Source organism: Coregonus lavaretus (genome assembly GCF_964263955.1).
Source record: "Coregonus lavaretus genome assembly, chromosome: 1".
NCBI lineage: Eukaryota > Metazoa > Chordata > Actinopteri > Salmoniformes > Salmonidae > Coregonus > Coregonus lavaretus.
Genome location: NC_139988.1, coordinates 82,341,598 through 82,449,435, shown reverse-complemented (window position 1 = coordinate 82,449,435; position 107,838 = coordinate 82,341,598). Strand labels below are relative to the sequence as shown.

At 44.3% G+C, this 107,838-nt stretch overlaps 5 protein-coding genes across 10 annotated transcripts; 3 read left to right on the top strand and 2 right to left on the bottom strand.

The window, feature by feature from the left end:
- The first annotated feature begins 9,735 nt into the window (after window positions 1–9,735).
- LOC311130008 (Golgi to ER traffic protein 4 homolog) lies at window positions 9,736–14,399 on the top strand. The gene is made up of 9 exons (XM_084162601.1): window positions 9,736–9,931; window positions 10,810–10,888; window positions 11,042–11,123; window positions 11,226–11,375; window positions 11,470–11,608; window positions 11,749–11,889; window positions 11,995–12,070; window positions 12,190–12,262; window positions 12,407–14,399. Exons 1-9 carry the CDS (start codon window positions 9,789–9,791, stop codon window positions 12,493–12,495), a joined length of 972 nt encoding a protein of 323 aa, XP_084018727.1. The 5' UTR covers window positions 9,736–9,788; the 3' UTR covers window positions 12,496–14,399.
- A 2,247-nt stretch (window positions 14,400–16,646) lies between these two features.
- LOC311129865 (VPS35 endosomal protein-sorting factor-like) lies at window positions 16,647–30,664 on the bottom strand. 2 transcript variants are annotated; one of them, XM_084162383.1, is made up of 29 exons: window positions 30,405–30,664; window positions 29,936–30,035; window positions 29,514–29,690; window positions 29,180–29,299; window positions 29,055–29,079; window positions 28,847–28,926; window positions 28,620–28,748; window positions 28,433–28,517; window positions 28,220–28,276; window positions 28,015–28,114; window positions 27,848–27,895; window positions 27,430–27,523; window positions 27,011–27,211; window positions 26,822–26,868; window positions 26,528–26,639; window positions 25,866–25,982; window positions 25,713–25,766; window positions 24,532–24,675; window positions 24,354–24,439; window positions 24,128–24,208; window positions 23,996–24,059; window positions 23,602–23,700; window positions 23,258–23,335; window positions 23,037–23,151; window positions 21,097–21,236; window positions 20,825–20,990; window positions 19,440–19,558; window positions 19,173–19,319; window positions 16,647–19,047 (listed from the first exon to the last, which is right to left on the bottom strand). In XM_084162383.1, exons 1-29 carry the CDS (start codon window positions 30,419–30,421, stop codon window positions 18,949–18,951), a joined length of 2,901 nt encoding a protein of 966 aa, XP_084018509.1. In that variant the 5' UTR covers window positions 30,422–30,664; the 3' UTR covers window positions 16,647–18,948. The 2 variants fall into 2 exon arrangements, with proteins under 2 accessions (XP_084018509.1, XP_084018510.1); XM_084162384.1 differs by lacking the exon at window positions 30,405–30,664 and having other exon boundaries at window positions 29,514–29,737; window positions 29,936–30,018.
- A 7-nt stretch (window positions 30,665–30,671) lies between these two features.
- LOC311129991 (palmitoyltransferase ZDHHC16B-like) lies at window positions 30,672–40,365 on the top strand. The gene is made up of 10 exons (XM_084162567.1): window positions 30,672–30,846; window positions 34,008–34,261; window positions 35,182–35,376; window positions 35,507–35,595; window positions 35,718–35,746; window positions 35,960–36,093; window positions 37,736–37,821; window positions 37,995–38,118; window positions 38,213–38,283; window positions 38,360–40,365. The coding sequence occupies exons 2-10, from the start codon at window positions 34,016–34,018 to the stop codon at window positions 38,466–38,468; spliced, it is 1,083 nt and encodes a 360-aa protein (XP_084018693.1). The 5' UTR covers window positions 30,672–30,846; window positions 34,008–34,015; the 3' UTR covers window positions 38,469–40,365.
- A 37-nt stretch (window positions 40,366–40,402) lies between these two features.
- On the bottom strand, window positions 40,403–64,248 carry LOC311129851 (MMS19 nucleotide excision repair protein homolog). Of its 3 annotated transcripts, XM_084162351.1 has the most exons (31): window positions 64,149–64,248; window positions 63,609–63,657; window positions 63,394–63,494; window positions 63,209–63,294; window positions 62,989–63,063; window positions 62,793–62,862; window positions 61,780–61,908; window positions 54,302–54,363; window positions 53,957–54,043; window positions 53,664–53,738; window positions 53,487–53,564; window positions 53,205–53,343; window positions 51,897–52,051; window positions 51,516–51,585; window positions 50,403–50,528; window positions 50,085–50,166; window positions 49,707–49,804; window positions 49,420–49,581; window positions 48,769–48,924; window positions 48,417–48,510; window positions 48,085–48,187; window positions 47,829–47,906; window positions 47,489–47,615; window positions 47,291–47,397; window positions 46,983–47,039; window positions 46,644–46,830; window positions 46,432–46,514; window positions 43,431–43,595; window positions 41,566–41,625; window positions 41,329–41,429; window positions 40,403–41,103 (listed from the first exon to the last, which is right to left on the bottom strand). In XM_084162351.1, exons 1-31 carry the CDS (start codon window positions 64,237–64,239, stop codon window positions 41,073–41,075), a joined length of 3,084 nt encoding a protein of 1,027 aa, XP_084018477.1. In that variant the 5' UTR covers window positions 64,240–64,248; the 3' UTR covers window positions 40,403–41,072. The 3 variants fall into 3 exon arrangements, with proteins under 3 accessions (XP_084018477.1, XP_084018475.1, XP_084018476.1); XM_084162349.1 differs by having other exon boundaries at window positions 63,209–63,494; window positions 64,149–64,244; XM_084162350.1 differs by having other exon boundaries at window positions 47,829–47,903; window positions 63,209–63,494; window positions 64,149–64,244.
- A 2,010-nt stretch (window positions 64,249–66,258) lies between these two features.
- LOC311130014 (ubiquitin domain-containing protein 1) lies at window positions 66,259–77,173 on the top strand. 3 transcript variants are annotated; one of them, XM_084162612.1, is made up of 4 exons: window positions 66,259–66,343; window positions 66,878–67,019; window positions 73,503–73,730; window positions 73,992–77,173. In XM_084162612.1, the coding sequence occupies exons 2-4, from the start codon at window positions 66,932–66,934 to the stop codon at window positions 74,372–74,374; spliced, it is 699 nt and encodes a 232-aa protein (XP_084018738.1). In that variant the 5' UTR covers window positions 66,259–66,343; window positions 66,878–66,931; the 3' UTR covers window positions 74,375–77,173. The 3 variants fall into 3 exon arrangements, with proteins under 3 accessions (XP_084018738.1, XP_084018737.1, XP_084018739.1); XM_084162611.1 differs by having other exon boundaries at window positions 66,271–67,019; XM_084162613.1 differs by lacking the exons at window positions 66,259–66,343; window positions 66,878–67,019 and adding an exon at window positions 67,067–67,326.
- The last annotated feature ends 30,665 nt before the right edge of the window (window positions 77,174–107,838 follow it).

The following is a 107,838-nucleotide window of genomic DNA, read 5'->3' as shown; positions in this document are numbered from 1 at the left end:
AAGAGCAGGATCAACAACCTCTGCATAATCAAGACCGTTGCTTTTTGAGGAGGTGTTAACCGTCGAAGCTGTAAACGCATGTTCAGTTTGCCATTATGTTAAATGCCTGCTGAAAAGTACCAGTGGCCTAACCTTGGCTCCAAGTCAGAGCAGGTTTGCTGGAGCCATGGCCTAGTGCAACCTGGACTCCGGGGTAGACATAACATGGTAAATGAAAATCCGGGGCACTCAAATTAGTATGATATGTTATGCTTGGAATGGTATTAATTTGTGATGTCCGTCATCCATTTCGTATGAGATGTTACGAATTACAATTTGTATAATATGTTACGTATTGCAATTCGTAGAATGTTACAAATTTGTGATGCGTATGATATGTTTCGAATTGCAATTTGTTTCTAACGTTAACTAGGTGGCTAATGCTAATGTTAGCCAGGTGGCTAATTTTAGCAGGTTTAGGAGTTAGGTTAAAGGGTTAAGGTTGGGGAAGGGCTAGCTAACATGCTAAGTAGTTGCAAAGTAGCTAAAAAGTAGTAAGTAGTTGCTAAAATGCTGAAGTTGTCTGTTATGAGATTTGAACACACAACCATTGGGTTGCTAGATGTTCACGTCATACACCTACCCACCCTACATTCATATAAGTAACTTTCTGTCTTATGTAACCATACCAAAGGTAACGTGATACTAATTTGAGTTTCCTGGATTTTGGTTTACTATGTTACGTCTAGTTTATGAGACCAGCCTGCCCAGTGAGATTTGGCCTGCATACATGAAAACAAAAGTCTGAGCCTTTTGGGTAAAACATTGGGGCAGAGAGGAAGAGGCGAAGTGAGAGGGATAACTGGGCCCAAAATCTGTGTTCTCCAGCAGGTGGCGTTTTTCCGCTCACCAAGCGAGGAGTTTTTGTCTGGAGGTTAATGAAAGAGTGGAATTTAGTCAACAAAAAAAATGAATTGCTTAGTTGCTACGTGTTGCTTATTTGATCGAATATACGTTTTGTAATGTTTAGGTTGTTATGAGTGTAGTGATGTAAGTAGGACAAGTGTCATCCCAGCAACTTTGAGAAAAAACACTTTATATATTAACCTTCGCACCCCTGGGCCAGACCGCTCAATCATAGGACCTACTGAAGAGCTGAGTAAAGACTTAAAGGTCGAGACCGAGTCTGCGTCTCTCACATGGATAGGCAGACCATACCATAAAAATGGAGCTCAATAGGAGAAAGCCCTGCCTCCAGCTGTTTGCTTAGAAATTCTAGGGACAATAAGGAGGCCTGCGTTGTCACACCCTGATCGGGTTCACCTGTCTTTTTAAAAACATTTTTAGTCATTTAGCAGACGCTCTTATCCAGAGCAACTTACAGTTAGTGCACACATTTTTTCATACCATCTCCCTGTGGGAATCAAACCAACAAACCTGGCGTTGCAAGTGCCATGCTCTACCAACTGAGCTACACGGGGCCCACATGTCTTGTGCTTGTCTCCACCCCCCACCAGGTGTCTCCCATCTCCCCTCATTATCCCCTGTGTATTTATACCAATGTTTTCTGTTTGTCTTGTCAAGCTTACCCGCAGTTTTTCCCCGTACTCCTGGTTTGCTATAGTCCCTGTTTTCCAGTTTTTCCCGGTTTTGACCATTCTGCCTGCCCCGACCCTGCCTGCCGTTTCTGTACCTTTCGGACTCTGCTCTGTATTACTGACCTCTGCCTGCCCTTGACCTGTCGTTTGTCTGCCCCCTGTTTTTGTAAATAAACATTTAGCTATTTCGAACTGTCTGCAACGCTTCCTGGGATTTGCCCATTTTTATCGCCACTTTATCCGGGGTTACAGCACCCTGGCTTCTCCTCTGTCTGCACTCACCTCTCCCAAGGTTCCGTTCACGTGGTCCTCAGCTGCGGACCGGGCATTCCGGGACCGCAAACACTGCTACACCACAGCTCACATATTAGTTCATCCTGACCCGTCCCGTCAGTTCGTGGTGGAGGCCGACGCTTCGGATGTCGGAGTAGGGGCTGTCCTGTCCCAGCGTTCTGCCCTGGACCTCAAGCTGCATCCCTGCGCTGCCTTCTCCCATCGTCTTAATGCCACGGAGAGGAATTATGATGTGGGGAATCGTGAGCTTCTCGCGGTGAAGATGGCGCTGGAGGAGTGGAGGCACTGGTTGGAGGGGCGGAACATCCTTTCATTGTGTGGACGGATCATAAGAACCTGGAATATCTCCGCACCGCCGAGCGTCTCAATTCCAGGCAAGCTAGGTGGGCCCTGCTTTTCACCTGGTTTAACTTCTCCCTCTCCTACCGCCCGGGTTCCAAGAATATCAAGTCGGATGCGCTCTCACACCGCTATAGCCCCGTGGCTACCCCATTGGACCCTGAGACCATCCTCCCCACATCGTGTCTGGCGGTGGCTCTCAGCTGGGGAATTGAGAAGCATGTCCGTGAGGTGCAGCGTTCCCAGCCGAACCCTGGGGGGGGGGGGGGCAGATAACCAGATGTTTGTTACTGACACTGTCCGCCCCTCGGTCCTGGAGTGGGCCCACTCCTCCAGGCTTACCTGCCACCCGGGTTCCTGCCGGACCCTGGCCTTTTGTGCGACAATGGTTTTGGTGACCTACCATGGTCCCTAACGTGTCCGCATTCGTCGCCGCCCACATGATCTGTTCGCAGAATAAGACTCCTCGGCAAGCTCCGGCTGGTCTCCTTCAATCCCTTCCTGTCCCTTACCATCCCTGGTCACACAAATCCCTGGACTTCGTCACTGGTCTCCCCCCGTCTGATGGCAAAACCGTCATCCTTACTGTGGTGGACCGGTTTTCCAAAGCCGCCCATTTCATTCCTCTCCCCAAACTACCCTCTGCCAAAGAGACTGCACAGCTCATGGTGCAGCACGTCTTCCGGATCCATGGACTCCCGGTGGACATGGTGTCCGACCGGGGTCCTCAGTTCTCGTCCCGGTTCTGGAAGGCGTTCTGCACGCTCATTGGGTCGTCGGCCAGCCTGTCCTCCGGGTTCCACCCCCCAGTCTAACGGCCAGTCGGAGCGAGCCAATCAGGACCTGGAGACGACTCTTCGCTGCCTCCGCCAACCCCATCACATGGAGCCAGCAACTCATGTGGGTTGAGTACGCCCGCAACACCCTTCCCTGCTCTGCCACTCTCGCCTTTTGAGTGTTCCCTGGGATATCACCCCCCCCCCCCCCCTTCCCAGAGGAAGAGGTCGGCATACCCTCGGCCCAGATGTTCGTCCTCCGCTGTCGCCGTACCTGGAAGAGAGCCCGGTTGGCTCTTCTCAAGACCACTTCCAGGTATCGACAACAGGCGGACCACCACCGGACCCCGGCTCCCTAGTATCGTCTCGGGCAGAGGGTATGGCTGTCCACTCGGGATCTGCCCCTCCAGGTGGAGTCCCGCAAACTTTCCCCCCGTTTTATCGGCCCTTTCCCCATCTCCAAGATCCTTAGCACCTCTGCTGTTCGTCTTATGTTGCCCCGTACCCTCCGTATACATCCCACTTTTCATGTGTCTAGGATTACTGACCTCTGCCTGCCCTTGACCTGTCGTTTGCCTGCCCCGTTTTTGTAAATAAACGTTTTGATATTTCAAACTGTCTGCATCTGGGTCTTATCCTGAGCCTTGATATGTGTCTTGTGACCATAGCGTACGTGTAGGTATATACGGCAGGACCAAATCGGAGAGATAGGTAGGAGCAAGTCCATGTAATGCATTGTAGGTTAGCAGTAAAACCTTAATCAGCCCTAGCCTTAACAGGAAGCCAGTGTAGAGAGGCTAGCACTGGAGTAATATGATAACATGTTTTGGTTCTAGTCCAGATTCTAGCAGATGTATTTAGCACTAACTGAAGTTTATTTAGTGCTTTATCCGGATTGTCGGAGAGTAGAGCATTGCAGTACTCTAATCTAGAAGTGACAAAAGCATGGATTAGCTTTTCTGCATTTTTGGACAAAAGTTTCTGATTTTTGCAATGTTACGAAGATGGAAAAAAGCTGCCCTTGAAATATTATTGATATGTTCGTCAAAAGAAAGATCAGGGTCCAGAGTAACGCAAAGGTCCTTCACAGTTTTATTTGAGATGATTGTGCAACCATCAAGATTAATTGTCAGATCAAACAGCAGATCTCTTTGTTTCTTGGGACCCAGAACTAGCATCTCTGTTTTGTCCGAGTTTAAAAGTAAAACATTTGCCACCATCCACTTCCTTATGTCTGAAACACAGGCTTCTAGGGTAGGCAATTTTGGGGCTTCACCATGTTTCATCGAAATCTACAGCTGTGTGTTGTCCGCGTAGCAATGAAAGTTGACATTGTGTTTCCGAATGACATCACCAAGAGGTAGAATATATATACACTGCTCAAAAAAATAAAGGGAACACTTAAACAACACAATGTAACTCCAAGTCAATCACACTTCTGTGAAATCAAACTGTCCACTTAGGAAGCAACACTGATTGACAATACATTTCACATGATGTTGTGCAAATGGAATAGACAACAGGTGGAAATTATAGGCAATTAGCAAGACACCCCCAATAAAGGACTGGTTTTGCAGGTGGTGACCACAGACCACTTCTCAGTTCCTATGCTTCCTGGCTGATGTTTTGGTCACTTTTGAATGCTGGCGGTGCTTTCACTCTAGTGGTAGCATGAGACGGAGTCTACAACCCACACAAGTGGCTCAGGTAGTGCAGCTCATCCAGGATGGCACATCAATGCGAGCTGTGGCAAGAAGGTTTGCTGTGTCTGTCAGCGTACTGTCCAGAGCATGGAGGCGCTACCAGGAGACAGGCCAGTACATCAGGAGACGTGGAGGAGGCCGTAGGAGGGCAACAACCCAGCAGCAGGACTGCTACCTCCGCCTTTGTGCAAGGAGGAGCAGGAGGAGCACTGCCAGAGCCCTGCAAAATGACCTCCAGCAGGCCACAAATGTGCATGTGTCTGCTCAAACGGTCAGAAACAGACTCCATGAGGGTAGTATGAGGGCCCGACGTCCACAGGTGGGGGTTGTGCTTACAGCCCAACACCGTGCCGGACGTTTGGCATTTGCCAGAGAACACCAAGATTGGCAAATTCGCCACTGGCGCCCTGTGCTCTTCACAGATGAAAGCAGGTTCACACTGAGCATGTGACAGACGTGACAGAGTCTGGAGACGCCGTGGAGAACGTTCTGCTGCCTGCAACATCCTCCAGCATGACCGGTTTGGCGGTGGGTCAGTCACGGTGTGGGGTGGCATTTCTTTGGGGGGCCGCACAGCCCTCCATGTGCTCGCCAGAGGTAGCCTGACTGCCATTAGGTACCAAGATGAGATCCTCAGACCCCTTGTGAGACCATATGCTGGTGCGGTTGGCCCTGGGTTCCTCCTAATGCAAGACCATGCTAGACCTCATGTGGCTGGAGTGTGTCAGCAGTTCCTGCAAGAGGAAGGCATTGATGCTATGGCCTGGCCCGCCCGTTCCCCAGACCTGAATCCAATTGAGCACATCTGGGACATCATGTCTCGCTCCATCCACCAACGCCACGTTGCACCACAGACTGTCCAGGAGTTGGCGGATGCTTTAGTCCAGGTCTGGGAGGAGATCCCTCAGGAGACCATCCGCCACCTCATCAGGAGCATGCCCAGGCGTTGTAGGGAGGTCATACAGGCACTTGGAGGCCACACACACTACTGAGCCTCATTTTGACTTGTTTTAAGGACATTACATCAAAGTTGGATCAGCCTGTAGTGTGGTTTTCCACTTTAATTTTGAGGGTGACTCCAAATCCAGACCTCCATGGGTTGATACATTTGATTTCCATTGATAATTTTTGTGTGATTTTGTTGTCAGCACATTCAACTATGTAAAGAAAAAAGTATTTAATAAGATTATTTCATTCATTTCGATCTAGGATGTGTTATTTTAGTGTTCCCTTTATTTTTTTGAGCAGTGTATATATATATATATATATATATATATATATATATATATATATATATAGTGAAAACAATAGTGGTCCTAAAACATAACCTTGAGGAACACAAACTTACCATTGATTTGTCAGAGGACAAACCATCCACAGAGACAAACTGATAACTTTCCGACAGATAAAATCTAAACAAGGCAAGAAAGTGTAGACCAATTAGGGTTTCCAATCTCTCCAAAAGAATATGGTGATCGATGATGTCAAAAGCGGCACTAAGGTCTAGGAGCACAGATGCAGAGCCTTGGTCTGACACCATTAAAAGGTCATTTACCATCTTCACGAGTGCAGTCTCAGGACTATGATGGGGTCTAAAACCAGACTGGAGTGTTTTGTATACATTACAATGAGGGGAAAAAGTATTTGATCCCCTGCTGATTTTGTACGTTTGCCCACTGACAAAGACATGATCAGTCTATCATTTTAATGGTAGGTTTATTTGAACAGTGAGAGACAGAATAACAACAAAAAAATCCAGAAAAACGCATGTCAAAAATGTTATAAATTGATTTGCATTTTAATGAGGGAAATAAGTATTTGACCCCTCTGCAAAACATGACTTAGTACTTGGTGGCAAAACCCTAGTACTTGGTGGCAATCACAGAGGTCAGACGTTTCTTGTAGTTGGCCACCAGGTTTGCACACATCTCAGGAGGGATTTTGTCCCACTCCTCTTTGCAGATCTTCTCCAAGTCATTAAGGTTTTGAGGCTGACGTTTGGTAACTCGAACCTTCAGCTCCCTCCACAGATTTTCTATGGGATTAAGGTCTGGAGACTGGCTAGGCCACTCCAGGACCTTAATGTGCTTCTTCTTGAGCCACTCCTTTATTGCCTTGGCTGTGTGTTCTGGGTCATTGTCATGCTGGAATAGCCATCCACGACCCATTTTCAATGCCCTGGCTGAGGGAAGGAGGTTCTCACCCAAGATTTGACGGTACAAGACCCCGTCCATCGTCCCTTTGATGCAGTGAAGTTGTCCTGTCCCCTTAGCAGAAAAACACCCCCAAAGCATTATGTTTCCACCTCCATGTTTGACGGTGGGGATGTTGTTCTTGGGGTCATAGGCAGCATTCCTCCTCCTCCAAACACGGCGAGTTGAGTTGATGCCAAAGAGCTCGATTTTGGTCTCATCTGACCACAACACTTTCACCCAGTTCTCCTCTGAATCATTCAGATGTTCATTGGCAAACTTCAGACGGCCCTGTATATGTGCTTTCTTGAGCAGGGGGACCTTGCGGGCGCTGCAGGATTTCAGTCCTTCACGGCGTAGTGTGTTACCAATTGTTTTCTTGGTGACTATGGTCCCAGCTGCCTTGAGATCATTGACAAGATCCTCCTGTGTAGTTCTGGGCTGATTCCTCACCATTCTCATGATCATTGCAACTCCACGAGGTGAGATCTTGCATGGAGCCCCAGGCCGAGGGAGATTGACAGTTATTTTGTGTTTCTTCCATTTGCGAATAATCGCACCAACTGTTGTCACCTTCTCACCAAGCTGCTTGGCGATGGTCTTGTAGCCCATTCCAGCCTTGTGTAGGTCTACAATCTTGTCCCTGACATCCTTGGAGAGCTCTTTGGTCTTGGCCATGGTGGAGAGTTTGGAATCTGATTGATTGATTGCTTCTGTGGACAGGTGTCTTTTATACAGGTAACAAGCTGAGATTAGGAGCACTCCCTTTAAGAGTGTGCTCCTAATCTCAGCTCGTTACCTGTATAAAAGACACCTGGGAGCCAGAAATCTATCTGATTGAGAGGGGGTCAAATACTTATTTCCCTCATTAAAATGCAAATCAATTTATAACATTTTTGACACGTGTTTTTCAGGATTTTTTTTGTTGTTATTCTGTCTCTCACTGTTCAAATAAACCTACCATTAAAATTATAGACTGATCATTTCTTTGTCAGTGGGCAAATGTACAAAATCAGCAGGGGATCAAATACTTTTTCCCTTACTGTATTTATCTTCTGGAAGGCAGTGAGTTGCTGCGCAACAGCTTTTTCTACAATTTATTAGAGGAAAGGGAGATTCGATATAGGCCGATAGTTTTTGAAACATTTTCCAGTTCAAGGTTTGGCTTTTTCAGGAGAGGCTTTATTACACATCCGAAGGATAGGGAGACGTATATTATGTTCAACATAGGAGGGCCAAGCACAGGAAGTAACTATTTGAGTAGTTAAGTTGGAATAGGGTCCAGTAGGCAGCTGGAAGGTTTAGAGGCCATGACTATTTTTGTGAATGTGTCGAGAGATACAGGATTTAAAAACTTGAGTGTCTCCATTGAGCCTATGTCCTGGCAGTTCTGGGTATTACGCAAGGTTACATTTAGATCCTTGGTTAGGTGGTTAACTGATTTGTGTACACTGAAGTCCTTGGGTAGTTGGAGAGAGTCTGGAAGGGCATCTAGGAATCTTTGGGTTGCCCGAGAATTTATAGCGCAGCTTTTGATAATCCTTGGTTGGGGTCTGAGCAGATTATTTGTTGCGATTTCACTATTGGTGGTCCAATAGTCCAGGATTATGAGGAAAAACATTTAGATCCACAATATTTATTCCACGGGACAAAACTAGATCCAGGGTATGACTGGGGCAATGCGTAGGTCCGGAGACATGTTGGACAAAACCCACTGAGTCGGTGGACTTTTCCATGTGAATATTGAAGTCACCAAACATTTGAATACTATCTGCCATAACTACGAGGTCCAATAGGAATTCAGAGAACTCGGTAAGGATATGGTCACTGATGTAACCAGGAGGAGAGGCTTCATTTAACACAGTAAATTCAACAGGCTTGAGCCATGTTTCAGTCAGGCCAATCACATCAAGGTTATGATCAGTGATTAGTTCATTGACTGTGACTGCCTTGAAAGTGAGGGATCTAACATTAAGTAGTCCTATTTTGATATTATCACAATCTCTTTCAATAATGACAGGAATAGAGGTGGTCTTTATTCCAGTGAGATTGCTAAGGCGAACACAGCCATGTTTAGTTTTGTCCAACCTAGATGGAGGCACAGATACGGTCTCAATGGGGGAAAGCTGAGCTGACTACCCTGACTGTGCTAGTGGCAGTCTCCACTAAACTGGCAGGCTGGCTAACAGCCTGCTGCCTGGCCTGCACCCTATCTCATTGTGGCTCTAGATTTAAAAAACATTTGATCACAAAAAAAGGTAACTGTAATAAAAGGATGAAAATGTGTTTCACCTAAAATAGTGAAATGAAAGTGGCCTAAATTTAGCGGGGAATCTTGAACCTAACGCCCCAGACTGTATGCGCTAGTACCTGACTTGGATGTAAACAACATCAAGACCATAGCCAAAGATACAGTATTTATACATTTCCGTTAGAGATCGCCGCCTCTGTGAAGTGCGCGTGGGCACAAACTCAATCTGTCCTTGCACTCCATCTAAACAAAGCTATTTTTAAAGACTTTGGCAAAGCATCAAGTCTATAAAACGTAATGTACTGTGTTCGTAACATATTCTGGTTTTGGGAACAGAAACATTTATTAAGATCAGATGTTTCATCGATGAGAAAATTAGCAGAATTTCGACACAGTTTCACCCAGTTCCATCCTCTCCCTCAACCTGCGACTGAACTTCCTCTCACTACCATTTTTGGTGGTGAGAAAATGTTCTAAACGGATGCTTCAGCTTTATAGCCCTTGTGCCGTATCTGGGTTTCCCTTTCTGTCTGTGCAAATAGACATACTAACTACGGCAAGAAGAATGGGTCACAGCTAGGTATTTTTAGTGCATCCGCTTTCTGCACTTTCTATGTCAACGTCTTGTTGTTAGGCCGAGCTGCTGGGAACAAACAATGATGTCGGAGCAGGAGGCTCTGAAGTGCTCCAGTGCGAGAAACCGTGGAGGAACGCAGCGGGTTGAAGGGAAACTGCGAGCCAGTGTGGAAAAAGGAGATTACTATGAGGCTCACCAGATGTACAGAACCTTATTTTTTAGGTAAGACATTTTCGTTAGGCCGGCGAGATTATTAGTTGGTTTTTGGGCCTCCCTTTTCCATATCGTTCTGCTTGTTAACCATGCTGCCTGCATTATAGTGTATGATTGGTATATTCAAGGTACTGCCCCACCCACTCGGGTCAGTCCTTCTTTTTGTTTGGACAGTTTTATGCGTCAATCACGCCAAGTCACAAAATGGGACACAGCACGCGAGCTAGCATAGCTAATGTCGCAATATAAGATAGCCAGCCAACCCATCTCGTTTGTCTCACTAACTACCCATAAATGTACGTTTTTGTTTATTAAAGATACAGTTCACTGACCTGACACACTGACAAACAGACTGTAATCTCCAGCCCAGTAACAACCATGTCATATACAAGTAGTAGCTAACGCTAGTTGGCTATCTAGCTAGTTCGAGTGTGTGTAGTTAGCCATCGTTAGCAAACTAGTTTGTTTTAGCTACATTTCCTAACCAGCTAGCTAGCCAACTTTGCTACACATGCACAATCAATTTAGCTATGGGTTTTGGTATTGCCCATGGTTCCTAACCTCCCATCACTATTTCATAGCAGTGGTGTCATCATCAATCATTGGGTGTCATTCATTCATTTGCTGTTGTACTTTAATGGTTTTGACAGTCATGACAGGTAGCCTAACTTTACATGAGAACTGTGTGAGCCTAGTAACTGACAGTTCACTGTGATTTACTGTCGTGTATTGAGAAACGTTGGCCCAGTGACTGAGTATTACTTTTCAGCCCTCATTATTTCATAGGCAGGGGGACCACCACACTACCATTCGTACTGTCACTTGCTTAACCTGGTTTGAATGCAGTTTGTCATTGAAATGACATTTGCCATCTCTGTTTGACACAGGTATATTTCACAGGCAAAGCATGCCGATGCCAGGGAGTTGATGTACAATGGCGCCCAGCTCTTCTTCAGCTACAACCAGGTATAAGAAGGCCTGACGCTGGGGCATTCATTACATTTCTGTAGTTTTTGTAGTATTTATTTTTAAGGAGCCCAATGGCTATAGCAATTTTAATTATTCTCAACTAAACAGTTGTGAGTTCTGTGGCAAATTACAGATTTTTGTCATACACAGCTAAACAGTGCTGCAGACCTGTCAATGTTGGTGCTAGAGTCTTTGGAGAAATCCGAGGCAAAGGTAGAGGACGAAGACTTAGGTGAGCTAACGTGTAATAATTAATTGTAATTAAACAATATAAACACAGTTAGTGTCAGTGTGCCGTAGTCACTGTGTTGAGCTCCTCTGGGTTGTATTGCAGAGCAACTGGCAAAGCTGTTCAGTTTGATGGACCCCAACTCCCCAGAGAGAGTAGCTTTTGTGTCCCGCGCACTGAAGTGGTCCACAGGTGGCTCGGGGAAGCTGGGCGCCCCCAAACTGCATCAGCTCCTAGCAGTCACCTTGTGGAAAGGTATTCGGTAGAAAACTCTGAACATTAAACTGCAAGGATATCATTTTAATGTGTCCCTGAAGAGGTTGAATATGATATAATTCTATCTGTTTAGAGCAAAACTACAGTGAGTCTCGCTACCACTTCTTGCACTCCTCTGATGGAGAGGGCTGTGCCCAGATGCTGGTGGAGTACTCGGCGCAGCGGGGCTTTCGCAGTGAGGTGGACATGTTTGTGACGCAGGCCGTCCTACAGTAAGTCTCTGTCTCTCTCTGTTTCCCTGCACCCAGGTCCGTTTTCAATCTGTCAGCAAAAGCTGCTTGTTCTGTTTAATCGCTTGTTCACCTCTGTCCCTCCTCCCGCTCTCTCTCTCTCTCTCCCCCTCCCTGCTCAGGTTCCTCTGTTTAAAGAACAAAAACAGTGCGTCTGTAGTTTTCAGCACATATACACAGAAACACCCCTCTATAGAGAAGGACCCTCCCTTTGTGCAGCCCTTGCTCAACTTCATCTGGTTTCTCTTGCTGGCAGTGGATGGGTAAGGCCATGTTTATTCAACCACCAAACCCTTCAGGGAATAAAACACACATTGTTTTTCCAGGTTCTCATAGACGTGCCTCACCTTTTGTGTTCTCCTCTGCAGAGGCAAATTAACAGTGTTCACAGTGCTATGTGAGCAGTATCAGCCTTCCCTGAAGAGGGACCCTATGTATAATGAGGTGAGCTTGACCCTTTAATGAGTGTTCCTCACGTAGCATTGTAACTCGGCATGGTGTCTAATGATTTTTTCCCCCTTCTCCTCTACCCCTCCTGTTACATTGACTGCCTGCTGCGTCAGTATCTCGACAGAATAGGACAGCTTTTCTTCGGGGTGCCACCCAAACAGTCCTCATCATATGGTGGATTGCTAGGTAAGTGCTTGTGACGGTCATCTCTTAAATACCAGGCATAGACTAAGAACTATTTTTACAAACCCATCCTGATCACCATTGAAAGCTGCGTTGGTGAAACGGTATGTTTTTGTGTTTCATTGAAGTGTGTTCTGTATCTGTCAGGAAACCTGTTGAACAGCCTGATGGGCTCAGGTGAGGATGAGGAGGGAGAGGAAGCACAGGAGCACGGCAGCCCCATCGAACTGGACTGAGAGCACCCGGGGGTAGAAGAGGCGTACTGGTCTCCTCCTGCCCCCTCCCCCCAGTTCTCCCAGACATCCAACCAGAACCCGAACAAAGAGCAGGCCAAACCATCCCTCTCAGCACTGCCTGGACTGCGCCAAAATGCAAACTCCTTCCGTTTGAGTTAATATTATAATATTTTTAGTTTTATTTTAATATTTTTTGTTTCTTAGTTTTGGACAATTTTCTGTGTAGGTTTTTTTTTTTTTTTTTTTTTTAAGGATAAGAGAGCAACTGCAATCCTTCCTTCCCTGGACTTATTATCTCTCATCCACAGGGACAGAAAAGATTCAACAATGGCTGCGTATTAATTTCAGTCATAATTCAACTCATAAAATAACATGTCGTCCTGGGATACAACAACAAAGAAACCCCCTTTTCATTCTAGGGAGTGCTGCTTTTTCTCCTCATGCACCATGCATCCACCACAGGTGCAGGTAGTAATTTGTATTAAAAAGTTACTATAAACAACTTGTAATCCATGTAAATGTTCAACAATAATCAAGAGTGATAGGGGTGTGGTGAGCTGCATGGTGTAGAGGGAGAGACATACCTGTCAGGCATCGTACACCTGGCAGCAAGTTAAGTCGACAGGAGTGGATGTGTAGATGGCACAGGAGGTTGGTGGCACCTTAATTGGGGAGGACAGGCTCGCAGTAATGGCTGGAGTGGAATGGTATCAAACACATGGTTTCTATGTGTTTGATGCCATTCAATTAGCGCCGCTCCAGCCATTATTATGAGTCATCCTCCGCTCAGCAGCCTCCACTGGTAGATGGGTATGCTCAGATCATATACCTGGGTGTGTGTGTGTTGGTGAATGTATTTGGCATGCTCATGTGAATGCGAATCAGTTCCGTTGAAGTCTTCTAATACATCGGGAGCCTCCACCCCCCCATACATTGTCAGTTTGAGTTGGGTGACTGCTCCATTTTGTCGGTCCAGGTATTTGACTGTCCAGAAAAACTAAGAAGATAAGATTAAACAGTTTAAAATAAAAAATCCCAGCCTACTGTAGAATTCTGTTGTCTATATCCAGAAGCATAATTATTCATCTCACCGGGTTTGGTTTAAATATACTCCAGTATCCAACAGGAAGATTCCTTTACGTGCATGGAGGGAGTATACAGTGGTTGTTTAAGTAATTTCTTTGACATTTTCCTCTGCTAAATTACTATACATGTTTTAGGAATTTCTTGAATTAATGTTTCAGGAAAAAAAAGTGTGAAAGGTCTTACAGGTTCTTATCTATTGTGAAATTATAACTGCTATAGAAATTCTCACGTGAATCTTCCAAGCTACTTTAACAGCCACATCCTTCAAATATTATTATGAAAGTTACAACTTTTATAATAGCCATGATGTCCATAAGTGTTACTACTATAACATATGCCATTTAGCAGACACTTTTATCCAAAGCTGCTTAGTCAATCGTGCATACATTTTACGTATGGGTGGTCCCAGCAGTCGAACCCACTACTCAAGCGTTTCATGCTCTACCAACTGAGCCACAAAGGATCACTACAAATACCTCTTGCAACAGCTTAAGGAAATAAGTTAATGCCATTGATTACATCATTATTCAATGCACTAACTCAACAAGATACGTAGCCTGGATAGCATTAAAGGCCTGAATGTATTATTCCTCCTGCTGTGTGTCGTATGTACGGTAATGCACAGAATATTTAAGGAACGCTACCGGAGTTGTGGGGTATGTGTGATCAAAGGCTTTTTAGACAGACCGGGTCACTGGCAAGCAAGCCAGCATGTTGAACATAACATTTAGTTTTTGATCATTTCATTTTAATGCAAATGGGGGTTGTTTGCTTTTTAAATGATTCACTAATTGAGTAAATAAACACAAATGATGATAGCTTCTCTGTCCTCACTGTCTTTTTAAAGAACGCTGGGCTTGAAAGAGTTGGTAGCTTTCAGAGGAGTCAATACAAATGCCCAATATCACCATTTTGTTTATTTCAATCATGTACAGTTGAAGTCGGAAGTTTACATACACCTTAGCCAAATACATTTAAACTCAGCTTTTCACAATTCCTGACATTTAATCCTAGTAAAAATTCCCTGTTTTAGGTCAGTTAGGATCACCACTTTATTTTAAGAATGTGAAATGTCAGAATAATAGTAGAGAATGATTTATTTCAGCTTTTATTTATTTCATCACATTCCCAGTGGGTCAGAAGTTTACATACACTCAATTAGTATTTGGTAGCATTGCCTTTAAATTGTTTGACTTGGGTCAAATGTTTCGGGTAGCCTTCCACAATAAATGGGGTGAATTTTGGCCCATTCCTCCTGACAGAGCTGGTGTAACTGAGTCAGGTTTGTAGGCCTCCTTGCTCGCACACGCTTTTTCAGTTCTGCCCACACATTTTCTATAGGATTGAGGTCAGGGCTTTGTGATGGCCACTCCAATACCTTGACTTTGGAAGTATGCTTGGGGTCATTGTCCATTTGGAAGACCCATTTGCGACCAAGATTTAACTTCCTGACTTATGTCTTGAGATGTTGCTTCAATATATCCACATACATTTCCTCCCTCATGATGCCATCTATTTTGTGAAGTGCACCAGTCCCTCCTGCAGCAAAGCACCCCCACAGCATGATGCTGCCACCCCCGTGCTTCACGGTTGGGATGGTGTTCTTCGGCTTGCAAGCACCCCCTTTTTCCTCCAAACATAAGTGGTCATTATGGACAAACAGTTCTATTTTTGTTTCATCAGACCAGAGGACATTTCTCCAAAAAGTACGATCTTTGTCCCCATGTGCAGTTGCAAACCGTAGTCTGGCTTTGTGTATGTAAACTTCTGACCCACTGGAATTGTGATACAGTGAATTATAAGCCAAATAATCTGTCTGTAAACAATTGTTGGAAAAATTACTGGTGTCATGCACAAAGTAGATGTCCTAACAGACTTGCCAAAACTATAGTTTGTTAACAAGACATTTGTGGAGTGGTTGAAAAACGAGTTTTAATGACTCCAACCTAAGTGTATGTACACTTCCGACTTCAACTGTATGTTCAGACATTATTACAATAATATACAAAATGTAATTTCAGTACAAATACATACACAAGTATACAATCATTGAAATGCAGTTAAGTTTAACGGCATTGTATGAATCGGTTATCTATAATGTTAGTTTATCTTTCAATAATGGCGTAGCAAGGAGCTCTTCCTATCTAGGATCAGTCTAGACTTGAAGAGGGAGTGTCATATCAATCGGGCAATTAATTGATCAATTTATGTAACGTATTGGCTATAGGCAACATACCTAATCCAAATGAAATACTGAAAAATTAAAATATGCACGTGTACAGTCCTCCAGGAGCCTAGTTGACACCTAGTGGGCACTAAACAAATGCAGTTTTAAGGCGAGACAATCCATACAGGGGACGTACAGTGCCTTCAGAAAGTATTCATACCCCTTAACTTATTCCACATTTTGTTGTCTTACAGCCTGAATTCAAACTGGATTTTTTTTTTTTTTGTCTCACCCATCTACACACAATACCCCATAATGACAAAGTGAAAACATGTTTTTAGAAATGTTTGCTAATTTATTGAAAATGAAATACAGAAAGATCTCATTTACATACACTACCGTTCAAAAGTTTGGGGTCACTTAGAAATGTCCTTGTTTTCGAAAGAAAAGTAATTTTTTTGTCCATTAAAATAACATCAAATTGATCAGAAATACAGTGTAGACATTGATAATGTTGTAAATGGCTATTGTAGCTGAAAACGGCAGATTTTTTATGGAATATCTACAGAGGCCCATTATCAGCAACCATCAGTCCTGTGTTCCAATGGCACGTTGTGTTTGCTAATCCAAGTTTATCATTTTAAAAGGCTAATTGATCATTAGAAAACCGTTTTGCAATTATGTTAGCACAGCTGAAAACTGTTGTGCTGAATAAAGAAGCAATAAAACTGGCCTTCTTGAGACTAGTTGAGTATCTGGAGCAACAGCAATTGTGACAAATACATTAGAGTGTCTAGTTTGAGAAACAAGACGCCTCACAGGTCCTCAACTGGCAGCTTCATTAAATAGTACCCGCAAAACACCAGTCTCAACGTCAACAGTGAAGAGGCGACTCCGGGATGCTGACCTTCTAGGCAGAGTTGCAAAGAAAAAGCCATATCTCAGACTGGCCAATAAAAATAAAAGATTAAGATGGGCAAAAGAACAGACACTGGACAGAGGAAGATTGGAAAAAAGTGTTATGGACAGACGAATCGAAGTTTGAGGTGTTCGGATCACAAAGAACATTTGTGAGATGCAGACCAAATGAAAAGATGCTGGAGGAGTGCTTGATGCCAACTGTCAAGCATGGTTGAGGCAAAGTGATGGTCTGCGGGTGCTTTGGTGGTGGTAAAGTGGGAGATTTGTACATGGTAAAAGGGATCTTGAAGAAGGAAGGCTATCATTCCATTTTGCAACGCCATGCCATACCCTGTGGACGGCGCTTGTTTGGAGGCAATTTCCTCCTACAACAGGACAATGACCCAAAGCACAGCTCCAAACTATGCAAGAACTATTTAGGGAAGAAGCAGTCAGCTGGTATTCTGTCTATAATGGAGTGGCCAGCAGTCACCGGATCTCAACCCTATTGAGCTGTTATGGGAGCAGCTTGACCGTATTTCTACGTAAGAAGTGCCCATCAAGCCAATCCAACTTGTGGGAGGTGCTTCAGGAAGCATGGGGTGAAACCTCTTCAGATTACCTCAACAAATTGACAACTAGAATGCCAAAGGTCTGCAAGGTTGTAATTGCTGCAAATGGAGGATTCTTTGTCGAAAGCAAAGTTTGAAGGACACAATTATTATTTCAATTAAAAATCATTATTTCTAACCTTGTCAATGACTACATTTCCTATTCATTTTGCTATATTTCCTATTCAAACTCATTTCATGCATGTTTTCATGGAAAACAAGGACATTTCTAAGTGACCCCAAACCTTTGAACGGTAGTGTAATTATTCACACCCCTGAGTCAATACTTTGTAGAAGCACCATTGGCAGCGATTACAGCTGTGAGTCTTTGTGTAAGCTTTCCACACCTGGATTGTGCAACATTTGTCCATTATTCTTTTCAAAATTCTTCAAGCTCTGGGAAATTGGTTGTTGATCATTGCTAGACAACCATTTTCAGGTCTTGCCATAGATTTTAAAATAGATTTAGGGTCAAAACTGTAACTAGGACACTCAGGAACATTCACTGTCTTCTTGGTAAGCAACTCCAGTGTAGATTTGGCCTTGTGTTTTAGGTTATTGTCCTCCTGAAAGGTGAATTCATCTCCCAGTGTCTGTTGGAAAGCAGACTGAAAACAGGTTTTCCTCTAGGCTTTTGCCTGTGCTTAGCTCCATTCTGTTTCTTTTTTATCCTGAAAAACTCCCCAGTCTTTCACGATTACAAGCATACCCATAACATGATGCAGCCACCACTATGCCAGAAAATATGGAGAGGGGTACTCAGTAATGTGTTGTATTGGATTTGCCCCAAACATAACACTTTGTATTCAGGAAAAAAAGTTAAATTGCTTTACCACATTTTTTGCAGTATTGCTTCAGTGCCTTGTTGCGAACAGGATGCATGTTTTGGATTTTTTAAAATTCTGTACAGGCTTCCTTTTCACTCTGTCAATTAGGTTAGTATTGTGGAGTAACTACAATGTTGTTGATCCATCCTCCGTTTTCACCTATCACAGACATTAAACTCTGTAACTGTTTTAAAGTCACCATAGGACTCATGGTGAAATCCCTGAGCGGTTTCCTTCCTCTCCGGCAACTGAGGTAGGAAAGATGCCTGTATCTTTGTAGTGACTGGGTGTATTGATACACCATCCAAAAGCGTAATTAATAACTTCACCATGCTCAAACGGATATTGAATGTCTGCTTTTCTATTTTTACCCATCTACCAATAGGTGCCCTTCTTTGCGAGGCATTGGAAAACCTCACTGGTCTTTGTGGTTGAATCTGTGTTTGAAATTCACTGCTCGACTGAGGGACCTTACAGAAAATTGTATGTGTGGGGCACGGAGATGAGTCATTCAAAAATCATGTTAGACACTATTATTGCACATAGAGTGAGTCCATGCAACTTATTATGTAAGTTGTTAAGCAAATCTTTACTCCTGAACTGATCTAGTCTTGCCATAACAAAGGGGTTGAACGCTTATTGACTCAAGACTTTTCAGCTTTTCATTTTTTATTAATTTGTAAACATTTTGAATAACATAATTCCACTTTGACATTATGGGGTAGTGTGTATAGGCCAGTGGCCAATTTTTGGGACATTTAATCATTTTTAAATTCAAAACAAAATGTGAAAAAAGTGAAGGGGTGTGAATACTTTCTGAAGGCACTGTAGATGTATGGGACAGGGGATGTAGTTGATATCCTCAGGTCCTGGACTGCAGAGTGAGGCGTTGAACCATGTCTGAGATGTGAGCCATGCCTGGCTGTTGGGCCTGGTGCTTGATGGACTCTAGTGTCTGCACCTGTCAAGAAAAAACAAAAAGGTGACTAAGAAATAAACCATATTCTGTATTGTGTATACAGATATAGTGATTATCTCTCCATGTTTTATTGTTATTGCACCTAAAACTGCCTGTGTTTTACTCACAGAGGTGCGTGTGTCACAGTAGCTGTGCTTGTGGCTCAGATTCCACAGGTTGACAGACAGCTGGTTGAGTTTGTTGTTGCGTAGCTCCCCATGAGCCAGGATGCAGCCAAACAGAGTGAAGGCCAGACTACCCTGTCTACGAACACTCTATAACATAAAGAGGAAGGGATAAGAGATGACAGTTAAGTAAAAGTTATATGGAAAAATACAAAGAACATAATGTATAAGCAGTGACTTCCTCAGACACAGGGATAGTGTGTGTCCTACCTCATCTCTACCCAAGCTCTTGAGATGGTCCAGCACATGTCCAATCAGAGTTTCACATAACTTGTTGATCTCTGCCACAAACTTGGGATCTCCTCCATAAAGTGTTTCATTAGAGTCCACTGGAAAAGAGAAAGGAAGGGTGTGTGTTAGCTGGCTTTGACTCCAATTATCCTTTCATTTCACTCTTCTAGATTTCTAAAGCCTACTCTGAGAGATCAATAATCATATGGTCCTCTGTAGCTCAGTTGGTAAAGCATGGGCTTGCAACGTCAGGATAGTGGGTTGGATTCGCGGGACCACCCGTACTTAAAATGTATGCACCCATGACTGTAAGTCGCTTTGGATAAAAGGGTCTGCAAAATGTTGTTGGCCTAAATGGCATATATTATTTATTATATGCCAAATAATTCTGGAAAGTAAGGTAGATGAGTGTGTGTGTGTGTGTGAGAGTGTATGTGTGTGTGGTAGAGTATGTGAGCGGAGCATGCCTAATTTGACTGGAGCTAAGTGTGTCATTGTAGCAAAGTATTTATAAACTAAAAATCTGATCTCTTTCGTTAATTTTTGTTCTATTATCTATACAATAGGCCAATACTGATTTAGGTCCAATATGCCTTGCATATTCCCACATTCAAGGAACTTCCTGTTTTGATTGGGTTATTTTGCCTAAAAACCTTTAGTAAAAAAAAAAAACGTACAAAAAACTCTGCATCTCTGCCCAGCCTGTGTTTAGCATCCCCAGTGGCTCTGCAAGTGTGGAGAGGATATTCTCCGCAGCTGGTCTGCTCTCCAGGCACCATCGCATGAGCCTGAAGTCACAGATTGGCCAAACTCGTGTTTCTAAAAATGAACTCAAAGTCACTAATAAGTCATTTTTCGTTTAATTTGTATTTCATTCTAAGTAAATCACAACCTATATGCACAATTTATAGACTAGAATGATTTAATACAACAAAATGATGTTTAAATGATGAGCCCTTTATGTCCCTACCAGACTATTGCATCACACTCGCAAATGCTTCACAATGTATTTTTTTGTAGGCTATAGCCTTGAAATAATAGAAATAATATAGCCTAAATAATTCATTTTCGTTCCTTCTTAGGCTCTCTTTCTGGCTCCTGACCTATTTAGAGTGTTTATATGCTGTTTAATATGACATGTAGCCTATTTGAAATGATGAACGCTTCTTACATTCACCTTTTCATGTTTATTAAAATACTTTTCATTTAAATCCATATGGTTTGGTTTCAATACTTCAAAATCAAATGGTAGGTCCAGGTAGTCACAAACATAGATGGGTGTTGGTTATTTTAATGAATGGAGCGAATTTTAGAGCGTCAGTTTTTCTTCCCTGTGAGCACGGAACGTTTTTTGTGTGTTGTACCTTTGGGGATGGAGTAGAGGTAGGTCTCCTGACTCATGGCAGCCAGTAGTGGCAGGGCGCTGATGTAGACATGGAACTTGGCGTCACTGTTCTCCTCCCAGGTGTAGTCCTGTACCATGTTGAGCAGCCCACGCACCAGGTACAACACCCCTGCCTCTGGGTGGTCCTGGACACGCACATGCACACACACACAAACAGGAAGTCTTTCCTTGATATTTCCTATTTCTTGAGTTATTTCAAGCATTATCGGAGGAGCAGGGATGTTTCCTTACCGGCACAACTAGTAGTGCTGACAGGAAGTTATTGATGAAGTCAAGCAGGAAGCCCTCAGAGGAGCGCAGTTTGCCTTCGATACAGATACTGCGTGGAACCTCTGGCAACACACTGACCGCTGCCTTCAGGAATGCATCCGCTAGGAGAGTCAGAGAACAATTAATGAGAATTCACATCAGAACTGGATGAAACTTCAGGAGTCTGGGTCTGTCTACACTGAGTATACCAAACATTGGGAACACATTCCTAATATTGAGTTGCACCCAATGTTCCCTCTAAGATTCGTGCGTGCGCGGGCGCACAGTAGCCCCGAGACTGCCTGAGAGAAGCACGGGATTGAACTTCACTCAACTTTCTAGAGTTTTCCCTGTTAGTTAACCGTATCAATGTTTCCCTTTACTGTGGCAATTGTGATCGAATCAAAGCAATATTAGCCACTTTCAATGCAACATACCGAAACAAAAGTAACTATGCAAGACTTAGTATGCAAAAGTATCTATGCAAGAGATTTTGTTGTAGGCAGAACGCATCAGAGTAGGATTCTATTGCATTGACACACACACGACTCAGCTCATTCTCTACACAGACCGGTGCGGCATAACCAATCAGAGCTGCAGTAGGCCTATATGCAAATAGACCATTGCCATATATGGATCTGTGCCATTTACTTTGAACTGGACTGCGTTTACAGCATGAGGGGTCGTGAGTAGATGCGCTTGTTCTGAGATCAAAGTGACAGCTGCATGTAGCAACGTGTGCACATTTGTTCACATCCTTTGCTAGTTAGTGATTTATTAGCCCAGTTATAAATCATTTGTAGTCAGCAATAGGGGAGTGATTGCTTCCTACAAGAGCACAAAACATGTACATTTCTAGACATCTTTGAAAAGCTAGTCAGGTAAAGAGCTTTTTTTGGTCTTAAAGGGGCAGTGTTGTATTTTGAGACAGGCTTGAATAAGCGAAGAAGCCAATAGGCAGAGGGTAGCATAATTTTTCTGATTCTTTGTAATAATGGTATGGGAATAATAATTAACTTTATTTTGTAAAGTGGTTTCTTGCATCAAACAACGCAACAACATTTTCAGTCACCTCCTTATCTGAAGGACAAGTGGATGAACAGGTTAATGTCAAGCCCTGCATGTTTTTTTCAAAAGTCTCATGGAATGTAGGCCTAAATTGAACACCACACATTGGCTGCTACTGTAGGCTGAATGATAGAACAGCCATTTCCATGTTAAAATGTTATGTGATGCATTTTCTCCATTGTTTTTGATGGTAGGCCACTCTGGTAGGCCTACATTACGATCAAATAGCCACAGTAGCCTACTTGACCACTGTTAAAACTGTAACTTAAAGCGGGTACAGCCTCAGTGTTCACAGTAAACGTGAGCTGGAAGTTGCACAGATCTTTTACCACGTTCAAGTTTGCGCTCAGCAGACCTGAAATTTGCTCAGTGCCCAACTTTACCCCCTTTTTGCCCTTAGAACAGCCCAAATTCCTTGGGGCATGGACTCTACAAGGTGTCGAAAGCATTCCACAGGGATGCTGGCCCATGTTGACTCCAATGCTTCCCACAGTTGTGTCAAGTTGGCTGGATGTCCTTTGGGTGGTGGACCATTCTTGATACACACGGCATTCTTGATACACACAGGAAACTGTTGAGCGTGAAAAACCCAGCAGGGTTGCAGTTCTTGACACACTCAAACCAGTGCACCTGGCACCTACTACCATACCCTGTTCAAAGGCACTTCAATATTTTATCTTGTCCATTCCACCTCTGAATTGCACACATACAATCCATGTCTCAATTGTCTCAAGGCTTATAAATCCTTCTTTAAAATCGGTCTGCTCCTCTTCATCTACACTGGTTGAAGTGGATTTAACATGGAAAGAGCAGGTTTTCATAATGTACTCTGAACAGAGCAAACTCAGACTCACCCTGGAAAAGACACTGGTTGGCCAGGGCCACCTGCCCAGACAGCAGGTAGAGGTTGAGGCGGCTGAAGATGCTGCTGAGGGAGGGAATGGTGATGAAGCTGTATGCAGCACATGCCTGAGAGAGAGCGAGAACAACTCAATGACAGGATTCAGTGGCGTACTAGCGGCCATATTGAGTAAACAGATGTTGGTGTTATAGATAGTGCTGTAGTGTGACAAACCCTGACAAAAGCAGCAGTCTTGTGGGAGTGGCTGCCCCTCATCACACGGTTCGTCTCCATGGCCAGCAGGTTCACAGTCTGAAAATTGGAAAATAAGTTGAGTGCATATACAGTAGGTATATGTAACCATGGCAAAATTATTAAAACGTTAAGATAGATTCATATCAACTGTCAAAAGAAATCGGTCTGTATTGCAATTACAGAACTAAACACATAAGTTAATAAAGGTACATTATGTCTAGGTGTGGTCTGTGTCGCACGTATATGCACACACACAGATAAGACGATGCAGATAAGGGCTTCTGAGGGTATGGTTGGTCCTTTGGCTGTTCCGCTGTACTCACGTGGATGAGCTGCACCAGCACTGGCTCCAGGTTACAGAACGTGGCCCGGGCCTCCACACAGAAACTCAGCTGCTGCTCAAAGTCACGACCAAACGACACCTGGACAGACAGACAGAGAGAGAGACAGAGAGAGAGACAGAGAGAGAGACAGAGAGAGAGACAGAGAGAGAGACAGAGACAGAGACAGAGAGAGAGAGAGAGAGAGAGAGAGAGAGAGAGAGAGAGAGAGAGAGAGAGAGAGAGAGAGAGAGAGAGAGAGAGAGAGAGAGAGAGAGAGAGAGAGAGAGAGAGAGAGAGAGACAAACATATGCTGAGTCACTGTTTGTCAGCCTTGGAAATGCAGGAGAAGGAGCGCATGGTGACCCAGAGGAGGGCTAGTCAGTCAGACACTCACCATGCGTATGAAGCCATTGATCAGTAAGGCTAGAGATCTCTTCTCATCCTCCAGAGTCAGCGCACTAAAGGACACAGAGAGAGTAGAGTCATTTTATAACACCCACCCACCCACCCACAGTTGGCTACTTACTTGACAGAGTCGTGCATGGTCTTGCAGATGTGCAGTAGTGCATTGAGGATAACAGGGTCTCTAGTGTGCTCCTGTTGGTGTCTGAGGTGACAGACACAGACAGACATTAGGGATAGACACAATGAGAAATGCACAGAAGCATAGAAGAGTTGAAGAGATATTTAGCTTGGGTGTCATTAGCCATGTAGCATGACAACAACAAAGGTGTTGGCTAAATCAGATGTACTTGATGAAGACGTCCATGATGGAGCGACACACCTCCACCCTGACGCTGTCCTTCTGGAACATGTCCACAAAAGGAAGGAAACGCTCCTGAGGGAGAATCCCAGAGAAACTAGTTAGATCGATCCACTGACAAACACAAGTGATTGTGTGAGACTGGAGAATGTCAAACCAAGTCTTACCATGGAGAAGAGGACAGAGAAGTCATGAAAGTAGATGAGGATCTTCCTTATCACGGACTGGAGCTGAGCATAGGCATCCTCAAAGGCCCGATCCGGTGTCATGTGCTTGATGATGTCAGAGAGCACAGTGTTGACCTCACGTTTCTGACAGAAAGAGAGAAGATAAGGATTCTAATAGCATGAATCATTTAGAGACCCTGATCCTTACAACTCTTTCATTGGCAGTCTGTTTTGGAATCGGTGGCCAGTAATAAACAGGTCCTGAACATCTCTCAAACTAAGAGCATTGTATTTGGTACAAATCATTCCCTAAGTTCTAGACCTCAGCTGAATCTGGTAATGAATGGTATGGCTGTTGAACAAGTTGAGGAGACTAAATTACTTGGCGTTACCTTAGATTGTAAACTGTCATGGTCAAAACATATAGATTCAATGGTTGTAAAGATGGGGAGAGGTATGTCCGTAATAAAGAGATGCTCTGCTTTTTTGACACCACACTCCAAAAAGCAAGTCCTGCAGGCTCTAGTTTTGTCTTATCTTGATTATTGTCCAGTCGTGTGGTCGAGTGCTGCAAGGAAAGACCTAGTTAAGCTGCAGCTGGCCCAGAACAGAGCGGCACGTCTTGCCCTTCATTGTAATCACAGGGCTAATATAAATACTATGCATGTCAGTCTCTCTTGGCTAAGTTGAGGAGAGACTGACTACATCACTTCTTCTTTTAATAAGAAACATTGTGTTGAAATCCCAAATTGTTTGCATTGTCAACTTACACACAGCTCTGACACACACACACTTACCCCACCAGACATGCCACCAGGGGTCCCCAAATCCAGAACAAATTCAAGAAAGCATACAGTATTATATAGAGCCATTATTGCATGGAACTCCATTCTATCTCATATTGCGCAAGTGAACATAAAACCTGGTTTAAAAAAACAGATAAAGCAACACTTCACGGCACAACGCCTCTCCCCTATTTGACCTAGATAGTTTATGTGTATGTATTGATATGTAGGCTACGTGTGACTTTTGTAAAGAAATGTAGTTCTGTCCATGAGCTGTTATCTATTAATGTTCTGTATTATGTCATGTTTCATGTTTTGTGTGGACCCCAGGAAGAGTAGCTGCTGCTTTTGCAACAGCTAATGGGGGATCCTAATAAAATACAAAAAAATACCCACAGTGAAGTGACGACAGGTGAACTCCACCCAGATCTCAGCACAGTTGATGTAATCCTGGAATAAGAGAAGGTAACATTTACAACCTGACCATTTGTCCATGTGCACCACCAAGCATGTCTTCATTGTCTAATAGGGTTATTATTTGTTGTGCACCTGTGGACTGCGCACTTTGGTGATGACCTTCCAGGCCTCGTTGAGGATGGGCAGCCTTTCTGCTTCAGGAGGGTCAGCACAGGCCAGACTGCGGCCCAGAGAGCCAAACAACAGGTGCTGAAGGAGGACAGACAAAGATAAGTACAGTAGAATGGATCTATAGCCAGAACATTCTATGTTGAGTTGTGTTGTCAAGAATGTTAGTGTTTACATATCTAAGAGAAGAGTAAACAACACAGATAACAGATCAAAGCTGAAGGGAGGGGCACCGATGTATATGTTTGGAGCACATGGTGAATGTGGATGTGTCTAACCTTGGGGAATCCTGCCTCATCACAGTCCTTGATCATAGTGAATGTGGATGTGTCTAACCTTGGGGAATCCTGCCTCATCACAGTCCTTGATCATAGTGAATGTGGATGTGTCTAACCTTGGGGAATCCTGCCTCATCACAGTCCTTGATCATAGTGAATGTGGATGTGTCTAACCTTGGGGAATCCTGCCTCATCACAGTCCTTGATCATGGTGAATGTGGATGTGTCTAACCTTGGGGAATCCTGCCTCATCACAGTCCTTGATCATAGTGAATGTGGATGTGTCTAACCTTGGGGAATCCTGCCTCATCACAGTCCTTGATCATAGTGAATGTGGATGTGTCTAACCTTGGGGAATCCTGCCTCATCACAGTCCTTGATCATGCCGATGAAGTCAGTGGCTCTCGTCGCGATAAACTCCGCCCTGAACGCCCACATCACAGAGTTCAGCAGCAGGGCACTGTGGGGAAATCAAAAGGTGATGATACTTTAGTTGAGTCCCAATCCTCAGGAATGGCTTCCTGTATGCCAGTAACATGCTCTGTCCTAAACTCTACCACACAGTAACATGCTCTGTCCTAAGCTCTACCACACTGCTTCAGCCCTCCTAAATAAATCACTCTGGTTCAGAGGAGTACTCACTTATTCCCAATCTTTTTGCACCTCTCCATCATCTCAGTTAGCAGGGGCTGCAATGGAATAATGGATGTCAAATACATGCCAGCGGCTGTTATGGGGATATCCCCAATACAGTAACTATATAACTGTTACCAGTCAACTTCACTCAATTATTGGACCACTGTGGATGTGTTATGCTGGGTGGTAGTGTACCTCTGGTGCTCTGTAGGAGACACACTGCAGGATCCAGTGGATGGCGGGGGAGTAGAGGGTCAGGTAGACTGGGATCTCCACCCTCTGCAGGACCAGCTGGTTCTGGACACTGTCGCCATGGATCTGACGGAACGTTCCCAGCAGGTCAAATACGTTTTTGTTCAGGCAGTCCTTCAGGTGAGGAGCCACCTCCATCCCAATCTGCCCAGAGACAGAGAGAGAGATGAAAGTAGGGAGATTAGACAAAGACAAATAGACAATTTATCCAATTCTCATGACTGAGTTTAAATATACTGTAAATGTATGCAGGGGAAACCAATGGTTTCAATCTAATGAGAATGGGCAGCCCAGAGGTCGAACGTTTCTTCAAATGGGAGGAACTAATAAATAAAGTTAGTTATAGGAGGAGCCAGTCTCACCCTACAGAGGTAGGCCCGGGCATACACAGCCACCAGGGGGTCCCCTATCCCCCGGATCATAGCTGTGAGGCGAGGTAGAGTCTCCTGGATCCCACTGAGAACACAGAGAGAGGGAGATAAAACAGTGAATGGATGGCTAGAGGGATGAGAGAGTGGTGCTACAGATGTAGGATCTTAATTTGATCACCCTGTTGCAGGAGAACTTGTAGTGTGTTTGAAGTTTAAAAAGCTTCTGAAGTTTGTAATTTCCACTGTAATTTTCCCTTACGAAAAATGTATCAACCCCTACAAAAATGTCAATTCATTATAATCCACATTTCCTGTTGCTGCAGGATTATTTTCCTGCTGTAGCAAACTGACTCAAATTAAGATCCTACATCTGTAGAGCAAGGTGGGGAAACATGGGAGGGACACTCACCACTTGGTTAAGAAACGGTTACACTTCAGGAGAGCTACTTCTACATATCTGTATGTAGAGTCAAGGATTCAACTCATACCACTATGCAATCAGAGACATAGGTAGAGATATGATAACTGTATGACTGAGTGTGTTACTAGAAGGTTGATGTATATAATAAAGGATACAGTCGTGGGATGAGTTCTCTGATGGAGGCGATTTTGAAGAACCAGTTGAGGCAGGTCTTCTTGGCCGTGTCATTCACATTCACATCAGCTGTGAAGGAGTCTGGAGAAGGATCTGAATAAATAATAACTCAAAAAGAAAGGACCATGGAGAGCACTTGGTTTGACACACAGAAGCGGCGGACAGAGATAGACAGATAGGACATACCTGGTAGGGAGCGAGGGTCAGAGCACATGGACCAGATCCTCTCATAAACCAGCTGTCCTATGAGGGAGAGACATTTTGGTCACCTAAAATAATGTGACCACTTGCTGACAATAACCAAACCCACAACACAATGTGAAAAATGTGACTATGTTACTATAGAATGCCCTGCTATAACAGATTAAGTGAAGTGAGAAGGCAGTCCTCAGTACTCACCAAAGATGTCCAGAATGTCTGTGATGAGCACAAACTTGCTGGGGTAGAACTGAATCACAGCGGTGTCTGACAACAGCTTGGAGCACTACGATTCCCACATACAATGACATAGACACAGGATCTATCAGAACGACATTGTAAATACATTACATTATAATAGATTTGTTATAAGTATTGCAGTTCTGACCTGGATGACGATCTTGAGGGCCTTGACCTTCTGGTCAGAGGCCCAGGCCTCTTTTAGAGATTGGTTGAGCTTCTCGATATAGTTCACATAGTCCTGCTGGGACAGGTTCAGCAGCTCCCTCTGAGAATCCTAACAACACCCAACATTAGAGATGTAAACACTAACATTCTTGACAACACAACTCAACATAGAATGTTCTGGCTATAGATCCATTCTACTATACTTACCTCTTCCAGATCATCCAGCTCCTCTAGGCGAGTTCGTACCTTTTCCGATACAGCAGAGGACCCAGGACTGGGAGCCTTACCTGAGAATGACAGAAGTGCCACAACAATGCACATTTGTTTTGTTTTTTTGTCTAGTCTCAATCGAGCAAGCTTTCAGAATAGGGGTACTGGTACATGTATATCAAAGAAGATTATGGAGTAGACTGACCTTTATCTGAGCCCATGAAGAGATTCTGTCAAAAAACAAGAGAGAGAAGTCTGTCTTAGTCCCATTACCAAGCATGGGAAATGTTTATCTTTAAGAGATCTTATTAAAGCACACACATTACTCACAATGGAGAGCTTCTCTGTGGTAGTGAACCTGGCCAGGATTTCTCCCCGTTTGGATGACCAGGGCTCAAAGTTCACTCCAACCTCATCCTCCATCTCCATCCTCTTCCCTCTACCCAAGTCCTGAACAGAGGGCAGAAAAAGGAGTGAGAGTGTGGAAGAAGGAAATTGTGCATGTTGCCTCATTGCTAACAACATAATTGTAAGGGCCAATGCCTCCACAATGAGTCACACTACAAATATCAGACCCCCATTACCATTATCCCACTAGGAACCTCCCTTCCGTCTGTCCCTCAGTGAGTATGTAATTCTATCCGCACCCCAGTGACTCACTCACCCCAGTGGAGCTGCTATGTGAGAGGGTTAGGGGGGGCTCACTGGCGGAGGCTGAAGCAAACATGGACAGGGGGTCTGTTCCATCCAGCATGGAGCTCAGGGGATCTGGTGCCACAGAGTTGGAGGAGGAGGAAGTGCTGCCTTTACGTGCTCCCCTCAGCGACTTGGAGTCTGTCACCTGTGTGGTATGGATGGATGGGTGGGTGGAGGGGGACAACTTGTTTACTACAGAGACACACACACACACACACACGTGATTAGAAACATGTTCTATGGTAGGATGGTACACTCTTGCATTAATGTTGATGATGCTAAAAGAACAAGCCTACAACAGAACAAGTTTCAATTTCTTTGTCACGTATTCCCACCAACATACACCCAGCACATATGGTGTGCATCCACAACATGCAATGCCCTACTCACAGTGACGGACTTCAGGGGATGGTAGTCGCCAAACTCCACTGGGGCGACCTCCAGGCCACAGCTCTGCAGTTCAGCCTCATACCTGCGACTACGAGAGTGCCTGTCGTAGAAAACATATGTTACAGCTTGATTCACTCAGAGGTCTCTGGAATAGACCTGCATTAATACAAACAGAGTGTAATATTAGCAAAACATGAGGTTCCTGCACGTAAGAGAAGTGTGTTATTTTTCAGATTTTACTTTTTGATGCTGAATGTTACTAGCTACATAGCTAACTTCGAGAAAAAACTAAACAAAGTCAAGACAAAGTTGACAGCTCTTGACTAGTTATGACAGCAAGATCAGGCAAGCCACACGCATTTTCATTTGTTGTTATGCATCTAGCTATGTTATTTTAATGTCATTTTCATACTCTTAAGATTTAAAGAACAGCAAAGACAGATTTCTGATCAGAAAAGATGCATTTTACCACTGCACAGCAGCCATTTTTCATCCAGTCATATGACGTCTCCACTTCCTGGTTGGAGTACCAATTTTGAGACAACGCTTTTCTTCTCCAATAAGAGATTTTTCCTGATTTAATTTATAGTACTCATTAAACATGAAAATCCCAAAAGGATGGATGGTGTAGTGCAGCTTGAACCGATGAACAGATTAGCAGGGAACGGTTTTATTGACATCTTGAAGAGTACGAAAAAACGTCACTTCCCAAGATCCAATGCATGCCCAAGGGGGCACGACGTCTCGATAATTTTTGACACAAGAAAATAAGATAGGCTGCATCCGCGCGCGATTTATAATGTTTTGCTCACTTTGCTAAATCTCGTTGAGTGTAGCTAACATTTCACAGTTATAATGACTTGAATGTCAATGCATTTAACCTAGCTGGTCCTATCATTTCTGAAGATAAGGTGAGTGAAATATTTTGATTATTTGCATATCAATGGTATCAGTACGAGTAATTAGCTATCATAGCTAGCTAGCCATCGTAAAATGGCAATAGTTTGCAATCAACACAGATCTCAGATTGTAATCTAATGTCATGGAGCGGCCTGCCAGCGGAAAACTCTGCAGTCAAGATTGCCAGGCAGGTGGCACACTATCAACATTGTTTGTTTTATGTGGTAGCCAGCGGCAACAAAGATTAACATGACAATGAGTATGCTTTTCTGTGCCTTAAAGCGGCAATCGGCGGTTGAAACAATAACAAAGCAACTCCCCGAGTCCCGCCACCTTTTCGATAAAAGGCTGAGGAATGGGTCTGGAGAAATTTTAACTATCACTCTCAAATTCATAGGCAGAGCTATGGATACAAGGACTGAGCCATCCATGATATCAAAATGATCGTTTTAACGATGTTGTGGCTATATGTGGTTTGTTTACAAACATTGGCGTAAAACAAGTATATATTTTGGGTTCTGATGGGGTATGACAGTTGAACTAAGCTCATGGGACATTTCTAAGTTATATTCTTCAAGAATTGATGGGTACATATCATTCATTTATGTCCAAAAATTGCCCCTTTTAACGTTAGAGAACCCTGTAAAATGAAGACCAACAATAAGCTAGGCCTATGTTATTTGGACAGTCAACACAGAGCTGCATGAATGTGACCATAGAAATGTAATACTTTCGGATGTAAAATGTACTGTTCAGTTGTGACTGGATTAACATTGTATGTTGTGGATTGTTTTCTTAGTATGTGAATGTTTGACAGCTCATTTGCATCAATTTGGATTGTAGAATGAGGCCATTTTCTGGAGTGTAATGACCCCAATAAACAACTCCATCATTCCCTGGTTCCAGTGCTGTCAACACAGGGGTAAATGTTTACCCTGAAGACAACCTTTCACTGGGAGCGAAGAGACACAACAGTGGCACAGAGAGAGAAGGGTATTGAGCAGAAGCAACAAACAGACTGAAGTGTTTATTTGGAGTTGTCTGTGCAGCTTGCCAGTTGCAAGGCCTGTGCTGCACACACATAGGCTAAGCCAGTTTCAGGGACAGACAGGGCAAAGCTTATTACCCAGGCAGAGCAGAGGACATGATTTCCTCGCTGGGCAGATTTGGAGGTTGCCATAGAGACTGCCCTTGCTGCCTTAAAGAGCTTAGTTGTTGTGTTTTACAAACTGAAAATTAAGGGGTTAATCAGAGATTGAGGAAAAACTATTTTTCTGATGGTGCTGTTCCGGTTTAGAGATTGAGTGCATGTTCATACTGGTTTGTTCCAATATGTCACTCTGAACTCTACCTCTCGATTGCAGGTGTAGTTGGTAGGTAGTCAACAACAGCCTGTTGATTTGGCTGGAAATCACCCCTAATATTTTCCAGTTCCACGCAGCCTTTCTATTACATTTACATTTTAGTCATTTAGCAGACGCTCTTATCCAGAGCGACTTACAGGAGCATTTAGGGTTAAGTGCCTTGCTTAAGGGCACATCGACAGATTTTTCACCTAGTCGGCTCGGGGATTAGAACCAGCGACCTTTCGGTTACTGGCACAACGCTCTTACCCACTAAGCTACCTGCCGACTGGCATGCTGTCATATGCTGATATCAATGATCTCAGTAATACTGGGTGACTTCATGGTCACCTGTTGGCATTATTTGATTTCTGTCATTCCATCTGTGCTGGTTGTAAAGAGGGATCACGTACTCTCTGCATATTGACAACAGAGGGGATAGTTGTAGGCCAAACAGCTGGCCACAGTGAAGGTCCCAGCACTAATAATTGATGATTAGGCCATACAAATGTAATTAAAAGTTAAAAAATCTGGAAATTGCACGGTTATAGCTAAAATAATATCCCCAAGCCTCCAGTGAAGAGATAAACAACTTCCCCTCACGTTATGGCTGAACTTAGCCTCTTTTAGCCTCCCAAGAGGCGAAAATCTCTTGATTAGGTCGCTAGGTGTTGAACTAAGGTTGCTATAGTATATTAACAAGATGGTCAAAAAAAAAAAAGATTCTCACTAGCCTCACTTGAAAAAAATAAAATCAGGAAAACATTTAGTAAAATGTGTATGTCCTTAGCGTTCTGGAGAGCCTAACCAATGTTTCCCCCTTATTAGTGTAACTAATACTCACTTTCATGAAATGATGCCCTGATCGGGTGTCAACTTATTCCACTCTTAGGAAATTCATCCTTGGGCTTTTGGTGTCTTATAAGGTTACTTGTTTTGCATACCCAAGGTCTTTCAATAGAAGGCTCGGCCACAGAACTGTAATTCTAATGCATTATTAACAGTATAAGTTTTGTGAGAGTGGACGCACTCATAACCTGATCGCCCTGTCCCGTTCTCTGGACATGCATCCTTTGGCTCCAATGGAAACGGCACTGGTTTTAATTACTTTAATGCTTTGTCTTCGTTCCGTGGAGAGGAAGACGTGCGCTGAGCAGACGTCTCTCTTGATGAGCTTATATTGACAAAGGCTTTTCTAGGTCTTGGAGAGCTGGTTGTTGTGAAGCATTTAAAGGGATACTTCAGGATTTTGACAATGAGGCTCTTTATCTACACCAGAGTCAGATGAACTCATGGATACCATTTCTATGTCTCTGTGTCCAGTATGAAGGAAGATGGAGGTAGTTTTGCGAGCTAATGCAGTTAGCAACTTCCTTCAAACTGCACGCAGAGACATCAAATGGTATCCACGAGTTCATCTGAGTCTGGGGAAATAGATAAAAGGCCTTATTGCCAAAATCCTGTAGTATCCCTTTAATTGAGAGATGAGATGAGGAGGTTCTTTTTTTTTAAGGAGAGTGGAATTTCACCGTCTTTGTATTGTATTCATGTTTTATTCAGACAGATTAGAATTAAAGGAGGAGCTTGATGAGGAGAAGAAAGCATATTAGGAAGGGTGGATGTGGGGATTGAACACTAGTCTCCGAAGTCACAGTATCTGTCGAGCTGGGAGTGTTACACTCGACCGTGGGTTGTATTTCTCAAAGAAAGAGTGATGACGATGACATCATCTGCAATATGGATGACCGTACATTCCAAGTTCTTCTTTCCGGTCGTAGTAGTTTTTCACCTGCTTCTGTGTTGTGTGTCTGTCCGTGTGTGTGTGGAAGACGGGGGCATGCGCAGCTGGAGGTGGCAGTTCTCCAGGATGATGCGCCTGTGCCTGCGCTGCTGCCGGCTGTGCCCTAAGCGAGGGGGGCGCCCCAGCAAGCCCCGGAGGAAGCTAGGAGAGGTGTGGAGTTACTGGAAGCTGCTGCTCAACTCCCTCTACTTCAACAGCCTCACCAACTCTGACACCTACCTGGACTGTGTCTTTGAACCTGTCTACTGGATAGTCGACAATGTGACTCGCTGGTTTGGGGTGGTAAGTCACTTTTCTATGCATTTGACATTTTATATACAGTACCGGTCAAAAGTTTGGACACACCTACTCATTCAAGGGTTTTTCTTTATTTTTACTATTTTCTACATTGTAGAATAATAGCGAATCATTCTCTCAACCAGCTTCACCTGGAATGCTTTTCCAACAGTCTTGAAGGAGTTCCCACATATGCTTTGCACTTGTTGGCTGCTTTTCCTTCACTCTGCCGTCCGACTTATCCCAAACCATCTCAATTGGGTTGAGGTCGGGGGATTGTGGAGGCCAGGTCATCTGATGCAACACTCCATCACTCTCCTTCTTGGTAAAATAGCCCTTACACAGCCTGGAGGTGTGTTGGGTCATTGTCCTGTTGAAAAACAAATGATAGTCCTACTAAGCCCAAACCAGGTGCGATGGCATATCGCTGCAGAATGCTGTGGTAGCCATGCTGGTTAAGTGTGTTATTTCATAGTTTTGATGTCTTCACTATTATTCTACAATGTAAAAATAAAGAAAAACCCTTGAATGAGTAGGTGTCCAAACTTTTGATTGGTAGTGTACATTTTAGTCATTTAGCAGATGCTCTTACCCAGAGTGACTTACAGGAGCAGTTAGGGTTAAGTGCCTTGCTCAAGAGCACGTCAACAGATTTTTTTCACCTAGTTGGTTTGGGGATTTGAACCAGCAACCTGGTTACTGGCCCAACGCTCTTAACTGCTATGCTCGCTGCTACCCTGTCTGTAGATGTACAGTCAAATAGCTTTGTTTTAATGTATTTAATTCAATGTAGGCTAGTTAAGTAAATATCCCATGTTTGGTTACATTAACCTCTTTGCTCTTCCATTTCTTTTCAGTTTTTTTGCCTTTCACGCTCCCTCATGAGTTGTTCCCTTTGTCCATGTCCCCCTCTCCTCTGTTAACAGGTGTTTGTGTGCCTGGTGATTGCCCTCACCAGCTCTGTGCTGGTTGTTGTCTACCTGTGCCTGTTGCCTGTCATCCTCAACACCTACCCACTGCAGTGGATCGTCTGGCACCTCACCTACGGCCACTGGGTCCTAATGATGGTCCTCTTCCACTACTACAAGGCCACCACCACTTCCCCTGGACACCCACCACAGGTGAGGTGGAGGTGCCCGCTCCAATGCCTGCAGAAAAAAGTTTTTTTGATGACACAGGCTATAGGCAGTTTTAGGTATGGTTGTGAAATAACTTTGCCTTCTATTTCCCGTGTTTTGGCTTGTTTCTCAGGTTAAAAGTGATACACCGTCAGTGACCATCTGTAAGAAATGCATCGTCCCCAAACCAGCCAGGACTCACCACTGCGGCATCTGCAACACGTAAGTTAAGGACTCTCCGTCAGGCATCAGATGATGTCATCAAGAAATACAAAACCTCTACTGGATAGCTCTAGTCCATGGCGCAGGTCAATCACACTGAGTGACTTTCTCTTTCGTTTCAGGTGTATTCTGAAGATGGATCACCACTGTCGTATCCTTTCTATCGAGACCCACAAACAAGGTCTTCAACATCTCATCTGTCAGATTCCTTTTTTTAGTGTAATCTTTTTATTTGAATTGAATTGCATGTTAAAACCCAAGGGGTGAAAGTCATACAATTGAATAATCTCTCGCGTTCCTACATGTTTTATCTTTGTTAGATCTGCCTCATTAACTTTGACCTTAACTTGCCTTGTGATGCTAGCTTGGCTCAACAACTGTGTGGGCCACTTCAACCACCGCTACTTCTTCTCCTTCTGCCTCTACATGACCATGGGCTGCATGTACTGCAGCGTCAGCTGCAAAGGCATGTTCATAGAGGCCTACAACGCTGTCGAGGTGAGGGAGGTCAACAGACGGAAAAATGTCAACTTCTTAGAGGTTCTAGAAGGCTTGACATTTTGACTTTCTAAGAGTATTCTGAGTACTGCCATCCATGTAAATCATGCCTTGTTATTGGCATGTGTACCAAACACCCTTGGTGAGTGTGGCCGCGAAAGGCCATACATTCTGAGCATGATGTGAAAAGTTGAGCTGCCGCTAGTTTAGCTAAAGATACAGGCAACAGACAGCAGCCAAGCAAAGATGGCTAACGGAAAGCTAAGGGAGCTTTGAAATGTAGGAATCAAAGACATCGGATGAAACATTAACCGCAATTTAATACACTTGTTTCTCGGCAAGTCCACTGAGAAGGCTGATGGCTGTTTGTCTAATGTAATTTAAAGTATTCAGGATCAAGATCACGTACTGTTTTGACGCCAGTCCACCATGGTAAGATGGGAGTTTATATAGTAACAGATACTATGGCTCTGAGCCAACACCTCACTGTTTTAGATTAAAAATGCTTCCATTGCTTTGTGACAAATTCTCTATTTAGCTACAGAGAAGATGGGAGGTATCATGATATAATAATCACCCATAACCAGTCTAGTCTATAGTTTCCCTCAGTATTATGCATTCTGATTGAGCTAGTCAAGGGCACTAACTTCTCTCCTGCATAGTTGACTGAAGCTGTGGCTGTGTCCCAAATGGCACTTTATTCCCTATATAGTGCACTACTTTTGACCAGAGCATTGTGGGCCATGGTCAAAAGTAGTGCACTACATAGGGAATAAAGTGCCATTTGGGATGCAACCAGTGTGTGTATTGACATTGTTCCATTAGCAGTGTGAATGGGGAGCCAGTGATAGGAGTAGGGGACGGACTGCTTCTCAGTCTGGCCATGTAGTACAAAAGGTTCTTGAAATCACAGCACTCAGAACAGGGTCAGGTTTTCCGAAAGCATCTTAAGGCATCGATGCTTTTGGGAAACCGGGCCCTGGTGTGTTGTCCAAAATGAAAACAGCAGATTAATTTGTAGAGGGTACTCAAAAAACAGATGTTGAAAGTTCTTCTTTTTTGGCCCGATAGTACTACAGATTGACAGGCTGTAAAGGTCCACTGGGCAGCACTGGGTCCCACTGTCAATTACCAATCAACATTTGACAACAGTTTGGCAATCATCTCCCTGTGTAGTATGGGGCTTTCTATGTTTCCCTGCCCAGTGAGACTGCAGCTCTCTCCTCAAGCCAGGCAATGTCCCCTGTGATTGGTAGTTAGTTTGAGGTCCCTTGGCTATGATTGGCTACAGACTTGGCATCTAGAGTTTCGCTGGTTTGCCACTAGTTGCATTTGGAGGACCGTGGATGTGCTCCTTTGTTAACCCAGCTACTGTTTGTGGTTAGGCTTTTTGTGGTTGGTGGTTTAACCCTGTAGAGTACTCATTGGAATCACATTTACTAATTAAACTGCAACTCGAGTGAGACCATTCCGCACGTTTTAAAGTTCGAACAGTGTTTCTAGCTTAAACGGTGTAGGAGGAGTAGCATGCTGAAGAAGAAGGTCGAATATTGAAGCTGGGGCTTTCGCTGCGCAAGCCCCACAATTAAACTGCTTTACATGTAGGGTCTCTTTACATTGTTTGGTTTTGCTTTCTCTTTAGAGCTACTATCAGACTCCACCACCACTGTTTTCCTTCAGGGAAAAGATGGTCCACAAGAGTGTCATTTTCATTTGGGTGCTAACAAGGTGAGACGCATTTGTAACTGCTAAACGTTTTGGGATTTCTAGCAAAAAGTCAAGTTTTGTTGTTGTGGTGAACTACAATGGCTGTTCTGTGTGTATTCTCAAATAGACCTTATCTTGAATTGTGTTCAGTACAATTGACAGATGGTCATGATCACTGTTTGTATTCCCTGCAGTTCGGTGGCAGTTGCTCTGGGAGGTCTGACACTGTGGCATGCTATCCTCATCACCCGAGGAGAAACCAGTGTGGAGAGACACATCAACAAGAAAGAGGTCAGACGTTTAAAGGAGAAGGGAAAGGTAAGGTTTATTGGGGGCTCTATGGATTTACCTAAATATCAACATGGTGTACCAGTTTGGAATTAGCTAGTAAAGCCTGTTTCTCTTTCGTAAGGTGTTCCGAAATCCATACCACTATGGGAAAATAAACAATTGGAAAGTTTTGTTTGGTGTGGAGGAAACAAGGTAAGTCCTCATTTAGGCTGTTGTGAAACCTACATGATCGTTCTTACAGAGTTGGTTTGTCTTCCTCTTCCCACAGTCACTGGTTGACCAGAGTCCTTCTGCCGTCTAGGCATGTTCCCCATGAAGACGGACTGGTATGGGAATTCCCTCGGGCTCTCACCAGAAGAGACCCTATGACCATCTAACCTCCCACACTACTCACTGCTGCTGGCCAGTTTCTCATCTCCACACTATGGGCCATAGTCACTGCTATAGCCCTGGCCCCTGGATGGTGGGGTGGACAGAGGAATTCTTGTAGCCTCTGAGGAGTGGACTATTTGGTGTTGATTGTGGCCCATGAGTCCAGGCACCGCCGAGTGTTTGGGGGACCTTAATCTGACCTCCAGTCACTGTCATGTGAACTGATGGTCCTGTCTTTTCAACTGTTGTCCTGTCTAGTGAACTGATTTTATATGTTTTTGTACTGTTAGGCATGTTGTCCAAAGTTGACATGAATTGTGTGCTTTTTAATTGTACTGAAGTCACAGAAGAAGCAGTTTGGACTTTTTCAGTGCCAAAGAACAGCTTTCCACCAAAGGCTAGGTTCGAACTAGATAACCACACGCCTTGGCCATTGTCCATCTATGGGTGAGTAGTCTGGAGACTTTTTGACAGAATTATATAAACAATTAATATTATCATTCAGGCTCTAGTCTAGATCATGGTGCTCATGTTACTGAGCAGTGCCCCGGTCATATTAGGAATTGTCTAAAGAGTGCTATGTGCCTTGTTAAGTTAAAGATTTAACAGGTGTTCTATTTGTTAATTATCAGGCTCTAATGGTCCCCTGTAGCTCAGTTGGTAGAGCATGGCGCTTGCAACGCCAGGGTTGTGGGTTCGTTTCCCATGAGGGGCCAGTATGAAAATGTATGCACTCACTAACTGTAAGTCACTCTGGATAAGAGCGTCTGCTAAATTACTCAAATGTAAAAATGTAATGCAAAGTACAGTTTAATGTATTTTAAACTATTATCCATTAATTCCTCTCCCATATCAGACATTGATTTCGCCACTAAAAAGCCGGGTGTGAACTACACGATTTTGGCCATATAGCTGTCCCAGACAAGTTTGAGATCCGAGACAAAATTGCCTACTCGGGGCGCGCGGCTCAAAGAGTGAGCGGGTCAAAGAGACGCAATCTGAGGGCTACTGATCTCTTTGAGCAGTGCCAGACGTCCCGATATTTTCAAACATGCGTTTGACTTTATCCGCACAAAATCAGCAATGATCTTGTAGTGTGAGATGTGCAAAAACAAGTTTAGAGAACGGTGATCAGCAATAGCCAATAAGAGATCGTCAGAGAGGAAGCCAGTGAGATGACGTTTCGCATCACACAGAATGTGTAGGTGCTCGAGCAGGAGCGATAAATACCACTAGTATGCGTTTGTACAGGCCTTTAACCAAGGCGTCAAGTCGGTACAGCTCTGAAGTGCACAAGCAATGTTATCGAATTCAAAATGTTAACTAATATTTCAACTCTGTATGGCAAGCGTGAAGTCTGACTGAAAAAGTTTGAGGCTATTTTGAGACACAGCTCGTTGTAGCTACGTTAAATCTAATAACATAATTGTTTTCGCGAGACAGCGTGAAATCGAGACAAACAAGTGAAGAATCTTGTAGGGTGTGACCCCCGTCTGTGCCACACCGTTTAGTGCGTACCGCTACGTTGGTAAGACAACTACAGGAAATACGGTCGTTTAATGTGAGAGGCTCAGCGATTTTGAAAGTCGTGTAGTGTACACCCGGCTTTGCCAACATTAAGATCACTTAACCTGCCTTAACATGGTCATAAGCGCTTTGAAGCGTTAGACTTCCTCCCAGCTGGTGTCGAATATGGTCACCATAGTTATAATTACAAGAATGGTCGGGGGATATTTCTAGTTGCCAGCCTGTAACAGGAGGGAGGCGCTACCTGGTTGCCATAGTGAAAAATGACTGACTACTGTGACATGACCAATAGGAGCTGTGCTCCACTATAACATTGCGTTTGATATTAGCTTGTATTGTTTAATATTTGATAAAGAATTGTTTTTGGAAACTTCATCCAGCTTCTTTGAGATCTTGTTGATTAAGGCACTCATTCATTTACAAAAATGGTTTTATTGACGGCTTAAGTTAGACATTTAAATATTGTCCACATATCTTCGGCATAGGTTTTTGTGAGGTTCAAAGTTAGTTAGCCTAGTGAAATTAATTGTGCAGCCAACCATGTGCCAGCTGCATCAATCCTTCCAATACTGAATACAATGTTGACTCTTCATAATGGCATCTTCACAAGCGATGTTAAACACATTAATATTGTCCTCAATATGGTTAGATAGTCAATTACGTAAAATGTACTTAAATCAGTGGCTCTCGTACAACTGGCAGGGTGAGGTCAAATGATAGACTTGCAACTCGTGACTTCAAGGCATAATATTGTAAATAGAAATGGTTCTCTCTGTGCCAAGCTTGTGTCAGTGCAGCTCCGAGTCCTTCCATGGAGAGGATGGTTGGCTGTCACTTATAGGTCCACGCCACCATGCAGTGTTGGTCAGCTTAACGCCTCTCATATTTGTCAGGGTAGAAGCAGTGCAAAAAAATGGAAGTGTAAAATGTCATGTAGAAGGTGAAGTGCTGTGGGGTGGTGGTGAGATGTCCCAGACTCCAAGGGCAAAACTAGGGTCCCAAGCCTGGACCCAGAGCCTCTTCCTCAGGAGCAGGCGGTCTCTGTCCCCTCCCACACCCAGTCAGGGATGGGGGGGCCAAACTCACCTTCCCCCTGGACTCCCCAGTAGGAACCTTAACATGAGGAGAGATGTATTGTAATGAAAACCAGAGGAAAACTTCCATTGATACATGGAGAGAAATTCAAGGCCTGTTTTCTTAATCATGTTAGGCTTTCGTGTCATATTGGACTTCCTGCCTATGTTAGAAATGGAACAGGATTCACCAATGTTACATCATCAACAGATTGACCCTATCCCTTATAGTTGTGAGAATGTTTGAGAAAATCTGATGCCTCACCATTCATTCCGTGCCACCACTGCCTCGCTCCTCACCATCCTCTTGAGGTCGTCCAAGGGGGCAGCCAGGGCGCGCAGCACCCTCGCACGGAAGGGCATGATCTGCCAGAGGAAGGGTGGATTTGTTTATGACCAGAGTTCATATGAATCGGTTGTTATAGCCAATCGCAAACACTTGTTAAAGTCCCATCTGTGTGGCCAGTCAGGTTGTTCTGTGCAGTGCAGGCCAGAGTCTTACCTCATGTTCTGGAAAGCGGGAGAGGGCATGGATACAGCGCAGAGAGGCTATCCGCACTTTCTGTGAGGAAGAGGAGAGAAAGACCTCAGACAGACAAAAAATTAAAACATTTCTTCATGAATGAAGATAAGTGTTTTGGCACTGTGTATGGGGAACGGGGACGATGGTACTCAAGGTCACCTTGGTCATGTTGCAGCTACAATACTGAGTAGTCCAGATTTCAGTTGCACTCTGGGGCTTATGATATTAATTACATTTCAGGTTAAAGACTGCACTGGTACAGTTGAGCAGCATTTAACTTGCAGATGTATTGTGGGTTATAGTGATAGTGGGTTCGATTCCCGGGACCACCCATATGTAAAATGTATGCACACATGACTGTACGTCGCTTTGGATAAGAGTGTCTACTATATGGCATATTATTATATTATTGAACGCTCGCAGGGACACTGCTGAATCATCAATCTCTGGCACATTAAGAATGAGATACAAGGTCTGTGGGACAAGATGCCCAACTATTGTCACAGATCTCTGCTTGATGCTCACATTTTTTGACTCCTATCTATTTAGCTTTCTCAAATACAAATGTCCTACTGGCATATGTCATGTTTATAATGGTAGTGTGTGTGTTTGTCTGCCTGCTGTTGGTTGGCAGTATGTCATAACATACACTATATATACAAAAGTATGTGGACACCCCTTCAAATTAGTGGATTCGGTTATGTCAGCCACAACCGTTGCTGACAGCTGTATAAAATTGAGCACACAGCCATGCAATCTCTATAGTGAAACATTGGCAGTAGAATGGCCTTACTGAAGAGCTCAGTAACTTTCAACGTGGCACCGTCATAGGATGCCACCTTTCCAACAAGTAAGTTGGTCAAATTTCTTCCCTGCTAGAGCTGCCCCGGTCAACTGTAAGTGCTGTTATTGTGAAGTGGAAACATCTAGGAGCAACAATGGCTCAGCCATGAAGTGGTAGGCCACACAAGCTCACAGAACGGGACCGCAGAGTGCTGAAGCGCGTAAAGATATTCTGTCCTCGGTTGCAACACTCACTACCGAGTTCCAAACTGCCTCTGGAAGCAACATCAGCACAAGAACAGTTAGTCGGGAGCTTCATGAAATGGGTTTCCATGGCCGAGCAGCCGCTCACAAGCCTAAGATCACCATGCACAATGCCAAGCGTCGGCTGGCGTGGTGTAAAGCTTTCCGCCATTGGACTCTGGAACAGTGGAAACGCGTTCTCTGGAGTTATGAATCCCGCTTCACCATCTGGCAGTCTGACGGACAAATCTGGGTTTGGCGGATGCCAGGAGAATGCTACCTGCCCCAATGCATAGTGCCAACTGTAAAGTTTGGTGGATGAGGAATAATGGTCTGGGGCAGTTTGTCATGGTTCGGGCTAGGCCCCTTAGTTTCAGTGAAGGGAAATCATAACACTACAGCATACAATGACATTCTAGACGATTCTGTGCTTCCAACTTTGTGGCAACAGTTTGTGGAAGGCCCTTTCCTAATTCAGCATGACAATGCCCCCGTGCACAAAGCAAGGTCCATACAGAAATGGTTTGTCGAGATCGGTGTGGAAGAACACCTCTGGGATGAATTGGAACTCCGACTGCGAGCCAGGCCTAATCACCCCAACATCAACGCCTGACCTCACTAATGCTCTTGTGGCTGAATGGAAGCAAGTACCTGCAGAAATGTTCCACCATCTAGTGGAAAGCCTTCCCAGAAGAGTGGAGGCTGTTATAGCAGCAAAGGGGGGGTACCAACTCCATATTAATGCCCATGATTTTGGAATGAGATGTTCGGCGAGCAGGTGTCCACATACTTTGTGTCACGTAGTGTATGATACGTACCATAGCAGGGCTAGTGGTGAGGGTGAGGGTACGTCCCACTAGCGCCTCCAGCTGAGTGATGAGGGCTGAGGGGGGGTCCATGAGGACAGGTTGCAGGCAGGACAGGGTGGACAGCTGCACCCCTTGGTCTGGACAGGACAGGGCCTCTAGCAGGAGGGGCAGGAGCTGACCAAACAGTGGAGAATATGAAGGGAGGACATCACCACAAGATATCCTTAAGATACAGTGCCTTCGGAAAGTATTCACACCCCTTGACTTTTTCTACATTTTGTTGTGTTCTAAAGTGGGACTAAAATGGATTTAAGTCATGTTTTTGTCAATTATGTATTTATTTTTTACCCATCTACCAATAGGTGCCCTTCTTTGTGAGGCATTGGAAAACCTCCCTGGTCTTTATTTATTTATTTAATTTAACCTTTAACTAGGCAAGTCAGTTAAGAACAAATTCTTATTTACAATGACGGCCTACCAAAAGGCCTCCTGCGGGGACGGGGGCTGGGATTAAAAATAAAAACATAGGACAAAACACACACCACGACAAGAGAGACACCACTACATAAAGAGAGACCTAAAACAACAATATAGCATGGCAGCAACACATAACACAGCATGGTAGCAATACGACATGGGGCGGCAGGTAGCTTAGTGGTTAAGAGCGTTGTGCCAGTAACCGAAAGGTCACTGGTTCTAATCCCTGAGCCGACTAGGTGAAAAATCTGTCTGTGCCCTTGAGCAAGGCACTTAACCCTAATTGCTCCGGTAAGTCGCTCTGGATAAGAGCGTCTGCTAAATGACTAATTATTATTATTATTATAACAACATGGCAGCAGCAAAAAACAGGGTACAAACATTATTGGGCACAGACAACAGCACTAATGGCAAGAAGGTAGAGACAACAATACATCACGCGAAGCAGCCACAACTGTCAGTAAGAGTGTCCATGATTGAGTCCTTGAATGAAGAGATGGAGATAAAACTGTCCAGTTTGAGTGTTTTTTGCAGCTCGTTCCAGTCGCTAGCTGCAGCGAACTGAAAAGAGGAGCGACCCAGGGATGTGCTTTGGGGACCTTTAACAGAATGGCCTAAGAGGGTTTTATAAATGAGCATAAACCATTGGGTCTTGCGACGGGTATACAGAGATGACCAGTTTACAGAGGAGTATAGAGTGCAGTGATGTGTCCTATAAGGAACATTGGTGGCAAATCTGATGGCCGAATGATAAAGAACATCTAGCCGCTCGAGAGCACTCTTACCTGCCGATCTATAAATTACGTCTCTGTAATCTAGGATGGTCATCTGAATCAGGGTTAGTTTGGCAGCTGGGGTGAAAGAGGAATGATTACGATAGAGGAAACCAAGTCTAGATTTAACCTTAGCCTGCAGCTTTGATATGTGCTGAGAGAAGGACAGTGTACCGTCTAGCCATACTCCCAAGTTCTTGTATGAGGTGACTACCTCAAGCTCTAAACCCTCAGAGGTAGTAATCACACCAGTTGGGAGAGGGGCATTCTTCTTACCAAACCACATGACCTTTGTTTTGGAGGTGTTCAGAACAAGGTTAAGGGCAGAGAAAGCTTGTTGGACACTAAGAAAGCTTTGATGTAGAGCATTTAACACAAAATCCAGGGAAGGGCCAGCTGAGTATAAGACTGTATCATCTGCATATAAATGGATGAGAGAGCTTCCTACTGCCTGAGCTATGTTGTTGATGTAAATTGAGAAGAGCGTGGGGCCTAGGATCGAGCCTTGGGGTACTGCCTTGGTGACAGGCAGTGGCTGAGACAGCAGATGTTCTGACTTTATACACTGCATTCTTTGAGAGAGGTAGTTAAGCAAACCAGGCCAAAGACCCCTCAGAGACACCAATACTCCTTAACCGGCCCACAAGAATGGAATGGTCTACAGTATCAAAGCTTTGGCCAAGTCAATAAAAATAGCAGCGCCACATTGCTTAGAATCAACGGCAATGGTGACATCATTTAGGACCTTTAAGGTTGCAGTGACACATCCATAACCTGAGCGGAAACCAGATTGCATACCAGAGAGAATACTATAGACATCAAGAAAGCCAGTCAGTTGATTATTGACTTTGTGGTTAAATCTGTGTTGGAAATGCACTGCTCGACTGAGGGACCTTACAGATAATTGTATGTGTGGGTTACAGAGATGGGGTAGTCATTAAAAAATCATGTTAACCCATATTGTTGCACACAGAGTCCATGCAACTTATTATGGGAGTTGTTAAGCAAATCTTTATTTCTGAACGTATGGCTTGCCATAACAAAGGGGTTGAATTCTTATTGACGGCAGAGATTTCAGCTTTAATTTTTTAAAATAAATTAGTAAACAATTCTACTAACAAAATTCCACTTTGACATTATGGGGTGTAGATCAGTGACACAAATCTAAATGTAATCCAGTTTAAATTCAGGCTGTAACACAACAAAATGTGGAAAAAGTCAAGGGGTGTGAATACTTTCTGAAGGCACTGTAACAGTACTATAGTGGGATATAATGCTCAACACAGAAGTATAAAATAAGAATTATAAACTGGGTGGTTCGAGCCCTGAATGCTGATTGGCTGAAAGCCGTGGTATATCAGACATTATAAACTGGGTGGTTTGAGCCCTGAATGCTGATTGGCTGAAAGCCATGGTATATCAGACCGTATACCACGGGTATGACAAAACATTAATTTTTACTGTTCTAATTACGTTGGTAACCAGTTTATAATAGCAATAAGGCACCTCGGGGGTTTGCGGTATATGGCCAATATACCACGGCTAAGGGCTGTATCCAGGCACTTTACGTTGCGTCGTGCCTAAGAGAACAGCCCTTAGCCGTGGTATATTGGCCATATTCCACACCCCTTTCAGATATGTGTTTTACATTTCAGATTTAAAGAACATATTAATGGAAGAAATACATATTTCCTAGCTGTTCCTGTTTTTGCTCCCGTCTGGCACTTATCTATACGGTTTCACTGGTCCTCTCTACTTACCGCTGGTAGCTCAGTGAGCTGGACCTGTCTGGGTAGGTGGTTCACTATGTGAGACAGTGCCTTCAGGTAGCCAGACTTCTTCTCTGCAGAGGTAGAGAAGGAAGGGAAAGTTAAGAATTGGTACAATGAACAGGACTCTCACAAACTGGTTAACAAGTTTCACCATGGGGCCTGTATCTGTGGTGCATTGAGAATGTGTCCCTCTTCAGTACCTTGGGCTGCGGAATTGAAGCCCTGGACCAGCTTGGCCGAGTTCTCGGCGAAGAAGCGCTGGCGGTACATGATGCGTACGTCGGCGTGGCAACCGCGGTTGAGGACGTCCGGCGAGTCGCTCATCAAGAGAGAGAATCCATCGGCCGCTAACGAACCCAGCTCTGAGTCACTGAGCAGGGAGAAGAGCTGAAACAGACATAGGATTATTGCTGTGTGTGTTTTGATTGGTTACTGAGGTAGATATGTTTCTAGGGGAGAAGAGAGACAGAACAATTAACAAACCACAGACTGTCTGTGTGCCTGTGTGTCCGAGGACAAAGAGGACTCCTGTCCTTTACCTTGTCAGTCAGGGCTGTGGACAGAGGGTGGTAGCGGAGAAGGAGAGCCTTGGCCACCTAAAGACAAGAAAGCCATTCACAACTTTATGAATGAATGGACAGAACACCACAACAATGTACAATAGGCAAGTCACCATTCACCCTAAAGGGGAGGGGGTCGTAGGAGATCCCTAGTCTAGACACAGGGGGGTTGTAGTGTGGGGAGTTCGGTAGGCTAAGTATGGGCTAAGGGGAATAGGGAAATAATAGAAACTAGTGTGAATGGATAAAATACTGCCATGTGAGTAGCAATGTAAACAGGGTCTAACCCAGAGCAGCAGAGTGAACGCCTGCGTTCGGACCGAGGAGGACGCACATTCTAGCTCAGTGGAGATCCTCTTTAACATTCTGTCTATCAGAGAGTCCAGGGCTTCTCCTGTAGACACACACAAGATTAATATACCATCTCACCAACATTCATTTGACCAATTCTCATTCAGATAAAAGGACAGGACTGGAGGACTCACCTGCAGGCCTCTTGTTGACCAGCCCAGCGTAGCACTTGGCGGCTGAGGTGTAGGAAAGGGGATGGTCACAGGTACAGCTCAACTCCTCTAGTTCCAACAGTAGCCTATCCATCTGTGGAACCTCCACCTGTCCAGGACACACGGTCAGTCAGTCTATGATAACAGGCTTAATTAAGCCATTAAATGTCAGGATATCTTAACAAGAATGCAACATACGAGTATCCAGTTTAACGCAACAAACGGGTATCCATTGTATGAACATTTTAACGGTACAAACACGGTTACAAAGACGTCATTTTGAGGCCTTGTGATGAGTAGCCGAGACGTAGGGCGTTCTTACACTCCGTGGCAGCGAGCACACACAGCCCATGAGCAGACACACCAGCTGGGACTGGCTCCAGGAGTCACCTGCCTGCTTCTGGAGGACAAGGTCAAAGGACAATGTCACTCAACACATTCAGCATCACAGATACAACGCTCTATTTATTCCCAGTATGCATCCTGTCCCTTGAGCGTCCTCAGTAGTAGGTATAAGTGTGTTTTGATAAAGGAGATGGCTCAGTGATAGCTGGATGTCTTTAGCATTGAACTCTGACCTTGAGGAGCTGGATCTGGGAGGGAAAGGCATTCTCTGGCAGGAAGGACACATCACCGTCCAGGAAGAGGGACACCGCCCGTGAGGCTGTTTGGCCAGCCAGTCTGGTGACAGTGCAGTGGTTAGTAGGGTTGAAAAATTCCGGGAAGTTTCCATAAATTCCCTGGTTTTCCAGAAATCCTGGTTGGAAAGTTCCTGGAATTTTACAACTCTAGCGGTTAGCACCAAGCCAACATATTTACATATAACATAATGCATGTGCTGTCATCAATTATGTATGTATGTGTGTCTCTCGTCTGACTGGGTGGCTGGCTCTCAGTGATGCCAACTCACTGGGACTGTAGTCGGGCACAGGTGGTGCTGATGACAGGTACCATGACTGATAGGACAGACTCCTCCATTAAGGGACTCTGATGGTCTGAGGACCCTTCACATACGAAACGGAGCAGAAAAAAACGTCATTCAAAAAGAGTACTTTATCTAGACCTATCCGACATGAGGATGTGGAGGAGTTTTGCCTTTAGTTTGCATAGGTTTACCATAACACACAAACTCATTCTCAGAACAGCTCTCCATTGAACCAGGATTCCTTATCTCAAGGGACTTCCTGGTTCAATAAAGGTTACATTAACATTACAATGTGTTGCACAGGCTTGACGGCATTAGTTGGTTAGAATATTCTCACCCTGCAAAGCTGCCTGCAAGGCCAGTCCGAGCAGGCGCGGAATTATGATGTCATGGAAGACGCGGCCGGTCTCTTCAGTGTCCTGGGCATGCTCTGCTATCCTCTGCAGACTGTGGCACACAGAGATCACCTCCTCCAATGAGAACGAGCCAGTGCCTGTTTGGAGCCAGATTACATCTTCATTGTCATCATCATCAGAGTCTACTTATACAAAAGGGGCAATATGCAGAAATCACTCCGCCATTTCCTGGTTGCTTGAATTCTAATAATTCAAGCAATGTGTAGTGTAGAGAACCATTGTACCATCTAAACTGCTGGGAATATATATTTTCAATAACCACAAAAATCGTAATTTCAGCTGTTTGAATCTAGTGTACAAAAACGAAAGTTAAAGACAAAAACGAAACTTAAGAACGGGAAGCACAGAAATAGTGCACATAGAACAGATCTGCCGCTTCTTAGACTTGCTTTCAATGAGAATAACATATCTATAACTCACATTTCTATGTGAATTTGGTCAGGTCGCCCAACAAGTTACATATTGACGCTTTAACATAGAGCGATAGGGGAGTTTACCTATACAATGAAAGACAGATATTTAGAAGGGTCTACCTATACAGAGACAGAAGAGTCTGTGGTAGTGACACATACCAGTGTGTGAGGTGGTGAGGACCTGTAGCAGGACAGGTGTGCTCTCCTGAACCACACTGGGCCGGGACGACACCGCAGCCAGCGCCGTCAAACACCGCTGACGCACGGCCTGCTGGGAATGTTCCTGGGACGGCATGGCGCTATCACCTTGTGCCATGGATTCTGGGAACAGGCGAGGAAAGGGTTCAGTAACCCTCCTCTGGTTAGAATGATGTCATTGAAGAAACGTAATGATAGAGAAGACCTTTGTTTACATTATTTAGTTTTGACCTTTGACCCTAACCCACCTGAGAAGATCTCTCCCTTCAGCCGTGGAACCATCTTAGAGATGAAGGCTGCAGGGTGCAGACGAGCCAGAGCCCCTGCACACTCAACCACAGCCAGGCTGGACAGACAGAGAGAAGGACCAAACCCTTGTGTTAATTGATTGATTAGGTACCACAGGTTGTGTTTACACAGGCAGCCCAATTCTGATGTGTTTTCTTTCCCACTAACTGGTCTTTTGACCAATCACATCAGATCTTTTCACATCAGATCCTTTTCAGAGCTTATCTGATTGGTCAAAATACCAACTGGTGAAAAAAAGATCATAAGTGGGCTGCCTGTGTAAATGTGGCCACAAACTTCTGATTGCCCTCCCAGAACAACTGAAAACAGGTACTAACCTGACTTTAGCATCTTCCTCCTCCAGGATGAGCCTGGTGAGGTGGTCAACGGCCAGCTCCACATCTGACCCTAACAGCAGGACTAGGAGAGAGGTGGTAGAGGTCAACCTACACGTCTCAGCATAGTAAGGGGAGATGTAGCACAAACTGAATGGCCAATGAAATGTATTCTCTACCCCACAATAACAGGATAGCACAAGCTGAACAGCATGTGGACAAAAACTTCAATTCAATCCTGTGTAGCAGTGAGATGAGCTCAAAAGGTCTCAAATGTGTATAGCGTGGTCAGGTATATGCTAAAGAGGTCAGGAGTCTCACCTGTCTGTTGGCTCAGGGCAGTGAGCACACGCAGTGATGTGATCTGGAGGCCAGCACTGCTCTCAGACAGAGCAGAGAACACTATACTGCATAGGGACTGCCTGAAGTCCAACAGAACACTCTCATCTGGCGGGAGGAGAGAGAAGGAAGGAGGGAGTAATGGAGAGGGGGAGACAGACACAAAGACAGTAGGGGAAGGAGAGAGGGAGGAAGAGAGAAAAGGGAGAGAGAGAGGGGTGTGAGAGTGAAAGTGTGACAGGTGGGAAAAGGTTAATAGATCAATTCACATCGCCACATATCACACAAACCAGGAGGGAAATAGCTGAGTATAACAGGAGATGTGAAATAACTATTTCATGAGAGACTGAGTTATTGTACAGTAGAAATGGCTGGATATTCTCATCATTCCTAAAGCATGATTTGTGATTAAAACTGGTATTATTATGCTTGGGCAAGTTCTAACGGCGTTCCGCTTCAAATACTCTTTCAAATGGAGCCCTGAAATCAAGCATCGTAAATCACTTGTTTAGCTGCAGAGGCAGAAAATGTTGGATGAAATGAAAGGAGGAACAGGGGACATTAAACCTCTAAAAGTCTAAGCTGTTGGGGGGGGGGGAGACATATTTAACCCACAAAACTACCTCCATACTTCCATTTGTTTGTATGGGTTACCTTCAGACGAGTCCTGTGACACTTGTGGATGTCGTAAAGCAAAAGGCAGAAAACCATAGTGTTTGTGCGAGTCCCCCCTTTCCATAATGGGGTCATACAAAAGGCCATAAGTTACAGACAGAAATGTGCACATCAGCGTTACTGACTTTAGACGAGTCCCGTGTCGTGGGGCTCGTAGAGAAAAACAGAGAACACCATCGTCACATACGTTTTCATGGGCTAACAAACACCGCTGTAGCTCGGCCACCTTCCACCGCAGATACGGAAGGCCGACATCGGCGGATGCGGTGGATTGAGACGCAGCCCATGCAAAAAAATGGATAACTGAAGGATTTTGATGGGGATTTTTTTTTTAATGTTACTTAGATTGACGTACGGGTGCGTCAATAGACTCTTAACGAACGCGGCAAAGAGTGGGACAGTAATGAACGTTACACTTACCCTCCTCAGATGACTTCACAGGCTGGACGAAGCCATGTAACACCTCCAGTAGGGTGCGCCGCTGAGCACACTACACAGGGGAGGACACAGACAGATATGAACGATTTCACTGATAACATCATGCGCCCGTAGGAACCAAGATAGAACCAAGATACTTATAACAGGCTGGGCTGTTTACATATCCTGTGGCAGTATTGGGTCAACAAAAGGCCATAACTTACAATGCAATAACACTGTGGTTTTGACTGAGGGAAACCAGCAAAACGCACGGACAGTAAGAAAGCTGCCTTGCGGAACTGACTCAAATCATTACCAACAGTCAAGAATGTGAGACGAGCGTCAACACTGACGGTAATGGAGCGACTGGCTGGTGTGACTCACTTGTGTTCGGCTGTTGTACTGTTCTATGAGGGACGGCATGACGGCGGCTGCAACTCTGTGGCTCGCCCTGTAGGAGGCGGTAGAGGTGGCCTGCAGCAGCTTGGCACTGGGCCACACCAGCTTTAGATCCGGCTCACACAGGTGGTGCTGACAGTCTATAAAAAACACAGCCCAATGGGTTGGCACATTAGCGATGGTGTGTGTGTATCAGGACACTGTGCTGGATTATATGAAGTGTGTATACCTAAATCTCTCTGGATGTAAATAATGCGTGGTTGAAGGTGGAAGGTCGTGAGTAAGCATCGAGTGCAGACAGGTAGCAATGAGCCAGAGATGTATTGGCTATCGCTCGCTATCAACTGTAGCCAAGCTGCCTCTGTGGAGGTGTCATCGCCACCTATCTCTCTCATCTCCCCCCCACCTCTCTCTCTCGCTCCTCCCCCCACCTCTCTCTCTCTCCTCCCCCCACCTCTCTCTCTCTCACTCCTCCCCCCACCTCTCTCTCTCTCTCACTCCTCCCCCCACCTCTCTCTCTCTCACTCACTCCTCCCCCCACCTCTCTCTCTCTCTCTCTCGCTCCTCCCCCCACCTCTCTCTCTCTCTCGCTCCTCCCCCCACCTCTCTCTCTCTTGCTCGCTCCTCCCCCACCTCTCTCTCTCTCTTGCTCCTCCCCCCACCTCTCTCTCTCTCTCCTCCTCCCACCTCTCTCTCTTGCTCCTCCCCCCCCACCTCTCTCTCTTGCTCCTCCCCCCACCTCTCTCTCTTGCTCCTCCCCCCACCTCTCTCTCTCTCGCTCGCTCCTCCCCCCACCTCTCTCTCTCTCTCGCTCACTCCTCCCCCCACCTCTCTCTCTCTCTCTCTCTCTCTCTCTCTCTCTCTCTCCTCCCCCCACCTCTCTCTCTCTCTCTCGCTCCTCCCCCCACCTCTCTCTCTCGCTCCTCCCCCCACCTCTCTCTCTCGCTCCTCCCCCACCTCTCTCTCTCATCTCCCCCACCATTCTCTCGCTCTCATCTCCCACCTCTCTCTTTCTCTCTCTCCACCTCTCTCCCCGCCACCGCTCTCATCTCCCCCCACCGCTCTCTCTAACGCTCTCCCCCCCATCTCCCCCCAACCTCTCTCACCTCCCCCCAACCTCTCTCTCTCTCCTACTGTGGTAAGCCCTGAGGGGAAAAATTGCCAAGTCCGTCTCCCTCTCACACATTTCCAAACACACTGACCCCACACACCGCTACACAATAACAGAATAGACAAACACCTTCGACATTAGTTATCTCCCGTTCCCAGAACCAGATCTATTTGAGGGGTTACCTTTGAGGACCAGGTCCAGGAAGACATTGAGGGAGTCTTCAGAGTCAGAGTTGAGGACGGAGCGGGAGAGGCAGGCTGTCAGGGCACCGAGGGCAGCAAGACCAGCGGACTCCACCCTCTCACTGGCTGTCTGAAACACCTGCACAGGGATGGAGGGAGGGAGGTCAATCAAACTCTCCCTTCAGACTATCAAGATGCCTCATGTACTGTTCGAGACACTTTTACACAATTCTAATAGTCATTTTCGATGTTGCCAGCCCCTCAGGTTCCATTGAAACGTACCTCCCTGCGCAGCGAGGCCCAAAGGCCTGGTAGGAATTCGGCTAGCTCTTTATGTTCATACACAGAAGCACAGGCTGTCTGCAACATGAGGATGAAATACAGCCCATTAAGACATGAATGCCATTTACTGTACATATAAACCATAAAGGTGACCTAAGATGACCAACGTGGTCTTACCAGGGTCTGCAGAGAGTCCACCTTGGCACTCTGCACATCTGAGTCCAGCTTCTCAATGATCAGCGGCAGCAGGAACTGTTGAAGCGAGACAATCAACAAATCATGACTACACGCACCCAAACTCTTTCACTTTCTGTCTCTCACAAACATACAACCATACACAAAGACTATATCTGATGTCCTTTAATGTTCTATAAAGGCTATGCATTGTGTAGTCTCGCTTGCCAGACACGACAGATGTGGGAAGAGACTATGCATTGTGTATAGTGTGCAGTACAGTACATCTTCCCCACCTCTGCAAAGCGTGGTGTTCCAGTGAGCACGGCCCTCAGGGCCAGGATCAGCTCTTCCTGGGTGATGCCATGGGGGTCATTGGGCGGCTAGGTGGGGACACACACAGAGACAGTCATGGATGTCAACCATTTCAAATCACAAAAAACTGTAATAACACAAGCTGTCTGTCAAAGTGTTCTGACTCGGGGCTTAACCATTTCCTATATTCCTCTGCCAGATGGTGGTCAGTGTCACATGGCTCAGGTATCAGAGCACACAGGACAGAGAGTCACATACGCATTGCCTCCTGCGTAGGTTCATCTGGCTGGTCTAAGTCCACAGCAGCTGCACAAACAAACACTTACAGGGCTGAAGTCTATGGGGAAATAGCAGGATGTAACTTCAAACAGCTCCTCTGTGAATTTACCTGAATAAAGAAACACAGACAGGATATTACCGTCTCCGGATTGAGGAATCATTAAATAATACATGATAATAATGCATGTACTAAATCTCAACCCAACTACTGGAATGCATAAAACAGGGCTTAAACCTGTCCTCGGTGTGTGTGTGTGCAGGGCTCCAGATTAACTCTTTCCACTGGTACAACTAACATTTTCAGTTGTTGGCACCAGCCCACCAAAATGTTGTTGCGGCTTGGGCTGTGGAGGTCACGAAATTTCGTCAGCCAGTGATTGTCAAGCTAATAACTGTCGGTCTCATGGTAATTGACCGTTAATTAACATAAAAACATTTAGCATCTCCTGGCTTCCACATATAACCTACAAGCCACTGATGCAGACCTTTGGAACATCTACATTTAAAAAAGTCTAATAAATCCATGTAATATAGCCTACACCTTCACAATAAATCTATTATTTATTTTAGACAGGTCTAAATAAGCATGATATGAAGAAAATGTAGTCTATTTCAGAAGAACAGAATAGCATATTCTGAGTTGTCCTTATGTTAGGTCCTGATCTGGCTATGCAAATGGCTGTGGGCTACACTAGTTCATTTAGCAGACAAGATTTGCTTAGAATTCCGTGGCATTGTTTTATAGTATGAAGAATACAATTGAACAAAGCTGAATAAAATAGAAAGGATATTTTCTACAAACGATCTGAGGGAGTGCGCACACGCGGCTATTCTGTATTGAGCGGTTAACAAAGAAATAGGTATTCCTATATGCTTAATTTAGAGTTATTAATGTAACTTTAGTTGTTCTACAAACGTTGGGCTATATGTTTTGATGATTTTAAAAATATCTTGAAAGGCATGAGCTCTGCTTTGTTTTTTTGCGCAGGCTGTACACACTACATCAGTCAATCATTCACAATTTGACAAGCACTTGACAATGCCTAGAATTTCACGGCGGCATCCCCTTTGTGTGGCCGTAATGCACCCTAAAAAAATCCATGCCTTTTGCGGCCAGTGGCGGTTGTGCGCTTCTCCCTAAGTGCTGCGCGCTCCATCACGTGATCGGGTCTTTCTCACAGGCTACAAGTGAGGACAGACTCATCAGGGACACAACTGCGCATGTCCTTATCCAATTCCGAGGAGCATATTGAAGATATTAGAAGAACTGTCCACATTTACTTTTCGTCAGCCAACAATATGAGTAGGCCTAATGAACAGCAAAAGCACTAGCCTATGTCAATCTACAATGGCGCCTGAGTGGATGGCTGCCGTTTTACGGGCTCCTAACCAACTGCGCTATTTTGTTAGTTTTTTTGCGTTGTTTGTAACTTATTTTGTATATAATGTTGCTGCTACCGTCTCTTATGACCGAAAATAGCTTCTGGATATCAGAATAGCGATTACTCACCTCGAACTGGACAAATAGTTCGAGGTGTCCGACACAAAGGATATACTGCTTTCTCGAGACCAGGCCCAAATCCCCGTAATTTGGGTGAAGAAAAGACGGAGAAAAAGGGGCCGGAGGTCGGGCTGCCTTCTGAGAATTCGTAGACGAGTGAGTGAACCTCCACTACCATCCGTACTATTAGCCAACGTGCAATCATTGGAAAATAAAATGGATGATCTACGATTAAGACTATCCTACCAACGGGACATTAAAAACTGTAATATCTTATGTTTCACCGAGTTGTGGCTGAACGACGACACGGATAATATAGAGCTGGCTGGGTTTTCCGTGCATCGGCAGGACAGAGCAGCTACGTCTGGTAAGACGAGGGGCGTGTGTCTATTTGTCAATAACAGCTGGTGTGCGATGTCTAATATTAAAAGAAGTCTTGAGGTAGAGTACCTCATGATAAGCTGTAGACCACACTATCTACCAAGAGAGTTCTCATCTATATTATTCGTAGCCGTCTGTTTACCGCCACAAACCGATACTGGCACTAAGACCGCACTCAACGAGCTGTATAAGGTTATAAGCAAACAAGAAAATGCTCATCCAGAAGCAACGCGCCAGAGGAATAAAAACTCTAGACTACCTTTACTCCACACAAAGCTCTCCCTCGCCTTCCATTTGGTAAATCTGACCATCATTTATCCTCCTGATTCCTGCTTACAAGCTAAAGCTAAAGCAGGAAGTACCAGTGACTCGCTGAATATGGAAGTGGTCAGATGACGCGGATGCTATGCTACAGGACTGTTTTTCTAGGACAGACTGGAATATGTTCCGGGATTCATCCAATGGCATTGAGGAGTATACCACCACAGTCACCAGCTTCATCAATAAGTGCATCGAGGTCATCCCCTCAGTGACCGTACGTACATATCCCAACCAGAACCGATGGATTACAGGCAACATCCGCACCGAACTAAAGGCTAGAGCTGCCACTTTCAAGGAGCGGGACACTAATCCAGACGCTTATAAGAAATCCCGCTACGCCCTCAGACAAACCATCAAGCAGGCAAAGCATCAATACAGGACTAAGATTGAATCCTACTACACCGGCTTTGATGCTCGTCGGATGTGGCAGGGCTTGCAAACTATTACGGACTACAAAGGGAAACCCAGCCGCGAGCTGCCCAGTGACGCGAGCCTACCAGACGAGCTAAATGCCTTTTATGCTCGCTTCGAGGCAAGCAACACTGAAGCATGCATGAGAGCACCAGCTGTTCTGGACGACTGTGTGATCACGTTTTCTGTAGCCGATGTGAGGAAGACCTTTAAACAGGTCAACATTCACAAAGCTGCGGGGCCAGACGGAATACCAGGACGAGTACTCAAAGCATGCGCGGACCAACTGGCAAGTGTCTTCACTGACATTTTCAACCTCTCCCTGACTGAGTCTGTAATATCTACATGTTTAAAGCAGACCACCATAGTCCCTGTGCCCAAGGAAGCGTAGGTAACCTGCCTAAATGATTACCACCCCGTAGCAGTCACGTCGGTAGCCATGAAGTGCTTTGAAAGGCTGGTCATGGCTCATATCAACACCATCATCCCGGAAACCCTAGACCAACTCCAATTCGCATACCGCCCCAACAGATCCACAGATGACAATCTCGATCACACTCCACACTGCCCTTTCCCACCTGGACAAAAGGTACACCTATGTGAGAATGCTGTTCATTGACTACAGCTCAGCGTTCAACACCATAGTGCCCACAAAGCTCATCACTAAGCTAAGGACCCTGGGACTAAACACCTCCCTCTGCAACTGGATCCTGGACTTCCTGATGGGCCACCCGCAGGTGGTAAGGGTAGGCAACAACACATCTGCCACTTTGATCCTCAACACTGGGGTCCCTCAGGGGTGCATACTTAGTCCCCTCCTGTACCTGTTCACCCACGACTGCGTGGCCAAACATGACTCCAACACCATCATTCCTTCCAGTTCTCTGCTGCAAATGACTGGAACGAACTGCAAAAATCTCTGAAGCTGGAGACATTTATCTCCCTCACTAACTTTAAGCATCAGTTGTCAGAGCAGCTTACCGATCACTGCACCTGTACACAGCCCATCTGTAATTAGCCCACCCAACTACCTCATCCCCATATTGTTATTTACATTGTTATTTATTTTGCTCATTTGCACCCCAGTATCTCTATTTTCACATCATCTTCTGCACATCTATCACTCCAGTGTTAATACTAAATTGTAATTATTTTGCACTATGGCCTATTTATTGCCTTACCTCCATAACTTACTACATTTGCACACACTGTATATAGATTTTCTACTGTGTTATTGACTGTACGTTTTGTTTATTCCATATGTAACTCTGTGTTGTTGTTGTTTTTAATCGCACTGCTTTGCTTTATCTTGGCCAGGTCGCAGTTGTAAATGAGAACTTGTTCTCAACTGGCTTACCTGGTTAAATAAAGGTTAAATGAAAAAAGTAATAAAAATACAAGTTTGCTGACGACAACAGTGGTAGGCCTGATCACCGACAACGATGAGACAGCCTATAGGGAGGAGGTCAGAGACCTGGCAGTGTGGTGCCAGGACTACAACCTCTCCCTCAATATGAGCAAGACAATGGAGCTGATCGTGGACTACAGGAAAATTGCGGACAGAACACGCCCCCATTAACATCAACAGGGCTGTAGTGGAGCGGGTCGAGAGTTTCAAGTTCCTTGGTGTCCACATCACCAACAAACTATCATGGTCCAAACACACCAAGACAGTCGTGAAGAGGGCACGACAACACCTTTCCCCCCTCAGGAGACTGAAAAGATTTGGTATGGGTCCCCAGATCCTCAAAAAGTTCTACAGCTGCACCATCAAGAGCATCCTGACCGGTTGCATCACCGCCTGGTATGGCAACTGCTCGGCATCTGACCGTAAGGCGCTACAGAGGGTAGTGCATACGGCCCAGTACATCACTGGGGCCAAGCTTCCTGCCATCCAGGACCTATATACTAGGCGGTGTCAGAGGAAGGCCCAAAGAATTGTCAATGACTCCAGTCACCCAAGTCATAGACTGTTCTCTCTGCTACCGCACGGCAAGCGGTACTGGAGCGCCAAGTCTAGGACCAAAAGGCTCCTTAACAGCTTCTACCCCCAAGCCATAAGACTGCTGAACAATTAATCAAATGATCACACAGACTATTTACATTGACCCCCACCCCTTGTTTTTACACTGCTGCTACTCGCTGTTTATTATCTATGCAGTCACTTTACCCCTACCTACATGTACAAATTACCTTGACTAACCTGTACCCCCGCACATTGACTTGGTACCGGTACCCCCTGTATATAGCCTCGTTATTGTTATTTGATTGTGTAAATTTTTTAAATTAATTAATTTAGTAAATATTTCCTTAACTCTATTTCTTGAACTTCATTGTTGGTTAAGGGCTTGTAAGTAAGCATTTCACGGTAAGGTCTACACCTGTTGTATTCGGCGCATGTGACAAAAAAATTGTGATTTGATTAGATCCCTCATAGTACAAAGGTCGACCTATTCTACTCTGTGCGAGAAATAACTATTCTAAACATCGTCTGGGACAGTTGTGGGATGCGATAGACCCCAAATTAATACAGCCACTAGCATCAAACAACCTTTTTTAAGCAATGAGGCTGACGCAACAGATCAGAACGTTTAGCTTAAAATGTTGATAAACTATTAGACTATTTCTTCACATTATAAGTGCAGCAATGCGCACATGGTAGTAGGCTATAAGCCCAAAGGTTCCATTAGCGGAAAACACCATTATCAAAAGTGACCGCAAATGCAATTATGCATGTAATGCTTTTATTATAAAGGTGCATTTTTATGGTTAAAATTATCTTCCCTAAACTTGAAACTCACGTGCTGCTTATGTATGTCAGTTAGGCTCTACACCCATTTACATTTTAGTCATTTAGCAGACGCTCTTATCCAGAGCGACTTACAGTTAGTGAGTGCATACATTTGTTTTTTTTTCATACTGGCCCCCTGTGGGAATCGAACCCACAACCCTGGCGTTGCAAGCGCCATGCTCTACCAACTGAGCTACACCCCTTGTAAAGCGGATTAATGTGCTTAATTTTAAGAAGTTATTTGCCCACTTTAGTTGTGATACAAACCTTATTAAACATATAGGCCTATGGGCTATGCTACATGAGGTGTGCAACTATGATTCGAAAAAGTCGCAAAAAAAGGCATTGTTTCTTATGCTGGGCATCATTCACAAGTGATAATATATAATTCACAAGTGATAGGCTAATATTGTCACCCATCAGACTATTCTTGATTTAATCTTGTCTTTACATATACTAAATAATATATGTGTGAAATTTGTTTTGATTTATTATGGACCAATATTATGCCCCTGTATCGAAACAGGGTTAGCGGGAAAAAATACATGTCATCTATGCATTTAAATAGCGAATGGAGGACGCTTTTCCACGTGGTTTATTTTCATGCCAGCCAGGTAGGCTATACTCCTGTTCTAAATATAAGCAATGTGCTTAATATTAGGAAAGTTGAGAAAATATATAGTAGGCCTAGCCTATAGAAAGCTGATCCTCCTATTTTTAGTAGAGGCCATCACTCTGTTTTCTCGCGCAATTGCATAGCCTATAGAAATGTTGCGCAACATGAGCTCTCATGATGTGTTCGATTAGATTTTCGAAAACATTTGCAATGATGTCAGAGTGATTCGAGGGACAATAGAGTGCTGAGTACCAGGCAGTTAGCAAGTTTGGTAGGCTACTAATGACCAGCAGCAGCATCAGAGCTTGGAGAAGCCTAATTACCGTGACTAAACGGTCACGTGCAATTTGACTGCCTTGTGGCGGTAATACGGTCACTGCAACAGCCCTAGTTGCGGCGTCACGCAATAGAAAAAAAACGCGCAATCATCTTATGAAATCATTCACAGTGCTACTGAGATGGTATGCTTCAAGACATACGTTTCATCTAACATGTCCAAGCAGAAATGCATGAACAATATGTTTTGATGTGCAACCTAAACCAGTGACTGTCATGAATTTTGTTCCATCTGGCTAGCTCTCAGGAGAGCTGTTCTCAATAATGACATGCAGGTTTTTCCATGCCTCTGCGCATCCTAATCTCTCTGCAATTTACAGATACACTTTCATTACCGGAGAACGAGACACTGGCAGTTTAAACAACAGGAGCAGCACTCGCGAGACTACACCAAGTTTTTTTTGTTGTCATTTAGCAGACGCTCTTATCCAGAGCGACTTACAGGAGCAATTAGGGTTAAGTGCCTTCCTTAAGGGCACATTGACAGATTTTTCACCTAGCCGGCTCGGGGATTAGAACCAGCAACCTTTCGGTTAGTGGCACAACGCTCTTACCCACTAAGCTACCTGCCGCCCCGGTAGTTCCGAAACGTGATTAGTCTCTGCCCATCTGTCACACACCACAGACTAAACCAGCAGAACCCAATGCTTCATTTCGAGCAACAGGACATGATAACAAAAAAAGTCAAGCGTTCATATCATGCCCTGACACCTTGTTGCTATTGTTACCTGACACCGTGTTGCTATTGTTACCTGACACTGTTGCTGTTGTTACCTGACACTGTTGCTGTTGTTACCTGACACTGTTGCTGTTGTTACCTGACACAGTGTTGCGTTTTGGTCACCTGTGTGCCGCACACTTTTAGAGGGAAAATGACAATGCCTCAAGAGGGCAATGGGTATTTTTTCCCTGCTTGTCATCATAGCACATTTTCCTAAGACACAGCTGATCAATTTCCTCAAGCAATGTCATTTCCCTGTTCCTTATTGAATACAACCTGCCTTTACCTCATTACTGAGGAAGCAACTGAATTAAGATGGATGTGTTACAAGTTCACTCAATGCCCAGTAAACCTGTGCAACACTGAAAAACATGACAACACAACTAAAAGGTACATAAAACACGTTTGTAAAGTTTGGAATAACAATGTTTGTGTGTGTGTTCTCACCCAGATCATAGCCTCCATGGAGGATTTTTCTAGCGATCTGGAAGGCCAGGAGAAGATTACGTGGGTCCCTCTCCCCATCCACTGACTGGACAAACCCAAAGACAAAGTCTGCACCCAGGCCCTTCAGCTCTACGGGATGGGAAAAGTGGGAAATCAATTTAACAACATGCAGATAAGCAACATACAGATCATGCCGATTATTTCAAAGCTATTCAGTCTCAATGTTGACCACTCTCGACAAGGATCTCTACAATCCGCTGATTTCTCCATGATAGCTACCACTCTACCTCAGTGATTTCTCCATGATAGCTACCACTCTACCTCAGTGATTTCTCCATGATAGCTACCACTCTACCTCAGTGATTTCTCCATGATAGCTACCACTCTACCTCAGTGATTTCTCCATGATAGCTACCACTCTACCTCAGTGATTTCTCCATGATAGCTACCACTCTACCTCAGTGATTTCTCCATGATAGCTACCACTCTACCTCAGTGATTTCTCCATGATAGCTACCACTCTACCTCAGTGATTTCTCCATGATAGCTACCACTCTACCTCAGTGATTTCTCCATGATAGCTACCACTCTACCTCAGTGATTTCTCCATGATAGCTACCACTCTACCTCAGTGATTTCTCCATGATAGCTACCACTCTACCTCAGTGATTTCTCCATGATAGCTACCACTCTACCTCAGTGATTTCTCCATGATAGCTACCACTCTACCTCAGTGATTTCTCCATGATAGCTACCACTCTACCTCAGTGATTTCTCCATGATAGCTACCACTCTACCTCAGTGATTTCTCCATGATAGCTACCACTCTACCTCAGTGATTTCTCCATGATAGCTACCACTCTACCTCAGTGATTTCTCCATGATAGCTACCACTCTACCTCAGTGATTTCTCCATGATAGCTACCACTCTACCTCAGTGATTTCTCCATGATAGCTACCACTCTACCTCAGTGATTTCTCCATGATAGCTACCACTCTACCTCAGCTCTTACCTGACTCTCTGGATTCCATAAACTGGATGAGAATGTTGTAAACACATGACCGCTCCGCCAGCATCAGGGACTGTAGTGACACAGAAAGCAGATAAACAGGGTGAGGGTGTTGCAGTATAATAAGCATATAGGCCCCCTCTGTATGCTAATTATTTAGGAGAGTTGACACTTGACAGGGCAGGTTGGATGTGCTCACCTGCACATGAACGTCCTGGAAGAGTGATTTCAGAATGGACACTGCAGACCCAGGCGGCAACACTGAACATTTTGTCTGAGAGGGTATTTCAAGATGTTGGTGTGGATTAGGCAAGATATACTGTATCTGTCTGTCAGTTCAATATTCGCATTTCTATCTAATATTCACGTCCAATTTAACATGCTAGAACATGACAGAGGCTACTAAGCTTGAGACTTACCAGCGCTTTCAACCCCTGTAAGACATGTGGTGTGATGACATAGTGGTCCTTCAGTCTGTTCTCATAAAACACTATAAGGACTTCCACTGAGGACAAAACACATAGGAGAAGATAATCAATATCCATGGACAGGCCATATAGCACCCACAAAGCAAACGACAAAGATGTCTTATAGGGTGGTTTACCTTCTCTCTCTGTAAGGTCTCCATGGCGCTCCTGTAGGACATTGGAGAGGAGCTGGACACCACGGGCTCGGGTCTGGGGTTGGGAGCTGGCCAGATGCAAGCTGCACAGAGACAAAGTGGTCAGCTTGTTAGTGGAGGCTGGAACTGCATGACATTTAAGTTGATGACATTGATGGCGAATGGGACAATAATGATGAATGTAACTTAAACATTACCCCAATGCTTCAACCAACTGTAGTATTGTAAACTGTCCAGCCTTGAGTCCTAATAAAAGGAAAATTCATTTATTTAGCCAGAGGAAAGTGGTCAATGAGTAGGATATATAATGCAGACACTTTTAAGGGCCGGGGAAGTAGGTCCAGAGTCTAATGTCAAAGACAGTACACTTCGTGCTTAATATGTTGTGAAAGACCCTTTTCACAGCAGGCTAGTTAGAAAGTTAGCAAGCAGCATGCAGGTTGTGGCCAAGAACATATGTTAATTCGCTTGACTTCAAAGATATTGATTGCCACTTTGTATACGTTGATAGCTACTGAACAGGCTGTTGTTGTCAGTTTTTGTAGCATGCAGTTAAACCAGTGTCGGGTTGAACACAGAAAGTAACGTTAAGAGTTTTGATGGCCTGCTGCTAGCTAGCATGCTAGCCAGATGTCATGCTGGGCCACCAGTCACGCGCGATTTCTGTATCTTTCATTGACGTTCATCTCAAAAACCATATCAGAGAGAAAGGTGGCTGAAATACGTTTTGCAGCTACCTGTTGCGGTGTCTGCGGCCTTGCTGTCCTGTTGTCCCGAAACGAATTCTTCTACCAAGCCCACTAGCAAAGCACTATCCGCAGCCATCATGAACAGCCTTGGTTCAACCAGTCAAACTGAAATGAGCATGCGTGGAAAGTTCTTGCGGTTACCCTGAGAACAGCGTCACAAAAAACGTAAAGGTGCAAATATTTTTTTGCAATGTATTAAAGCAAACATAATATGTTTGTTGTGCATGGCTATGTGCATATTCTAAAGAGAACTTTGTATGTTGGAAATGTTATATTTCTATTTATCATTTGACCAATCATCTGCAAAAAATATCAAGTTAGTTTCAGCATGGTTGAGGACTTTCATTACATTTTACATTTACATTTACGTCATTTAGCAGACGCTCTTATCCAGAGCGATTTACAAATTGGTGCATTCACCTTATAGCCAGTGGGATAACCACTTTACAATGTTTTTTTTCTTATTTTTTTTTTGTGGTGGGGGGGGGGGGGGGGGGGGGGGTAGAAGGATTACTTTATCCTATCCCAGGTATTCCTTAAAGAGGTGGGGTTTCAAGTGTCTCCGGAAGGTGGTGAGTGACTCCGCTGTCCTGGCGTCGTGAGGGAGCTTGTTCCACCATTGGGGTGCCAGAGCAGCGAACAGTTTTGACTGGGCTGAGCGGGAACTGTGCTTCCGCAGAGGTAGGGGGGCCAGCAGGCCAGAGGTGGATGAACGCAATGCCCTTGTTTGGGTGTAGGGACTGATCAGAGCCTGAAGGTACGGAGATGCCGTTCCCCTCACAGCTCCGTAGGCAAGCACCATGGTCTTGTAGCAGATGCGAGCTTCAACTGGAAGCCAGTGGAGTGTGCGGAGGAGCGGGGTGACGTGAGAGAACTTGGGAAGGTTGAACACCAGACGGGCTGCGGCATTCTGGATGAGTTGTAGGGGTTTAATGGCACAGGCAGGGAGCCCAGCCAACAGCGAGTTGCAGTAATCCAGACGGGAGATGACAAGTGCCTGGATTAGGACCTGTGCCGCTTCCTGTGTAAGGCAGGGTCGTACTCTCCGAAAGTTGTAGAGCATGAACTTACAGGATCGGGTCACCGCCTTGATGTTAGCGGAGAACGACAGGGTGTTGTCCAGGGTCACGCCAAGGCTCTTCACACTCTGGGAGGAGGACACAACGGAGTTGTCAACCGTGATGGCGAGATCATGGAACGGGCAGTCCTTCCCCGGGAGGAAGAGCAGCTCCGTCTTGCCAAGGTTCAGCTTGAGGTGGTGATCCGTCATCCACACTGATATGTCTGCCAGACATGCAGAGATGCGATTCGCCACCTGGTTATCAGAAGAGGGAAAGGAGAAGATTAGTTGTGTGTCGTCTGCGTAGCAATGATAGGAGAGGCCATGTGAGGATATGACAGAGCCAAGTGACTTGGTGTATAGCGAGAATAGGAGAGGGCCTAGAACTGAGCCCTGGGGGACACCAGTGGTGAGAGCACGTGCTTCTCGCCATGCACTTGGTAGGAGCGACCGGTCAGGTAGGACACAATCCAAGAGTGAGCCGCACCGGAGATGCCCAGCTCGGAGAGGGTGGAGAGGAGGATCTGATGGTTCACATGGTCTGGAGAAGAGAGGAGGGGATAGGGTCAAGCGGGCAGGTTGTTGGGCGGCCGGCCGTCACAAGTCGCAAGATTTTATCTGGAGAGAGAGGGGAGAAAGAAGTCAAAGCATAGGGTAGGGCAGTGTGAGCAGGACCAGCAGTGTCATTTGACTTAACAAACGGGGATCGGATGTCGTCAACCTTCTTTTCAAAATGGTTGATGAAGTCATCCACAGAGAGGGAGGGGGAGGAGGGGGGGGGGGGGATTCAGCAGGGAGGAGAAGGTGGCAAAGAGCTTCCTAGGGTTAGAGGCAGATGCTTGGAACATTAGTTCAAAGGATGCTCCCCACCCATTTTTCTTTATTTTAAAAAATATATTGTATTCATTTTTTAATTTTGGTTTATTTTGTAATTAGTATTTTTACTTCTTCTTTGTATTAAACAAATATATATCATTATGCTCCCCACCCCTGAAGGAAATCGTGACGTCCCATAATCTGACACCCCTTGCTTTGAGCACGCGCAGTCGTAAAAAGTTACTGTTGCTACCCGCACCAGGAAGGGAAGGGGGATTTAAAAACCTGGCTGAGAAAAATGAGAAAGGTTTGAAATTGCCCACGGTGTTAAACGGAGAATCATATCAACAATCATTTATTGTTTAAAATCCAAGCTATCTGTTTAGAATACTTATGTGGTCGTGAGTGCGTGAAAGTTTGTTTACTAATGTTAGCTAGCTAGTTAGGGCTGTCTCGCGAAACGACGGCTGGCAGTGTGCGAGCTATCAAGCCAGCGATCTAATGTGAGCTTGCTAACAAGTTGCTTAGCAAATTGTTGGCTACGAAGCTATCTAGTTGGCACGCTAACTTGTCTATGTAAAATGTATAGAGGGCAGTCTAGATATAATGCAATCCATTATTGTTGACATTTATCCAGTGTGAACTTGCTAGCCAGTCAGCACGTGACTACTTCTTTTGGAACGTTGGATCGCATCAAACAATAATAAAGCAGAAATAGCTAGCTAGCGCTTCCGTGCTTACAATGTAGTTGTGCGACCAGTGTTCACATTACATCTACCGTTAACCTAGCGAGTTAAGTTTGTACAGCGGATCTAGCTATATCTATTTGTTTCGGAACTAGGATGCGGTTGGCTAATAATGGGGCCCCGACATAGTTAGCCAACTGATAATAATCATGGGAGGATGTGTTGGGAGAGAACGTGAGGACACACAGGGCCACGGTTCATCCAGGAGCGGTGGAAGGGCACACCGAAAACGTGGAGGTAAGTAATGTTAATTTGGTTGTCTGAGTGCATCGAATAGAAACCTAGTTCAACACATTACATGGTAAATGTTTACCATGTAGTAATGACATGGGTAGCTATGGCACTACAACGTACTAACCCCCAGTGAAATATGGATTTCCTCCTTAGGTTCTCATTCTAACACGGGTACCCAATCTGGACTGTGCCCAAATAACTGTAGGATAAATTTGTAATTTCCCCTCCCCCATCTTGCAGGACACAAATGGACACGACATGAGTTACTTCCTGTTACCTCTCTACCAGTACAGAAACAAGTATGAAAAATGTATGCACTCACTACTGTAAATTGCTCTGGATAAGAGCGTCTGCTAAATTACTAAAATGTAAAATGTACCAACGATGGCTGTATAAATAGCTACCAACGCAACTAGGCTAAACCTCATTTGATCAGGGAAAACAACATTGGTTATTGAGTGTCAATAATACATCATGGTAGTTCAGTTTGACTCTCTTTACCAACAACTTTATCTTGATTTTTCATGTGCAAGTCCATTACCTTGCTGAGATCAAATATCATTTTCTGCAGAAGAAAAATAGTGACAGACTGCCATGTTTCACCTGTTATAGTTTGTTGCCATTTTAAGTGACTGATGGAATGTAGATTGCTGCTAAAGCACTTTGCATAGAGACTGAAGCTACAGGCTCCAAATAGCTTAGGTCTAATTAAACATAAATTGGAAACTTCCAAGGGACACGGAAAGCAGTAAGATCCCTCTGCACATAGGACCTATCAACACCTTGGCCTAATTTAGAAAATGCAGTCTTACACTGGAGTTTCTAAACCCAGAGGCGCAACATCGCGAGACTTCCGGGAAAGCTTGCAAAACAGACCAAACAAACCAGCCCGGAGTTTGAGAAGTCAATGAGGGAAGTGAAAAATTATTCCTTAGATTTGAGCCAATGTCTTAAGTAGTTGAACATGTTATTACTCCAACCTCATGAAAGTGACAAACATTTTCGTCCAAAACAACTTTATATCGAAGGAGTGCCTTTGATTTGACAGCCTGCAGATAAATCACAGACCGTGTCACCAGCAAAGCACCTCCACACCATAACACCACCTCCTCCATGCTTTACAGTGTGAAATAAACATGCAGAGATCATCCGTTCACCCACACCGCGTCTCACAAAGCCACGGCGGTTGGAACGAAAAATCTTCAATTTGGACTCCAGACCAAATGACAACTTTCCACCGGTCTAATGTCCATAGCTCGTGTTTCTTGGCCCAAGCAAGTCTCTTGTTCTTATTGGTGTCCTTTAGTAGTGGTTTCTTTGCAGCAATTCGACCATGAAGGCCTGATTCACACAGTCTCCTCTGAACAGTTGATGGTGAGATGTGTCTGTTACTTGAACTCTGTGAAGCATTTATTTGTGCTGCAATTTCTGAGGCTGGTAACTCTAATGAACTTATCCTCTGCAGCAGAGGTAACTCTGGGTCTTCCATTCCTGTGGCGGTCCTCATGACAGACTGTCGTTTCTCTTTACTTATTTGAGCTGTTCTTGCCATAATATGGACTTGGTCTTTTACCAAATAGGGCTATCTTCTGTATACCTTGTCACAACACAACTGATTGTCACAACACAACTGATTGTCTCAAACGCAATAAGAAGGAAAGAAATTCCACAAATTAACTTTTAAGAAGGCACACCTGTTAATTGAAATCCATTCCAGGTGACTACCTCATGAAGCTGGTTGAGAGAATGCCAAGCGTGTGCAAAGCTGTCATCAAGGCAAAGGGTGGCTATTTGAAGAATCTCAAATCTCAAATATATTTTGATTTGTTTAACACTTTTTTGGTTACTACATGATTCCATATGTGTTATTTCATAGTTTTGATGTCTTCACTATTATTCTACAATGCAAAAATAAAGAAAAACCCTTGAGTGAGTAGGTGTGTCCAAACTTTTGACTGGAAGTGTATATTGATAAAAGTCACCTTGTCCATCACGCCAGTGTAAGCCTACACGAAACTCAAACCTTATTTTAAGTGTTTCTGAAATTCCCTATGGGAAAAATGAAGGGTGGAAAAACGATTTGAACCATTTTCCTGTTTGACCACTAGGTTTTATGGGTATTATGACACCTCCACTGTGGGGCTCTAAATACTTTGTATCTCCCAAGTGTTTCCTTTTATTTTGGCAGTTACCTGTACATTGTCTTGCACCGGGGTTATTTTGAGAACGTTCTGTCTGTTGATAGGAAACCATGAGCTTGTTCCACATCAAAGTTGTCTAGCAACCGAGACTGGGGCTAAGCCTAGTTGATAGCTGTTTTCAAACATAGCTTTTTGGATATTCCATGGAGGTTTGGCAGGCGAGGCTGAGTTTTATCTTTAGCAGCAGAATGTCGAGGAGGACTGTGTTTTGGAAAAGGCGATAAGATTGTCAATTACAGGGGTGACTGTATGTGTTCACAGTGAATTGGTGCTGAGCCAAGCCTAGTTTTGACTTTCATAGAATTCATTCCTACATGGCTGTTCTGTACTGTCTGTGAAAGGGATACTTCCTAGTCTTGCGGATATGCTTTTCACTTCCAATGTTGGTTCAGGGCTGAAATTGGCCTACTTCAACATTGACATTGTAGGGGTGAAAGCAGGCCGTAGGCCTCTAGGATCAGATCCGCCCTATATTTAGTATTATCGGGGGAGGTGAGGTGCTATGACGTAAGATTGTAACCTATTATTTTGAACCCAAGTCCCAAGATTATACTTTTTAACAGCCACATACACTTGTGATGTAGCAGTGGGCTGTATCTTCATGTCCTGAAACAATACATAATGTGATCTGCGATGCAGTCATGTCTGTAAAATGCATTTCACCAACACCCCAGTATGGCATTATCTGCCCCTTCCTAACCTCAACAAGCCCCACATGAGGAGCACACCCTGCTATTGCATCATGTCTTTGGAATGCTTCTCTAATGCTGTGGCAACATGGATTCACGATGGGTGGAGATGCTCCATGGCCCAGTGCTGCAATATCTGCACACCTGGAAATAGGCCTGCATGTTTCCAAACAATTTGCTAGATTGTGTTGCCAAATCTGATGTTGAAAAGTTAGCTGGTATTCAAGACAACACATTAGACCTAGCCTACTCATCTCTATTTGCACATAATCTCTTGCACATCTAGCATTCCAGTGTTAATACTAATTGTAATTATTTTGCACTATAGCCTATTTATTGCCTTACCTCCATAACTTGCTACATTTGCACACACTGTATATATATTTTCTGTTGTATTTTTTTTGACTATGTTTTGTTTTACCCCATATGTAACTCTGTGTTGTTGTTTTTATTGCACTACTTTGCTTTATCTTGGCCAGGTCGCAGTTGTAAATGAGAACTTGTTCTCAACTGGCTTACCTGGTTAAATAAAGGTGAAAAATAAAAATAAAAATAAATTCTATTTTTTCCAGAGGCCTAGTCTAGGCTATATGATGACTGCAAAGTCTACAAGTCCTTTTTCCCAAGACTTAGTCTGTATGTTGAGTTGAACATACAGTATATGATGTCCCTTACAACAGCGTTTCCCAAACTCGGTCCTGGGGCCTCCCCTGGGTGCACGTTTAGGTTTTTGCCCCTAGGACTACACAACTGATTCAAATAACCAACTCATCATCAAGCTTGGATTATTTGAATCAGCTGTGGAGTGCTAGAGACGGAACCCAAACAGACCCCAGGACCGAGTTTGGGAAACCCTGCCTTACGACATCACATAGCTGTGTTTTGGTCTTGTGTGCTGCCCAATCCAACAGCTCGTAGACTAGTCCACCACTCTGCCTGAGTGCCAGTATGAAGATCATTACACTGCACTCCCTGTAAATCCTACCCGACTACACCTCGTAAGCTACCTGCACTATAAATAATTAGTTTGGAGATACTTTTTTAGATACTTGGCAACTGTCTTTGTTGCCCCTCCTTGCTGCCCTTGGTTAGCCTAGTTGTCAATGAAGGCCAGCGAGACATTACATTTACATTTTAGTCATTTAGCAGACGCTCTTATCCAGAGCGACTTAGAGTTAGTGAATACATATTTTTTTAATACTGGCCCCCCGTGGGAATCGAACCCACAACCCTGGCGTTGCAAACGCCATGCTCTATCAACTGAGCTACATCCCTGCCGGCCATTCCCTCCCCTACCCTGGACGACGCTGGGCCAATTGTGCGCCGCCCATGAGTCTCCCGGTCACGGCCGGCTACGACAGAGCCTGGATTCGAACCAGGATCTAGTGGCACAGTTAGCAGTGCGATGCAGTGCCTTAGACCACTGCGCCACTCAGGAGGACAACAATCGCCGCCTCAGCAGACTCTTCTTCTTTGACCATTCAAACGCTCACTCGTTTGCTAGCTAACTGGGCCCGTTTAGAACTTCTCCAGACGGGCAGGCCCAAACACTCCATAAATGTCTCGTTAACTGTTGTATGCGTGCTAGTGAAACGTTTGGAGATGGGAACGCCCATCACACACTGTGTGTACCCAGTGCAACAGAGATTGCCAAACACTCACTCTCTACACTATCCGGACCGTGTATGGCACGGGAGGGGGAATGTTATTGTCCAAACAACTCCCCCCTGCTCGGAATGCCTCCTTTGCTCTGTCATGCAAATGTGCAGAGCCTAGATTGGTCTTGTTTATGTTGTGTGGCTCACCTGGCTGCCTTGATTCTGGCAGAGCGGGGAGGACTTTGGTCATGAGGAGGAGGAATGGTTATAGCTGGGTGTACTAGTCCTCATGGAATACCAAACACTGCAAAGGCATGCTGTGGCATAGCCAGAGCAACGTAACGTCTATCAGTTTCCTGAGTATCTCTGTAGGGCTGTTTTTTTAAGGGCTCTAGTCTTCTCAGTGTCTGGTACACCTATCTTATATGGTATTATGACCTTATTGAACGTATGCAATAGACTATCCTATTATAATGTCGTCATGATATTCCAGGCGTTGACAGACGCCACAACATTGTGGCACTAGCTTCGTCCATGGTAATAACTGTGTCATGATGAAGCCCCCCCCCCCCCCACATTGTCTAAGCCCCCTCAAACATTCTTTAAAGGGTGTTATTCACCCTGCTTCGGAAATCCTAGGAACGTTTTTGTAGAAATGTCAATGGCTGCTGGTGAGTCTCATTAGGTAATGGGTTATCTACTATCTAGTCTATTCTACTTGAACATTTCCATTTGAGTAATTTAGCAGACACTCTCATACAGAGCGAGGTGAGACGTATCGAGTACATTTAGGGGTGGGAGGGCCAAGAGGTGGTGGAACGGGGTGCTCTGGTTGGGATGTAGGGTTTGAGCATAGCCTTGAGGTAAGTCGGGGCAGTTCCCCTTGCTTCTCCGTAGGCAAGCACCAGAGTCTTGAAGATGATGCGAGCTTCAACTGGAAGCCAGTGGAGTGTGCGGAGGAGCGGGGTGACATGGGAGAATTTCGGAAGGTTGAAAACCAGGCGGCTGCTGCGTTATGGATAAGCTGCAGGGGTTTGAGGGCACAAGTGGGGAGCCCAGCCAACAGAGTTGCAGTAGTCTAGACGGGAGATGGGATTAGAACATGTGCAGCTTACTGTGTGAGAAAGTCATACTCTACAGATGTTGTAGATCATGAACCTGCAGGCACAAGTCACTGCTTTGTCGTTTGCAGAGAACGACAGGATGTTATCCAGGGTCAGGCCAAAGTTCTTTGCACTCTGGGAGGGGGACACCGTGAAGTTGTCAACCATGATGGCGAGGTCTTGGAGCGGGCAGGCCTTTCCCGGGAGGAAGAGCAGCTCCGTTTTGTTGAGCTTGAGGTGGTGGGCTGACATCCAAGCTGAGATGTCTGCCAGGTATGCAGAGATGCGTGTTGCCACCTGGGTGTCAGAAGGGAGGGAAGGAGAGTAGTTGAGTGTCATCCGCATAGCAATGATAGGAGAGCGAGACCATGTGAGGATATGACAGAGCCGAGTGACTTGGAATAGAAATCGCTTTGCGGTCAACAGTTAGTTGGAGAAAGGCAATGTACCTGGATTGCAGCCTTAACAGAAGGGATGATGTGGGAGGGACTCCCCTTGCCCTATCATGTCTTCCAGAACCATCAACAGGCCAGACCTATGCAGCAGACATTCCCTATCATGTGCTAGATTATATATACCCAGATAATCCCCATACCCAGAAAATAACCTAGACTTAACATGTTTATCATGTGGATGCCCTTGCCTTGGACATGCCTAGGATCTAACTTTGGGAGGTGTTGAAAACAATTATGTATAACTTAACTATATTGTGTAACAAATAGGCTAGAATGGGTATCTGGCACTATGACATTAGCCCTTAGTGTAACCATATGGGTTTTTAGATGGCTGTAACCCAGTATATATTGCTGTGTAGCAGTATTCTGGCACATAGTCTGTAGGTTGATATTAGAAAAGCCTTCTAACAATGTCATTTTTGTTGTGTCCCTCCCTGAAGGTCGCAATGAGCCCCTAAAGAAGGACAAGCCCAAGTGGAAGAGTGACTACCCCATGACCGAGGGCCAGCTCCGCAGTAAGAGGGATGAGTTCTGGGACACGGCCCCAGCCTTTGAGGGCCGCAAGGAGATCTGGGACGCTCTGAAGGCGGCCACCGTTGCCCTGGAATGCAACGACCACGAGCTGGCCCAGGCCATAGTGGACGGAGCCAGCATCACACTGCCCCATGGTGAGGCACACACACACACGATATGGGGAAGCTATGGTAACCTGGGGGCACATTTGGAATCTGAATAGACTTGAACTGTCGGCACATTTGGAACAATGGTAACATTACACCATTATGTTTTTGCACAACTATTGACCTGATTATTAAATCTGATTGATGTTTCTCTGATTCATGCCTGAGTCAAGACCACTCCCTGAGCAGTTGTGAAATAAAACCCATTTAGCAACAGAACATGTTTTTTCCTCTGTGTGTGTTTTCCAGGCTCCCTGACGGAGTGTTATGATGAGCTGGGTAGCCGCTACCAGCTGCCCGTCTACTGCCTGGCCCCTCCGGTCAACCTGATCTCCGAGCGCAGCGACGAGGACCCCAGCGACAGCCCCGAGCCCACCACCGCCCCCAAGAAGGAGTTCCAGCTCAAGGTGCGCCTCTCCACGGGCAAGGACCTGCGTCTCAGCGCCAGCATGGCCGACTCCATCGGGCAGCTGAAGAAGCAGCTTCAAGCCCAGGAGGACATCGACACGGCCCACCAGCGCTGGTTCTTCTCGGGCAAGCTGCTCACGGACAAGACCCGCCTGCAGGACACTAAGATCCAGAAGGACTTTGTCATCCAGGTCATAGTCAACCCGCAGGCCCCCATTAACTAGGTCCCAGATGAGAGGAGGAACGATGGAGGAACCCTGGATAATAGTTTTACCGCTGATCTGTAAAACGGAGAGGTGATTTGGGGAATTATAGCTAAGAGATGAACAACAGAAGGGAGAGACTCTGAAGTGCTGCTTTTCAATGTTTTCATTGTTTACCATTAAAGAGTGTGGCTCTTTTCAGTGTGTCAGTTCTCTGTAGGACGGACGGTTGGTCAGTCGATTGATTGATTCAGACGTTTCAGACCAGACCACTCACTCTAAGAAGGGTGTTCTCTGTGTCACTCACCACACTAACTTTGAAGTAAATCACAGCAGAATTGACCTCCAGATGTGAAACTGCAGGTGTGCACCGCACCGCACGGCACGTGCAAGGGGTCTGCACGAACATTAACCAAGTGCCAATAGAATTCGCAGTCTTTTACATTGTTTGTAAAGCACATCTTTTTCTGTCCCTGGTCTCTACTCTGGTACTCTGTCATGGAGACTTCCCATGATCCTCCCTCAAGTGATATACAAAACTATTATTTTCATTCTTTTTTGAGTTAATCTCAAACAAAGCTTTTTTGCACACTTGATTTGTACTTGCGTGGTAGTTTGTGTGCCTTTCAAGGAAGAAAACAAAACAGAATCATTAGGGGGGGAAAACGCTATTTTTACTGCTAAAGCCTTCTGTCTCTAGATTCAGGAATAATAATTAAATAGATCTATACAAATCCGAAATATACTGCTGCATTTTTCGATCATCTGTCTCTATCAGTTGTTGAATTTCAAATTGAATTTCAAATTTACTGCTGGTGTTTTCATGGATGTTAGCCACATGTTGTACCTAGTGGTTGTGTGCACCCCACACTTCCACTGTTAATGTACTGTAAAGTGACTATGATTAAAGAGCCTAGCCCTTGTATGCTGTGCCACATTACAATCCTGAGGTGAAATGTGAAGCTCAAGCTAACCGTTTCAGAGCTACAGTGAAGATGATAGGAGAATGTCTCTCTGTTTTAATATATAGTCATGGAGGAGGAACAGTGGTTTTCTGGTTGTCTTGGAGCGCCTCACTGCCCCTGAGGTGCTCCTTTAACCTGCTTTTCCATCTCTCTCTAGGCGCTTGCGCTTCTTTTTTGGCCTCATCAAAAGAACATGGAAACAAGATACTCGGTGGTGAATGGTTAAGCTGGAGATGGGAAGACTTGTTACCAGTCTGTTGTCATCATAGTTATGCTATCATTTAAAGGGATACTTGGGGATTTTGGTAATGAGGTCCTTTATCTACTTCCCCAGTGTCAGATGAACTCGTGGATACTATTTTTATGTCTCTGTGACCAGTATGAAGGAAGTTAAAGGTAGTTTCACAAGCCAATGCTAACTAGTGTTAGCGCAATGACTGGAAGTCTGGGTATCTTCTAGCATGCTATGCCCTTTAATGATTTTAGGTTTGTTGTCTGAATAGGTATCATTTGAACTTTATCCAACTTTAGCTCAAACAGTTGATTTATGACTGCTGGGAATATATTTGTTAACCTTTATGCAAACTTGAATAAGTATATCTCTCAACTTACAATGGATGTGCAATACAAAATAGACCTCGTACCTTTTTGATTCTCCCCATATTTCATATATACAGTAGCATTAGCTATGACTATTTAAAGGTTATGCAGAACATAGGAGCTTGCTATGTTCAGATTGCTTTGTCATTGTACAATAGACCTTTGACCTTGTTCAGAGTTTCATATTGCCTTCGTCTCTGTTTGAAATGTGGTCCCATCTATAAAAGCATTCAAATGGCCACTTCTTTATTTTAATGGGATGTCCTCACTATAACAATCATGTACCTTGCGTGAATTGGCTTGGCCCGTGTCCCCCCACTTTGTGTGAAGGTTAGCACATCCATTTGGACTCTGAAAAATACCAAGCATTGCAATAGAGCCTCTTTTTACAATCTCCCACCTCTTCTGTGTAAAACAGCAGAGACCCATGTTCTGTTAGCTGGGTTGCTACATCTTGTCTCAATCCCTCCTCGCAGAATGTGGCTGAAATGTTGGCTTCATCTATGGTAATTTAGTGCTATGAGAGGTAACAAGATACGTCGGTCTAACATTAATGTACAATCCCTACATGAGAGCACAAAAATAGAAACCTCAATGTAATCTATGTGAGGGAGCTGCACGATGTTGCCAGTAAGGACAAACCTGATACCACAGAGCAATGACATCACACAAGGGCTGTAGTGAGAGAGAAAGAGAGAGAGAGACCTCTGCTGTTCCTTCAGTTTTCTGAGGCCTGTGAACCTCCCATCACTGTCTAGGAATGTTCCCTTATACAGACAATTAATCAGACACTTTCTGTTTTAGTAAGAATGTACAAGGATGTTTTGTATGCATGATACGTGTTTGATCATATGGGGGTCAGGTCAGGAGTTTCATTTGTATGTTTTCTGTAATGTTCATCCGTCATATATTAGTCATAGTACACAGGTGGACTCATTCATACAGTGGACTAAAGCTGGTAATATGGCCATGGACATTTATTTTAGTTATTTAGTGGATTACTAAAGGACACAATGTAGACTGCTTTATTTTCCTCCCGAACCTCAGATACCAATAAGCCATTGCATTTTAATCAAGCATTTTCACCGGGGTGGATCAAGAGGCCTTGCTCAAAGCAGAAACATGCAAATTGTGTTTTTGATGACGTCCACAAGGATATAGATGTGTAAAGATATGTATATTTAGTTATTTTGAAAAATATAAGTGATTATTATATATGAGATTTCTGATAATTAAATATGCTTACAACAACTTATTTTACAAGTGACGTGTACATTTATAAACTGATTTCATTTTCAACCTTGTTTTTTAACTGTCACAAAAATACAATTATTGTAAAAGGAAATCTCTCTTCATTTTGTCCTGTAGCCAAATCTGTATGTGGTCTTGGACCGGAATATCCTAACTAGCCTCTGTAAATGAATAACAACCAAAGTGAATTTTGTTATTAGTTTAAATGTTTGTTCTCTTGTTCCTTTTGGTGAGTTCAATACTTATTAACTTTCCTGGACTCGCCCCACACAGTACAAGTTCAGGTAATTGATTTAGATCACACTGCCATCTTGTGGATATACAGTATAATTTAGTGTATTGATTATTGACTCAGTGACATTCTCTTGTGGCGCACTAAAGAAGCATGTTCAGGACAAGGGGATGACTGAAAAACACATGGAGACATGACACTGAAACAGAGCACAGAAAGATTGGCTACTCTTGGAATATAATGCAGAAGACTGGAGAGAATTAAGTTAAGTACTATGTAGAGTCGTCGATGATGGCATATGCTCCTCAGGGGTCGACTAAGCAATCTATTCTACTCCCACTAATTCAAGTATTTCCAGTCTTATTGCTCAGATAATAATAATAATAATAATAATAATAATAATAATATGCCATTTAGCAGACGCTTTTATCCAAAGCCATCCCCAGCATCCAGCTTTACTCCCCATCTGTAACAATACTGCGAGACCATGCTGTTATCCTAAAGACCATAGGTATGTCGTTGCTGAAAGCCATATAAGGCTCTGATTTCCCTGACCTCTGTGTTGCAGAGTTTACAAAACCCCTGGATTACCTCTAAGAATGTTATTTTAATATGCTCTTCTCTTACATTATGTCAGTCATTTATTTCTGTTCTGTCCCAGAACGGGAACACTTACAGTACCAGTCAAAGGTTTGGACACACCTACTCATTCCAGGGTTTTCTTTATTTTTTCCTATTTTCTACATTGTAGAATAAAAGTGAAGACATCAAAACTATGAAATAACACATATGGAATCATGTAGTAACCAAAATAGTGTTAAACAAATCAAAATATATTTTATATTTGAGATTCTTCAAACAGCCACCCTTTGCCTTGATGACAGCTTTGCACACTCTTGGCATTCTCTCAACCAGCTTCACCTGGAATGCTTTTCCAACAGTCTTGAAGTAGTTCACACATACACTACCGTTCAAAAGTTTGGGGTCACTTAGAAATGTCCTTGTTTTCGAAAGAAATGCATTTTTTTTGTCCATTAAAAGAACATCAAATTCATCAGAAATACAGTGTAGACATTGTTAATGTTGTAAATGGCTATTGTAGCTGGAGAAGGCAGATTTTTAATGGAATATCTACATAGGCGTACAGAGGCCCATTATCAGCAACCATCAGTCCTGTGTTTCAATGGCACGTTGCTAATCCAAGTTTATCATTTTAAAAGGATAATTGATCATTAGAAAACCCTTTTGCAATTATGTTAGCACAGCTGAAAACTGTTGTGCTGATTAAAGAACCAATAAAACGGGCCTTCTTGAGACTAGTTGAGTATCTGGAGCAACAGCAATTGTGGGTTTGATTACAGGCTCAAAATGGCCAGAAACAAAGAACTTTCTTCTGAAACTTGTCAGTCTATTCTTGTTATGAGAAATGAAGGCAATTCCATGCGAGAAATTGCCAAGAAACTGAAGATCTCGTACAACGCTGTGTACTACTCCCTTCACAGAACAGCGCAAACTGGCTCTAACTAGAATAGAAAGAGGAGTGGGAGGCCTCGGTGCACAACTGAGCAAGAGGACAAATACATTAGAGTGTCTAGTTTGAGAAACAGACGCCTCACAGGTCCTCAACTGGCAGCTTCATTAAATAGTACCCGCAAAACCAGTCTCAACGTCAACAGTGAAGAGGCGACTCCGGGATATTGACCTTCTAGGCAGAGTTGCAAAGAAAAAGCCATATCTCAGACTGCCCAGCTTAATCTTTTCTTTTTATTGGCCAGTCTGAGATATGGCTTTTTCTTTGCAACAGAAAGTTATTTGTTTCTGGCCATTTTGAGCCTGTAATCGAACCCACAATTGTTGATGCTCCAGATACTCAACTAGTCTCAAGAAGGCCAGTTTTATTGCTTCTTTAATCAGCATAACAGTTTTCAGCTGTGCTAAGGTATTGGAGTGGCCATTACAAAGCCCTTACCTCAATCCTATAGAACATTTGTGGGCAGAACTCAAATTGCAAAAGGGTTTTCTAATGATCAATTAGCCTTTTAAAATGATAAACTTGGATTAGCAAACACAACGTGCCATTGGAACACAGGACTGATGGTTGCTGATAATGGGCCTCTGTACGCCTATGTACAGTTGAAGTCGGAAGTTTACATATACTTAGGTTGGAGTCATTAAAACTTGTTTTTCAACCTCTCCACACATTTCTTGTTAACAAACTATAGTTTTGGCAAGTCGGTTAGGACATCTACTTTGTGCATGAAACAAGTAATTATTCCAACAATTGTTTACAGACAGATTATTTCACTGATAATTCACAGTATCACAATTCCAGTGGGTCAGAAGTTTACATACACTAAGTTGACTGTGCCTTTAAACAGCTTGGAAAATTCCATAAAATGATGTCATGGCTTTAGAAGCTTCTGATAGGCTAATTGACATCATTTGAGTCAATTGGAGGTGTACCTGTGGATGTATTTCAAGGCCTACCTTCAAACTCAGTGCCTCTTTGCTTGACATCATGGGAAAATCAAAAGAAATCAGCCAAGACCTCAGAAAAAACATTGTAGACCTCCACAAGTCTGGTTCATCCTTGGGAAGCAATTTCCAAACGCCTGAAGATACCACGTTCATCTGTACAAACAATAGTACGCAAGTATAAACACCATGGGACCACGCAGCCGTCATACCGCTGAGGAAGGAGACGCGTTCTGTCTCCTAGAGATGAACGTACTTTGGTGCGAAAAGTGCAAATCAATTCCAGACAAAAGCAAAGGAAGATGCTGGAGGAATCAGGTACAAAAGTATCTATAGCCACAGTAAAACGAGTCCTATATCGACATAACCTGAAAGGCCGCTCAGCAAGGAAGAAGCCACTGCTCCAAAACCCCCATAAAAAAGCCAGACTACGGTTTGCAACTGCACATGGGGACAAAGATCGTACTTTTTGGAGAAATGTCCGCTGGTCTGATGAAACAAAAATAGAACCGTTTGGCCATAATGACCATCATTATGTTTGGAGGAAAAAGGGGATCGCTTGCAAGCCGAAGAACACCATCCCAACCGTGAAGCACGGGGGTGGCAGCATCATGCTGTGGGGGTGCTTTGCTGCAGGAGGGACTGGTGCACTTCACAAAATAGATGGCATCATGAGGAAGGAAAATTATGTGGATATATTGAAGCAACATCTCAAGACATCAGTCAGGAAGTTAAAGCTTTGTCGCAAATGGGTCTTCCAAATGGACAATGACCCCAAGCATACTTCTAAAGTTGTGGCAAAATGGCTTAAGGACAACCAAGTCAAGGTATTGGAGTGGCCATCACAAAGCCCTTACCTCAATCCTATAGAACATTTGTGGGCAGAACTCAAAAAGCGTGTGCAAGCAAGGAGGCCTACAAACCTGACTCAGTTACACCAGCTCTGTCAGGAGGAATGGGCCAAAATTCACCCAACTTATTGTGGGAAGCTTGTGGAAGGCTACCCGAAACGTTTGACCCAAGTTAAACAATTTAAAGGCAATGCTACCAAATACTAATTGAGTGTATGTAAACTTCTGACCCACTGGGAATGCGATGAAATAAATAAAAGCAGAAATAAATCATTCTCTCTACTATTATTCTGACATTTCACATTCTTAAAATAAAGTGGTGATCCTAACTGACCTAAGACAGGACATTTTTACTAGGATTAAATGTCAGGAATTGTGAAAAAGTGAGTTTAAATGTATTTGGCTAAGGTGTATGTAAACTTCCGACTTCAACTGTAGATATTCCATTAAAAATCAGCCGTTTCCAGCTACAATAGCCATTTACAACATTAATGTCTACACTGTATTTCTGATCAATTTGATGTTCTTTTAATGGACAAAAAAATTGCTTTTCTTTCAAAAACAAGGACATTTCGAAGTGACCCCAAACTTTTGAACGATAGTGTATGCTGAGCACTTGTTGGCTGCTTTTCCTTCACTCTGCCGTCCGACTCATCCCAAACCATCTCAATTGGGTTGAGGTCGGGGGATTGTGGAGGCCAGGTTATCTGATGCAGCACTCAATCACTCTCCTTCTTGGTAAAATAGCCCTTACACAGCCTGGAGGTGTGTTGGGTCATTGTCCTGTTGAAAAACAAATGATAGTTCCACTAAGCCCAAACCAGATGGGATGGCGTATCGCTGCAGAATGCTGTGGTAGCCATGCTGGTTAAGTGTGCCTTGAATTCTAAATAAATCACAGACAGTGTCACCAGCAAAGCACCCCCACACCATAACACCTCCTCCATGCTTTACGGTGTGAAATACACATCCAGAGATCATCCGTTCACCCACACCGTGTCTCACAAAGACACGGCGGTTGGAACTAAAAATCTCCAATTTGGACTCCAGACCAAAGGACACATTTTCACCGGTCTGATGTCCATTGCTCGTGTTTCTTGGTCCAAGCAGGTCTCTTCTTATTATTGGTGTCCTTTAGTAGTGGTTTCTTTATAGCAATTCGACCATGAAGGCCTGATTCACACAGTCCCCTCTGAACAGTTGATGTTGAGATGTGTCTGTGACTTGAACTCTGTGAAGCATTTATTTGGGCTGCAGTTTCTGAGGCTGGTAACTCTAATGAACTTGTCCTCTGCAGCAGAGGTAACTCTGGGTCTTCCATTCCTGTGGCGGTCCTCATGAGAGCCAGTTTCATCATAGCGCTTGATGGTTTTTGCAACTGCACAAGTTCTTGAAATGTTCCGTATTGACTGACCTTCATGTATTAAAGTAATGATGGACTGTCGTTTCTCAATGCTTATTTGAGCTGTTCTTGCCATTATATGGACTTGGTCTTTTACCAAATAGGGCTATCTTCTGTATACCACCCTACCTTGTCAGAACACAACTGATTGGCTCAAACGCATCAAGAAGGAAAGAAATTCCACAAATTAACTTTTAAGAAGGCACACCTGTCAATTGAAATGCATTCCAGGTGACACCTCATGAAGCTGGTTGAGAGAATGCCAAGTTTGTGCAAAGCTGTCATCAAGGCAAAGGGTGGCTATTTGAAGAATCCTAAATATAAAATATATATTTTGATTTGTTTAACACTTTTTTTGGTTACTTCATGATTCCATATGTGTTATTTCATAGTTTTGATGTCTTCTATTATTCTACAATGTAAAAATAAAGAAAAACCCTTGAATGAGTAGGTGTGTCCAAACTTTTGACTGGTAGTGTATTTGGGATCATATCTTCAACAAATGGAACTTTAATGGGCCAAAAAGAGCGAAGGATGTTGGTGGGCTACTGGACTGTCTGGATCTAACAAGGTATGTTTGGAGTCCCTGATGAGTACAGTGAGCCTCGCTCAGTGTGAAGGTATGACTGCTGAGCAGGCTCTGGTCTGGTTGACTGGGCTCGTCTGATCCGGAAGGAAATACCACCCACGTTAGTTAACTTCTTCCTCGATCCTCCACTACGCCCAAATTTGGTTGTGCTGAGTTACAGGATATGCAGCTTTCAATCGAGGCTCCTCAGAGGAGGAAGGGGAGGACCATCCTCCTCAGTGAATTTAATATAACATTGTGAAACATTAAAGTTATCCTTTTTAGATAAAACTATACAATATATATTCACATCACCAAATAATTGATTAAAACACACTGTTTTGCAATGGTCTACAGTAGCCTCAGCAGCACTCAGTAGGGTAGCACCGTGGTGTAGTCGGAGGACAGCTAGCTTCTGTCCTCCTCTCGGTACATTAACGTCAATACAAAACCTAGGAGGCTCATGGTTCTCACCCCCTTCCATAGACTTACACAGTAATTATGACAACTTCCGGAGGACGTCCTCCAACCTATCAGCTCATGCAGCATGAACTGACAATGTTGTCCACTCAAGGGAATCCAGTACTGAAAGCATAAGCTACAGCTATCTAGCACTGCAGTGCATAAAATGTGGTGAGTAGTTAAGTCAAAGAGAGAGAAAGACAATGAACAAATTTAACAGTTATGAACAAATTAATTTATTCCCAAATTAAAGAGAATCAAGAGAACGAGAGAGAGCTAGCTACATTTGGTTGTATTTCTTTTTTGAACTTTCACTTAGCAAGCAGATGCAGCCAGCTAGTTTAGCCTACTCAAATACCTGGCTCAAACAGAGAGGGATGCTATGTTAGCTAGCTGGCTATGGCTATCCAACACTGGAAGTCAAGGTAAGCTTTTGGTTGTATTAATTTATTGCCACCGGGGCCCGCCGGTGTAACTGCTTTCTGACTGTTCAGTGTACTGCGTGATTGTAGCGGGTTTACTAACACGTTAGTTCTAGTAGTTCTAGTTAAATATGATGTGACAGCGATGTAGGCTGTGTGTAGCGGTTAGCTGTCATGATATGGATTTGGCTTGGAAAGGTTTTTTCGCCTGGTCACAGACAGCTGATGTGTTGTGCACAAGTCCACAAGTGAAGGGAAAAGGTGAGAGGAGGAGATTGCGTAGATAGTTGCGAGAAGGAATGATATAATAAGCAATCATGCTGTTTTTATGTGGCTGATTCTGTTGAAAAATGTTTCTCAAACGGAACGAAACGGGGATAAACATTCCAGAATACAGTGCATTCGGAAAGCATTCAGACCCCTTGACTTTTTCCACATTTTCCACATTTTGTTACTTTACAGCCTTATTCTAATATTGATTAAATTGTTTTTTTCCCTCATCAATCTACACACAATACCCCATAATGACAAAGCAGAAACAGGTTTTTAGAAACTTTTGCACGTTTATTACAAATACAAAACGGAAATATCACATTTACATGTATTCAGACACTTCACTCATTACTTTGTTGAAGCACCTTTGGCAGCGATTACAGCCTCGAGTCTGCTTGGGTATGACGCTACAAGCTTGCCACAACTATATTTGGGGAGTTTCTTCCATTCCTCTCTGCAGATCCTCTCAATCTCTGTCAGGTTGGATGGGGAGCGTTGCTGCACAGCTATTTTCAGGTCTCTCCAGAGATGTTCGATCGGATTCAAGTCGGGGCTCTGGTTGGGCCACTCAAGGACATTCAGAGACTTGTCCCAAAGCCACTCCTGCGTTGTCTTGGCTGTGTGTTAGGGTCGTTGTCCTGTTGGAAGGTGAACGTTTGCCCCAGTCTGATGTCCTGAGCGCTCTGGAGCAGGGTTTCATCATGGATCTCTCTGTACTTTGCTCCGTTCATCTTTCCCTCGATCCTGACTAGTCTCCCAGTCCCTGCCGCTGAAAAACATCCCCACAGCATGATGCTGTCACCACCATGCTTCACCATAGGGATGGTGCCAGGTTTCCTTCAGACATGACGCTTGGCATTCAGGCCAAAGAGTTCAACCTTGGTTTCATCAGACAATAGAATATTGTTTCTCATGGTCTGAGAGTCATTTAGGTGCCTTTTGGCAAACTCCAAACTGGCTGTCATGTTACTGAGGAGTGGCTTCCGTCTGGCCACTCTACCATAAAGCCCTGATTGTGGTGTGCTGCAGAGATGGTTGTCCTTCTGGAAGGTTCTCCCATCTCCACAGAGGAACTCCATGGCCCTTCTCCCCCGATTGCTCAGTTTGGCCGGGCGGCCAGCTCTAGGAAGAGTCTTGGTGGTTCCAAACTTCTTCCATTTAAAAATGACGGAGGCCACTGTGTTCTTGGGGACCTTCAATGCTGCAGAAAATGTTTGGTACCCTTCCCCAGATCTGTGCCTCAACACAATCCTGTCTCAGACAATTCCTTCGACCTCATGGCTTGGTTTCTGCTCTGACATGCACTGTCAACTGTGGGACCTTATATAGACAGGTGAGTGCCTTTCCAAATCATGTACAATCAATTCAATTTACCACAGGTGGACTCCAATCAAGTTGTAGAAACATCTTAAGGATGATCAATGGAAACAGGATGCACCTGAGCTCAATTTCGAGTCTCGTAGCAAAGGGTCTGAATACTTATGTAAATAAAGTATTTCAGTTTCTTATTTTTAATACATTTGCAAACATTTCTAAAAACGTGTTTTCAATTTGTCATTATGGGGTATTATGTGTAGATTGATGAAGATAAAAAAAAAGTAATCCATTTTAGAATAAGGCTGTAACGTAACATTGTGGAAAAAGTCAAGGGGTCTGAATACTTTCCAAATGCACTCTATGTCCAATAGAAACTCTAATTTGATTACACCCTAGATCAGCTAGATTCACCTAAGCGTATGCAAGGCGAAATTGAATGTGTCACTGTCTGTCACCTTGATTACTAAAAATTCTCGCGACCTGTGGACCTACGTTGTAAACTTTCATTTATAGGCTAGGGTGTAGCGACCTCATGATGGGTACAGGGTAAATTCGAGTGTCATGTACTAGCCTAAACCTATCGATGTTACATTGAACTGGGTGAATGGAATATGAATGACAGTCATCCAATATGCTGTAATAGAAATAAGGCCATGCATTTTTTAAATCATCCTCCCTCATCTTAACGGCACCGACCGCCACTGGCAGCATTATGCAGTTAGTTTAAAGCACATGCTCCCACTACTACTAAATAAAGGAAACACCAACATAAAGTTTTGGAGGGATTCGACACCATTCTTCCACGAGAAATTCCATCATTTGGTGTTTTGTTGATGGTGGTGGAAAATGCTGTCTCAGGTACCTCCCCAGAATCTCCCATAAGGGCTTAAATTGGGTTGAGATCTGGTGACTAAGACGGCCATGGCATATGGTTTAGTTCGTTTTCATGCTCATAAAACCATTCAGTGACCACTTGTGCCCTGTGGATGGGGTATTGTCATCCTGGGGGCATAGCCATGGTAGTTCAAATAATGGGCAACTGGGCCTGCCCAGCATTTTAATACATGACCCTAAGCATGATGAGATGTTAATTGCTTTGGAATTTCTCTGGAACCACACCTGTGTGGAAGCACCTGCTTAAATATATTTTGGCAGTTACCTGTACATATACAATGAACAAAAATATAAACGCAACATGCAACAATTTCAGATTTTAATGAGTTACAGTTCATGTAAGAATTAGTAAATTGGAATAAATTCATTAGGCCCTAATCTATGAATTTCACATGACTGGGAATACAAATATGCATCTGTTGGTCACAGATACCTTAAAACCAGTCCGTATCTGGTGTGACCAACATTTGCTTCATGCAGCGCGACACATTTCCTTCGCATCTAGTTGATCAGGCTGTTAAATGTGGCCTGTGGAATGTTGTCCCACTCCTCTTCAATAGCTTTGCGATGTTGCTGGAAACTGGCGGGAACTGGAACACGCTGTCGTACGCGTCGATCCAGAGCATCCCAAACAAGCTGAATGGGTGACATGTCTGGTGAGTATGCAGGCCATGGAAGAACTGGGACATTTTCAGCTTCCATGAATTGTGTACAGATCCTTGCGACATGGGCCGTGCATTATCATGCTGGAACATGAGGTGATTGCGGCGGATGAAAGGCACAACAATAGGCCTTGTCATGGTATCTCTTAGCATTAACATTGCCATCGATAAAATGCAATTGTGTTCGTTGTCCGTAGCTTATTTGGTATTTTAAGTAGAGGGCCTAGAGAGCTGCCCTGCGGTACACCACACTTTACATGTTTGACATTAGAGAAGCTTCCATTAAAGAAAACCCTAGGAGTTCTATTAGATAGCTCTGAATCCACGATATGGCAGAGGTTGAAAAGCCATAACACATACGTTTTCTCAACAACAGGTTATGGTCAATAATGTCAAAGGCTGCACTGAAATCTAACAGTTCAGCTCCCTCAATCTTCTTATCCATTTCTTTCAACCAATCATCAGTCATTTGTGTCAGTGCAGTAAATGTTGAGAGCCCTTCTCTATAAGCATGCTGAATGTCTGTTGTCAATTTGTTTACAGAGAAATAGCATTGTATTTGGTCAAACACAATTTTTTCCAACAGTTTGCTAAGAACTGGCAGCAAGCTGATTGGTCTGCTGTTAGAACAAGTAAAGGCCGCTTTCCCACTCTTAGGTAGCGGAATGACTTTTGCTTCAGGCCTGAGGACAAACACCTTCCTCTAGACTCAGATAAAAGATATGACAGATAGGAGTGGCTATAGAGTCAGCTACCATCCTCAGTAGCTTTCCATCTAAGTTGTCAATGCCAGGAGGTTTCACATTATTGATTGAAAACAATAATTCTTCCACCTGTCCCACACTAACGTTACAAAGTTCAAACTTACAATGCTTTTCTTTCATCATTTGTTTTGTTATGCATGAATACGATGGCTCACTGTTCGTTGTTGGTATTTCCTGCTTAAGTTTGGCCACTTTGCCAATGAAGTAATAATACAAATAATTGCCAACATCAAATGGTTTTGTGATGACTAAGCCATCTGATTTGATGAAAGATGTAGTTGAATTGGTCTGAGAGAGAGAGAGAGAGAGAGAGAGAGAGAGAGAGAGAGAGAGAGAGAGAGAGAGAGAGAGAGAGAGAGAGAGAGAGAGAGAGAGAGCACACCGACTCCTGCTGGTAGAACTGGGTGATGCTCTACAAAGTCACATGCACGCACACACACACAGTTTATGTTCCACCCTCCTCCTCCCTTGTCCAGTGACAGAACAGGCCAGGAGAGACAGAAAACAGAGATAGATACTGTAAGAGGGGATACTAGCTGGGGAAACTAATTGGAAGTAGGCGCAGCACTGTGCCTCAGACGGAAGCTAGACTACTGGTTATGTTGACTCAAACGGTCGTCAGACGTTTTGTCAAATGGCCGCTGCCTGCTGGGTTAGACAGACTTTTTTTTCTCTGAGAAAAACAACCATAAGACTGCAGCATTTTGCCGTGGTATGACTTTACTGAATAACTCTTAAAACACACACACACACAGTGAATCAAATGCTGTGCACAAATGTGGATACTACCCATTGGGAGTAAAGAGGTCCACTGGGGAAACCATCAATTCAATCCCTCACCATAGTATGAAAAACACAGAATGGGTGATTTTGGGGTTGAAATTAATGTGATCTGATACATTGAAATGTTGACACAAACCTACAGGTAACTGCCAAAATAAAGGAAACACTTGAGCAAATGAAGGAGGCAAAGTATATTGAAACCAGGTGCTTCCACACAGGTGTGGTTCCTCAATTAATTAAGCAATTAATATCCCATCATGCTTAGCGTCATGTTCCAGACGCTTGTAGAATCTATGCCAAGGTGCATTGAAGCTGTTCTGGCGGCTTGTGGTAGCCCAATGCCCTATTAAGACACTTTATGTTGGTGTTTCCTTTATTTTGGCAGTTACCTGTACATTTTCCACTATCCCCATCATGCGGTCTGTGAAGAAATATTTAGGCCAGTTGCAATTATGTTGTTTCCCCCTCAAGAATGTAACCCTCTACGGGCCCATTCCATCCAATGGTCTCGCAGTATCCTGGAAACAGCAGCACATCCCCAACCACAACACTGGAGGAAAAACCCTGTGTGCGTCCCAAATGGCATCCTATTCCTTAATACATAGTGCGCTACTTTTGGCCAGGCTCTGGTAAAAGGTAGTGCACTATATAGGGAATAGGGTGCTATTTGGGATGTCGACCTACCTTAATTCTACAGAAGAATATACTGTCACCCTATTAAAAACAACCACATTAACAGATCAGCTGGCAGAGTTTTAGCAAATAAATCCAGGGAACTCAGGATTCTCATAAGCCTCTGACCGTCAATAGCTCAGAGGGTGTTTGGGTTGGTTAGGGTTGACGTCAGAGCTGGAGCTGAAACGCAGCGTCCTCATTGGTCCATGGGGCCGGGATAGAGAGTGAGGATAAGCTTTATTTGGCCTGGGGCAAGTGTATCATCGTGGGGGATGTTATTGATGTTGTTTGTGTTGTTGGGTGTTGGGAGTGTTTGGCTGGCTGGCAGGCTTGGCCAGCTTGCAGGGCAGGGGGCTCAAGACTTGGACATGGGGCTCAAGGCTTGGGCGGGGGCTGGTGCCACAGCCTTAAGGGGATATCTGGCTCTCAGATAGAGCTAGGCCACAGTGAACTCACCAGCTTACTACAGTTAGGTGAGATGGACACCCTGTCCTACTGTCCCCTGTAATCCAGTGAAGGGACACAATGTGTGTCAGTGAAATATATGTTAAGTTCACAGGTGGTGATTCCTGTAATTGGCTAATTGGGATTGGGTAATGACTTTTGATGGTGTGATATTGTATTTTGTTGCATAGTGAGGGTGGATGGTTTACTTTAAACCTCTGTATGCTGATTTCATTGCTAAATTCAAAGAGATCTGTGTAGAGAGGTTAGGGAGTTTAAACCCGTTTAGGACTGGGGTTTGGTCATTGGGTCCACAGTCCACTTGCTAGAAAGACAAGGTGCCCGGCGTCTGCTGTAGTCCTCCCCTGGTGTCACTGAGACCATGTGACGTCATATCAGCCCATGGTATGCTGCTCACCTCAACACAGGTTTATGCACATTGTGTTGAGGTGAGCAGCATTATGAGGTGAGCAGCATTAGGTAAGCGTTAGGTGAACATTAGGTGAACGTTCCAGGCAACTGGCCACCAGGAGATGACAGCAGATTAGCATTAAAGCCCCCCTAACTCTCCGGGCCTCCAACCCTCCAAGCCCACACACACTGACTCACATGAACTGTGTTCTTTCTGCAAGGTCTGCTGCCCTGAGAGGATTGCTTCTTCTTTTCTGGTCAGAGCTTTCTGTTATTCTGGACAAAGAGCTACCCAGTTTGCACAATATCATGTGTCTTTGGAGCACCCCTACCCGCCCTGCCCCATAGCCCTCCGCCGCGAACAGCTGTGACCTTAAAATCATTTTTCCCATTGACGATGCATACCGATGACATTTGCTGTAAGTCGGCCCAAGCACAGAAGGGATCTATACAAGGAGTAAAACATGAATTGGTTGTGGGCACAATAAACAGAACCTGTCCACCATTATCCATCTTTTTAGAATCACTCAAATCCTTTCTGATTGTTTTTCAAGATGCCTACAAGCTATCCCACAAGATCCAGTCAGAGTTCTTTCTCAGAAAATGCATAAATGTGTATCCCACTCCCTTAGCAACGTATGTTAATACTGCTCGTTCTGAGAAGCTGAGAAATTACTCAATTTCTAATGGGGTAAATTACAGTCAAAGATGCCTATGCAGACTCCAGATTGCTCAGCTGAGCACCTCAACGTATTGAGCACGTTTGGGCAGTGTTGATAGGCTCATTCTGGGTCTGTAATGGCATACAGTGTAGAATGGGCTGATTCCACTCAGGTCCTGGAAGGGCAGCCCACCACAAACACCTCGGGAAATTCCATCAGTAGGGGCTTTTTCCAGGGATTTTCAGCCGCCCTGTAGACTGTATTTGCTTTGAGATAGAGAGAGAGTACTGTGTATAGTGTGTGTATGTTTTATTGTGCATATGTACATGGGTGTCAAACATTGGAAAAAATATGAAAAAACTTCAGTTGACTTGTGAAGAAATGTACTGTATGGTGTTACAGTACAGTCTACTGAGGATTACTCAAGCATCTCTCAAAAATCTCAATGATCTCTCACGTCAGGGTCAAATACTGTCTGTTGGAGTACGTTTGGGGCTGTGTAGTGACATTATGATATTATGTGTGACAGTAAGTTGAGTGGAGGGAGCCAAGCGGCAGATCTGGGGCCAGCAGAAATCACAGACGTCCTTGGCTGACCACCTCTCAAATCAAATCACATTTTATTTGTCACATGCGTCGAATACAACAGGTATAGACCTTACAGTGAAATGCTTACTTACAAGCCCTTAACCAATAATGCAGTTCAAGAAATAGAGTTAAGAAAATATTTACTAAATAAACATATAATTTAAAAAAGTAACACAATAAAATAACAATAACGAGGCTATATACAGGGGGTACCGTGACTATGCATAGATAATAAACAGCGAGTAGCAGCAGTGTAAAAGCAAATGGAGGGGGGGGGGGGGTCAATGTAAATAGTCTGGGTGGCCATCAGCAGTCTTATGGCTTGGGGGTAGAAGCTGTTAAGGAGCCTTTTGGTCCTAGACTTGGCGCTCCGGTACCGCTTGCCATGTGGTAGCAGAGAGAACAGTCTATGATTTGGGTGACTGGAGTCTTTGACAATATTTTGGGCCTTCCTCTGACACCGTTTAGTATATAGGTCCTGGATGGCAGGAAGCTTGGCCCCAGAGATGTACTGGGCCGAACGCACTACCCTCTGTAGCACCTTACGGTCAGATGCCGAGCAGTTGCCATACCAGGCGGTGATGCAACCGGTCAGGATGCTCTCGATGGTGCAGCTGTATAACTTTTTGAGGATCTGGGGACCCATGCCAAATCTTTTCAGTCTTCTGAGGGGGAAAAGGTGTTGTGGTGCCCTCTTCACGACTGTCTTGGTGTGTTTGGACCATGATAGTTTGTTGGTGATGTGGACACCAAGGAACTTGAAACTCTCGACCAGCTCTGGTCCTGTCCTCAGGCCGTTCCCTAACATTGACTCACTTGCACATGGAGAAACCATGGGGAGGAGTCGGTGGTTCTGAACCCTTCATACCTCTGATGATAGCCATACCATTCAGAGGTCTATTAATTCATTGTCCATCAGCCTCATGCCTCAGATATATGTTCCTTATATGTTTTATCTCCAGGGAACACTTCTAATATAAGCTCTCTCAGTTGAAGGAATATGCCTGCAGCCTAATACTGTATACCCGTATCCGAGCCAAAAGTCCTCCTTGTTCTAACATCTATCTTGTGCACACCACCATCTAGTGGTGATGATAAACTAGTGACAGTTTATGAGTCAGGCTGTCTGTTGTGCATATTGGCTATTACACTGAACAAAAATATAAAGCCAACATGTAAAGTGTTGGTTTCATGAGCTGAAATAAAAGATGCCAGAAATTTTCCACATGCACAAAAAGCTTCTTTCTCTCATTTTGTGCACAAATTTGTTGACATCCCTGTTAGTGAGCATTTCTCCTTTGCCAATATAATCCATACATCTGACAGGTGTCGCATATGAAGAAGCTGATTAAACAGTATAATAAAAGACCACTCTAAAATGTGCAGTTTTATCACACAACACAATGTCACAGATGTCTCAAGTTTTGAGGAAGCGTGCAGTTGGCATGCTGACTGCAGGAATGTCCACCAGAGCTGTTGCCAGATAATTGATTGTTAATTTCTCTACCATAAGCCGCCTCCAACATCGTTTTAGAGAATTTGGCAGTACGTCCAACAGGCCTCACAGCCACAGACCATGCCAGCCCAGGACCGCCACATCTGGCTTCTTCACCTGGGGGAGTGTCTGAGACAAGCCACCCGGACAGCTGATGAAACTGTGGGTTTACACAACCGAAGGATTTCTGCACAAACTGTCAGAAACAGTCTCAGGGAAGCTCACCTGCGTGCTCATCGTCCTCACCAGGGTCTTGACCTGACTGCAGTTCGGCGTCGTAACCGACTTCAGTGGACAAATGCTCACCATCATGGCCACTGGCACGCTGGAGAAGTGTGCTCTTCACGGATTAATCCCAGTTTCAACTGTACCGGGCAGATGGCAGACAGCGTGTATGGCGAACGGTTTGCTGATGTCAACGTTGTGAACAGAGTGCCCCATAGTGGCGGTGGGGTTATAGTATGGGCAGGCTTAAGCACAACGTCACTTCCTGTTGTACACGGAATGAGGCAGCACTCAGTCTATTGTTTTGTAAAATTTTGAAAGTTTCTGAAAAAGTATTCTATTGGAAAAGTTTGGTTACTAGCTAGCTACCTTTTGATTTTGGTTCCCGCGACGCGTTTCGCATCAGTTGCTAGGACCATTGCTATCTGTCCAAGGATCCTGCCAACCGAGGGTCTGATGAGCTGCTTGGCGTAGCAGCTAGCTTAGCGGCCACTGTTAGCTGTCTATCAAGCTAGCGGGGTTTCCTTGAGGGTTTGAATGCAGCCTGCGACGCGGTTAGCCCTTGTGGGTGACCCCGCAGATGATCCCGAGCTTGTGGCTGTCTAGATCCCTACTGTTTGTTGCTGTTTCCATCTTTCCTGCGACCTGCCCTGTCTGGAGTTGTGGGGAGTAACAGCGTAGCCTACATTACTACTACAACAAGTACCAAAGCCGGTGAGAGTACCGTTGAGGACAGTGGTGTCTCTCTATCATAGGTGAAGGATCTTTTAAACAAACAAAAATAGTTCTACAAGCAGTTGTTACAACAAGAAAATTGCTTCAAGTGTTGTGTCCAAATACTGGTGGAGTCAACTAATAAAAGAATGGACAACCTGACCAGAGAGGTCCAGGACCTGAAGAATAGTTTGCAGTTCTCCCAGGGTCAGCTCGATGAGTTTAAACAGGAAAACGGCAAGATGACAACAATCTTTAAGTCATTGAGAGAGTACATTAATTCTATATGTGAATCCATGATAACAATGACAGAGAAATCAGATTATCTCGAGGGACAATCAAGGCGGAACAACATTGTTGTAGATGGAATTGTAGAATCTCCACATGGGACCTGGATGGAGTCTGAGGGCAAAAGTGAGGGAAATGATCTTGGAGAAACTGAAGATGGACCACAGGAAGATTGAGTTGGAGAGCTCCCACAGGAAAACCCACCACCGGCCCAGGTGACAGGCCCAGGCCAATAGTAGCCAAGTTCCTGAGGTTCAAGGACAAGGTAGCGGTTCTGGAAAGAGCCAAGAACTTGAGGGGAACATACATCTTCCTCAACGAGGACTATCCTGAAGCTGTGCGCCAGAATAGAAAATAACTTATCCCAGCCATGAAAGCTGCCAGAAAGCGTGGGGACATTGCTTACATCCGATATAAAAGGCTCATTGTCCACCCTCCCTCCCAATTGCCTGGAAGGGAGAAGAGAGCCAAGCCTATGGGTTCGTAGCTTTAACCCCGCAGCACACGCACACTTGTTTGTTATTTTCCATATTATGTCTATCTCTGAGAAGTTACCCAGGAAAGGGCTGAAAATAGCCCATATTAATATATGTAGACTTAGAAATAAGGTTAATGAAATCAATAACTTGCTAACATCAGATAACATTCATATATTAGCCATTTCTGAGACTCACTTAGCTAATTCCTTTGATGATACAGCAGTAGCAATACAAGGATATAACATCTATAGAATAGACAGGAATGCTTATGGAGGAGGTGTTGCAATATATACACACACACTACATGACCAAAAGTATTGAACACCTGCTTGTCAAACATCTCATTCAAAAATCATCAGCATTAATATGGAGTTGGACCCCCCTTTGCTGCTATAACAGCCTCCACTCTTCTGGAAAGGCTTTCCACTAGATGTTGGAACATTGCTGCGGGGACTTGCTTATATTCAGCCACAAGAGCATTAGTGAGGTCGGGCACTAATGTTGGGTGATTAGGCCTGGCTCGCAGTCAGCGTTCCAATTCATCCCAAAGGTGTTCGATTGGGTTGAGGGCAGGGCTCTGTGCAGGCCAGTCAAGTTCTTCCACACCGATCTCGAAAAACAAGTCCAATGGCGGCGAGCTTTACACCACTCCATCCGACGCTTGTTATTGCGCATGGTGATTTTAGGCTTGTGTGCGGCTGCTCGGCCATGGAAACCCATTTCATGAAGCTCCCGTCGAACAGTTGTTGTGCTGACGTTGCTTCCAGAGGCAGTTTGGATCTCGGTAGTGAGTGTTGCAACCGAGGACAGATTATTTTTACTCGCTACGTGCTTCAGCACTCGGCGGTCCCGTTCTGTGAGCTTGTGTGGCCTACCACTTCATGGCTGAGTCATTGTTGCTCCTAGATGTTTCCACTTCACAATAACAGCACTTACAGTTGACCGGGGCAGCTCTAGCAGGGAAGACATTTGACCAACTTACTTGTTGGAAAGTTGGCATCCTATGACGGTGCCACGTTGAAAGTCACTGAGCTCTTCAGTAAGGTCATTCTACTGCCAATGTTTGTCTATGGACATTGCATGGCTGTGTGCTCGATTTTATACACCTGTCAGCAACGGGTGTGGTTGAAATAGCTGAATCCACTAATTTGATGGGGTGTCCGCATACTTTTGTATATATAGTGTATATTCAGAGCCATATGCCAGTAATTCTTTGAGAAGATCTCATGTCAAGTGTTATTGAAGTACTGCAGGTTCACCTGCCTCATCTAAAGCCTATTCCTTTGGGGTGTTGCTATAGGCCACAAAGTTCTAACAGACACTATATAAATAATGTGTGTGAAATGCTTGATAGTGTATGTGATGTAAACAGAGATGTTTACTTTCTTGGTTTTCATCAAGCTCTCTGCTCAAGAGAAAGCGTCTCACTATAATCAGTGCCTGTCATCTGGTTCAGGTTATTAATCAACCTACCAGGGTGTTTACAAACACTACATTAACAAGATCATCCACATGTATTGATTACATTTTTACTAATACTGTAGAACTCTGTTCCAATGCGGTATCCGTACCCATTGGATGCAGTGATCACAATATAGTGGCTATATCTAGGAGAACCAAGGTTCCAAAAGCTGGGCCTAAAATAGAATCATACAAAAGTTTTTGCTGTCAAAATATTTTTTGACGTAAAAAATATTTGTCGGTCTGTCGTGATTAATAAGGAGCATCCAGACGCTGCACTTGACTAATTTATTAAATTGCTTTTTCCAATTATGGATAAACATGCACCTGTTAAGAAATGGTCTGTTATAACTGTTATGCCCCAATGGATTGATAAGGAATTGCAAAACTGTATGGTTGAAAGAGATGGGGCAAAAGGAGAGGCTAATAAGTCTGGCTGCACTAGATGTTGGAACGGTCTTTTCAACGTGGCACCGTCATAGGATGCCACCTTTCCAACAAGTAAGTTGGTCAAATGTCTTCCCTGCTAGAGCTGCCCCGGTCAACTGTAAGTGCTGTTATTGTGAAGTGGAAACATCTAGGAGCAACAATGGCTCAGCCATGAAGTGGTAGGCCACACAAGCTCACAGAACGGGACCGCCGAGTGCTGAAGCACGTAGCGAGTAAAAATAATCTGTCCTCGGTTGCAACACTCACTACCGAGATCCAAACTGCCTCTGGAAGCAACGCCAGCACAAGAACTGTTCGACGGGAGCTTCATGAAATGGGTTTCCATGGCCGAGCAGCCGCACACAAGCCTAAAATCACCATGCGCAATAACAAGCGTCGGCTGGAGTGGTGTAAAGCTCGCCGCCATTGGACTTGTTTTTCGAGATCGGTGTGGAAGAACTTGACTGGCCTGCACAGAGCCCTGCCCTCAACCCAATCGAACACCTTTGGGATGAATTGGAACGCTGACTGCGAGCCAGGCCTAATCACCCAACATTAGTGCCCGACCTCACTAATGCTCTTGTGGCTGAATATAAGCAAGTCCCCGCAGCAATGTTCCAACATCTAGTGGAAAGCCTTTCCAGAAGAGTGGAGGCTGTTATAGCAGCAAAGGGGGGACCAACTCCATATTAATGCTGATGATTTTTGAATGAGATGTTTGACAAGCAGGTGTTCAATACTTTTGGTCATGTAGTGTGTGTGTATATATTGCAACACCTCCTCCATAAGCATTCCTGTCTATTCTATAGATGTTATATCCTTGTATTGCTACTGCTGTATCATCAAAGGAATTAGCTAAGTGAGTCTCAGAAATGGCTAATATATGAATGTTATCTGATGTTAGCAAGTTATTGATTTCATTAACCTTATTTCTAAGTCTACATATATTAATATGGGCTATTTTCAGCCCTTTCCTGGGTAACTTCTCAGAGATAGACATAATATGGAAAATAACAAACAAGTGTGCGTGTGCTGCGGGGTTAAAGCTACGAACCCATAGGCTTGGCTCTCTTCTCCCTTCCAGGCAATTGGGAGGGAGGGTGGACAATGAGCCTTTTATATCGGATGTAAGCAATGTCCCCACGCTTTCTGGCAGCTTTCATGGCTGGGATAAGTTATTTTCTATTCTGGCGCACAGCTTCAGGATAGTCCTCGTTGAGGAAGATGTATGTTCCCCTCAAGTTCTTGGCTCTTTCCAGAACCGCTACCTTGTCCTTGAACCTCAGGAACTTGGCTACTATTGGCCTGGGCCTGTCACCTGGGCCGGTGGTGGGTTTTCCTGTGGGAGCTCTCCAACTCAATCTTCCTGTGGTCCATCTTCAGTTTCTCCAAGATCATTTCCCTCACTTTTGCCCTCAGACTCCATCCAGGTCCCATGTGGAGATTCTACAATTCCATCTACAACAATGTTGTTCCGCCTTGATTGTCCCTCGAGATAATCTGATTTCTCTGTCATTGTTATCATGGATTCACATATAGAATTAATGTACTCTCTCAATGACTTAAAGATTGTTGTCATCTTGCCGTTTTCCTGTTTAAACTCATCGAGCTGACCCTGGGAGAACTGCAAACTATTCTTCAGGTCCTGGACCTCTCTGGTCAGGTTGTCCATTCTTTTATTAGTTGACTCCACCAGTATTTGGACACAACACTTGAAGCTATTTTCTTGTTGTAACAACTGCTTGTAGAACTATTTGTGTTTGTTTAAAAGATCCTTCACCTATGATAGAGAGACACCACTGTCCTCAACGGTACTCTCACCGGCTTTGGTACTTGTTGTAGTAGTAATGTAGGCTACGCTGTTACTCCCCACAACTCCAGACAGGGCAGGTCGCAGGAAAGATGGAAACAGCAACAAACAGTAGGGATCTAGACAGCCACAAGCTCGGGACCATCTGCGGGGTCACCCACAAGGGCTAACCGCGTCGCAGGCTGCATTCAAACCCTCAAGGAAACCCCGCTAGCTTGATAGACAGCTAACAGTGGCCGCTAAGCTAGCTGCTACGCCAAGCAGCTCATCAGACCCTCAGTTGGCAGGATCCTTGGACAGATAGCAATGGTCCTAGCAACTGATGCGAAACGCGTCGCGGGAACCAAAATCAAAAGGTAGCTAGCTAGTAACCAAACTTTTCCAATAGAATACTTTTTCAGAAACGTTCAAAATTTTACAAAACAATAGACTGAGTGCTGCCTCATTCCGTGTACAACAGGAAGTGACGTTGTGCTTAAGCCTGCCCATACTATAACCCCACCGCCACTATGGGGCACTCTGTTCACAACGTTGACATCAGCAAACCGTTCGCCATACACGCTGTCTGCCATCTGCCCGGTACAGTTGAAACTGGGATTAATCCGTGAAGAGCACACTTCTCCAGCGTGCCAGTGGCCATGATGGTGAGCATTTGCCCACTGAAGTCGGTTACGACGCCGAACTGCAGTCAGGTCAAGACCCTGGTGAGGACGATGAGCACGCAGGTGAGCTTCCCTGAGACTGTTTCTGACAGTTTGTGCAGAAATCCTTCGGTTGTGTAAACCCACAGTTTAATCAGCTGTCCGGGTGGCTTGTCTCAGACACTCCCCCAGGTGAAGAAGCCAGATGTGGCGGTCCTGGGCTGGCATGGTCTGTGGCTGTGAGGCCTGTTGGTACTGCCAAATTCTCTAAAACGACGTTGGAGGCGGCTTATGGTAGAGAAATTAACAATCAATTCTCTGGCAACAGCTCTGGTGGACATTCCTGCAGTCAGCATGCCAACTGCATGCTTCCTCAAAACTTGAGACATCTGTGACATTGTGTTGTGTGATAAAACTGCACATTTTAGAGTGGTCTTTTATTATACTGTTTAATCAGCTTCTTCATATGCGACACCTGTCAGATGTATGGATTATATTGGCAAAGGAGAAATGCTCACTAACAGGGATGTCAACAAATTTGTGCACAAAATGAGAGAAAGAAGCTTTTTGTGCATGTGGAAAATTTCTGGCATCTTTTATTTCAGCTCATGAAACCGACACTTTACATGTTGGCTTTATATTTTTGTTCAGTGTAATAGCCAATATGCACAACAGACACAGCCTGACTCATAAACTGTCACTAGTTTATCATCACCACTAGATGGTGCTGTGCACAAGATAGATGTTAGAACAAGGAGGACTTTTGGCTCGGATACGGGTATACAGTATTAGGCTGCAGGCATATTCCTTCAACTGAGAGAGCTTATATTAGAAGTGTTCCCTGGAGATAAAACATATAAGGAACATATATCTGAGGCATGAGGCTGATGGACAATGAATTAATAGACCTCTGAATGGTATGGCTATCATCAGAGGTCTGAAGGGTTCAGAACCACCGACTCCTCCCCATGGTTTCTCCATGTGCAAGTGAGTCAATGTTAGGGAACGGCCTGAGGACAGGACCAGAGCTGGTCGAGAGTTTCAAGTTCCTTGGTGTCCACATCACCAACAAACTATCATGGTCCAAACACACCAAGACAGTCGTGAAGAGGGCACCACAACACCTTTTCCCCCTCAGGAGACTGAAAAGATTTGGCATGGGTCCCCAGATCCTCAAAAAGTTATACAGCTGCACCATCGAGAGCATCCTGACCGGTTGCATCACCGCCTGGTATGGCAACTGCTCGGCATCTGACCGTAAGGTGCTACAGAGGGTAGTGCGTTCGGCCCAGTACATCTCTGGGGCCAAGCTTCCTGCCATCCAGGACCTATATACTAAACGGTGTCAGAGGAAGGCCCAAAATATTGTCAAAGACTCCAGTCACCCAAATCATAGACTGTTCTCTCTGCTACCACATGGCAAGCGGTACCGGAGCGCCAAGTCTAGGACCAAAAGGCTCCTTAACAGCTTCTACCCCCAAGCCATAAGACTGCTGATGGCCCCCCCTCCATTTGCTTTTACACTGCTGCTACTCGCTGTTTATTATCTATGCATAGTCACTTTACCCCTACCTACATGTACACACTACTGTGACTAACCTGTACCTCAGCACATTGACTCAGTACCGGTACCCCCTGTATATAGCCTCGTTATTGTTATTTTATTGTGTTACTTTTTTAAATTATATGTTTATTTAGTAAATATTTTCTTAACTCTATTTCTTGAACTGCATTATTGGTTAAGGGCTTGTAAGTAAGCATTTCACTGTAAGGTCTATACCTGTTGTATTCGACGCATGTGACAAATAAAATGTGATTTGATTTGAGAGGTGGTCAGCCAAGGACGTCTGTGATTTCTGCTGGCCCCAGATCTGCCGCTTGGCTCCCTCCACTCAACTTACTGTCACACATAATATCATAATGTCACTACACAGCCCCAAAAGTACTCCAACAGACAGTATTTGACCCTGACATGAGAGATCATTGAGATTTTTGAGAGATGCTTGAGTAATCCTCAGTAGACTGTACTGTAACACCATACAGTACATTTCTTCACAAGTCAACTGAAGTTTTTTCATATTTTTTCCAATGTTTGACACCCATGTACATATGCACAATAAAACATACACACACTATACACAGTACTCTCTCTCTATCTCAAAGCAAATACAGTCTACAGGGCGGCTGAAAATCCCTGGAAAAAGCCCCTACTGATGGAATTTCCCGAGGTGTTTGTGGTGGGCTGCCCTGCCAGGACCTGAGTGGAATCAGCCCATTCTACACTGTATGCCATTACAGACCCAGAATGAGCCTATCAACACTGCCCAAACGTGCTCAAAACAGTTTTCAATACGTTGAGGTGCTCAGCTGAGCAATCTGGAGTCTGCATAGGCATCTTTGACTGTAATTTACCCCATTAGAAATTGAGTAATTTCTCAGCTTCTCAGAACGAGCAGTATTAACATACGTTGCTAAGGGAGTGGGATACACATTTATGCAGTTTCTGAGAAAGAACTCTGACTGGATCTTGTGGGATAGCTTGTAGGCATGTTGAAAAACAATCAGCAAGGATTTGAGTGATTCTAAAAATATGGATAATGGTGGACAGGTTCTGTTTATTGTGCCCACAACCAATTCATGTTTTACTCCTTGTATAGATCCCTTCTGTGCTTGGGCCGACTTACAGCAAATGTCATCGGTATGCATCGTCAATGGGAAAAATGATTTTAAGGTCACAGCTGTTCGCGGCGGAGGGCTATGGGGCAGGGCGGGTAGGGGTGCTCCAAAGACACATGATATTGTGCAAACTGGGTAGCTCTTTGTCCAGAATAACAGAAAGCTCTGACCAGAAAAGAAGAAGCAATCCTCTCACGGCAGCAGACCTTGCAGAACACAGTTCATGTGAGTCAGTGTGTGTGGGCTTGGAGGGTTGGAGGCCCGGAGAGTTAGGGGGGCTTTAATGCTAATCTGCTGTCATCTCCTGGTGGCCAGTTGCCTGGAACGTTCACCTAATGTTCACCTAACGCTTACCTAATGCTGCTCACCTCATAATGCTGCTCACCTCAACACAATGTGCATAAACCTGTGTTGAGGTGAGCAGCATACCCTGGGCTGATATGACGTCACATGGTCTCAGTGACACCAGGGGAGGACTACAGCAGACACCGGGCACCTTGTCTTTCTAGCAAGTGGACTGTGGACCCAATGACCAAACCCCAGTCCTAAACGGGTTTAAACTCCCTAACCTCTCTACACAGATCTCTTTGAATTTAGCAATGAAATCAGCATACAGAGGTTTAAAGTAAACCATCCACCCTCACTATGCAACAAAATACAATATCACACCATCAAAAGTCATTACCCAATCCCAATTAGCCAATTACAGGAATCACCACCTGTGAACTTAACATATATTTCACTGACACACATTGTGTCCCTTCACTGGATTACAGGGGACAGTAGGACAGGGTGTCCATCTCACCTAACTGTAGTAAGCTGGTGAGTTCACTGTGGCCTAGCTCTATCTGAGAGCCAGATATCCCCTTAAGGCTGTGGCACCAGCCCCCGCCCAAGCCTTGAGCCCCATGTCCAAGTCTTGAGCCCCCTGCCCTGCAAGCTGGCCAAATCTGCCAGCCAGCCAAACACTCCCAACACCCAACAACACAAACAACATCAATAATATCCCCCACGATGATACACTTGCCCCAGGCCAAATAAAGCTTCTCCTCACTCTCTATCCCGGCCCCATGGACCAATGAGGACGCTGCGTTTCAGCTCCAGCTCTGACGTCAACCCTAACCAACCCAAACACCCTCTGAGCTATTGACGGTCAGAGGCTTATGAGAATCCTGAGTTCCCTGGATTCATTTGCTAAAACTCTGCCAGCTGATCTGTTAATGTGGTTGTTTTTAATAGGGTGACAGTATATTCTTCTGTAGAATTAAGGTAGGTCGACATCCCAAATGGCACCCTATTCCCTATATAGTGCACTACCTTTTACCAGAGCCTGGCCAAAAGTAGCGCACTATGTATTAAGGAATAGGATGCCATTTGGGACGCACACAGGGTTTTTCCTCCAGTGTTGTGGTTGGGGATGTGCTGCTGTTTCCAGGATACTGCGAGACCATTGGATGGAATGGGCCCGTAGAGGGTTACATTCTTCAGGGGGAAACAACATAATTGCAACTGGCCTAAATATTTCTTCACAGACCGCATGATGGGGATAGTGGAAAATGTACAGGTAACTGCCAAAATAAAGGAAACACCAACATAAAGTGTCTTAATAGGGCATTGGGCTACCACAAGCCGCCAGAACAGCTTCAATGCACCTTGGCATAGATTCTACAAGCGTCTGGAACATGACGCTAAGCATGATGGGATATTAATTGCTTAATTAATTGAGGAACCACACCTGTGTGGAAGCACCTGGTTTCAATATACTTTGCCTCCTTCATTTGCTCAAGTGTTTCCTTTATTTTGGCAGTTACCTGTAGGTTTGTGTCAAAATTTCAATGTATCAGATCACATTAATTTCAACCCCAAAATCACCCATTCTGTGTTTTTCATACTATGGTGAGGGATTGAATTGATGGTTTCCCCAGTGGACCTCTTTACTCCCAATGGGTAGTATCCACATTTGTGCACAGCATTTGATTCACTGTGTGTGTGTGTGTTTTAAGAGTTATTCAGTAAAGTCATACCACGGCAAAATGCTTTCTGCAGTCTTATGGTTGTTTTTCTCAGAGAAAAAAAAGTCTGTCTAACCCAGCAGGCAGCGGCCATTTGACAAAACGTCTGACGACCGTTTGAGTCAACATAACCAGTAGTCTAGCTTCCGTCTGAGGCACAGTGCTGCATCTACTTCCAATTAGTTTCCCCAGCTAGTATCCCCTCTTACAGTATCTATCTCTGTTTTCTGTCTCTCCTGGCCTGTTCTGTCACTGGACAAGGGAGGAGGAGGGTGGAACATAAACTGTGTGTGTGTGCGTGCATGTGACTTTGTAGAGCATCACCCAGTTCTACCAGCAGGAGTCGGTGTGCTCTCTCTCTTTCTTTCTTTCTTTCTCTCTCTCTCTCTCTCTCTCTCTCTCTCTCTCTCTCTCTCTCTCTCTCTCTCTCTCTCTCTCTCTCTCTCTCTCTCTCTCTCTCTCTCTCTCTCTCTCTCTCTCTCTCTCTCTGCCCTTTTGGCAGAAAGGAGAGGGGGAGTGAGAGAGGGGGCTGGGGGCAGATGAGGCTGCCACGTTTGCATCACAGAACTGTAATACTATTCACAGCCAAGCTGGCATTTTTGCTGCCTAACTTTTAGTCTGAGAAATCCTGCTCGTTACTAAACGCTCAATGTATAATCTCACTGACCAGAAAGACTCTTATTCATTCAAGTTAAGAGAGAGAGAAAAAACATAATTCTAACATTCAATAATTCAATAATTCAATATTCAATAACATTAGGCCTAGGCCTACTAGCCATGGGAATGGAACAGTGTCTGGACTGTTGCTCACACTTTTCTCTAGGACAAAACAAAAATCACCCAAGAGTGTGCTTCTACTCAGAGGTGGCTGTTGTTTCAGAGAGCGAACGAGAGAAATAGTAGGAAGAGAGAGAGAGTAGGGAGAGAGTAGAAAGAGGAAGAGAGAGAGAGTCGGAAGAGAGAGAGAGTAGGAAGAGAGAGAGAGTAGGAGGAGAGAGAGAGTAGGAAGAGAGAGAGAGAGAGTATGAAGAGAGAGAGAGTAGGAAGAGAGAGAGAGTAGGAAGAGAGTAGAAAGAGGAAGAGAGAGAGAGTCGGAAGAGAGAGAGAGTAGGAAGAGAGAGAGAGAGTAGGAGGAGAGAGAGAGTAGGAGGAGAGAGAGAGAGAGTATGAAGAGAGAGAGAGTAGGAAGAGAGAGAGAGTAGGAAGAGAGAGAGAGTAGGAAGAGAGTAGAAAGAGGAAGAGAGAGAGAGTCGGAAGAGAGAGAGAGTAGGAAGAGAGAGAGAGTAGGAGGAGAGAGAGAGTAGGAAGAGAGAGAGAGAGAGTATGAAGAGAGAGAGAGTAGGAAGAGAGAGATAGTAGGAAGAGAGAGAGAGTAGGAAGAGAGAGAGAGTAGGACGAGAGAGAGAGTAGGAAGAGAGAGAGAGTAGGAGGAGAGAGAGAGTAGGAGAGAGAGAGAGTAGGAGGAGAGAGAGAGTCGGAAGAGAGAGAGAGTAGGAGGAGAGAGAGAGTCGGAAGAGAGAGAGAGTATGAAGAGAGAAAGAGTCAGAAGAGAGAGAGAGCAGGAAGCACATGGTTGATTTGGCTGTGGCTTTGAAGTATTTAGGTTTTTCCAACTGATGATGCCCAAAACCTCATGAGCAAGTCATGCTATTCTGAAGAAAAAAGGAAGAAACAATATATTTTGAGAAGAGTTGCCAGACAGTAGTGAATTCAGGGAATTCAAAACTCAAAGATTCCATCATTACTCTATTCAATGAAATTCAGCTTCAATCTATTGTCCTTTCATTACACCGTCTTTGTCACGGATGCCGCCGAGGCTGCTCCTCCTCCTTGCTCGGGCAGGCTTCGGCGTTCGTCGTCCCCGGAGTACTAGCTACTGCCGCTCGATGTTTCGATGTTTGTCTTGTATTGTCTAGTTGGTACGCCTGTTTCGTATTCTGTATTGATTATGTACCATATAAGTTCCCTTGTTTTATGTTTGCCTTTGTGTGCTATTGTCCGCGTCTCTTGTATGTATGTTCGGCATTGACCATCTTGTTTATTACGCACTCCGCGTACATTTCTCCTCTTGTGTTTGGAGGCTTTTGTTTTGTGCGTATTTTACTTTGGAAAGTAAAGTAGTCGTTACTGATCCTCTGTGTCCTGCGCCTGACTTCACCGCCGCATACACCTCAGCATTGACAGTCTTACCTGCACTAAACAGCAAGACACAAACAAAAACAGTTAATTCCCAGCATATTGAAATCTTGGAAGTTTGAATTGCTTTGGCGTTAAATCAGAGTGAGGCCACATAAGTTTGGCGAAAATAAGATGTTTTGAAGAAAGATTTATTTGACGAGAATAACGACTTTAATGTAGCCTACTGCCCAAACATTTCCTTCCTTATAAGTTAAACATAGAAAATGAACACTAACTTTTGCCTTTTTAAACACTGATTTGAATGCAAAGCACACTGTGCTCTCCCACTGGTTGAATCAACCTTGTTTCCACATCATTTCAACGAAAAAATTAAATGTGATGTTGAATGAATGTGCCACAGAACTGTAATACTATTCACAGCCAAGCTGGCATTTTTGCTGCCTAACTTTTAGTCGGAGAAATCCTGCTCGTTACTAAACGCTCAGTGTATAATCTCACTGACCAGAAAGACTCTTATTCATTCAAGTTAAGAGAGAGAGAAAAAACATAATTCTAACATTTAATAACATTAGGCCTAGGCCTACTAGCCGTGGGAATGGAACAGTGTCTGCACTGTTTCTCATGCTTTTCTATAGGACAAAACTAAAATCACCCAAGAGTGTGCTTCTACTCAGAGGTGGCTGTTGTTTCAGAGAGCGAGCGAGAGAAATAGTAGGAAGAGAGAGAGAGTAGAAAGAGGAAGAGAGAGAGAGTCGGAAGATAGAGAGAGAGTAGGAAGAGAGAGAGAGTAGGAGGAGAGAGAGAGTAGGAGGAAAGAGAGAGTAGGAGGAGAGAGCGAGTAGGAGGAGAGAGAGTCGGAAGAGAGAGAGAGTAGGAGGAGAGAGAGAGTAGGAGGAGAGAGAGAGTATGAAGAGAGAGAGAGAGAGTAGGAGGAGAGAGAGAGTAGGAGGAGAGAGAGAGTCGGAAGAGAGAGAGAGTAGGAGGAGAGAGAGAGTAGGAGGAGAGAGAGAGTCGGAAGAGAGAGAGAGTAGGAGGAGAGAGAGAGTAGGAGGAGAGAGAGAGTAGGAGGAGAGAGAGAGTCGGAAGAGAGAGAGAGTATGAAGAGAGAAAGAGTCAGAAGAGAGAGAGAGCAGGAAGCACATGGTTGATTTGGCTGTGGCTTTGAAGTATTTAGGTTTTTCCAACTGATGATGCCCAAAACCTCATGAGCAAGTCATGCTATTCTGAAGAAAAAAGGAAGAAACAATATATTCTGAGAAGAGTTGCCAGACAGTAGTGAATTCAGGGAATTCAAAACTCAAAGATTCCATCATTACTATATTCAATGAAATTCAGCTTAAATCTATTGTTCTTTCATTACACCGTCTTACCTGCACTAAACAGCAAGACACAAACAAAAACAGTTAATTCCCAGCATATTGAAATCTTGGAAGTTTGAATTGCTTTGGCGTTAAATCAGAGTGAGGCCACATAACCTTGGCGAAAAGAAGATGTTTTGAAGAAAGATTTATTTGACGAGAATAACGACTTTAATGTAGCCTACTGCCCAAACATTTCCTTCCTCATAAGTTAAACATAGAAAATGAACACTAACTTTTGCCTTTTTAAACACTGATATGAATGCAAAGCACACTGTGCTCTCCCACTGGTTGAATCAACCTTGTTTCCACATAATTTCAAAAAAAAAAAAAAATGTGATGTTGAATGAATGTGGAAAACTGAATGGATTTGAAAAAAGTAATCAACGTGAGGGAAATTTGTCTTTTTTTCACCCAACTTTTAACCTAAATCCAATGACATGGTGATTCTTATTTATAAAAAATGTTTACGTTGAATTCACTTTGGTTGACCATTAAACCAAATGTAAATCAAAACTAGATGTTGAACTGACATCTGTGCCCAGTGGGCTGCTTACAAGACAGCTTTCCTTCTTCTCTTTGCACTCTGAAGTTCTCCTGGATACAAGGGCATCAAAATAGAGGGTTAATGACAACACTAGCATAGGGAAGGAGGAGGCAGGAATAAGGATTGGGTCAGGGAGGTTCAGTCTTCAGTCTGGGCTGTAATGTGAGACGCTGAAGAAAAAAACAGAATCATCAGCACATTCCTCTCAGCCTGGGGTTTAGACTGAAAAAAAGACCACTGACTGTTCATGTACGTGGTTTCTCAGCTTGGTCTCGATGCATAAACAAAAAGCCAGGGAATTTACTGGTCCAACTGTTCTGAAACCGCAGGAGAGTTTGGGGTGAGGTTGGGGGTCTGCAATCTCCAACCCTCAGGGATAATTTCCCACAGTTTCATCACCTTGTCAGGTAATTATGGTAATCCGTTTAAAACACTCCGATATCAGGAATAACAGGGAATAAACAGGAAATGGGAATTGTTTTTCAAATGCAGTATTTTTCCAGACAAAGG

Coding starts and splice junctions, on each gene's coding strand:
- LOC311130008 (XM_084162601.1), top strand. CDS start 9,789: ATGATGTCGGAGCAGGAGGCTCTGAAGTGCTCCAGTGCGAGAAACCGT. Junction 10,889..11,041: donor TCTTCTTCAGCTACAACCAG/GTATAAGAAGGC, acceptor TGTCATACACAG/CTAAACAGTGCTGCAGACCT. Junction 12,263..12,406: donor ATCATATGGTGGATTGCTAG/GTAAGTGCTTGT, acceptor TGTATCTGTCAG/GAAACCTGTTGAACAGCCTG.
- LOC311129865 (XM_084162383.1), bottom strand. Junction 23,336..23,601: donor TGCTGGTGCAGCTCATCCAC/GTGAGTACAGCG, acceptor TCCAATTTTCAG/ACTGTGAACCTGCTGGCCAT. Junction 21,237..23,036: donor CAACCAGTGTCTTTTCCAGG/GTGAGTCTGAGT, acceptor TGACTCTCCTAG/CGGATGCATTCCTGAAGGCA.
- LOC311129991 (XM_084162567.1), top strand. CDS start 34,016: ATGCGCAGCTGGAGGTGGCAGTTCTCCAGGATGATGCGCCTGTGCCTG. Junction 35,377..35,506: donor CCCCTGGACACCCACCACAG/GTGAGGTGGAGG, acceptor CTTGTTTCTCAG/GTTAAAAGTGATACACCGTC. Junction 35,596..35,717: donor CACTGCGGCATCTGCAACAC/GTAAGTTAAGGA, acceptor CTTTCGTTTCAG/GTGTATTCTGAAGATGGATC.
- LOC311129851 (XM_084162349.1), bottom strand. CDS start 64,239: ATGATGGCTGCGGATAGTGCTTTGCTAGTGGGCTTGGTAGAAGAATTC. Junction 51,586..51,896: donor AGTACAACAGCCGAACACAA/GTGAGTCACACC, acceptor TCCCCTGTGTAG/TGTGCTCAGCGGCGCACCCT. Junction 50,529..51,515: donor TGTGAAGTCATCTGAGGAGG/GTAAGTGTAACG, acceptor TCCTCCCGCCAG/ATGAGAGTGTTCTGTTGGAC.
- LOC311130014 (XM_084162612.1), top strand. CDS start 66,932: ATGGGAGGATGTGTTGGGAGAGAACGTGAGGACACACAGGGCCACGGT. Junction 67,020..73,502: donor GGCACACCGAAAACGTGGAG/GTAAGTAATGTT, acceptor CCCTCCCTGAAG/GTCGCAATGAGCCCCTAAAG. Junction 73,731..73,991: donor CAGCATCACACTGCCCCATG/GTGAGGCACACA, acceptor TGTGTTTTCCAG/GCTCCCTGACGGAGTGTTAT.